The 144,179-nt window shown below is 44.0% G+C and overlaps 1 protein-coding gene across 1 annotated transcript; it reads left to right on the top strand.

Moving 5' to 3' along the window:
- The first annotated feature begins 42,293 nt into the window (after nt 1-42,293).
- NBEAL2 (neurobeachin like 2) lies at nt 42,294-138,467 on the top strand. Its single transcript, XM_075214174.1, is given in 56 exon segments — nt 42,294-42,328; nt 42,330-42,426; nt 83,940-84,028; nt 84,777-84,929; nt 87,209-87,290; nt 87,405-87,532; nt 87,832-87,914; nt 88,168-88,253; nt 90,016-90,316; nt 91,615-91,721; nt 92,292-92,369; nt 95,703-95,786; nt 96,706-96,804; nt 97,044-97,615; nt 98,377-98,509; nt 99,758-99,877; nt 100,372-100,696; nt 101,989-102,071; nt 102,635-102,727; nt 104,285-104,456; nt 106,080-106,213; nt 106,863-107,022; nt 107,162-107,264; nt 107,633-107,786; nt 107,879-108,037; nt 108,262-108,421; nt 108,588-108,676; nt 109,167-109,892; nt 110,002-110,180; nt 110,266-110,425; nt 110,615-110,752; nt 110,897-111,202; nt 111,576-111,725; nt 112,115-112,272; nt 112,789-112,913; nt 113,489-113,606; nt 114,261-114,418; nt 115,440-115,573; nt 116,185-116,292; nt 118,613-118,708; nt 119,330-119,454; nt 120,727-120,867; nt 120,962-121,092; nt 121,728-121,837; nt 121,950-122,067; nt 122,964-123,061; nt 124,770-124,886; nt 125,554-125,643; nt 125,891-126,000; nt 126,339-126,511; nt 129,782-129,876; nt 130,014-130,130; nt 130,796-130,957; nt 131,460-131,608; nt 131,809-131,944; nt 135,443-138,467. Coding segments are annotated over 56 exon segments (8,394 nt in total). The 5' UTR covers nt 42,294-42,308; the 3' UTR covers nt 135,545-138,467.
- Nucleotides 138,468-144,179: the final 5,712 nt, after the last annotated feature.

Here is a 144,179-nt window from a genome sequence, read left to right as displayed (position 1 = left end):
CCGGGAGCCTGCAGAGGAGGTGGGCGTAACGGGGGGCGGGGCTCCAAATGGTGTCATTTTGGACCCGCCCCTATGACGTGATGATGCAAAATGCGTCATTTGACAGCGGGGGGCGGGGCCAAACGCCGCGATTCACCGGGAATCGCGGCGTTTGGGACTTAATTCTGCCCACTTCACTAGGAAGTGGGCAGAATTATCCAGATGCGGTGGATTGCCACACTCGCCCGGGAGCCCGGGAGACTCTCGCAAAATGCGGGAGTCTCCCGGATATTTCGGGAGAGTTGGCAAGTATGCACATGACCTCTCCCCCGGATCTTACAAGTTGTCATGTATGGGTAATATACTGAATTGCCTCAGAGTATAGCTGTATAATACAGGGGAGAGCTCATCTTGAGTCCATTTATGGGGTTGCTCCTCAGCCAAGGTAGTGGGCTCCCTCACAATTTTGCCTAAGAACACACGCCACCAAAACTATCATCCACGCACTTATCATCTCCCGCCCCATTTATTGTGACCGCCTCCTCACTGGCCTCCCCCACTCCCGTCTCTCCCCCCTCCGCTCTATACTCAATGCGGCCGCAAGACTCATCTTCCTCTCACGCCGCTCCTCCTCTGCCTCCCCTCTCTGCCTTGCCTTACACTGGCTCCCCTACCCCTACAGAATCCTTTTCAAACTCCTCACCACCACTTACAAGGCTCTCTTCCAGTCTACGGCCCCTTATATCTCTAACCTCCTCTCCATTCACACTCCTGCCCGCTCCCTGCGCTCGGCCAACGACCGCCGCCTCTCCTCCATTATTATCACCTCTTCCCACTCCAGAATCCAAGACTTTTCCCATGCAGCCCCCCTTCACTGGAACGACCTCCCTCGTTCCATCCGTCTCTCTCCTACTCTGTGCTCCTTCAAACGTGCACTCAAAACTCACCTCTTCCTCAAAGCCTACCAACCATCTACTTAACCCCCATCTCCTCCCTTTAGCTCGTCCTCCCTGCTCTCCTCTTGCCTCAACTGGCTCCTCTTGTGCCTGGTCTGTTTACCCTCCCTTAGGATGTAAGCTCGTATGAGCAGGGCCCCCTCCCCTCCTGTCTCCATACCTGTTCTTCCGCTCCGTCTTTACTGCATATGACTAGCCGGAGTTTCTGAAGTATTGGTACTTTTTGTTCATTGTTCTGTATGGTTTCACCCTGTATAGTCTACTGTTAGTACTGTGTGCGGCGCTGCGGATACCTTGTGGCCTAACAAATAAATGATAATAATAATAATGAATAAAAAATGGTTCCAAAACATCCTCCAAGAACAACTTCTCCCAACCATCCAAGAACAGTTTGGTGATGAACAATGCCTTTTCCAGCATGATGGAGCACCTTGCCATAAGGGATCAAAACATCGAAATTTTAGGTCAGTGGCCAGGAAACTTCCCAGACCTTAACCCCATTGAGAACTTGCGGTCAATCCTCAAGAGGTGGGTGGACAAACAAAATACCACAAATTCTGACAAACTCTAAGCATTGATGAGGCAAGAATGGGCGGCCATCAGTCAGTATGTGGCCCAGAAGTTGATTGACAGCTGCCAGGACGAATTGCAGAGGTCTTGAAAAAGAAGGGTCAACACTGCAAATATTGACTCTTTGCATAAACTTAATGTAGTTGTCAATAAAAGCCTTTGACACTTATGACATGCTTGTAATGTTACTTCAGTATAACATAGTAACATCTGACAAAAATGTCTAAAAACACTGAAGCAGCAAACTGTGTGAGATCCAATACTTGTGTCATTCTCAAAACTTTTGGCCATGACTGTAATGAGAAGACTCTCTGTATTGTGCATCTCCCAAACTCACTACATTGTTAAAGTAAGATTATACCTGATCTGACAGTACTTGGGTCATTCCTGTCTGCACCCACTCATTGGAAAAACAGAGCAGCAGGAAATGAATGGATAAAAATGCTGTACATTTATAAAAACATCCTACCCCCAATGTTTCCGCCTTCAGCCACGAGACTTTGATGATGTAATTGAAATACTCTACATTACACATCACTAGATTGTCACCATCAGGCAATCTCACACCTGTAAATAAATCACATACTCCTATTATCTCTCAAATTACCGTCCCGTCTCTCCAAGCTTCTTGAGAGAATTACACGCACTCTTTCTTTCCTCACACAACCTATCGCACCCCCTTTAGTCATGATTATTGTTGGGAGAGGAGCGCTATGCTCTGTCTCCGTTCGTCCCTGGTGGTCTAGGGACAGGAAGTGGGGCCTTGTCGAATTACAACCGCACAGCGCTAATGCGCATGCGCTACGTAGAAGCTGCTTGTATGTGTCCGGCTGAGTGTAATAACAGCAGCATGTAAGAAGTTATGTATGTGCCAGTAATATAACAATCTGCACGTATGTGCCTCAGCCTCCCAAGTACTATATGTGCTGAATAAATGTACTACACTGCTGTGTAGTACAAACCTCCACTGAAAATGCCTATCTATAAAACCTGTGTCCTATAAGATCTACTGAATACTGTCTTATACAAGACTATTGCTCAAGCCTGTACGGTATATACCCTGTATGCTGTGCAACAGTTACTTCCCTGTATCCTGTTATACTAAACCAATGTTCCTGGTAAAGTTACTGACGTGTGGATTCACCTCCTTCTCACATCCCGCTGAAACCTGTTATAGACACCTGCCAATAGGTTATCCCAATAATTTTGTTATCAACACTCTGCAGAGACTGCACTGTAAGGTTGTCAATAATTTGATCACTGCTTAATCTAGAGGCCTTTCCTCACTTCTACTTCTCCTGGACCTCTCTGCTGCATTTTACACTGTCGACCACTCTCATACATCCGCTACAATCCCCAGGTCTTCAGGTCCTATCCTAGTTCTCATCCTATTTACCAAACTGCTCTTTCAGTGTTTGTTTCTCTGGATCCACCTCCTCTCCACTTCCTCTGTTGGTTGGAGACCACAAGGGTCAGTGCTAAGCAATCTACTATTCTCTATACCACTTCTCTTGGAAACTAATAATCCTTTTGGTGTATCACCTATGCAGCAGCTCATAAATGAGAAGGGGCATGTGCATGGCTTATTGTGCCTTAACACATACTCCCATGGTGTATCCTGCATTTTAGATGCTCTTGGTCACCCCCAGTCTCCTCCCCCGAAAATATCCCTTTAATGTCATGTGTAGGTAACGCTGGTACATGTGGCATTGAAGGAGCATCTATCCCAACTGTCTTGGAATCAGAACAAAAGTCCTAATCAGCAGGACAGTCCCCACAAACACCAGGACTGTCCCACCTAACTTGGGACACTTGGAAGATATACTGGTTGAATGTGATGGACTTCATGTCTTCTCACCTCCTAAAGTGTGAGACCATCCTAACTACTGTCCATCACCTGCTCCATTCCCAGATCAGTGAGTTCAGGATGTCTCAGTATTTAGCTGGTCTAATCGGAAATCAGATCTAGATCTTGCTCATCATACTGAATACACAGGCGTGTACCTCAAACACACATTATCAGAACAGGCTTAGTGACTCAGTCTTTCTAGACATTGTACATAATACATTTTTTTTACATAAAATAAAATTATATAGGAATGTTTGACCAGCTAATCTAGCAACAATGGTGTTTGCCTTGTATCCAGGGTAAAGAACAGGTATTTCCAGGTGTGTTAATTTCATACACATATTGGCATTTATTGGAGGCAGACGCAGGCTCAGCTGACTGATAACACACAGTTGTTAAGGTTGAAAATTGACATGTGCATTAAGTTCAACCTTTCATGAAAGTGTCATTGTTCCTGTGCTGATATCATCCGGCTGCTCCTTCAGGACAGGCAGGAACTGAGTCATACTATACGGGTCTGAACTTACAGGGTGCAGCTTATAGAACAGTAGTGACCTCATAACGCAATGGTGCAAAGGTCAAACAACTGAGATGCATGGAAAATATTCTTCTGATTTATGGTTAAAAAGTAACATTATGCTCCGAAATTCTGTTTTTTTCTTAAAAATTATTTTGCTAAACATTTTATGGTAGTTTAAAGAGCAAGTAAAACCACTTTTTGACATTAATATATGCATATATTAAAGTCTGTGTATTAATGAGCTTAGTAACTGGTGTTTATACCTATATGTCCAGGGCTGCCATCAGAACATGTGGGGACCAGTACAAAGGAAACAGGCATGGCCCCCTCATGCTCGGCCCCCATCGGAGCCACGTGCATGGAGCAAACGCATGCTATGCCCCTCCCATGTCGGTGGACTATGTTGTTCTCTCCTACCTGTTATTGCAGCCTTCACAACTTGCTGGTTTCTTGTCTGGATCCTGGAATGTTGGGGCCTGTTTCAAAAATGTATAGATGCATGAATTATGGAGAGCCAAGAATTAAGTTAACACAGTACATAACACAAATAACGCAGTTTATAATGTATAATATATACAGCCAATCCTAAAGGGACAAACATTACCTGCACAATGAGAATGAAAAAACATCTCAAGAACACCCTCAGCAAACCCACCTCACTCATTCCCGAATACCCCCACATGCTCCTTACTTGCCCCAAAATGCCCCCATATGCCCTTTACCTCTTCCCACATGGCTCTTAGCTGTGCCACAGACCTCCACACATGCCCGTTTAACGCCATCAGATCTCTCCACATGCCAGCTGTCAGTGGTTTGGGCAGTCTTTTTCTATCCATAAACCAGTAGAACAATGAATAACATTGCTTGTAAATCACCTTATTATCATTAAGGGAATATGAATGAAACTTATAGAGAGAGTATATCATTTAATAGTTTCTTTAATCCTCACCTCAAAAGGCCACTTTTACAGTAAGAGCAGAAACAGCATGTAATCGTGTGTACAACATTAGGGCAAAACAGAGGCTATTTTACGTAATATTGCTCTTTTTTCTGAATAGAAAATGTCTCTCACACTAACGTTCCTTGGCTGACTCACGTTCTCTCAGGATCGCTCTAGTTTTGCTTTTATAACTTCCTCTCGGCTGTTGGTGGTGTGCTAGGAGCAGGTCTGGCTGTTGGTGGTGTACTAGGAGCGGGTCCGGCTGTCGATGGTGTAGGGGGAGCAAGCACGGCTGTTGGTGGTGTAGGTGGAATAGGGCCGGCTGTTGGTGGTGTAGGTGGAATAGGGCCGGCTGTTGGTGGTGTAGGGAGGGCTGACTCGGCTGTTGTTGGTGTATTGGGAGCAGGTCCGGCTGTTGGTGGTGTAGGGGGAGCAGGCACGGCTGTTGGTGGTGTAAGCAGAACAGGGTCGGCTGTTGGTGGTGTAAGCGGAACAGGGCCAGCTGTTTGTGGTGTATTGGGAGCAGGTCCGGCTGTCAATGGTGTAGGGGGAGCAGGCACGGCTGTTGGTGGTGTAAGCATGACAGGGCCGGCTGTTGGTGGTGTAAGCGGAACAGGGCCGGCTGTTGGTGGTGTAGAGGGGGCTGACCCGGCTGTTGGTGGTGTATTGGGAGCAGGTCCGGCTGTCACTGCTGTAGTGGGAGCAGGCACGGCTGTTGGTGGTGTAGGTGGAATAGGGTCGGCTGTTGGTGGTGTAGGGAGGGCTGACTCGGCTGTTGGTGGTGTATTGGGAGCAGGTCCGGCTGTTGGTGGTGTAGGGGGAGCAGGCACGGCTGTTGGTGGTGTAAGCAGAACAGGGCCGGCTGTTGGTGGTGTACGCGGAACAGGGCCGGCTGTTGGTGGTGTAGAGGGGGCTGATCCGGCTGTTGGTGGTGTATTGGGAGCAGTTCCGGCTGTCGATGGTGTAGGGGCAGCAGGCACGGCTGTTGGTGGTGTAAGCATGACAGGGCCGGCTGTTGGTGGTGTAAGCGGAACAGGGCCGGCTGTTGGTGGTGTAGAGGGGGCTGACCCGGCTGTTGGTGGTGTATTGGGAGCAGGTCCGGTTGTCACTCCTGTAGGGGGAGCAGGCACGGCTGTTGGTGGTGTAGGCAGAGCGGGCCTGGCTGTTAGTGGTGTCGGGGGAGCTTGCCCAACTGCTGGTGGTGTAAGCGGAGTGGGTTCGGCTGTGAGTGGTATCAGCAAGAACTCGAGATGCTCGCTTCAGCCTGGGAGCATCGCCAGGCAGTGGGCCCCCTGATGGCTATAGGCTGTATGTCCACCATTCTCATAAACCCCTCTGCAGAAGGTTTCCATGGTAGGAGGGCGGAGTTTCTAAAGCTAAACAGGCAGAGAGTGACTGTCAGACCTGCAGACCGCAGTATGGTAGATTTATACAAGGGACAGCTGAAGTGACTGCAGCTTTTTCCATGAAAGTTGGAGAATCTATAATGTTCTTAAATATATTTTCGGATGAAACGACTGAATCAGTTTACACCATGTTCGTTTGCAAAGTCTTTATTTAAGATGCAAAAACCCCCTTAAATTCATTTTTCAGGCAGGATTACTTGATTGTTGATTCATTTGGAAAATTAGGTAAAAAACAACTGTATTACGAGTATTTTCTAAATATATTGTTTTATTGTGGTTAACAAATCACGCCCACTTTTACTCATTAGCATAAAAAGAGGTGGATTTGAGGGCAAATGTTGTGATAACATTATAGAGTATGGAAAATAAAGATGGACACTCTTTCTGTTTACAGATAGTCCAGAAGAAATTCTGTTTTAAATGCACCACTTCATGTAAATTCAATAATCTCATTCTGCAAAATTAAATCTTGACAAATTATTCAATAAATATAAATTTTAAAAGTAAATTGGCAAAAAAATAGATGCTCCTCTTATGTTTATGTATCTGTCATTTATGTATATTATCTGTAAAATGTGAGTCTGGCACTACGGAATCTGTGGTGCCCCCAGATTATCAGTACAATTATCCACTAAGGACATTGATAGATTTGTATTTAAACCACTTCAATGTGTCTGTTTACTAGAGATGTTCACTGACCCTGTGTTTTGGTTTTGGTTTTGGATCTGGATTAAATTCATGTTTTGGTTTTGGCAAAACCGCCTTTGCGTGTTTTGGTTTTGGACCTTTAGTTTTTAGAAAAAATAGCTAAAATATGCTAAAATCACATAATTTTGCTCTTTTTTTGCTCCTACATTATTATTAACCTCAACAACACTAACTTCCAGTCATTTCCAGTCAATTTTGACCACCTCACAGGTCACAATATTATTTTCATCAACTCTCAGACAAAGACAGCAGCGAGCTGGCTGGATGGTAAGCGAAAGAGCTATGACACAAGCACACGGCAGTTCATAGCACATCTAGGAAACCTTGCCACACAGCAGTGGCAGAAAAGAAAAGTGGTGCAAGATGGAATTGTCCATAGAACCTTCCACCCATCCTTATGTAAGATATTTAAAAGGACATGTACAGTTTAACAAAGAGAGTGCTCCAGCGACAAGACGTGCAACTTTTATGGCTGAAGTGTTTGGTTTATTAGGGCCCCCACAAAACAAGCTAACAATGGGCTTAAGGCACCTAAGCAAACAGTGCTGTTAATGAACGCTACTGTGGAAAATGATGCACCAGTGGAGGCAGTTTTTGCCAGTGATAAAAAGAAGGCCATTGTCATGCCTGGGCATAAGACCAAACAATCCACCTCTTATGTGTGGAATTATTTTTACACAAATCCTGACAACAGTTATCTAGCCATTTGTAGCATTTGTAAAGCCACAGTCAGTAGAGGTAGGGACCTTAGCCATATAGGATCCCCATCCATGTTACACCATTTGAAGCGAGTTCATGGAAATCTTTTGTGAAAATCAGAAACTTATGCTAAAAAATAACAACAAGCAGTCCAGCATCAGCTACCTCCCTTCTCTCAGCTAGATCCCAGCACCTGCAATCTACACCCCCAACACCTTCATCATCAATATCCTAACAAGTGATCGGAGTTAGTCCTGCATCCAAGTTGCTAAGGTGAGATGACTCCTCCCCTATCCAGGACTCCTCAGAAGAATCCTTGAGCATTAGTCCCACTGCTGCTGCTCCTGCTGCTGGGGGTGGATCTTCAACCCAGAAGCATCACCAAGAAGAAGACTACTAGCAGTTTATAACAATTGACTGTTAAACAATCCTTTGCATGAGGAAGCAAGTATGGCAACTGTCAACCAGTCGCACTGCGGATCACAGGCGCCATGACGGCTATACTAGTATTAGATCTGCGTCCAATATCCACCATTAATGCAGCAGGAATAAGACAGTTAATTGAGGTCTTGTGTTCCCGTTAGCAAATTCCATCTCAACAGCATTTTACTAGATAAGCAATTCCTCACCTCTACCAGGAGGTTAAAATTATTGGGCTACAAGATGCCATTCTACCCACTGTACACTTAACCACAGATATGGGGACAAGCGGAACTGGGCAAACTAAAGATTATATGATTGTGACAGCTCACTGGGTTGGTAAATCGCCTTCAGCAGCAGGAACAGCAGCAGCATCTAACAAACAACTCCAGATAAGATGTCATTGCAACATGGCTTATCCTGCTTGGACTCTCCTGAGGATATGTGATTTCTGATAACGCCACCAATATTGTTAGAGCATTACAGCGGGGGGGAATTCCATCACAGTCCCTGTTTTCCTCACACAATCCACTGGGTGGTACAAAACTTTTTAAAAAATGACAGTGACATGCAGGAGATGCTGTATGTGTCCTGAAATATTTAGGGTCATTTTCGGAAAATGCAGCAGCTGCAAGAAGAAAATAATTTAGGGGCAATGTACTTTAGACCACCACAGTGGAGAATACTTTCCGTGTTGTGCAAGGTGCTGAAACCACTTGAAGTAGTCACCTGTGAAGAGTGCAGACACTGTTAGCTTGAGTCAAGTGATTCCCCTAATTAGACTTTTTAAAAAGCAGCTACAGAAATTGAAGGAGGAAATGAGACAAAGCAATTCCGCTAACTATGTTGGAGTTGTAGATTAAGTAGTATATTCGCTTCACCAAGATCCAAGAGTTATCAACATCTTGAAATCGGATCATTACATTTTGGCAACTGTGCTTGATCCTTGGTTTAAGAGCTATGTCTTCTCTTTCTTTCCAACTGACCCAGATATCAAGAGATGCAATGAGCTCCTGGTCAGCAAGCTGACAGCTCAAGTGGTACATGACACAATGATGTCTCCTCCTTCAGTTTGTCTGAAAACTGCCACTAGGAAAAAACTTAGTTTTCCCAAAACACCCAATGGTGATGCAGATGAGTCAGCATAACATTTTGACATTTGGTCTGTTCTAAAAGAATTGCCCAGAAATCGTGACAGCTCTGCCGTAAAATGAACTACACAGCTCTGCCGTAAAATGAACTACACATTCCTTGAGGAAGGCCATTACCTGCAATTACATCAAAGTACACAGACTTCTGTGATGATGGATTTCAGCGGGGATTAATTATTATTGTTTGAGGAGGATGTACACACTGATGAAGCTGAATATGATGACAGTGTAGATTACAGGTGCTAAGATCTAGCTGAGAGAAGGGAGCTAGCTGATGCTGGTATGCGTGGTAATATTTTGGGTAAAATGGCATCTTGGCAATTTTATGTTTTTCTACAGTAAACTTTCAGCTTTATTAGAGAGGTGTTTTTTTCTTTAAAAAGGTGCAAGCTTTTTATTTACATTTTCGCTTCCCTGACTTAAAACCACTATGCACATAGGCTTTAGCCCATGAGGTAGAGGGATTAGTATCATCATGACTGAGACTGGAGAGTGACAGAACAATGTGACTGAAGACTGGAGAGTGACAAGGACACTGCCACCCCTCCTGTTTCTGTATGAGCTAGTTCACAGTAGAATGTCACTGGAGACTTTTGAGAACACTGACAGCCCTCTTATTACAATTTCTGTTTCAGCACTGAACCCTGGCACCTCTCCTGTTTCTGAGTGAGCTATGGTACAGTAAAAAGTGACTGGGGACTTTTGATAACACTGCCAGTCCTATTATTTGTATTTCAGCAATGACAATTAGCAATGGAGCTGTCATGTTTGTGTATTAGCTATATAATACAGTACAATGTGACTGCAGATTTAGAACAAGACTGCCAGCCCTATTATTTCTATTTCAGCAATGACAATTAGCAATGGAGCTCTCCGGTTTCTGTGTGAGCTATAACTCAGTAGAATGTCACTGGAGACTTTGAAGAACACTGCTACCTCTTCTCTTTCTATTCTAGCTATGAAGCTGCCCAACTGCACTAGAGACTGCTAAGAATCGTGCTTCCCCTTCTGTGTCTCTCTGTGAAATGGCGCTGGATCGCCGTGAAGGGCGGTACTTATAGAATCCAAAACTCGCGAGATCCAACGACGTAACGATAATGTTTTGCCTCATTTTCAATTCCGAGGGCACGGGAAAGTACTGATCCGGCTTGGCTCGGTACTCAGATCTGCTAAGTTCGGGTGGGTTCTCAGGGAACCGAGCCTGAGCATCTCTACTTGTTAAAGACTTTGGATCATTGTCCTCTTTGACTATAAATCTTCTCCTGGTATAAGGTTTCTTGGAGATGGCTGAGGGTTTTTCCTCTCTCTTTTCCAGTTCCTGAAGTAGAGAAGCCCCCCATAGGATTATGCCAATAAGATTAATACTTGTAGGTCCTGTATTTAAACAGGTAAGGTTATTCAGATTACAGTATATACGTTATAATACTAGAATTCTCATATCCAGTTACACAAATGAATGGGTGACATGAGATAATCTTTTGATGCTCATGAAAATGATCCAGAAAGTAATGGGGATGGGGCACCATTCCCTTTACGTATATTGTTGTAGTGTGAGGGTGTAGACGGATAGTGCGCAGCTACGGAATTCTCTTAGTACCAAATAGGTTCAGGGTCTTGTGCATACATTGATAAAGGATAGTGTGACTGGATCACTCATAAATAACTTAACTGGTATGAATTTATTTAAGGGAAATAGCGCAAGGTGCTGATTTATATAAATTGCCAATGGACTTGCATATATCTAATACAATAGGCCTTTGTGGATGGAGGTCTTGTGTGTATTGGGATGTATTTAGTATGGAAGTGTCAATTTGTAAGGTTGCTAATGGACACCTCCAATTAGGCATATGTGCAAGGGAGTCTGATAGCAGCAAGTGCTAGCGAAGTTTTGTGATGAAGTGTCATGCCTGCTCTGGCCAAAGGCCCAGCAGGAGGTCGTTACTATGGGGCCTTTGTCCAGAGTGAATTTCATAGATAAGCGGAAATTTGGTTAGCTTTGGAATGCATGTAAATCCATGTTTGTGTAAATAGAGTATATCCTGATGCTAAAAAAGCCATGTCTGAACTGTATAAAAGATGAGCTTTGTGAGCATGTAAGTGTTCTTCTGATTCCAACACTTGACCTGATCACTGGGACCTCTAACCAGTGTGAGCAAATAAACATCTTGCTTCAAAGACCTGCTTGGAAACATCTTCAATATTGCTGTATTCCTGTGACCTGCAGATTAGACCCTAAAACGAATCTGTTCTCCGGCTGTCTGAGGTTTGGACCCAAGCTTTTCCAGTACCACCACTCAGCCCGCTACCCAGCCCAGTGTGATAGGCCAGGGGGGATCCATCCACAGCAACCCTGATCTATCATGAGAGGTCAGGGGTACCAGCCCAGCTACACCAGCAATGAGGTACGCTAGCAGCGTCAACTACCCAGAAGAAACCCAGTTCTGGATGCCGGTATAGGAGTCCAGTGGTGGCACATCGTATAAGCCCCTCCTACTGCAGCAAGAGGGCGCATTTGGGATAATGAAAGGGAACGGTGGCAAAGTAAGCCCAGCCGGTTCCCAGCAACAACAGACAGGGTGACATAGGCATCCTGCCACAGATTAGGGTCTTGTGCTATATACTGATCTATAGATCACTCAGGATCATGTTACTGTTTTTGATATGAGGAACTGGCCAGAATAAGTACTTGCTAGCCCATACCCCCAACAATCCCAATTTTCAGCAGTAAAATGGTGGTGACCTACGAAAATATGGGTGCGACCTTGGGTAAATGTGTACAGGTCAGGGTGTGGGTTGATCAGGTGAGGTCAGATTTCAGCCAATCAGGAGCTAGTGACAATTTTTTTATTTTTCAAATGTTGGAGAGAGTTAGCCATGAGTCCTAGGTGTTGGGAGGAGCCCCACAAAACTGCAGTAACATATAGGCGTTTATTGAATAACCAATATAAGAGCAATAATGGATTTCATAGCAACCAATCAGATATCAGCTACAGTCTAGTTTCGTTAGACTATTGGAAGCTAATATTTAATTGGATGATATTGGTCACATGTCGTATACTACCTGAACTATATTTTTTAGGTAAGCCTTGTGGTGTTTGTTTCCCCTTGGCTCTCGCACAGGTTATTACTTCTCAGTACTTTCCTGTTATCTGGAGCCATTTAAAATAAAATAAAATACAACCAACATTTAAAAATGAATTTATTCACTCTGCCTTCTACCGAAAGAGAGGCTGTGGCATTTTTGCAAAAAACAGGAATACTGCCATTTAGGATGCTGGGTCAAAGAAATCATGAAATACTTTATGGTTTGTGTATTTCCTGGAATGGTAGAAATTCTACTTGTCGAAAGAAGGTCAACATCCACCAGGGAAATTGGTTCACCAACAGTCGTCTGCCATTCGTGACAGCCTATTGCTGTCACGAATGGTAGACGCTTTGTCTATTGCTGGGCCAAGGAATTGACATTGGTTAAGTTGTGCAAAGAGGAATTGGGCACGAACAAAAATACAACGTCGACTGAAGCAACTACATGCAAGAAATCTGTGCTGAGTACCTCAATCTACGGCCAAAACAGAAGATTGGAGGCGAAGGATTAATCGTCGAAATTGACGAGAGCTTGTTCACTAAGCGTAAGAACAATGCCGGCGAGTACTTCCTCAGCAGTAGATCTTCAGAGGTCTCTGTCGGGAGACGCACAAGTACTTTTTGGTAAAAGAGAATGATCACAGTGCGGAAACGTTAATGACGGCGATTTTGGACAATATCGAAAGAGGCTCTATAGTTTACTCAGATAGTTGGCGCGCTTACAAGACAGAAGAACTGGAAAAGGTCAAATTTCAACATTTCAAAGTATATCATCGCTACAATTTTGTCAATCCTGATGTCCCTACTGAGCGTCGAACCAATGTGGTGATCCACTAAAATGCGGAATAAACAACATAGAGGAACAACGCGGCAGCATTTGAAGTCGTATTTAGCCGAATTCATTTGGAGACTGGAAGTCGGAGAAGTCAATGTATTCAAGTCACTTTTGGACGCAATTAAAATTTTCTGGTCTCCGGAAAATAAATAAAAAGATGGCTCCAGATACCAGGAAAATACCTACTTCTCCAATTAGACGCCATATGTAAAATGCTGATCGTACGCACAGTCACCTCTCACATTTCCATGTTAATTTATTTTTAACCAATCTACTCCAATCAGTGTAATGAGCGCATTGAGTGTGTTTGTGTTGTCTTGTTGCTAGCGATGGGAAGGGGGCTTCAACTTTTACAATTACCTGTATACTTTATAACTCACCTGAATGTCTTCTAGTGGCCTTGGCTTCATATTACTTCACACATGAAAACCTTTGTCATCACTTGGGTTACAGCAAGCAGTTTCCTCTCTGGTTTCACTAATAGCTTGTAGGGGCTCCCTGATTATTAGATATAGGGGTGCACCATCTACCCCATTCTCCTCCCTCCTTGCTCTTGTATCGCTGCCCCACAAAATGGGAAAAAGTAACTATGTATTTTATTATTCAGAAATAAATTACTTCTAATTCATTATATATCAACAAATTGCACCGTGATGATAGTTTTTCTGAATCTGAGAGACACTGTAACCTTGTGCGTTGAATGTTCTTCAGAGGTTAATTGGGAATCTCTGGATACTGTGTGAATGGAAATGTTTAGTAAAGTGCAGTCTGCAGATTTAGATAAATTGTTTTATTTGCAGCCCGTGTATGAATGATCCGATAAGTAGAACTGCAGCCTTAGCTCAGGCGATGGAACCAGTAATTCCAGGCTGTACAAAACTCATCAGACAGCTCCAACCAGGAAGATTATGGGGCTGAGAAGGGCTCAGTGGGTAAGAGGAACACAGATCTTACTACAGGTTTCAGGATGAGATCACTCTACTTGACATGTTCATCGCACGTAGCAGTTCCAGCGTGTTAGTGGAATGTTGTACAGAATGTTGCATAGATAATCGTGCACAGATAAATTAAATCTGCATTTATTAATATAGGAGTCATGTTGTATTCTTGGAAATGGTGAAATTGCCATCTATAGAATGGCATCTGGGTGCTCCAGTTTCCTCCCACATTCCAAAAACACACTAGTAGGTTAATTAGCTGCTATCAAAATTGACCTTAGTCTCTCTCTCTCTCTCTCTCATTCTCTCTCTCTGTGTGTATGTGTATGTTAGGGAACTTAGACTGTAAGCTTAAATGGGGCAGGGACTGATGTGAATGAGTTCTTTGTACAGCGCTGCGGAATCAGTGGTGCTATATAAATAAATGGTGATGATGATGATGATGATGATGATGATGATGATCAAGTCTTCTTTTCAGATCTCCCCCAGTGCCAGGGTTGAGATCTAGGCAGTTGTCTAGGGGACCATGGTTCAGGGAAAGCCTAAAACAGTGGATGAGTGACATAATGTTTTTTTTATTTGCCCCGCAGCACCCCCACCCTGACCCCTGGCATGGTGCTCATTACCTATAAAGTGCCCAACTGCTTCTCCTACATGTTGGCATTGTCTGAGTGTGGTGTTGTCACAGTCTGACAAAGGAGCAGCATTCTCCCCCCTCTCCTGCCCTACACAAGATAATAATCATGCGGGGAAGGGGGGGGGGTATTTAGGGCTTACAGGGCACTGACACTATCAGGGGGTTGTGCCACTCTTGTGCCCATAGGCCCCTTCATAAATGTCCCGAAATTCATTCCGATGCCAGAGGTTGACAGAACATGCTTGCACTAGTAATAGCCGTCAAGCCACAAATTGCCTATAACTGATATAGGTAAAGTCATCACCACCTAAACAGACAGAATACAGGTGATCAGAAAATAAATCATCTTCATTTTGTGAAGCAACTGAGACCTGCACATTGTGTCAGAGGTTCTTCACATTTCCACAACTCATAACTATGTGAGGTTAAGGGATAAACGTTGTATAATTTTAGGTGTATTAGTAAAATGTGCTGAATTTTCTGCCTGAGGCTCCGTCCTTTGTGTGTCTCTGAGATGACGGTCTGATATCTCCGCAGGGAGGTTGTGAGATGTACGCAGAATAACAACGATGTAAACCTCACAATTCCTAATACATGGCCAAGGTTAGACAAAGAGAACCTGCCGTTACCTCTCTGCGTTGGAGGTGGTGTCAGGTAGATAGTTATTCATTCTAGATACTAAGCTAGAGGCAGACAAACCTCTAAGCGACATGATAACACACAGGTGGCTAAACTGAAGGAGATCCAGCGTCACTATCAGCATTGTGGCAAAGCACACATCATCATCATCATCATTTATTTATATAGCGCCACTAATTCCGCAGCGCTGTACAGAGAACTCACATCAGTCCCTGTCCCATTGAAGCTTACAGTCTAAATTCCATAACACACACAGACTAGGGTCAATTTATTAGCAGCCAATCAGCCTATCAGTATGTTTTTTTGGAGTGTGGAAGGAAACCGGAGCACCCGGAGGAAACCCACGCAAACATAGGAAGAACATACAAACTCCTCACAGATAAGGCCATGGTCAGGAATTGAACTCATGATCCCAGAGGCAGAAGTGCTAACCACTGAGCCACCATGCTGCCCACACACTGGCTGATCTTCCAACCGCATTTACCAGCACGTCGGAGAATGATCACTATTGAGTATATTGGTCATTTAGGGCCACTACCATGAAAATATCATAGTGTTACTCTGAAGCCTGATGGAATTTACCTATAGGTTGGGATTTAGGTAAGGTCAGAATCCAGTTTACGGCTTTAGTCCTCCTGCTAACACCTCACCCAGATTTCAATCAGTAAGAGGAATAGAGGAGCTCCAGGAACAATGACTGCAGAGTGCGGCCCCCAGGACTAGTGGAAACATTTCTATATATAATGGTTTTGCAGCTTTAACACAATTATAGTTCCCATTAATCAGAATTCATTTAAGTTCTAAAATGAAAGCTACAGTATCTGTAATGTGGAATGGTTTTGATTTTGGTAGAAGCAATGGTGAGAATTCAAAATTATTTCTCAATATAATAAATACATTATACCATGATTGACCAATTCTTGCGACATCTGTGCAGCTTATTGCTGAATGTTTCTGTGACTCAGATTGAAGTGAGAATGGACAGTGTTTTTCATACCGAGCCTCATTGTGATTAATGTGTCTGAGGATTGTGCAGATACCAATAAGCTTAGAGGTAATTATGTGCTGAGTTAAAATAGTTTAATTCCTTTTACTCTAACATGCTATGAAGTGGGACATTGTTATCTGTTATATAGAATTTTGAGCTGTTAACACAGCAGGATTTCTCCCAATAACATGCCTCCCATCGATCCCAATTTAGGTGGGACAGTCCCAATTTAACAGGACTGTCCCAGAGATGAGGACAGTTGGGAGCTGTGTTCCACTAACATGTTCCCCTTCGTGCCGTGGATCCCGGGAGCACACAGCATTGAAGAGGGAAGGGGCTGGGGGTGGCCCATCATTTCAGGTGCGCTAGGCACACATCTCACGAACTGAGGCGTGCCCCAATATGGCATGGCCATACCCTTAGTGTGACTATGCTTTTCTTGTGCTCTGAGGTGGTACTTTACACTGTGCTGTAAAACATTATGTAGCTGCAATAATCTAACCTCTCATTAATTGTGTCCTGGCTGGACTGTACCAAGCTGAGTGAATGGAGTAAGAGATATCACCAAGTGAGACTGACTGCTGTGCGAGGCTCTAATAGAGACACAGTGGATTCCAAATCAGTAAAAATAGAAGCAAAGATTATTGTTGCTTAAAACGATAATTAACTGTATCCTATAATTAAAAGTATGTGAGCGCAAGTAAAAAAAAATCATGCGTTGTTGGTGCAAAGGTGTAACTACCACAGTAGCAGTGGGTGCAGCTACTATGGTAATCTTAATTTGGGGCAGCCACCTAGGGCGCCAAGATGTTACGGGTGCCTAAAAAACTCTGAGAAGTGACATAATGTCACACTGAACGCTGACATGGAAGAGCACCAACACCTGTGAGTCGGTGATGGACTGGGAGCGTGGTACTGGGCTATGATATCACAGCCCAGCTGAACTGCCTCCCACCTGCTATGGTAAGTAGCGGGGATGTGAGGTACAGCTCCAGAGGAGTTGTGTAGGGGGCGTATATGGTGCCCATGGACGTTCCACCTGCCCCTTCTCTAGTATGTGTCAGTTTTGTTATACAATGTGTATGTACACTATTGGGCTCATTTTTTAGAGGGGGACGCATATGCACCTTGGTCCAGGTAGGATTCAATGTACACTTGTGTCCGTATTTCCGTAGAGTCGGACGTATCATGCCATGTGATCAACTCAAAACGAGTATTACTTATGCCAGGGACGTACGCCAGGCTGACGGAAGCATAGGATAAGACATATGTGTTAGTTCTCAATACAGAAATGGTATATATAGCATACGTATGCAAGTGCGCAATCGTGAACCTGGAACATACACTACCGATGCTGAGGTAGACGCATTTTGAGATGCGGCTGACTGAGTATATGGGCTGAAATATGCTATTTTTGCGTGCTCATTTTTGGGCTGGAAATTACACCCAAGTTGTTTTCAACTCTGCGTCGGGCTCAGTGTGTGTTTGTGCATAACAAGTCTGTGCATTTATATATATTGTGATTTTGTGTATACCATGAGTTACATGTAAATGCACTAAAAAGTTGTATATGTGTTTGACTGTGTGTACGTGTTTGTATGTATATGTATGTAGGTGTATAGGTGTGTGACTGTGTCCATGTTTATGCCTGTGACTGTGTATGTGAGTGACTTATATATGTGTATATATGTATATGTGTGTTACTGTGTATACGTATGTGACTGTATATGTGTGTGACTGTGTATATATGCGTGTGACTTACATATGTGTATACATGCACTGTGTGTGACTGTGTATGTGTGTGACAGTATATATGTCTGACTGTGTATATGTTTGTGACAGTGTATATGTCTGACTGTGAATATTTGTGTGAGTGTCTATATCTGTGTATATGTGTGTGGCTGTGTATGTGTGTGACTGCGTATATGTGTGTGACTGTGTATATGTGTATGACAGTGTATATGTGTATATGTGTGTGACAGTGAAAATATGTGTGACTTATATTTGTGTATACATGCATGTATGTGACTGTGTATATGTGTGTGACAGTGTATATGTCTGACTGTGTATATGTGTGTGACTGTATGTGTGTGACTGTGTATATGTGTCTGACAGTGTATATGTATGTAGGTGTATAGGTGTGTGACAGTGTATATGTGTGTGACAGTGTATATGTCTGACTGTGTATATGTGTGTGACTGTATGTATGTGACTGTGTATATGTGTCTGACAGTGTATATGTATGTAGGTGTATAGGTGTGTGACTGTGTATATGTGTGTGACAGTGTACATATGTGACAGTGTATATGTATGTAGGTGTATAGGTGTGTGACAGTGTATATGTGTGTGACAGTGTATATGTATGTAGGTGTATAGGTGTGTGACAGTGTATATGTGTGTGACAGTGTATATGTATGTAGGTGTATAGGTGTGTGACAGTGTATATGTATGTAGGTGTATAGGTGTGTGACTGTGTATATGTGTGTGACAGTGTATATGTGTGTGACAGTGTATATGTATGTAGGTGTATAGGTGTGTGACAGTGTATATGTGTGTGACAGTGTATATGTATGTAGGTGTATAGGTGTGTGACAGTGTACATATGTGACAGTGTATATGTATGTAGGTGTATAGGTGTGTGACAGTGTATATGTGTGTGACTGTGTATTTGTATGTAGGTGTATAGGTGTGTGACAGTGTATATGTATGTAGGTGTATAGGTGTGTGACAGTGTATATGTGTGTGACAGTGTATATGTATGTAGGTGTATAGGTGTGTGACAGTGTATATGTGTGACAGTGTATATGTATGTAGGTGTATAGGTGTGTGACTGTGTATATGTGTGTGACAGTGTATATGTATGTAGGTGTATATGTGTGTGACAGTGTATATGTGTGTGACAGTGTATATGTATGTAGGTGTATAGGTGTGTGACTGTGTATATGTGTGACAGTGTATATGTATGTAGGTGTATAGGTGTGTGACTGTGTATATGTGTGTGACAGTGTACATATGTGACAGTGTATATGTATGTAGGTGTATAGGTGTGTGACAGTGTATATGTATGTAGGTGTATATGTGTGTGACTGTGTATATGTGTGTGACAGTGTATATGTATGTAGGTGTATAGGTGTGTGACTGTGTATATGTGTGTGACAGTGTATATGTATGTAGGTGTATATGTGTGTGACAGTGTATATGTGTGTGACAGTGTATATGTATGTAGGTGTATATGTGTGTGACAGTGTATAGGTGTGTGACAGTGTATATGTGTGACAGTGTATATGTATGTAGGTGTATAGGTGTGTGACTGTGTATATGTGTGTGGCAGTGTATATGTATGTAGGTGTATATGTGTGTGACAGTGTATATGTATGTGACAGTGTATATGTATGTAGGTGTATAGGTGTGTGACTGTGTATATGTGTGTGACAGTGTACATATGTGACAGTGTATATGTATGTAGGTGTATAGGTGTGTGACAGTGTATATGTGTGTGACAGTGTATATGTATGTAGGTGTATAGGTGTGTGACAGTGTATATGTGTGACAGTGTATATGTATGTAGGTGTATAGGTGTGTGACAGTGTATATGTATGTAGGTGTATAGGTGTGTGACTGTGTATATGTGTGTGACAGTGTACATATGTGACAGTGTATATGTATGTAGGTGTATAGGTGTGTGACAGTGTATATGTATGTAGGTGTATAGGTGTGTGACTGTGTATATGTGTGTGACAGTGTATATGTATGTAGGTGTATAGGTGTGTGACTGTGTATATGTGTGTGACAGTGTATATGTATGTAGGTGTATATGTGTGTGACAGTGTATATGTGTGTGACAGTGTATATGTGTGTGACAGTGTATATGTATGTAGGTGTATATGTGTGTGACAGTGTATAGGTGTGTGACAGTGTATATGTGTGACAGTGTATATGTATGTAGGTGTATAGGTGTGTGACTGTGTATATGTGTGTGACAGTGTATATGTATGTAGGTGTATATGTGTGTGACAGTGTATATGTATGTGACAGTGTATATGTATGTAGGTGTATAGGTGTGTGACTGTGTATATGTGTGTGACAGTGTACATATGTGACAGTGTATATGTATGTAGGTGTATAGGTGTGTGACAGTGTATATGTGTGTGACAGTGTATATGTATGTAGGTGTATAGGTGTGTGACAGTGTATATGTGTGACAGTGTATATGTATGTAGGTGTATAGGTGTGTGACTGTGTATATGTGTGTGACAGTGTATATGTATGTAGGTGTATATGTGTGTGACAGTGTATATGTGTGTGACAGTGTATATGTATGTAGGTGTATAGGTGTGTGACTGTGTATATGTGTGACAGTGTATATGTATGTAGGTGTATAGGTGTGTGACTGTGTATATGTGTGTGACAGTGTACATATGTGACAGTGTATATGTATGTAGGTGTATAGGTGTGTGACAGTGTATATGTGTGTAACAGTGTATATGTATGTAGGTGTATAGGTGTGTGACTGTGTATATGTGTGTGACAGTGTATATGTATGTAGGTGTATAGGTGTGTGACTGTGTATATGTGTGTGACAGTGTATATGTATGTAGGTGTATATGTGTGTGACAGTGTATATGTGTGTGACAGTGTATATGTGTGTGACAGTGTATATGTATGTAGGTGTATATGTGTGTGACAGTGTATATGTATGTAGGTGTATATGTGTGTGACAGTGTATATGTAGGTGTATAGGTGTGTGACTGTGTATATGTGTGACAGTGTATATGTATGTAGGTGTATAGGTGTGTGACTGTGTATATGTGTGTGACAGTGTACATATGTGACAGTGTATATGTATGTAGGTGTATAGGTGTGTGACAGTGTATATGTGTGTGACAGTGTATATGTATGTAGGTGTATATGTGTGTGACAGTGTATATGTGTGTGACAGTGTATATGTATGTAGGTGTATAGGTGTGTGACAGTGTACATATGTGACAGTGTACATATGTGTGTGTGTCTATGTTACATTGAAGCACAGCTCCTGTCTACAGCGGGTCTCTCAGTGTCAGTATCACCTGTTCACCAGGTACAGTTGAAGGGTTCGATGTAACCCATGTACAGTACAGGTGTTCTCACCCTCTCGTTGTGTCTCTATAATGATTTCCCAATACTACCCCTTGTCCAGGCAGCGTATTGTCCTCTGGGCACCTTTATCTCGTTACATTGTTTACAGCGCAGGCAGATAACTTGTTATACTGGTCCTTATTTGCATCATGCTCATTGTTTCCATGTATAGGGAAATATGAACCTGGGGCACAGTGTCGAAAAGTCTATATAACTAACACATTTAAAACAAAGACCTGCAGATGGTTTGTGGAAGTGTATAATCACCTGTATGTGTGCGTCTCTCGTCTGTATGTGTCATCTGTGTGTGTAGCCTGTATGTGTGCGTCTCTCGTCTGTATGTGTCATCTGTGTGTGTGCGTCTCTCGTCTGTATGTGTCATCTGTGTGTGTGCGTCTCTCGTCTGTATGTGTCATCTGTGTGTGTAGCCTGTATGTGTGCGTCTCTCGTCTGTATGTGTCATCTGTGTGTGTGCGTCTATCGACTGTATGTGTCATCTGTGTGTGTGCGTCTCTCGTCTGTATGTGTCATCTGTGTGTGTAGCCTGTATGTGTGCGTCTATCGTCTGTATGTGTCATCTGTGTGTGTGCGTCTATCGTCTGTATGTGTCATCTGTGTGTGTGCATCTATCGTCTGTATGTGTCATCTGTGTGTGTGCGTCTATCGTCTGTATGTGTCACCTGTATGTGTGCGTCTATCATCTGTATGTGTCATCTGTGTGTGTAGCCTGTATGTGTGCGTCTCTCGTCTGTATGTGTCATCTGTGTGTGTGCGTCTCTCGTCTGTATGTGTCACCTGTATGTGTGGCCTGTATGTGTCATCTGTGTGTGTGCGTCTATCATCTGTATGTGTCATCTGTGTGTGTGGCCTGTATGTGTGCGTATATCATCTGTGTGTGTCATCTGTGTGTGTGCGTATATCGTCTGTATGTGTCATCTGTGTGTGTGCGTCTATCGTCTGTATGTATCACCTGTGTGTGTGTAGCCTGTATGTGTGCGTATATCATCTGTGTGTGTCATCTGTATGTGTCACCTGTGTGTGCGTCTATCGTCTGTATGTGTAGACTGTATGTGTAGCCTGTATGTGTGCGTCTATCGCGTGTATGTGTCACCTGTGTGTGCGTCTCTCGTCTCTATGTGTCATCTGTGTGTGTAGCCTGTATTTGTGCGTCTATCGCGTGTATGTGTCACCTGTGTGTGCGTCTATCGTCTCTATGTGTCATCTGTGTGTGTAGCCTGTATGTGTGCGTCTCTCGTCTGTATGTGTCACTTGTGTGTGTAGCCTGTCTGTGTGCGTCTCTCGTCTGTATGTGTCATCTGTGTGTGTGTCTCTCGTCTGTATGTGTCACCTGTATGTGTCGGTTGTGTGTGTGTGTCTATCTTCTGTATGTGTCATCTGTGTGTGTAGCTTGTATGTGTTATGTTGTCTGAATGTGCCACTTGCATGTGTCCCCTGTACATGTGAACGTTTTGTGTACGTCACACCTGTATGTGTCACCTGTATATCTCCCCTGTGTCCCCTGTGTGTGTCACCTGCACTTAGAGCCTAAATTAGAGTTGGCTAAACAGATGTGACTATTGCGTACACACAAACATGTGTGTACGCACAGTTACGGTTCTACGGCTGTATTGTGAGTTGCACATATTGCGATAGTCTGTATTACCTATATATATGTCTATAAGACATGTCTATAAGGGACGTCCATTAAGTCCTATGGGACAAGCACAAAGACACCATAAAATGCACATCAAGATCGGAGGCATCTCTAAGGGGTTTGGTTGACTTGTGTCTCCATTCATTACTATACTGACAATGTAATTATGTTTTACATATAGTGGCAGTGAGTATTGTTTTTCCCAGGCCTGGTATTTACCAGAAGTCTCCTTGCTGCTGGTCGTAGTTCCACAGAGTCACACATAGCGATCTTCAGAGACAGATGATGGTAGTCTTACACTAAGAGGATCTACCCTGAAACCTTACATTGGTATCTACGCCTCTAGCGGTTCCACCCTCTAAACTACACCTATTCCCACCCTAAACAATATGTTTGGTAACTCCCCACTGGGGTCCGCTGTATGATCCCGTCACTATCTTCCTGGCTGTGTCTTCAGGATAAGAAGAGAATTGGATGTGGGTGATGGGGTACAAATGTTTACTCCTGATTTAGTGGATAAGAGTAGATGTAGGTACTTTGTATTACACCCAAGTGCAGAAAGGAAATTGTGTGTTGCGGCTCAGAAGGTGGAGTATGTGCATTTATGGGAGCGCTCCCTGGTTAGTGGTATCTGAGAGTATTTTCCTTTGTAAAAGGACCTGATTCTGTGGGGACAAAGGGGTATATGTACTAAACTGCGGGTTTGAAAAAGGGGAGATGTTGCCTATAGCAACCAATCAGATTCTAGTTATCATTTATTTAGAACATTCTACAAAATGATAGCTAGAATGTGATTGGTTGCTATAGGCAACATCTCCCCTTTTTCAAACCCGCAGTTTAGTAAATATACCCCAAAGTCTGTACCCTCATGTCATCTTCTACCCCCTCCACCTACCTCCTCCACGCCCTCTCACCTGCTCCCACCTCTTCAGCCTGCACTCTCCTCCAGTACCTCTCTCATCTCCTTCAAGTGTGTCCTTGTCTCACCATCCTCCATTGATCCTACCTAACTACCGCCAGATCTCTGTCCCCCCCTTTGCCTCTAAGCTTCTCGAGCTGCAGTCTATAATCCCATCACCACCTTCCTCTCATCTCATTTCCTACTGAACTCGCTTCCATCTTGCTTTTGTTCCCAAAACTGATCATTGTCTTCCACCCTCCATGTTCTCCTCTTCTCCCTATCCCCTCTTCTTCTTATTTGTTGACACCACTTTCCTCTGTAACACATGTCCTCTGCCTGGGTGTCATCCACGGCTCCTCCCTCTCCTTAACGTCCTATATTCAGTCTCTCTCCCAATCATGATGCTTCTATTCTCCCGAAATCTCCAGGATCTTACCCTTTTAATACAACCTACACTCTCATCCACTCTCTGGTTGCATCTTGCCATGGTTATTACAAGCTCTTCCTCTCCGAACCCCCTCAAACCCACCTCCTCCATTTAAATATAGCCTCAATGCCGCTTCTTGACTTATGGTTCCCTCTCATCGCTCTGTGTCAGTCTCTCTGCCCCAAAATCTCATCTTTCCATCACAGCTTACCAACCCTCCACCTGACTCATCCCTTGCTGCCCCCCCCCCCCCCCACACACACAACTCAGCCCCTCAGTATCTCCCTCTTTGTGTCTGCCCCATATAGAACATAAGCTCTATCAATCAGGGCCCTCGTTCCTTGTGTTTTCCTGCTTTCACCATCCTACCACCTGTGCACCCATCTCTGGCACCTTCTACCTGGTCTCTTAGTCCTCACCTTCAGCGACTTTGGCCCTGTTTGTTCTGCCCATGCTCCAGGGAACAGGCCTGCTTCATGCTGATCCCGGTTGTGTCCCCTTCCCTTCTCCGTATGCCCCCGTCCAGTCCCTGTACTATCAAACTCAGATCTGTTCAGTTCATCATGTAAGTGGCAGTTGTTTTACTATGTAGCTGTCATGTGCTGTGTACTATATATGCTAATTGCTCATTGTGTAGTTTTATGTTGTCTGCTCTCTCCCCTATAGTGCAGCAACGTGAACCCTTTGTGGCACCTTCTAAGTATATAGTAATAATAACATCATCAGAGCTGCTCTATGGTTCAATGCAGCGACCGTTGCTCCTTCCAGCTGCACTTAACACGGAAAAGGGAATTTATAGACACAATTCTCCCAATATAATAATATAAACAGACGTGACACACGTAATTCATGCAGCCCCGATGTCCATTTGCTCTCTTTATTTTTTATGACATGAAGGATTTTAGGAGACAAATGTAAAAGTTGTAATTAGTGAACTAATAGGGTGGACATTGATGTCACTTTTTTAATTTGCCTTCAAAGCTTTTACACTGAGCCAGTTTCCAAAATCAGAATATGATCATGTGCCTGTGTGTGTGTGTGTGTGTGTGTGCGTCTCTCGTCTGTATGTGTCATCTGTGTGTGTGTGTGCGTCTCTCGTCTGTATGTGTCATCTGTGTGTGTGTGTGTGTGCGTCTCTCGTCTGTATGTGTCATCTGTGTGTGTGTGTGTGTGTGCGTCTCTCGTCTGTATGTGTCATCTGTGTGTGTGTGTGTGTGTGTGCGTCTCTCGTCTGTATGTGTCATCTGTGTGTGTGTGTGTGTGTGTGCGTCTCTCGTCTGTATGTGTCATCTGTGTGTGTGTGTGTGCGTCTCTCGTCTGTATGTGTCATCTGTGTGTGTGTGCGTCTCTCGTCTGTATGTGTCATCTGTGTGTGTGTGTGTGTGTGCGTCTCTCGTCTATGTGTCATCTGTGTGTGTGTGTGTGTGTGTGCGTCTCTCGTCTGTATGTGTCATCTGTGTGTGTGTGTGTGTGTGCGTCTCTCGTCTGTATGTGTCATCTGTGTGTGTGTGTGCGTCTCTCGTCTGTATGTGTCATCTGTGTGTGTGTGTGTGTGCGTCTCTCGTCTATATGTGTCATCTGTGTGTGTGTGTGTGTGCGCGTCTCTCGTCTGTATGTGTCATCTGTGTGTGTGTGTGCGTCTCTCGTCTGTATGTGTCATCTGTGTGTGTGTGCGTCTCTCGTCTGTATGTGTCATCTGTGTGTGTGTGTGCATCTCTCGTCTGTATGTGTCATCTGTGTGTGTGTGTGTGTGTGCGTCTCTCGTCTGTATGTGTCATCTGTGTGTGTGTGTGTGTGTGTGTGTGCGTCTCTCGTCTGTATGTGTCATCTGTGTGTGTGTGTGTGTGCGTCTTTCGTCTGTATGTGTCATCTGTGTGTGTGTGTGTGCGTCTCTCGTCTGTATGTGTCATCTGTGTGTGTGTGCGTCTCTCGTCTGTATGTGTCATCTGTGTGTGTGTGTGTGTGTGCGTCTCTCGTCTGTATGTGTCATCTGTGTGTGTGTGTGTGTGCGTCTCTCGTCTGTATGTGTCATCTGTGTGTGTGTGTGTGTGTGCGTCTCTCGTCTGTATGTGTCATCTGTGTGTGTGTGTGCGTCTCTCGTCTGTATGTGGCATCTGTGTGTGTGTGTGTGTGCGTCTCTCGTCTGTATGTGTCATCTGTGTGTGTGTGTGTGTGCGCGTCTCTCGTCTGTATGTGTCATCTGTGTGTGTGTGTGCGTCTCTCGTCTGTATGTGTCATCTGTGTGTGTGTGCGTCTCTCGTCTGTATGTGTCATCTGTGTGTGTGTGTGCATCTCTCGTCTGTATGTGTCATCTGTGTGTGTGTGTGTGTGTGCGTCTCTCGTCTGTATGTGTCATCTGTGTGTGTGTGTGTGTGTGTGCGTCTCTCGTCTGTATGTGTCATCTGTGTGTGTGTGTGTGTGTGCGTCTCTCGTCTGTATGTGTCATCTGTGTGTGTGTGTGTGCGTCTCTCGTCTGTATGTGTCATCTGTGTGTGTGTGCGTCTCTCGTCTGTATGTGTCATCTGTGTGTGTGTGTGTGTGTGCGTCTCTCGTCTATGTGTCATCTGTGTGTGTGTGTGTGTGTGTGCGTCTCTCGTCTGTATGTGTCATCTGTGTGTGTGTGTGTGTGTGCGTCTCTCGTCTGTATGTGTCATCTGTGTGTGTGTGTGCGTCTCTCGTCTGTATGTGTCATCTGTGTGTGTGTGTGTGTGCGTCTCTCGTCTATATGTGTCATCTGTGTGTGTGTGTGTGTGCGCGTCTCTCGTCTGTATGTGTCATCTGTGTGTGTGTGTGCGTCTCTCGTCTGTATGTGTCATCTGTGTGTGTGTGCGTCTCTCGTCTGTATGTGTCATCTGTGTGTGTGTGTGCATCTCTCGTCTGTATGTGTCATCTGTGTGTGTGTGTGTGTGTGCGTCTCTCGTCTGTATGTGTCATCTGTGTGTGTGTGTGTGTGTGTGCGTCTCTCGTCTGTATGTGTCATCTGTGTGTGTGTGTGTGTGTGCGTCTCTCGTCTGTATGTGTCATCTGTGTGTGTGTGTGTGTGTGTGCGTCTCTCGTCTGTATGTGTCATCTGTGTGTGTGTGTGTGTGTGCGTCTCTCGTCTGTATGTGTCATCTGTGTGTGTGTGTGTGCGTCTCTCGTCTGTATGTGTCATCTGTGTGTGTGTGCGTCTCTCGTCTGTATGTGTCATCTGTGTGTGTGTGTGTGTGTGCGTCTCTCGTCTATGTGTCATCTGTGTGTGTGTGTGTGTGTGTGCGTCTCTCGTCTGTATGTGTCATCTGTGTGTGTGTGTGTGTGTGCGTCTCTCGTCTGTATGTGTCATCTGTGTGTGTGTGTGTGTGCGTCTCTCGTCTATATGTGTCATCTGTGTGTGTGTGTGTGTGCGCGTCTCTCGTCTGTATGTGTCATCTGTGTGTGTGTGTGCGTCTCTCGTCTGTATGTGTCATCTGTGTGTGTGTGCGTCTCTCGTCTGTATGTGTCATCTGTGTGTGTGTGTGCATCTCTTGTCTGTATGTGTCATCTGTGTGTGTGTGTGTGTGTGCGTCTCTCGTCTGTATGTGTCATCTGTGTGTGTGTGTGTGTGTGTGTGTGCGTCTCTCGTCTGTATGTGTCATCTGTGTGTGTGTGTGTGTGTGTGTGCGTCTTTCGTCTGTATGTGTCATCTGTGTGTGTGTGTGTGCGTCTCTCGTCTGTATGTGTCATCTGTGTGTGTGTGCGTCTCTCGTCTGTATGTGTCATCTGTGTGTGTGTGTGTGTGTGCGTCTCTCGTCTGTATGTGTCATCTGTGTGTGTGTGTGTGTGCGTCTCTCGTCTGTATGTGTCATCTGTGTGTGTGTGTGTGTGTGCGTCTCTCGTCTGTATGTGTCATCTGTGTGTGTGTGTGCGTCTCTCGTCTGTATGTGTCATCTGTGTGTGTGTGTGTGCGTCTCTCGTCTGTATGTGTCATCTGTGTGTGTGTGTGTGTGCGCGTCTCTCGTCTGTATGTGTCATCTGTGTGTGTGTGTGCGTCTCTCGTCTGTATGTGTCATCTGTGTGTGTGTGCGTCTCTCGTTTGTATGTGTCATCTGTGTGTGTGTGTGCATCTCTCGTCTGTATGTGTCATCTGTGTGTGTGTGTGTGTGTGCGTCTCTCGTCTGTATGTGTCATCTGTGTGTGCGTGTGTGTGTGTGTGTGCGTCTCTCGTCTGTATGTGTCATCTGTGTGTGTGTGTGTGTGTGTGTGTGTGCGTCTCTCGTCTGTATGTGTCATCTGTGTGTGTGTGTGTGTGTGTGTGCGTCTCTCGTCTGTATGTGTCATCTGTGTGTGTGCGTCTCTCGTCTGTATGTGTCATCTGTGTGTGTGTGTGTGTGTGTGTGTGCGTCTCTCGTCTGTATGTGTCATCTGTGTGTGTGCGTCTCTCGTCTGTATGTGTCATCTGTCTGTGTGTGTGTGTGTGTGTGCGTCTCTTGTCTGTATGTGTCATCTGTGTGTGTGTGTGTGTGTGTGCGTCTCGTCTGTATGTGTCATCTGTGTGTGTGTGTGCGTCTCTCGTCTGTATGTGTCATCTGTGTGTGTGTGTGTGTGTGTGCGTCTCTCGTCTGTATGTGTCATCTGTGTGTGTGTGTGTGTGTGCGTCTCTCGTCTGTATGTGTCATCTGTGTGTGTGTGTGTGTGCGTCTCTCGTCTGTATGTGTCATCTGTGTGTGTGTGTGTGTGTGCGTGCGTCTCTCGTCTGTATGTGTCATCTGTGTGTGTGTGTGTGTGTGTGTGTGCGTCTCTCGTCTGTATGTGTCATCTGTGTGTGTGCGTCTCTCGTCTGTATGTGTCATCTGTGTGTGTGTGTGTGTGCGCGTCTCTCGTCTGTATGTGTCATCTGTGTGTGTGTGTGTGTGTGTGTGTGCGTCTCTCGTCTGTATGTGTCATCTGTGTGTGTGCGTCTCTCAGCTGTATGTGTCATCTGTGTGTGTGCGTCTCTCGTCTGTATGTGTCATCTGTGTGTGTGTGTGTGTGCGTCTCTCGTCTGTATGTGTCATCTGTGTGTGTGTGTGTGTGCGCGTCTCTCGTCTGTATGTGTCATCTGTGTGTGTGCGTCTCTCGTCTGTATGTGTCATCTGTGTGTGTGTGTGTGTGTGTGTGTGTGCGTCTCTCGTCTGTATGTGTCATCTGTGTGTGTGCGTCTCTCGTCTGTATGTGTCATCTGTGTGTGTGCGTCTCTCGTCTGTATGTGTCATCTGTGTGTGTGCGTCTCTCGTCTGTATGTGTCATCTGTGTGTGTGCGTCTCTCGTCTGTATGTGTCATCTGTGTGTGTGCGTCTCTCGTCTGTATGTGTCATCTGTGTGTGTGTGTGTGCGTCTCTCGTCTGTATGTGTCATCTGTGTGTGTGTGTGTGCGCGTCTCTCGTCTGTATGTGTCATCTGTGTGTGTGTGTGTGTGTGTGTGTGTGTGTGTGCGTCTCTCGTCTGTATGTGTCATCTGTGTGTGTGTGTCTCTCGTCTGTATGTGTCATCTGTCTGTGTGTGTGTGTGTGTGTGCGTCTCTCGTCTGTATGTGTCATCTGTCTGTGTGTGTGTGCGTCTCTCGTCTGTATGTGTCATCTGTGTGTGTGTGTGTGTGTGTGCGTCTCTCGTCTGTATGTGTCATCTGTGTGTGTGTGTGTGTGTGTGTGCGTCTCTCGTCTGTATGTGTCATCTGTGTGTGTGTGTGTGTGCGTCTCTCGTCTGTATGTGTCATCTGTGTGTGTGTGTGTGTGCGCGTCTCTCGTCTGTATGTGTCATCTGTGTGTGTGTGTGCGTCTCTCGTCTGTATGTGTCATCTGTGTGTGTGTGCGTCTCTCGTCTGTATGTGTCATCTGTGTGTGTGTGTGCATCTCTCGTCTGTATGTGTCATCTGTGTGTGTGTGTGTGTGTGCGTCTCTCGTCTGTATGTGTCATCTGTGTGTGTGTGTGTGTGTGTGTGTGCGTCTCTCGTCTGTATGTGTCATCTGTGTGTGTGTGTGTGTGTGTGTGTGCGTCTCTCGTCTGTATGTGTCATCTGTGTGTGTGTGTGTGTGCGTCTCTCGTCTGTATGTGTCATCTGTGTGTGTGCGTCTCTCGTCTGTATGTGTCATCTGTCTGTGTGTGTGTGTGTGTGTGCGTCTCTCGTCTGTATGTGTCATCTGTCTGTGTGTGTGTGCGTCTCTCGTCTGTATGTGTCATCTGTGTGTGTGTGTGTGTGTGTGTGCGTCTCGTCTGTATGTGTCATCTGTGTGTGTGTGTGCGTCTCTCGTCTGTATGTGTCATCTGTGTGTGTGTGTGCGTCTCTCGTCTGTATGTGTCATCTGTGTGTGTGTGTGCGTCTCTCGTCTGTATGTGTCATCTGTGTGTGTGTGTGTGCGTCTCTCGTCTGTATGTGTCATCTGTGTGTGTGTGTGTGTGTGCGTCTCTCGTCTGTATGTGTCATCTGTGTGTGTGTGTGTGCGTCTCTCGTCTGTATGTGTCATCTGTGTGTGTGTGTGTGTGCGTCTCTCGTCTGTATGTGTCATCTGTGTGTGTGTGTGCGTCTCTCGTCTGTATGTGTCATCTGTGTGTGTGTGTGTGTGCGTCTCTCGTCTGTATGTGTCATCTGTGTGTGTGTGTGTGTGCGTCTCTCGTCTGTATGTGTCATCTGTGTGTGTGTGTGTGTGTGTGTGCGTCTCTCGTCTGTGTGTGTGCGTCTCTCGTCTGTATGTGTCATCTGTGTGTGTGTGTGTGTGTGCGTCTCTCGTCTGTATGTGTCATCTGTGTGTGTGTGTGTGCGTCTCTCGTCTGTATGTGTCATCTGTGTGTGTGTGTGTGCGTCTCTCGTCTGTATGTGTCATCTGTGTGTGTGTGTGTGTGCGTCTCTCGTCTGTATGTGTCATCTGTCGGTGTTGTGTGTGTGTGCGTCTCTCGTCTGTATGTGTCATCTGTCTGTGTGTGTGTGTGCGTCTCTCGTCTGTATGTGTCTGTGTGTGTGTGTGTGTGCGTCTCTCGTCTGTATGTGTCATCTGTGTGTGTGTGTGTGCGTCTCTCGTCTGTATGTGTCATCTGTCGTGTGTGTGTGTGCGTCTCTCGTCTGTATGTGTCATCTGTCTGTGTGTGTGCTGCGTCTCTCGTCTGTATGTGTCATCTGTGTGTGTGTTGTGTGCGTCTCTCGTCTGTATGTGTCATCTGTGTGTGTGTGTGTGTGCGTCTCTCGTCTGTATGTGTCATCTGTCTGTGTGTGTGCGTCTCTCGTCTGTATGTGTCATCTGTGTGTGTGTGTGTGTGCGTCTCTCGTCTGTATGTGTCATCTGTGTGTGTGTGTGCGTCTCGTCTGTATGTGTCATCTGTCTGTGTGTGTGCGTCTCTCGTCTGTATGTGTCATCTGTCTGTGTGTGTGTGCGTCTCTCGTCTGTATGTGTCATCTGTGTGTGTGTGTGTGCGTCTCTCGTCTGTATGTGTCATCTGTGTGTGTGTGTGTGTGTGCGTCTCTCGTCTGTATGTGTCATCTGTGTGCTGTGTGTGTGTGCGTCTCTCGTCTGTATGTGTCATCTGTGTGTGTGTGTGTGCGTCTCTCGTCTGTATGTGTCATCTGTCTGTTGTGTGTGTGTGTGCGTCTCTCGTCTGTATGTGTCATCTGTGTGTCTGTGTGTGTGTGCGTCTCTCGTCTGTATGTGTCATCTGTGTGTGTGTGTGTGTGTGCGTCTCTCGTCTGTATGTGTCATCTGTCTGTGTGTGTGCGCGTCTCTCGTCTGTATGTGTCATCTGTGTGTGTGTGTGTGTGTGCGTCTCTCGTCTGTATGTGTCATCTGTCTGTGTGTGTGTGCGCGTCTCTCGTCTGTATGTGTCATCTGTGTGTGTGTGTGTGCGTCTCTCGTCTGTATGTGTCATCTGTGTGTGTGTGTGCGTCTCTCGTCTGTATGTGTCATCTGTCTGTGTGTGTGTGCGTCTCTCGTCTGTATGTGTCATCTGTGCTGTGTGTGTGTGTGCGTCTCTCGTCTGTATGTGTCATCTGTGTGTGTGTGTGTGTGCGTCTCTCGTCTGTATGTGTCATCTGTCTGTGTGTGTGTGTGTGTGCGTCTCTCGTCTGTATGTGTCATCTGTCTGTGTGTGTGTGTGTGTGCGTCTCTCGTCTGTATGTGTCATCTGTGTGTGTGTGTGTGCGTCTCTCGTCTGTATGTGTCATCTGTCTGTGTGTGTGATGCGTCTCTCGTCTGTATGTGTCATCTGTCTGTGTGTGTGCGCATCTCTCGTCTGTATGTGTCATCTGTGTGTGTGTGTGTGTGCGTCTCTCGTCTGTATGTGTCATCTGTCTGTGTGTGTGCGCGTCTCTCGTCTGTATGTGTCATCTGTGTGTGTGTGTGTGTGCGTCTCTCGTCTGTATGTGTCATCTGTGTGTGTGTGTGTGTGTGCGTCTCTCGTCTGTATGTGTCATCTGTGTGTCTGTGTGTGTGTGCGTCTCTCGTCTGTATGTGTCATCTGTGTGTGTGTGTGTGCGTCTCTCGTCTGTATGTGTCATCTGTCTGTGTGTGTGTGTGTGTGCGTCTCTCGTCTGTATGTGTCATCTGTGTGTCTGTGTGTGTGTGCGTCTCTCGTCTGTATGTGTCATCTGTGTGTGTGTGTGTGTGTGCGTCTCTCGTCTGTATGTGTCATCTGTCTGTGTGTGTGTGTGTGCGTCTCTCGTCTGTATGTGTCATCTGTCTGTGTGTGTGCGCGTCTCTCGTCTGTATGTGTCATCTGTCTGTGTGTGTGTGTGCGTCTCTCGTCTGTATGTGTCATCTGTGTGTGTGTGTGTGTGCGTCTCTCGTCTGTATGTGTCATCTGTCTGTGTGTGTGTGTGTGTGCGTCTCTCGTCTGTATGTGTCATCTGTCTGTGTGTGTGTGTGTGTGCGTCTCTCGTCTGTATGTGTCATCTGTCTGTGTGTGTGCGCGTCTCTCGTCTGTATGTGTCATCTGTGTGTGTGTGTGCGCGTCTCTCGTCTGTATGTGTCATCTGTCTGTGTGTGTGTGTGTGCGCGTCTCTCGTCTGTATGTGTCATCTGTGTGTGTGTGTGTGCGCGTCTCTCGTCTGTATGTGTCATCTGTCTGTGTGTGTGTGTGCGTCTCTCGTCTGTATGTGTCATCTGTGTGTGTGTGTGTGCGCGTCTCTCGTCTGTATGTGTCATCTGTGTGTGTGTGTGTGCGCGTCTCTCGTCTGTATGTGTCATCTGTCTGTGTGTGTGTGTGTGTGTGTGTGTGTGTGCGTCTCTCGTCTGTATGTGTCATCTGTCTGTGTGTGTGCGCGTCTCTCGTCTGTATGTGTCATCTGTGTGTGTGTGTGTGCGTCTCTCGTCTGTATGTGTCATCTGTGTGTGTGTGTGTGTGTGCGCGTCTCTCGTCTGTATGTGTCATCTGTGTGTGTGTGCGCGTCTCTCGTCTGTATGTGTCATCTGTGTGTGTGTGTGTGCGCGTCTCTCGTCTGTATGTGTCATCTGTCTGTGTGTGTGTGTGTGTGTGTGCGTCTCTCGTCTGTATGTGTCATCTGTCTGTGTGTGTGTGTGCGTCTCTCGTCTGTATGTGTCGTCTGTGTGTGTGTGTGTGTGTGCGTCTCTCGTCTGTATGTGTCATCTGTGTGTGTGTGTGTGCGCGTCTCTCGTCTGTATGTGTCATCTGTGTGTGTGTGTGCGTCTCTCGTCTGTATGTGTCATCTGTGTGTGTGTGTGTGCGCGTCTCTCGTCTGTATGTGTCATCTGTGTGTGTGTGTGCGCGTCTCTCGTCTGTATGTGTCATCTGTGTGTGTGTGTGCGCGTCTCTCGTCTGTATGTGTCATCTGTCTGTGTGTGTGTGTGTGTGCGTCTCTCGTCTGTATGTGTCATCTGTCTGTGTGTGTGTGTGTGTGTGTGCGTCTCTCGTCTGTATGTGTCATCTGTGTGTGTGTGTGTGCGTCTCTCGTCTGTATGTGTCATGTGTGTGTGTGTGTGTGTGTGCGTCTCTCGTCTGTATGTGTCATCTGTGTGTGTGTGTGCGTCTCTCGTCTGTATGTGTCATCTGTGTGTGTGTGTGTGCGCGTCTCTCGTCTGTATGTGTCATCTGTGTGTGTGTGTGCGCGTCTCTCGTCTGTATGTGTCATCTGTGTGTGTGTGTGTGTGCGTCTCTCGTCTGTATGTGTCATCTGTGTGTGTGTGTGCGCGTCTCTCGTCTGTATGTGTCATCTGTGTGTGTGTGTGCGCGTCTCTCTTGTATGTGTCATCTGTGTGTGTGTGTGTGTGTGTGTGTGTGTGTGTGCGCGTCTCTCGTCTGTATGTGTCATCTGTGTGTGCGCGTCTCTCGTCTGTATGTGTCATCTGTCTGTGTGTGTGTGTGCGTCTCTCGTCTGTATGTGTCATCTTTCTGTGTGTGTGCGCGTCTCTCGTCTGTATGTGTCATCTGTGTGTGTGTCTGTGTGTGTGTGCGTCTCTCGTCTGTATGTGTCATCTGTGTGTGTGTGTGTGCGCGTCTCTCGTCTGTATGTGTCATCTGTCTGTGTGTGTGCGCGTCTCTCGTCTGTATGTGTCATCTGTGTGTGTGTGTGTGCGCGTCTCTCGTCTGTATGTGTCATCTGTGTGTGTGTGTGTGTGCGTCTCTCGTCTATATGTGTCATCTGTGTGTGTGTGTGTGTGCGTCTCTCGTCTGTATGTGTCATCTGTGTGTGTGTGTGTGCGTCTCTCGTCTGTATGTGTCATCTGTCTGTGTGTGTGTGCGTCTCTCGTCTGTATGTGTCATCTGTCTGTGTGTGTGTGTGTGTGTGCGCGTCTCTCGTCTGTATGTGTCATCTGTGTGTGTGTGTGTGTGTGCGTCTCTCGTCTGTATGTGTCATCTGTGTGTGTGTGTGTGTGTGCGTCTCTCGTCTGTATGTGTCATCTGTCTGTGTGTGTGTGCGTCTCTCGTCTGTATGTGTCATCTGTCTGTGTGTGTGTGTGTGTGCGTCTCTCGTTTGTATGTGTCATCTGTCTGTCTGTGTGTGTGTGTGTGCGTCTCTCGTCTGTATGTGTCATCTGTCTGTGTGTGTGTGTGTGTGTGCGTCTCTCGTCTGTATGTGTCATCTGTCTGTGTGTGTGTGTGTGTGTGCGTCTCTTCGTCTGTATGTGTCATCTGTCTGTGTGTGTGCGCGTCTCTCGTCTGTATGTGTCATCTGTGTGTGTGTGTGCGCGTCTCTCGTCTGTATGTGTCATCTGTGTGTGTGTGTGCGTCTCTCGTCTGTATGTTTCATCTGTGTGTGTGTGCGTGCGTCTCTCGTCTGTATGTGTCATCTGTGTGTGTGTGTGTGCGTGCGTCTCTCGTCTGTATGTGTCATCTGTGTGTGTGTGAGGTGGGCAAAGAGGCCATATCCATAGATTGTAAGCTTGTCAGCAAGACCCTCTTACCTCTCTGTCTGTCCTGTATGACCCAGTATTGTCTTATAAATGTTTGTTCCGAATTGTACAGCGCTACGGAATCTGCTAGCGCTATATAAATAAATAATGATGATGATGATATGTAAGTGGATCTCACTGTGCTTAATATACATTATGTGAAGTGAAAGTTGCACAGAGAATGTAAACATGAAGACTCTGAGCTGCAGGAATGCTGGATTACGTGGATATATTACTCCTAATGGAGGATATAGGGGGAACATATAGAGTTAGACACATTTGCACCCAAAACGTACATGTAAAATGTGTACCGCAAACATGGCACATTTATGTGGTTATGTGAGTTGCACATATCTTGGTGCCTAGTTCTCTTTATTTATTTTATTTTTTTTGGGGGGGGGGGGCATTTTTAAAACAAATCTGATTTATTTTTTTTATTATTTTACACTTTTCAACATCAGCATTGAGCTTTGCTCCAGGGTTTGAGCACCTGCAAGTGACAACGCCTCTTGACAGGTGTATTTGTGGATACATAAAACTCTGTAAACACCCCCTTACTGTACTCAGCCTATGCCTGCCCACCCCTCGCCGTCCCCTCCCCCGTCTCTCCTTTCCATGTGTAAAAAGTGGCAGCACAGTGATATTTAAAAATCTGGATACAGAAGGATCTGTAGGTATACTTGGTGAGCATGTGTAGTACGACAACGTGCATCGTACTCACCAAAAAGTTCAATTGTAAATGAGCTATAGTATCAATTGCACAGGAAACATATTCCTAATATTTGTGTTTTGGAACCTCTACATCTCCCTGGTTGGCTGCTGCATCCTCTATTTACTATAGCTCTTATCAGACTTTCAGTCATTGAAAAAAGTCCAGTTGAAAGTAAAACACAATAGTGTGTACCCAGCTTTACTCACTTTAGATATGATTTTGTTACATTAAACCAGAAATAATGATACAATGTATTTCGTCTAAATGTATCCAGCAATGTATCCCGGATTTGAATAATTTAAAATAAATAAATAACAAGTGTAACCCTTGTACAGTGTGTATTAGTAGACTTGTCACTGTAAAGCCTTTAATTGCACAGCTGTATTGATAGCGTAGCCGCCCCTCAATGTGAATCACAGAAGTCAAAGAAATGTGTACTGTGCCGGAGGATCTCAGGCTGAGAGACAGAGCACTGGACCCAGGGAACAGGGAATGCTGCAGGATTCACCAATACCAATCTCCCAGCTTTTATCTAATGAGAAATCAGTTTGGGAGGTGGACCCCAGTGCGTGACGGAACTGTGACATAATGAGTGAGGTTAGTCATATCTAGTATTATATGCATGTGTGTCAGGGGTTGATCTAGAATTGTACTGTATGGGGGGCGATTTAGGGGGGTCGATTTAGTTCCCGCCCCCTTTTTGATTGTTACGGCTGCCTGTGGCCTGAGACAGGCAGGGAGAGTGTGCTGCCCGGCCGCGCTGATTGTGATTTTAAACACAATCACAGCAGCCGATCCCCCCGGATCCGCCACTGATGTGTGTGTGTGTGTGTGTGTGTGTGTGTGTCCGTTCCCACTGTGTTTCTACCAGAGCCAGGCACAGCAGTCGCATCTCACCTGGTGATATCTCCATGGGCAGCACGGTGGCTCAGTGGTTAGCACTTCTGCCTCACAGCACTGGGGTCATGAGTTCAATTCCCGACCATGGCCTTATCTGTGTGGAGTCTGTATGTTCTCCCTGTGTTCGCGTGGGTTTCCTCCGGGTGCTCCGGTTTTCTCCCACACTCCAAAAACATACTGGTAGGTTAATTGGCTGCTATCAAAAATTGACCATAGTCTCTCCCCCCCACTCTCTCTCTCTGACTGTGTGTGTATATTAGGGAATTTAGACTGTAAGCTCCAATAGGGCAGGGACAGATGTGAATGAGTTCTATGTACAGCGCTGCGGAATCAGTGGCGCTATATAAATAAATGGTGATGATGATGATGATGATGGGTTTCCTCTGGGTGCTCCGGTTTCTTCCCACACTCCAAAAACAAAACAGTAGGTTAATTGGCTGCAGACAAAATTAATTTAGACTGTAAGCTCCAATGGGGAAAGGAATGATGAGAATGAGAAAATACTCTCTGTACAATGCTGCAGAATTGGAGTCGCTATATAAATGATGATGATGATTTCTTGCTCCATTCGTTCAGGGGATTTACGGCAGATCAACACAGACATCACTATCAGCTAATTAGTGATGATACATCCACCGACTATTAGTCACAGAAAAGTCACTGGTTATATTGAAAGAAAAGTCATAGACAGAACAAATACAACATGAAGAGACGTGTATTACAGCAATAATGTATTATTATTACTCCTGTATTATACAGCAGAGGGCAGATGTAGGAGGTCTGGCCGGGTTATCTACTAAACTACAGCCTCTAACACCAGGGGATTTAGGTAGTTTGTTTGAAGATGTGTTTTCGCTTCTTAAATGACCTTTTATTGTCCCTTTAGGTTTTTCAGGAATTCATCAGAACTGAGGCTATTTATACACAGCTGTGATAATGGGAGCAGCAGATTTCCTGTCACCTAGTAAAGGACATTACTAGACAGATTCTCAAAACCTAAATGTCAGCTAGAGGCTATAGTGGAAGAGAGCGGTCTCACGGTTAGATTGCTGGGAAATGGCAGCACATTGTGTGCCTTTATAGAGGAAGAAATATACAAGGAAATATTGCAGGAAGTTACAAGGAGGACCGTTCTCTACCTGTAACATGGTCAGACTGTACCGTACTCTACCTGTAACATAGTCAGACTGTACCGTACTCTACCTGTAACATGGTCAGACTGTACCATACTCTACCTGTAACATGGTCAGACTGTACCATACTCTACCTGTAACATGGTCAGACTGTACCGTGCTCTACCTGTAACATGGTCAGACTGTACCGTGCTCTGCCTGTAACATGGTCAGACTGTACCATACTCTACCTGTAACATGGTCAGACTGTACCATACTCTACCTGTAACATGGTCAGACTGTACCATACTCTACCTGTAACATGGTCAGACTGTACCATACTCTACCTGTAACATGGTCAGACTGTACCATACTCTACCTGTAACATGGTCAGACTGTACCATACTCTACCTGTAACATGGTCAGACTGTACCATACTCTACCTGTTACACGGTCAGACTGTACCATACTCTACCTGTAACACGGTCAGACTGTACCATACTCTACCTGTAACACGGTCTCAGACTGTACCATACTCTACCTGTAACATAGTCAGACTGTACCATACTCTACCTGTAACACGGTCAGACTGTACCATACTCTACCTGTAACACGGTCAGACTGTACCATACTCTACCTGTAACACGGTCAGACTGTACCATACTCTACCTGTAACACGGTCAGACTGTACCATACTCTACCTGTAACACGGTCAGACTGTACCATACTCTACCTGTAACATGGTCAGACTGTACCATATTCTACCTGTAACATGGTCAGACTGTACCATACTCTACCTGTAACACGGTCAGACTGTACCATACTCTACCTGTAACACGGTCAGACTGTACCATACTCTACCTGTAACATGGTCAGACTGTACCATACTCTACCTGTAACACGGTCAGACTGTACCATACTCTACCTGTAACATGGTCAGACTTTACCGTACTCTACCTGTAACATGGTCAGACTGTACCGTACTCCACCTGTAACATGGTCAGACTGTACCGTTCTCCACCTGTAACATGGTCAGACTGTACCGTACTCTACCTGTAACATGGTCAGACTGTACCGTACTCCACCTGTAACATAGTCAGACTGTACCGTACTCTACCTGTAACATGGTCAGACTGTACCGTACTCTACCTGTAACATGGTCAGACTGTACCGTTCTCCACCTGTAACATGGTCAGACTGTACCGTACTCTACCTGTAACATGGTCAGACTGTACCGTTCTCCACCTGTAACATGGTCAGACTGTACCGTACTCTACCTGTAACATGGTCAGACTGTACCGTGCTCTACCTGTAACATGGTCAGACTGTACCGTGCTCTGCCTGTAACATGGTCAGACTGTACCGTTCTCTACCTGTAACATGGTCAGACTGTACTGTGCTCTACCTGTAACATAGTCAGACTGTACGTTCTCTACCTGTAACATGGTCAGACTGTACCATATTCTACCTGTAACATGGTCAGTCTGTACGTTCTCTACCTGTAACATGGTCAGACTGTACCCTATTCTACCTGTAACATGGTCAGTCTGTACCGTTCTCTACCTGTAACACAATCAGACTGTACCATATTCTACCTGTAACATGGTCAGAATGTACCGTATTCTACCTGTAACATGGTCGTACTGTACCACATTGTACCTGTAACATGGTCGGACTGTACCACATTGTACCTGTAACATGCATGGATATACAGTACTGTAGTAAATGGAAGATTTTTCTGGGTCTAGACTTTTTCTAGTCCCCCCCTTTGTATATCTCTCACTCCCAGTAAAAGGACAGACTCCATCCCAGTTGTGAGCAAAAATTACCAAATTAAGTCCTATTTTCAGACGTGATGATTACAGCAGGGCTTTTTGTAATTGAATAACCCTTAGCACCTTCCAGGCAGAAAAGTAAAGTGTGAGGTTTCTCACATATAATTAATTCCTCCTCTATAAACTTATCAACTCTGCAGGCAGTAACATTGTATCAGCAGTAAAGTGACCGTAATCTCTTCTGACAAGTTCATAACCAATTCACGAGGTCTTATTTCCTAGACTCTTCTTTATGTATTTATAAAATGTATTCACTTGTAATAATTATTGTAATTGAAAAATAAATATTTGGGGGTTTTAAAGGCTATGAATTGTAGATTGTAGATACGTATCTGCTGAAATTTCCATCTTACAAGTAGATAGGTTAAAAGCAGCTTTAATATATGCTTATTGTTTCACAAGAAGTCAGCAGAAAAGATAATAATAATTAATAATATACAATTCATCTTATTATCATTAATTGTTATTAGTTCAAATACTTGTAATTCTGTTTCATATGATTTCACAGATTGGGGCTTTTGGTGTGTACATATAATCTGTGTCAGAGCTTTAATTTACTCCACTAAGCAGAGGTTAGAGCCTGTGGACGGTAGATGGAGTGAGGAGCCTCTGTATAGTGACTGGCTCAGACTTCAGCACTTCTCCCCAGTCCCGATTTCAGCTGCTCCACCCAACACGCACAGAGCATTCACCTGCACTGTATGAATCATATGTCAGCTTCAATACCTTCCAGGGATCACCGCCAGCACACCCTTATTAAAGATCATATACAGCCCATAACGCTCAGGTGTCACTACTCCCTGCACACTCATGTCCTGTGCTCCAGAACACCCCAACCCACCAGTGACCTGGTCACATCCAGAGGTATGAGGCTCCATTCCCGGCTGGCCGCTTAATGGAGAGGACTATTGTTGCTGATCTGTGCGATTGTACAGAAATATAATGATATAGTGCATATTATAGATCGCGCAGAAATAACGCAAGGCGACTTTTATTGGTAGCGTTTTCTAGCAGCGGTCGTGCGTCTTTTTCTAGCGCTTGGGTTTAAACGGTGGGCGTGGCTACATAGAGCTATATACACTTTATTTCAGATATTAGGTTATTTCCACTGCAGAATTGGTATCACCCACCAGGATGATGGTCCAATGTATCCCTGAGCAGAGAAGACTGATACAATGATGCATCTATTCAGTGCTAGTGTGTTCCTTTAAATCCCTTGAAAAACACTGTAGTGGGAGAGCTCTGCTGTCATCCTAAACCTAGTGCAACTGCCAAAGCCAACACTCTGTAAATGAGCAACATCTATATCTGTCTGCAAACAACTCCACGTTGTATATTATTGTGGGGTTATGCAACCTGTATGGCAAGACATGCTGGTTCTTGTAGTTCCACAGGAGATGGAGAGCCACTGGTGTAACTGTAAATGTGCATGTGAGTAGACCCTACAGTTAGGTTTTGGTCGTTTACATTTTAGCCAATAAGACACAAGAAAAAGTAAAAAGTTGCTGTAAGCCCTAGAAACCAGATATTGGCTCTGGCTCACCGGGTTTCCTTATTATTAACAGACTCCAATGTGCCACTGAACATTTATCACTGCTCCTCTATTGTAGGTCTCTACAGCGAAATAAAACATCAATATTCATTGTGCAGGAGCCCTAAATAGAGTGTGATCCATATATATCAGCATTAGCTGCAGACTATAGAGGAGTGTGTATATATAGATAGATAGATAGATAGATAGATATAGATATACACACAGATATATAAAGTTGTGAGGTGCCCATTAGAGCAGTAACAAAGTGCAACCACATTTGACTTTCTCCAGCACTTCGTGCATTGCCCGGCCTGCAGTACCAGCAGCGGCCACGGCGCTCGGGGGGTCGCACTTCCAGCAGACAAAGCGCAGGGGGAGGAGGTGAACTTAGCACCTTGCTGTGTGTCTGAGAGCTGCACACACCTCCCCTGGGACCGAGCACAGCACCTCCCAACACCCGCAATGGGGCGTCATGGAGCCTGACCCTGCATGGGGGGACCACGGGAACAGACACGGAACTAGAGGCGAGCACAGGGAGGATGGCATCCAAGGAGAGGCTTTATGAACTGTGGCTGCTCTACTTCACCAAGGTAAGTGCTTGTGGCCCCAGGGGGCCCTTTCCATGCAGGGTGTGACAGGCGTGCGAGCGGGGGGGGCCGTGTCACTCACCTGTTCCTCAGATCCACGCCCGATCCTCCGAGAGAAGGGGGGTTCTTGTGGTCCTGTACCCCACATTGTCTGGTCTGTGTATGGGGTCGGACCCCCCTTCTATTATGCTTGGTGAGGACCCCCAGCTGTCACCTCATTGCTGCCGGAGGGGGTGGTCTGCTGCAGGTGTGCCCCCCACTCTGCAGGTGGAGGTAGGTTGGGGTCACTCTTTGTTCTGTCTGTAAGGAGCATCTACTCTGAGAGCTCAATCCTGTGCAAGGATGAAGCCCCCCTAACATAATGATCAATATGGGGAGGGGGCTTCTAATTACCTCTATGCAATTGTTATGTTTTGTGTTTGACATCACTGGGGGGGTCAGTCTGTCACTTTCATACCTGGTTTAGAGCCCATTCGTGGGGACTTTTCCTCGGGTTTATATCTGTTTAAATAGAAGTTTGACAGTCTAAAAATATCCCAGCAGCTCACTGACAGGACACAGGGACTTTCAGTCTGTTAACCACTTGTGATGTGATCTAAATGTGTTCTTCTCTCTCCATGATCTGTATCTCTCTGTTGTGTCAGTTACATTTGTGAACATTGATTAAAAGGGTCTTTTATTGCCTTATCCTTCTATATTTGGGTTAATCACAGGACTCTGGCTGGTATGGTTATTAGATGTCTATTTTGTAAACCGTCTCTGAGACAAATCTTGTTGTGTGTCCAATTATAAGTTTATGAGATAATAGATTTATTAATAAGTTATTTGTCCTTTTGTGACCTAGCACAGTTACCACATGAATACAATGTACATTGAGATTCTGCTGCTGCTCAGAGTACTTAGGATGTGTAGACGTGACTGATAAAACACAACATTAGTTTATTAATATAAATATTCTTTTGTTTAATAACTCTTGTATAGAAATATATCCTGGATACAGGACAAAAGTGTATATAATTATATAGTGCCATAAGTAGTGCAAAAACAGAATAAAACAATATATTAATTGCAAATAATTAACACTATACTGAAGAGCTAGCAATCTAGTTGGCTGCAGTTTCTCATGAGAAATGTTGGAGACGATTTCAGGAGTTTGCTCCAGGTTTGGTGACGCAGTCTTATCAGACATCACCAAAGGCCATCACCTTGTGTTGTGTTGTGTTGTGTTGTGTTGTGGTGCCACATGTAAACATACAAATACTGTGACGTAAGGTAAGATCACTTCCTGCTCTGCAGAACAACCTTGCAGCTAAAATAATAAGTATTCCACCTTCGTAACTGACACATTTCTCTTTGTGTTTAAGGTTATTAAAACCTCTGGACTTGTAACATTCCGCAGAGAGAGCCGTATTCCTCTGGTTACTTCCGTGGTTTGCTATGAGGGCAGACATATTGTTTACTCTCCTGAGGTTAATCAGTCATAAAATTCAGGTGTACACTGGTCCACCATCACTTCTGAGCTGTGTGATGACCCTGACTTTACTGTGTTTGTATGGGAACTTACAGGATTCGGGGGTGTACCTGTCTAATCACTGTGGGGTCAGCTATATAGAAGTCTGAACCAATATTTATCAGAGTATAACATGCGGGTGACATCCCTGAGGCAGAAGGCACTTCTCAGTCATATGGGTGGGTGGGTAATGAGACCCCCAATCATTGGCTTCTGCACCTCAGTGCTGATAAATGTGCAAATTGCACTTCCAAGCACAGCCTAGATATAACCCTCAGTGCGCTCTGTTTGTCAGATATCTGATTGGACGAGCCCCTGTTCTGCATCTGTCTCTCAACCCCCTGCGGTTTGTGTTCAGAATTCTCCAGGCTGTCGCACTTCCTGATTGGCTGCATGGTGACAGATAACATAGAACAGTAGCTTGCACTTCTGCTGTGCATTTATAAACACAATGCCAAACTTCTCAAGTTCTGTCAAGGTATGGCAACGTTTACTTATATATTTGTGAAAGTTATTAGTACCTCTTTTATATACTTATAATTTGTGTTCAGGGCTGCCAAGAGGAATTTCGGGAACCCAATACAGCTGCTTCTTGGGGCCTCTTCCATAGCTGCAGATTGAGGTGTGGCCCCCCCAGGTTGGTGGTTCCTCCCACTACACAGGCAGGCCAGGGCCCCCAGGCCCCAGTACCTTGTACCTGCTCCCCACCCCCTCTTGAGACCCCTGTGTGTGTTGTAAGTTTAGTCTTAATGCAGAATGTGTGACCGCTGAGTCTATATCATTGTGAATGTTTAATACATGTGAGTGGGGTGTGAGACTCTCGATGTGTCAATATTTCCGTGTTGGATGCAGACATCTGTCAGACCCGGCTGCAGTTAGCATCACTCGGAGATCCAGCCTCTTATCTGTGCTCTGCAGCCCGGGGTGATTAAGTATTCCGAGTCCATTCAGGATGCTACAAATGTTTCTAGATTGTCCCTGGCTCTTCCTCAAGTCTGTGTTCACTATCCTGCAGGGAAATAACAGGAGTGATGGCAGCGGCGCTGCGCTGTTTAACCCTTGTTGTGCTCGGACCTCTTTCAGACCGGCCTATAATGTAACCTTCCTATATGACGTGTATATATAGAATACTACTGAGATATACTATTAAAACACAGTTACGTCTGGCCGCACATCGTGGTTGTGATCAGGCTGGCGTGAAACTGTGTTCAGCCGATGATCGATGGGTGTCCCGATTTGTTGTTCGATTGTAAGCTCCTACGGTTTCTTCTCCATACCTTCTGATTGTTTAGTTTTGTAATAACTGTTTACAGTTCTACTGGTCACACGGGGGTATATTTACTAAACTGCGGGTTTGAAAAAGTGGAGATGTTGCCTATAGCAACCAATCAGATTCTAGTTATCTTTTATTTTAGCACATTCTACAAAATGACAGCTAGAATCTGATTGGTTGCTATAGGCAACATCTCCACTTTTTCAAACACGCAGTTTAGTAAATATACCCCATGGTGTTTTGTAAACCTATATTAATAATGATCTGAAACACTTGGTAATGTGGGAATCAGAGATTTGTCCAAAATGGAAGCGTCACAATGCGAAACCTTTATTTATATATATATATATATATATATATATATGCGCTGTGGCACCGATTAGTAACCGGCGTGCAACGCCAGAAAGTTCTAATGTCCCAGCACTGGGAGTGTAAATGTATTTATTTTCATGTTGTTCATGTATTGATTTAGGAGGTAATATGCCATGTTTGAGGAAACATGTTTTTGTAAGAAAGGAACTCCCATGCTAATTAAGTCTTTTTATCTCAGAGTGACATATATATCTTTTTAGTCTAAATGCACAGCGGGGGACATTACCTTTCTATCCTGTGTCTTAGAACCTGTCAGATTAATGGAACAGCAAGTAATTTGGAAAATCACAGATTGATGTAATTTTTGTTAACTTTAAAATCACGTTATCTTTAGTTCTAGAGAATATTACATCCTGAGGATAAAAATCGTATGTAATATCTCAGACTTTGTGGTACCAGCTAGGATCAGGAGGCTGGGTTACCCCCTGCCAACATGTGTGTTAGAAACTGTATAAAAAGAGCCCTGTTTGACCATGTTATGTATAATGTCTTCTGAGCTTCTGGAGATCACTAGTCCCTCCAATTAGTGTGTAACTGTCCTTGTAAGGACTACTTGAGCTATTAACACATCACTGCTTTAAGATCCTGTTTTGAAGCCTACTTACCTGCTGTAATTCCTGTGACCTACATATTAGACCAAAATCTAATCCATTATCCGGCTGTTCTGAGGTTGGGACCCAGCATCCAGTACCACCACTCTGCCCGCTACCCTGCAGCTCTGGCCAGTGTGATAGGTCAGGGGGAACCATCCACAGCACCCCTGATCTGAAGGCAAGAGGTCAGGAGTACCAGCCGAGGTGCCCAGCAAGGGGATAGACTAGCAGCGCCAGTTACCCAGAAGGAAGCTGTTATAGGTGCTGGTGAAGGAGCCTAGTGATGGCAGCAGAAAAAGCCCCTTCTGCTGCGTTTAGAGGGGCGCAATTGGGATAAAGAAAGGGGACAGAGGCAAGGCCAGTCGGTCCCCAGCACCACGGCAGGGTGGCATAGGAGCGCCATCTTGTCACAAACCGTTACTAGCAGTTCGAATTACTATCACTAGTAAAACTATATTACGGCAGTAGCCTCTGACAGCAGAGCCTTCTGCAGGACCTAAACAGAGTAGCAAGGCCCCGTTTTAAGTAAAATATGTATCATCTTTAGACATGTTAGATGGAAACCTGTAATGTGAGAATGGACTGAGCGGTTCTTATCCAGACAACTGAGGGAAATGGAAAGTTTAGTAGAAACTAATTGTTAGACCTTGTGGATCCTAATTTGCGGATCACTGTGACTGGGGTTCCCCCCTCCTCCCTGGGTATCTGCCCTAAAGAGAACGAATGGAGGAGTGTAGTGGAACATGCAATTTGTTACTTTGTTTTGGTTGAAAGCACCTGTTGAGTTACGTTATGAATAAATGAAAGGCAATGTTCTTCCTAATGTAATGCAGAATATTGTGAGCAAACAGAATTTATTTTATGATTTCAATGTGCAGGATGTAAAGGTGAAAAAAAAAAAGTATGTACTGTGTGTGTTTCACACGTAAAATGTCTGTATTGCAGTTTGCATTGTATATATATAAATGATGGCCTCACAAGCTGACTAGCTTCCAAAAGTTCTCACAACAAGCATAAATAACTTTAAATGTAAATGTTTTAGGAGCTCAACACAATGGAATATTTCAGATAAATTTGTAATTGTAGAGAGAAGTTTTCCTGTCTGTAATCTCATTGACAGATCCTCTAGTAGGGTTGGTCCTGCAGCCTAGCCGTGGTGTGATGATCAGTGGGCAACCTAGCCAGCAATGTGACTATGTACTATGTGTGTATATATCATATATATTTATTATGAGTTTAGAGATCCTGTTAACCTGCTTGTAGTCCCATTGTTCTGGGTGTAGCTGATGATTGCACAGTTAGCTGTGCAGAGTAGGAAATTGATAAGATGAATTTCCTTTTTAGAAACTGAAACTAGACTCTCACGAGCTTGTTGAGACAGGCGGATATCGCCTGTGATTCCTATATTCTCACAAGAACAGGTCTCTGCTCCTTGTGCTGCTGTGTATGGGAATCACATCTACATACTGGGTGAACGGGCTATGCTGAAACTGCTGCATCAGTCACATTATCCAGCTTTGTTGTGGGGTACAGTTTGCTGATGGGATCCTGTGAATAAGTTGTGTGTATCTTAGAGGGGATCCTGTATCTAGGATCCTGTCCACCCCATTTCTTGCAAGTGTAGATTATAAACGCACCACAGAATCCTGTGTTCTAAATACACGTTCTCCCTGGGCCTGTGCAGTATTGTGACTCAGGATGATTTGGGGAGATAATGTGTACTTGGTGTGTGCGTATCTACAGACAAATCTTAGCGTGTCCCTGTGTTCATATGATGTATGATATGTCTTTTCTATGTATGTATTGGGGTGACATTAGTGCCCCCATATAACAGTAGCTTCTAAAATATCTGTCTGCAGGTAGGATCGTTCCAATAAAAGGTGTAGATAAAAGTTTGCAGACTAACAGTTTGAGATCTGCACATTAATGTTTTGCAGCTCTGGGAAAGTTTATTTTCAATGCTCCCCTCTGTATAAGGCGCTGTAGTAATATACAGAGATTGGAGCATTAAAATATCTCGTCTTGTCCTGCGCTGGTTCACAGAGTTTGCCGGATGAGTCACGGGATTTCTGGTTGTCTCCTGAACCCTCCTCGTGGATCGCTATAACCTATGCCCCTGTTCTGTAAAGACAATCAATTGTTTTATGTTTTTTTGTGATAATTTGCCCTCTAGGGGGCACTATTTATTTGATAATAAAAGCAGATGTCTATGTCCATCCTACAATTGTTAATCGTTGCTGGACAGACCCGGGGGCCATGTGGCCAATGTAACTAAAGCAAAAAATGACCGCTGGCCCCTAAATCTTTGGGAGTAATTTCTGTTGAGATTAATAGATAAACCTCCTCCCGGCTCCTGAATTCTGCTTTATTTTATCCACCAGAATTATAAACCCTTCTGTCTGCAGAACTGCCATAGAGCTTCCTCAATATGTAAGAAGTAATAACGTGGGAATAACTTCAGCTTCTAATTACTGTGTATTATTGTATACTCCCAGTGATACCTTCAGTCTTGGTTATTATAGATTATGCATAAAAGGAGCGGAACCCCTGCGGTTCTGTTACTGAAACCATTTGTGATTATTGGGACAGGAGTTGATTCCTGTAAAAAAATTTTTATTTTTTTTAGCTCAAAGTAAAAAGTCATCACAAAGTAGTTTTAAGGGAGTATTCATTTTTTGTGTGTACATTTATTCAATTTGTTGAATTTACTTTTAATAGAATTAGTTGAAAAAATTAAACCAAATTTTAAACAACAAAGGGCAGCTTCTGAAATGAAGTGTGACTGTGATCCAATTATACTGCAACCTAATTACCCTTCTACTGTATTTACTGCAGCCCCCCCCCCCAGTCTTTACGGCTATACTTGTTTGAAAATCATTATTGCTAATGGTAAATGATGGAGACTAAATAAGCGTTACTTGTATAGTGTCTGTATATCGTGGTACCAGTCTGTGGCGCAGTATAATGGAGGACACAGCGGCGGTGACTGGCACAGACAGAGGACTGTAGTATCTGTATATTGTGGTACCAGTCTGTGGCGCAGCATAATGTGCTTAGACCTGTGTGAGGATCACTCAGGGCATACTGGGACTTGTAGTCCTCCCACGGCTGACATACTCTGCTCTATAGAGAGAGAGTTGTGTGTTCAAATTCACCCTAATAAACAGTTTGGTTTTTCTGGGAAAAATGTACTTATTGCTCCAATAGTCTGGTTTTGATCACACAGATTTGTTTTACCAGGATGGTGCCCACAGAACGCACACGATCTACCCTGCAGCTCCTGCGTCCCTTCAGATGGAGTGGAGTTTATTGCACAGAATTGTTTTTCTTGCAGGTAACCTAAATATTCACTGTTAATCTAATTGTAGATTTCCCACCAAATAGCAGTGACTCTATAAGGTTGTTCTTCATGCGCTGCAATAAACTGTGCTCCATCTGTATAACAATAGACGCAGGTGCTCTGTCACTGGTCATGTAGAATCCGCTCCTCCGAGAGGACCTCACATGCACCTGTGTGTTAGTTTTTTTTTGTTAAGTTTTGCAGATTTCAGCCCCCAGACAAAACCCTGACACCGGTTATTAATAGTTCAGTGTTTGGTTTGTGTAGTTACACTCCAATTATTCCATCTGCTGTTTGTAATAAAAATCCTTGAGATCTGCAGAACCTGCATGCGGGTCCTGTGTAATTATATCCGAATACATCATGGGCGCTGACTGTGGGAGATTATTGCAGGATATTCCCTTGTACAGATATTCCGGGTGTCATCAGCTTCACACACAGCACCCAGAGGAGTCGGAGGAGCAGAATATTTGTGTGTAATGAATACTAGAACAATGAACTCCAGAAATCTGTTTCTGGAATCTTCGTTTCGTGCTTTGAAATGTTTTATCTGCAGATTTCAGCTCCGTTGTGTGAGACAGAGAATTGTTCCATTATGTCTCCATCTTTTTATCTTATTTCATGCAGATGATCCAGTTGATAAAAAGCAAAATCTGTGACCGTGTTTTGTACTTTCAGCCTCATGGCTTAAACAACATTTTAATTAGTCACCTTCTCTGTATATTAGGTGTAGAGCAGCCTGTAGGTAATCTGGTTACTCTCAGCAGCTCCTTTCATTATATTACTGAGAGTTATATAGAGCAAGGAGCAGGGTCCCCCAGAAGCACAGAGTATATCAGGATTGATGTGTTAGTGAGGACAGGGCTGCATGTGACAGGGACAGTGACATGATGTGAGGAGGGGAATGGAGGCAGCAGGAAGCCACAGACTGAGAGTTATATAGTGGAAGGAGCAGGGTCCCCAGCAGCACAGAGTATATCATTAGATGAGTGATGTGTTAGTGAGGACAGGGCTGCATGTGACAGGGACAGTGACATGATGTGAGGAGGGGAATGGAGGCAGCAGGAAGCCACAGACTGAGAGTTATATAGTGGAAGGAGCAGGGTCCCCAGCAGCACAGAGTATATCATTAGATGAGTGATGTGTTAGTGAGGACAGGGCTGCATGTGACAGGGACAGTGACATGATGTGAGGAGGGGAATGGAGGCAGCAGGAAGCCACAGACTGAGAGTTATATAGTGGAAGGAGCAGGGTCCCTCCAGCAGCATTGAATACTGATGTGAGCTTCATGTTATAGTAATGCAGGAAGATTGTGGGTTCAATCGCACCTCTGGAATTAAGCAAAATGTGTACACTCAACTTGTTCAGATGTGGTTTTCAAAAGCATGACATTAGTGAATAAGCCCTAAAGTGGAGTTTATTTTGACTGTATAAAGTAAACCATTAACCCAGGCTCCCTTTCCTCAGTGCAGATACACACAGGTTCACTTTCTTGTGTGTGTTTGTGTTATTGTCGGTGTGTAACTCACACAGGTGGAATGCGGGTCTCCTCCCGCCCCGGGATGGGATGAGCTGCGTCTTGTAGGGTCATGTCAGGAATGAAATCTCTGAGAGAGGATTTGAGCGTTCACTAACACATGGCTGCATAAATAACTACCGATTTACTGCTGAGTTACCTGACACTTCTAATTATCTGAATATTTATATATATAATTATCCAGAGTACTCTGCATTCTTGACATAGCAGGTTAGTGGAGATTTCCAGCCAGATTTCAGTTCACTGACATTAAAATTCAACTATGTGTCAGTAAAAGAAAGTAATTGAGGTCCGTGTAAATGTGGCATCCTACTGAGGCTGTAATACCACAGGCGTAGTATAACACCTCTGTACTACAACTGGTAGACGGCTCTGATCCCTGGAGAGTAGATCATGTTGCCCAGAAAGCTCCTCTCCTCTGATATTTGATACATTTGTGGCAATTGGTTGAATCATTAACTATTGTTGTTGTTGGTAAATTGTCAGTGACCAGGAGGTTTATGTTCATAAAAAGGGGGAAATTCTGTGGTCTATTTATGGCCAATTGCTCACGTTAATTATTTCTCATAGCAATGATACGAAATTAATTAATGTGGTATGTTATTAAAATTGATTAGCTGAGACAGCTGTTTGATGGGAGCATGTCCCAGCGAATAATCTATTGTAAAGTAATCGCGATCACTTTTCACCTCTACTGCGATGACCTCCTATAGACTAGAACTCTACTGGCTGCCCGGGTCAAGCTCAGAGTTTTGGAGCTTGATAAATAAGTCAAAATCGCTGTCCACATAAACGCTTTCACCTCTGATATCTGCTGCGATCCCCTATTAATAAATAGCCTTGAAACTTGAAAATCCGTCAGTCCCCCTAACGCTGCTTCAGAGATTATTAAATAGGCCCCTCTGTCTGGATTTTAAAGATCTTCCTCAACATTAATTTCTCAAAAGTTATTTTGTGTATAAAATCAATTCTGTTTGGGGAGAGGGGTTAGCACTTACATTTACCTCTGTTTGTAAATTGCTGCAGAATTGCACATAGCAGCGTCACAGAGGCACTGACGTTAGTGCATCTACCTTGAAGAATCAGGGTTTCGATCGTGACCCAGCGCTCTCTGCATGGGTTACTACCAGGGGCTTCTCCCGGGATCCAAAAGTTTAGATTCTAAGGGGCACATTTATCATCACTCGCAAAATATGAAAAATAGTTTTCAATCCTTATCGCATTGATAAGGATTGAACTATTTCTCATATTTATTAAAAAAGCAACACAGGAACAGCAATTCTGAAAAACTGCTGTTCCTGTGAAGTAGAAATCATACTTACAGCAGCTGCTTCATTCCCGAAGCAGTATGTGGTCAACGGGGGGCCTGTTCTTACTCCAGTGCGCATGCGCTGAGTGAAACCCTCGGACATGCGCACAGACATCTCTGCTCTCGCTCTGCAACTATAGTTGCAGAGAGAGAGCGGTGAGTGACCGGGAGGGATCATGTGATCAGTGACAGGGAGGGATCATGTGATCCCTCCACACATGCGCTGTCCAGCTCTGCTCTTCGGAGCAGAGCTGACAGCACTGAAACTTTTCATTAATGATAATGTACGCCAGCTTGAGCCGGCGTACATTAACATGTTTGAAAAGTTACTTACATTTTTTTGTTAAATAGCGTTACTGAGCACTCCCCATACACTGTTATGGGGAGTGCTCAGTAAAACGATAGGAGATGCAAAGCAGCAGATATCTATGATATCTGCTGCGATGCTACTATCATAAATACCAATTTAGTGTTTATAACTGTTGTTTTCAGGGGATTTTACAGGGGGAAAACCTTTAATAAATAGGCCCCTAAGCTCCACTGGGGCTTTGAATGATTAAAAATAAGCGATATGTTGGCGCTATATGAATAAAGGATAATAATGATTGTACGTATATATCTGTGAGGAGTTTGTATGTTCTCCCCGTGTTTGCGTGGGTTTCCTCCGGGTGCTCCGGTTTCCTCCCACACTCCAAAAACATACTAGTAGGTTAATTGGCTGCTAACAAATTGACCCTAGTCTGTGTGTCTGTCTCTGTCTGTGTATGTTAGGGAATTTAGACTGTAAGCCCCAATGGGGCAGGGACTGATGTGACTGAGTTCTCTGTACAGCGCTGCGGAATCAGTGGCGCTATATAAATAAATGGTAATAATAATATATCCTAAGATTAACAAGTTACCGGATTCACATTAAATGCTTTTCACTGATCATCTTCTGTATGTAATAATGTAATATTAATGTGAGTCTCATTGCCCAGGGTGCAGTCGGCTGGCAGCGTTCGGTGCCAGGCTCCTGGTAGTGATTCCTGTGTTAGTTGGCTGCCCCGTCTCTTATCTGACAGGTAGTAACACGCTACAGCCTGTCCCGGTACATCACACATGTTCACATCACCGCTAGCAGACATGTCACAGTGCACCAGAGGAATGTGTGGGAATCACTGCTAAGGTGCCACTTCAACTGGAGCCTTAACAACTCCGCAGCTCCTCAGCTCACGTCCTGCCAGTTACTGACCGACCTTCAGCAGATGACCCCAGCCAAGGTCACGGCACAAACAGTTCTGCTTGTTGGAGTGTGCAGAACACGTGTGTTTATCTCAGCGTGAGCTGCAGGGCACCGATAAATCCAGCCAATTGTGTCTAAACGAGAGCAAAACATTCTGCACATAATAATAATAAAAAACAAATTAAATCTTTTTTATTCCTGGGCGCTGAGTAGGTTTGTGGACTCTGACATAGAAGGGTTGGTGGGTTTTGGAAAGATCCCCATAGTTCATTCCAAGCTGAGTGATTTATTAATTACAGTGTTAAAAATCTAACTTGTTAAGCCTCCCTTAACTCATCAGGCCATATCGCAACACTACTCCTTGATACGGGATCAATTTGATTATAATCACTCTAAAACTGGTCTTTCGTTATGGCAGGAACGGTTCCCTCATCTGACTCCAGAAGTTCTCCTTAAAGCACTTGCCAACTCCAGTAAAATTTTACCGGCCATGACCTATACAGAAATGTTTCTTAACATTTTTCATAGAGCGTATCTATCTCCATCTCGTAGGTTTCAGATAGGACTATCGGAATCTCATTGTTGTCCGAAATGTGGATCTCCAAGAGCGGATCTGACACATTGCTTCTGGGAATGTCCCCCAATTAAAAGATTCTGGACTCAGATTTGGAGATTCTCTAATACATATTTGGTGAACTATGCACCCCTATCTCCGGAATGGGCGATATTCGGAATACTTCCAAGTAGCTGCAAAGTTAGCATTGGATGCAAAAGTTTATTATTAGCAATTTCAGCTGCGGCTAGAAAAAGCATACTGCAGGTCTGGGCCCAGAATTCTCCTCCTGTGTTCTCTCTTTTTAGAGAAAAACTCTATCATATATTTCGAATGGATTGGATAGAGACTTCCTTGCAAAAAGAGTCTAGAGTAAAACAATTTTTTAACACATGGGAGAGTTTTATAGACCTTTTACCTCACGCTATACGAACACAACTCTGGAACAGTTTCCACAATACTGAATGGTATGAGTTGAGAATGGTCTCTGCAGACCCCCCAATCAATATATCTATATCTAATGACAGTTAAGTCCTGTGGAAAGGGGGATTTTTGGAATGGAATGACATGTAATAGTGATTGCACATTGGAATGTTAAAAAAAAAAATTGTGAATACATACTTGTACTTTATAATGCATTTAATTGTACTTGACATATTTTTCTTTTTACCTCAATAAAAAATCTAACTTGTCATTAAAACAAACCATCACATTGTGCAGGGTTGCACGGAACAGCAGATCCCCAGGAATGTTTTCCAAAAATGTTGCAATGCAGAAACTGCTGTAAATATTTTTCTTCTCCTCTGTTTAACATCAAAACAGTGGATGTGGTTGATGTGTTCAGCTTCATCTATAACTTGGATGCACCATAATCAATTCACAAAAAATAACTTTTGAAATGTTTCATTTCCAAAGGACACTGCAAATATGGAATATTTTTCAGAAGTGTTTGATTTGATTTCTCAGCCAGAGCTCCGTGTAATGCATTTATATCACCACCGATCTAACCTGGGAGGGTGGGATTGTCCTCTGCTATTATAACACTTTTTTTTCAGTGCAGGACTGAGGACTGGAGTGATATACAGCTTACTCCACGCGGTCAGTGCAGGACTGAGGACTGTAGTGATATACAGCTTACTCCACGCGGTCAGTGCAGGATTGTAGTGATATACAGCTTACTCCACGCGGTCAGTACAGGACTGAGGACTGTAGTGATATACAGCTTACTCCACGCGGTCAGTGCAGGACTGAGGACTGTAGTGATATACAGCTTACTCCACGCGGTCAGTGCAGGACTGAGGACTGTAGTGATATACAGCTTATTCCACGCAGTCAGTGCACGATAGTGCACCATCACTATTTCTTAAATATGCCCCTCTGAGCTTTAACCACGTTACTTGTCTATACTTTTATACGCTGTTGGGAGATGCTCTTCAAATAGGAAAATAGCTGATATACTGACATTCATTAATACTGATCTTAAAGGAGTTTTCCAGCTTTCATATAACCTTCACCTTCCCTGGGGCAGTTCTGATAGTTATATCTCCAGACTGAGTGGTGTCTGTGGCTCTGGGGATACAGGGCTGGGCTCTGGGTCTAAGATTTTGCCACACAGGGAGCGATACTCAGGGCTGCGACAGAATAAATCCAGAAGGAAAATTATTGTGTATAGTAAATCATCTTTCTAAAGTGAATTATATGTTTATGGAAAGATAATATGAACCAAAATTAAAATGTTTAAGCCAAATTTTCTTTGTGTGAAATTCACATTTCAAATGTTGAGTTTGTTTCCCGCCCCTGGTCCTGGTTAGTTCCTGCCTGTCCGGTACAAGGTAGATGCCGGTCTCAGCACTGGCATGAGACGTCTGGAAGAGTCCTCGACTAACAACCAATGAGGCTGAGACTGTTACGTCTCCCGTAGGGGCCGCCGGGCGGTGTCGCCAGGTCCTAGTGAAGTCCTAGGCCCACAATATGGCTGCTTCCACTTCGTGTAGATGACGTGAATTTTATTTAACTGTAGCAACAAAAGTCTACAAATATCAGCAAAAAAAGCTTTTGTGTAGGTTTGTGGTAACATAATATCTGTGTCTCCTAGAGATTGTACAGAGCTGTGTGAGGTGTCGTCGCTTTAGAGATATTGGACAAAAGTAATAAATGGGTAAGAAAGAGACCTCATCTGCTGGAGCTTAAATACCAAATGATTATCAGATTTACCCCTCGCCTCTCACCCCCAACTTTACTGTGTATGAACCTTTTATTTCCAGTAAATTGTTCCCTGACTTGTAGTGTTGTATTCAGGTCCAGAAAAAGTGTTTTGTTATTAAATGAGAAACGACAGTGAGGTAATATAGATAGATAGATAGATATATCTACCTATTGTTACAGACATATACTGAGCCCGGTGACAGGATACTGAGATTATAACTAAGTGATACAATGTTGCAGACCTGCCCTTTCTCCACCACCTGCCACAGAGCCCATTTCGCTGCAATCTGACATTCCAGTTTTTCCTGATCCGGAGACAATGAGGACGGTCTATAGGTTGTGTGACACAGATATGTTGTTTTCCACATCCCCAACCACAAACATAATGGCTGGAAACAATGACACAACAGTGCAGGGCCGGACGCACTACTTCACCTCTGTTTGCACAAACTGGCTCCTTTGCAGGGTGTGTAATGTTGTGTTAACTCTTTACTTACAGAGGTGTTGCAATATCACACAATGGGTGGAAGTCTGTAAAGTCTTAGAGTAAAACTTACCTTATTTTTCTATGTTTTTAAAACTGACAGGTTGGTGTCACAATCACTTCATGTATAAAGTGCAGCGAGTAATTGCAGCTTATTGAAGCCATTCATTTCTATGAGCGATGCAGAGAGGACGTCGCACTGGTGCTTTAATCACTTGTGGTATCTTCACAACACTGACAGCAACCAACGCTCTGTACTCCCCCTCTCTAAGTGGAATCCATTATATTTGTGCAGACCCCGTCACATGCAGTGTTTTTAGTGTTCATTAAAAGTTATTTGATGTAATAGAGCTGGGCCTTCCGGGATAAAACAATATGGAACTCGGGCGTGAGCACTTCTGAAGCTGGAAAAATAGCTCGTGTGACACCACCGAGGAGCTTGAAGCCAGTGGCATTTTATTCAGTATCTAGAGTCGGGGTACTACAGGCGGTACTGGCAGCAGAGCCGTAACTTAGAATTCCAGCACCTGGGGCGAGAAAGACAAATGCCGCCCCCCTAGCCCTCAATTTTAACCAAATGAACCTAAAATATTCCTAAATTGTGCCCTCCTTCAGCGTTGCGTCCTGGGCGGTCGGCCCTATCGCACAGCCCTAGTTATAGCCCTGACTGGCGGATCTCGTATTTGTAGGAACGAGGTTCATGATTAATATCGGTAGCAGCCATTGTGTGATCGGTCTATAATGAGGGTGGTGTTAGAGGAAATGGAAAAAGTTGTGGTCAGAAGAATGATTTGATGGTGATTAATGTTATTTTGTCTTTTGCTATAGAGCACATTAGTAGCCACTGGCGCCCGTAGGGGCTATCTGGACACTGATGTCCAGCCTCTACATTGCAGAAGGATAGTAATCACCCCGGACACTATTTAGTGCAACGTCTTGCTCTTTTGCAGATTGGAGTCTACGTTTACAAGACCCCCCCCCCCCCCCCCCCCCACACCTTTTATCTAGAGGCGAACAATGGGTATCAGCCCCCAACATTACCAGAGTTGGTGTATTTAGGACTAAGCATTAGACTAGCCACCAGACACAGCAGCTTGCCCACATTCGGTGGTCGCAACAGTACCATTGCTGTGTACATCAGATACTTCAGTATCCGCACAGATCTCCGGGCAGGAGAGGTTTCCAGTCTTTTCCTGATTTGTAACCAAGCATCTCTCTGTGATGTAAGCTGAGCCGGGACTGCTGGCAGAACCTGTAATGATCTTGTCAATTATTTAGGGGTGTTCTCATGTATCTGGGAGTATCCACCCACGGCTGCAGGTCTTCTGGTCACTGTGCAGACGTCGTAGTCTGTACAGTGAGCGTCTCGGGCGTCAGGCGATAGAGGTTCTCCGGCCTTTACCTGTAACTGATGTAGAGCGATGGCGGAGCACCTGATATTTATTATATGCAATCTGCCGCATACAAGGACTGCTCCGCACCCTTAGGGCTATTCCCAGACTGATCATTTTTCTGGTCTATATTTAAAGTGTTGTTTGACGTTTTCAGAATCTTAAAAAAAAACAACAAAGAATAAAATCCTCCAAAAACACTCAAAGGCATGTTAGGACTTTTATTGAACAAGAGGAGATGTCTAAGTACTGTAGGGGTGAGCACACGTAGGTGTAACACCTCCCCTCCCCCCAGATACACCACCTGCAAGGCTAGTCCTGGTCTGGTCCTAGCAGCGTGGGGTACCTCTGTTATCATGTGATACCGGCCCCAACCTGCTCAGCATGTGACTGGCTTCCCCATGGGATTCGGACCCACAAAATAAATACCCCCCCCCCCCCCCCCCCCTGACTGGCCTTGTGCTGTTTAACATTATGGTACCAGGGCAATAATGGCCAAAAGTTAGAAAATCATGGATACATTTGTGGCACTATAAGTATCAGCATGCCCAAGTAGCCAGGACCTGCTGGAACATTTAGTTTGACAAACATGCCTAATAGTAAAAAAAATAAAAATAATTATACACACCCAATGTTGTATTAGTTTATTTGAAATAAATAAACACCCAAATCCCTCATTTACCACTTGATTATTCTCCTAAATTGTAAATAAGCCCGGCTGTCACACTGCGCACACTTTTATTTCTTTTTAAATTCTTTAATTCTATTTTTGCAATGTCAATTGATTCACGAAGTCTGCCCGATCTTTGCTGCATTGCGCATGAAGATATTCGTACACACGTTGGTCACAATTTTCCGCCCTTAATTTTACTATTGCGTTTGGTCCGCGGCCTAGTCTAGATCCGGTACCAGGTGTGTGATAGTAATGTAGATCTCCTTGGTTATACATTGTTTCACCTTTAGATGGCGCAAATAGTGATCTTGGGCCTAATTCATTAAGGAACTTGGGCAAGAATTTGAGTAAGTTTTCTTACTTAAGTTCCTTAATGAATCCGGCTCCTTGTCTTTTAGTCATCTGCTTATTTTAATGGTTTTGTGAATTTGAACTTTGTATTGTATCTGTCACAAACCACAAATCCCCCTGGCTGGCAATGCATGCTGGGATTTGTAGTCCCCTTTACCAACGCAGAGGTTCCCTCTGACTGGTAGCAAAGCCTTTACATGTTATTGATCTAGCAGCATCCAGACAGTTGTGGCTTTACAGCTATTGTGGAACTACAAGTCCCAGTACACCCTGTCAGGTCCACATCTATACTGAAGCAGTATGACCCTCTGGTGACCGAGCTGCGTTGGGGACGGCGACAGGCAGACCGAGCTGAGAGCAGCTACTAGATCTAGGCCCTCAGGTGGTTGCACTCTACCTGCGTGTACGCACCGAGCGGAGTCCTTCAGGTGATCACCAGAACCTGCTTCTTGTAGCTGCTCAGACTATTAACATATTGAGTAGAGCAAAGTTCATGTGACCAGTGAAGCCTGGAAGTCTCCCTGTTCTCTACACACCTGGACACGCTGATATTATTATGGTGTAAGGTGCCCCAGGGCTCCGCAGAGCCGGACTGTGGGGAAAACGGGGACATGTATAAAACAGGGACGTACAAGATTAATGCAGACGTTACAATACAGTCAGGGAGGAATCTTCTTGTGAGAGCTTATAATCTAATGGGAAAAGGGCAGAGCTGAGACAAGAGGGCGAGTGTGGCTCCGTAAATAAGAATAACGTGTATCGTGTTTGTAACTATTCTCAGGTGTCGTCTCCAGTTTTTGTTGAGGATTTGACCTTTTACGTTTGTTGTATAAACATTGCAGCATAATGCAACTAGAACAGGGGACACAGATACCCCAAAAGGTCATGTTTACAGGATTTTCAGGTTGTGTTATTACTTCAGTCAGATAAATAGAACTATATAAACCTTAAAGCTATACTAGTTGTATTTTAGTTTAGTTTTGTATCTTTCTGGTTAAAATGTATAAGAACATTCCTGTTGCAGAGTTTTACTTTGCTTCTATAATGGTCTTACTAAATCTGGTTTAACTTGACAGGAAAGCCAGAGCAGGTGAAGGGAGATGGACAAAACACCTTAACTTTTCTCTTAGTCTGTACATGGAAATAACATGAAACTGTGTCTGGCAATATCCATCCGCCTGTGCTAAGCACAGTTACGTACATACATTTTACAGGTTAATGTCCCGTTAACTAGATCCTTAAAACATCACCTGTCTTCTCAAGTGGCTGTAATCCTGATCTTGAACATCCAGCAATTTGATCTCATTGTTGACTGATTTAATGGCGTGTAAGTTGGATGTAGAAACTTTGTAGTGTTAATACCACAATCTCCCTGCACCATCTAACAGGAGTCTCACTTCACTACTCTGTGGTGCTGGGACCCTGCTCCTTCCACTATATAACTCTCAATCTGTGGCTTTCTGCTGCCTCCATTCCCCTCCTCACATCATGTCACTGCCCCTGTCACATGCAGCCCTGTCCTCACTAACACATCACTCATCTCCTGATATACTCTGTGCTGCTGGGGGACCCTGCTCCTTCCACTATATAACTCTCAGTCTGTGGCTTCCTGCTGCCTCCATTCCCCTCCTCACATCATGTCACTGCCCCTGTCACATACAGCCCTGTCCTCACTAACACATCACTCATCTCCTAATATACTCTGTGCTGCTGGGGGACCCTGCTCCTTCCACTATATAACTCTCAGTCTGTGGCTTCCTGCTGCCTCCATTCCCCTCCTCACATCATGTCACTGCCCCTGTCACATGCAGCTCTGTCCTCCGTAACACCATCAGGATAGATCACCGATTCCAGCAAGATCAGAGCACCAACCTCCTAAAATAATATGTGCTGCTGTGGGCATTTTGGTGCAGGTTGTTCTATCTATTATCACGTCATAACTGTGGACACACTGACGACCAAGATTGAAAACAAAATAGTAATCTGACCCTGGACTAATATCTTAAGCATGGTTTAACTTATTGGTTATCTGAGAAGTAAGTGTAAGCCTTGTGTCGGATCTCTACTCGCTGTCAGACCTGTTGTGATCACGCTGCAGAGAACTTACTGGTGTGACTGTGCTCACTTGCCCAATAAAGGGCATCACTTGTACAATTCTAAACTAAATAAATGCACTGATTTCTGTCTCTGGTATCTCCCCTTAATTGTATGTAATGATTTGTAATTTAATCTGCAAACAGCATTCTGTTTGTCCAGGCTCAGAGCAAGAGAACGGACCCTCCCTGGCTCGGGGCAGCGCAGTGAAGGTTAGTATATTGTACAAACCTCCTGACTATGTGTGAGCTTTATAAATCTAGATAAATACTTTATATTCTTAAGTCTTTGTAGCAGTTTATCGCTGATTAGTGACAGTCCTTATAAAGATGATGTATCTGCCTTGTCTTGTTAAACAATCCCACTTTCTGGCCCAGTTTCCATAACATGACACCCTCCCCCCCCCAAAGTCTTAAGTATAAGGTTCCGTTGTTTATTCTGGGGGCCCGTGGTGACGGAGCTCAGGGCTGAACACGTAGAACTTTTTCCTCTGCAGTCAGCGCTCTGAACCTTCTGTATCTCTTCCTCCAAACAGAGAACAAATGATCATCAGCAACTTATGTTCAGGTGACGGAACATTTACTGTCTGGTCTCTTAATCAGCACGAACAGAGCAGAATTAAGTGTTATCGCTCTGACGCTCTCTGCTCCCCGGATACTGTCCACGCATCGGTTTCGGATTCATCCTGGGCCTAAGCCGACCTGGACAGTTGCTCAGACCAATATTTCACCAAAATGTAAGAGTCTTGTTAATCAGACCTGGAGGCTGCGGTGATAACATTGCCAAACTCATTTTGGTGCCAGATTCTTGGCATTGATACTCTGGTGACCCTCAGCAATAACATGGGTCAGTGTATGACAGCAGAATAGCTAAATTATAACCCAGTAAGACACAGTAATGACATCTGAGAGAAGATCCGGACAGAATAGTCTTTGGATGAGAACCAACGCTACAGAACTTGCCACTTTTATTATATTAGTAACTTCTCCCTGACTTTACCAGATGAGCGGTTTGTAAGGGACCTCTCGCCGTAGTCTGGCGCTGAAGACGAGACAGGGCAGGCGGTAAGGAAGAACCATCCTCCGAGCGGCAAAGTCACATGAAGGGATTGAGATCAGTCACCGTCTTTTACCATCTTTCCCTGTCCGCATTACAGCGCAGCTCAGACTCCGCACGATCGAGCTGTCAGCGCTACAGATGGGGATCCCCTTTATATTACTAGTTACTGGATCGAGGGTACACGTTCCGTCATCCCCACAGGATTCTCTCTTACTTAACAGATTAGTCCTCATTCCCTCTGGACAGGAGCGTTAGATGTCGCCCGGGGGATCCAGGGCTGTCGCCTACTTGGTCCCCGCGCAGTCTGTCACTTTCGGGGAGTTTGTTGCCTGTAGTGATGAGCAACAATATAATTTGCTTTTATTGACGCTCTCTTATATAACCATAATGTAAAGTCTGTGTTTTCCTGCTCTTTGTAACTACAGATGAATGGAGTTGTATAATGATGGTAAAAGGAGACCAGTCCCACCCCCCACAAAAAGTCTCCCTTACAAAGTGGCGATGCGACGCCCCCCCCCTCCCCCTCCTCCGCTGTGTCACTGGATATCTTATGGTGACCCTGGTATTGTTTGTGGATATTGTGGAGGTGTCACAAGAGTAGTTATACACCTGGGATTATTATCTATAGGTTTATGTTTAAGAATTGTGTGTGGTTATATAACTGCCCTATTCCCTGATCTGACTGCTCCCCTATATATAAGTCACAATGTGACGGGTTTAATCTCTGATTTATTGGATCCGCAGTCATAGACTGTACATGAGAGACGCCGCGTCTGTGTAATTCCCGTATCTTTTTATACCATTACATGAAGCACATAGGGCTGCAACTTTCTTACATAATAAACTTTAATTTTCTCTGGTATTCCATTACGAACACACAGACAATGGCTTGTTAATATTACCAATTTGTCGATTAGACGCTGTGCTCACCGACGGGAATGTGTGCGCGTTGTCAGTTTGACACAAACTATTTTTTATATCTTTGTGAATATTTCCTCCCTTCAATAGCCCCCCCCCCTCCCCCTCTTGTCACCGAAGTGCATTAGCAGCCCCCAGGAATAATTTTCTCCCAAATGTGTCATTCTAACCGGTCGGACACTACCCCACTAGTACAGATTATACATTTTTCTCTCCTCCCAAATGAAATCCCGTAGGATACACTCGATTCCAGGGTACATTGCTGCCCAGATTAGTTTATGCCCAAATATTCTTGGAATTTGAATAGGTCATTTTTATTGGCTCCCTCTGTGATTTCTGCTATAATCATACCTTGAAGACCTGTTTTATTGAAAATGCTCTGAAAGATCTCTCTGCAGCCATCTGGGAAGCTCGTAAGAATGTTGCGATGGAATTTAATCAAATTTGAATCACAATGCAAACGAATCATTATCTCCTTTTCAAAATCTCTCTTGGTGTTACAAAGTATAGTTGCCAGTCACGCACACACAGGCCCACAGCTCTCAGCAGGTCATGTGATGGGAGAAGGAGGATGTCACAGTGCAGGCTGAGATCAGAGGGGCGTCTCAAAACCTCTCTGCTCACTACATCATGTGCCAGGTGACTGTGGTTGCCATGGTAGTCACATTACACTGTGTGGCATTATAAATCATTAATTGCAGCCTGAAGAAACAAACCAAGAAAAATGGTAAATGCTGAGATTTTTCTTATAGCTGCAACACTAATTTAGGTACATCGGTGGGTTTACGCCTTTTACGATCACTAATCCACTTGCACCATTGTCTAAACTGCTGAAATCCTTGGAAGATTTTGCATCTATTTTGGGATTAAATTTAAATGAATGTGAAAGCTCTGGATGTACCAGCAGCATCGACGGTCACATTGCAGAGATCATTTCCACTTGTTTGGGTTTCGTATGTCTTACTCTAAAATGCCAAAAGTTGTTTGCAGATCTTTATTTATGTCTCAGTCATTTGGAAGCAGAGAAGACCCCAGACACAGGGACACAATGACCGTTGTCAGGAGGCCGGGTGCATGTTGTCTATAAATATTATATTCCGCACCCCCATCTGCAGTGGGATCAATATGAATCGCTTTCGGTTTATCCGTTTGCTCTTCGTACTTTACTTGGTCTCCCAGCTGGGATAAAACCCTTGTCATGAATTTCATTTATATGGTGACAAGTTTCCCTGAAACTGTGAATAACGTGTGTAAGTTAAAGCTAAACGCCCTCATCTCTCGATTTTCCACAGGACACCACAATTTCTTATATATGATTTTAATAAGCAACACACATTGTGTTTTCAGGATAATTGTGACAGTTGTTTAATATGTTTCCTGAAGGTCCAACGACCACACAGATTACTTCTTCCCACTCCTTCCCAGGGCCATCTTAACAACATTATGGGCCCCCGGGCAAAGCAGTGCACTGGGGCCACTACACATATGCATATATATATATATGTGATACAGATACAGATATAGAGATATATATATAGATAGATGGATGTACTTGCTTAGTGACCCTTGAAGGTTTTTTTGCAGGTTTTTTTCTTTTGCAGGATTATTTATTCTCATTAAGAGCCGTACTTGTGGGGCCCCCTTGCCCGTGGGCCCCCGGGCACCTGCCCATCGTGCCCAATGGGAAAGATGGTCCTGCTCCTTCCTCCAGGACTTCACCCGGCTGCTCCTCTCCTGTGGAATCATCTCCCAGATTAGCCCATAGTTGCCAACCTTTAACGATTGGCCTCCGGGAGTGTCTGTGTAGAGGTGGGCGTGAGGGTTCGGGGCTCCATGAATCGCATCATTTTGGCCCTGACCCGTGTGACGTAAAGACACAAACGCGTAATTTTTGCATGGGCCAAAATGATGAGATTCCCGGAGAATCGCATCATGGAGACTTCAAATCTGCCCACTTCACTAGGAAGTGGGCAGATGCGGGAGAATTGTCAGCTCTACCTGGAATTCGGGAGTTTCCCGGGCATTTAGGGAGAGTTGGCAAGTATGGATTAGCCTCTACTCTCCAAGATTTCAAGCATGCCCTTAAAACTCACTTCTTTATTCAAGCCTTTCAGCCATCCTCCTAAATCCATGATCTTGGTTTTCACCTCCACTCTGTCGGTGCCACCCTATAAGTATCTTATCCCTTCCTTTAGAATGTAAGCTCTCCGGAACAGGACCCTCTCTCCTTGAGTTCTCCTTCTACTGTTCCATCACCCTCTGTACCTCTAGGCTGCTGCCCAGCTCTGTCTCCTTGAGCTCAGGCTACTTTTCGCTGGACGTTACCATCACTCATTGTCCCGTAAATAACTTGATCTATGTTACCAAGTTATCTGTGTAATGTTATATAGTAGATGTCTGATCTTATTGTTTTTTATGCATTATATAATATATTATGGATTGTTGTATATATACTAATGTGAGTTCTATGTACGGCCCTACTAGACTTTTTGTGGCGTCTTATAAATAATAATAAAGGACCCACCTTAAATCGGACGCCCAACTCTGGTTTCATGTTTGTCAGACAGCGCTGGGTCCTTATGATAAAAGATTTACAACCTTTTTGAATACTCTGTGAGCAGCGCTAAGAGCGATATCTCACTTACATCTCTGTTGTTAATGTCTCCTTGGAGCCAGGTTGGGTTACGGCCGAGCCGGGGACCTTTACCGCAAGACGTATACTGGTAGAAAATGTGGTTAAATGTCAAGGACTGTTCTATTTATATCCCCATAGTGGCAACTAGGAGTATTATGTGGACTCCAGGAGGTTATAGAAGTAGAACCCATCACATCAGACGTTGTGCTTCACAAAATGTGGTCAACGTTGTGGACGAGTTTGGGATATTATATGATGTATCCTCCTCTTTATATCTGCACTGACCCCAGATCTCTGTGTATTCTTATGTTGTGTTACTCCTGGACGACCTTTCAAATTGCATAAAAGCCTCTACTCCTATTTAGGTGGAGCCGCGATCTAGACCGCGACGGTTCGCTGGTTACGTGAATAGAGTAGAAACCAGGAGGATTTAGTTATTTTGTTTTTTTCTTTTTCCAAGCCTCCAAAAGTGTTTTTGAGGCTTGGACATGAATACCAGGATGAATCCGTCCCTTCTGGCTCTACATAAAGAGACTAAATCTATACCCGATTGTCATTTAAAGCTTCTTTATTGTGAAAGGATATATATATTATCATGATCATGTCCAGTCTGAGTCTGTTTTGGGGAAGACCAGTAAGGAGGGAATTGCAATAGTGAATGCGGGAGATAAGTGCATGAATTAAGGTTTTTGCAGTGTCTTGCGTGAGATATGTGCAAATTCTGGAAATGTTCTTTAGATGTATGTAACATGATTTAGATATAGAGTCAATGTGGGTAACAAATGATAGGTGTGAGTCAAGGATTACACCTAGGCAGCGAGCTTGTGGGTGGGATTTATGGTCATGTTATCAACAGAGATAGAAATGTCAGGTATGCTCTTGTTGGTGGGTGGGAATATTATTAACTCTGTTTTAGAAAGATTAAGTTTGAGTTGGCGAGAGGACATCCAAGATGAAATGGCAGAAAGACAGTCAGTAACGAGAGACAACACAGATGTCGAGAGATCAGGAGAGGATAGATAAATTTGTATATCATCCGCATAGAGATGATACTGAAATCCAAAGGAATTTATTAGTTTTCCAAGAGAGGCAGTATAGATAGAGAACAGCAGAGGACCTAGGACTGAGCTTTGTGGTCTCCAACTGATAGGGGAAGCGGAGCAGAGGTGGCCCCAGAGAAATTAACAGTGAAAGAGCGATTAGATAGGTAGGATGAGAACCAGGATAGAACAGTGTCTTGAAGCCCTAGGGATTGCAGCGTTTGTATGAGGAGAGAGTGGAGCTTAATGTTTTTTCCTCGTGGGGACAGGAGAGATAAGGGGCCAACTTGGTGAAAGCAGAACGCTGTGCGGAGACTGGAGGGCAGTAACCTCTGTCACGCACCAACATCCACCAAACACTGCACATAGCTGACTCTGCTCCAGAAACGCATTTCTCTATATTACAGTCAAACTGTGGCACTTTATATCTGTTATGGTACTACATGTCCCAGCATGCCCATATGGGTGGACACTTGGTGGTTTTCCAGCACCGGCCGCTGGTAGAAAAAGTTCTTGTCTGTTCCTTTTGTTGTTGCGAGTTCAGAGCTGGCAGGAAGTGGCCATTTCCTATGACAACATCGCTGCAATAGAGCGGCCTTCACAACACAGGTTCAGCCATCGGGTGAACCAGCTTTCACAACCGTCATTAAACTGAATAAACCGCACAAGTTAGTACAATATAATGCCCGAAACATGTAGACACTGGAACATATATAATACACAGGGTGACAATACCAGGACTGTCCTCCATCACAACAGTCAGTGTTTGTGTTCTGAGATCCACAGTAGGTGAATACAGCCATGTATCTAGACGTGGTGATTCCCTGGAGGAAGATTAGGGATGAATCAGTTGAGACATTTTATAGAAATACTCGAACCACAGAGCAACATCCGGCGCTAAACTTTCTGGCTCGAAAAAACAAGTAATTTAAATGTTTAAAAGAAGCTTCTCCCTGAGGTTAGGGCTTATTCACACCTATACGCTGCTAAGGAGCATTTCAACTGCTAAATTGTTGGTGTAAACCGCATTAAAAATAGAATGATTAATTGTGGGCTTGTTCCCACCACTGCGGTCTAATGCTATAACACCAACGCTTAAAATATAAGAATGTGCCACAATCTGTTTCTCCTGCACGGTAACAATACATTGTTGTATTAATAAAAGCACAAAGCATGGAAAACACAGAAAAAATATCCATGAAACGCCACTAATGGCGCTGTGTTTACCCTCTTTCCCAGTGCGTGCGAGACCGCGCCCCGCGTGCGTTTTTACAGAGGTTCTAGAGGTCGCTTATTTTAGCGTTTCCGTCACATGTTGGTGGATGAGAAGTAAACCCAGCGGTCACTTGTATCACAGTGATACATTCCTCCCTGGGCTGAGCGATCTCTGTGGTTATTTTGAATGTGCAGCAAGTTCCTGTCATGTATTAATACGGCGGTTGGTGACTGCAGTCAGGGGAAGGAGGCAGATTTTAGACCGGGGGGAAATTCTTGACTCAGAAGCCTAATTTAAAGGAAAAAATACAGGTGACCCAGTGACTCAGCCCAAAGTAGCCCCTTCCGCCCAGCCTGCCCCTGAGTGCATTGTGGGTGGACGCGGTGGCCTTTATAGGTGACCGTAAAACAGACTTATATATGTTACAGTGGAGCTAACATAACCGTTACAGAATTATGGGTTTCTTTCTTTGTCTTCTGTTTAGACTTCCATTGACTCTGCTGTAAAGTGTACTTAGGGGGTAGGCCGATTGTGAGACGTGCGAATACTAAGTAGAAGCAGCTTATTGCCCCATGTATGGGGCAGGTGTATCAAGAGGAGGTAGTTTTGCATTATGGCAAATAACCAATTTAATATCACTGGTGCAGCAGATGTATCCAGGGGAAAAATAAAATGTTGGCGCTCAGGTGAGAAGGTTTATGTGTTTGATATACGTTATTATTGGTTATTAATGGCGAGCCGCGGGATAAGTGACGCTTGTTGATCCGGAGAGTTTGCACGCACAAGCTGTGAAGGCCGCTTGTGTGATGTTTAAACTGAAATGTTTATATTAACACTATGAAGTGCTGAGTACTCCGTGTGTATATATCTGACAATTTGACCTTTCCAACAGCATTTTTAAAATTCAGATATGAAACGAGGGCTCGGCAATATGTCTGTTTAGTACAAAAGAGTAAAAGTCACCCAGGGAGGTTTAGTAATTTTTTTAGATATTTTTATTTTCCCCCTCAAGCTGACAGTTCTTGTTTTGTGTATTTTTGGCCTGTTGTGCGAAGTTCTTTCGGTCCAATCTTCGAGTGCCCTTTTAATTCATTGTTCCATATAGACCGTGCCATCCTCATTTAAAAATATATTCTTTTATATTTAATTTTTTACCTAGTTTCCGTGATGGCCTGGAGCTCACCGTTTGGTACAGTTCCATTGTTTGCTTTCTATTCCCCAAAATCCCCTTTATGTCCTAGCAGAGTTCTGCTGTCAATCAAATTTCAGGTTTTATAATCCTCTCATAATATAATACCCTGGAGGTGGCCTAATGGCAGAGGACATGGGTAATGTAATAGGGGTGGGGTATGCAAAAGTTGTGGGTGTAAACCAGGTTCGGAATGTTCTTAGTCTATGACCGAGAACGAGCCCAGAGGTGGCCGAGAGGAATGCCCGACATCACTGTGCAGCGTGTGCACCCCTGAGCTCTGTACACACAGAAGCACAGAACCGTTCTGTTCCTTATAATCCTGCTGCAAGTGTTCAGCCTGGTGGGGAAACACTCTCGGGGGCTCTTCTGTGGTTTGTGATCAGTGCCCTGAGGAGCTTATAACCCTCTAGTGCTGATTACTCCACCCAATTATATTACTATATTCTGCTATCAAGAGAGGAAAATGTATCTGTAAAGTGTTAGCGAGTGGTGCGTTCTAGATAAATTTGGGGGTGAACGAGGGGGAAAGGGGGGTGACTGCCCTATGAAATTAAGATGTTTTATACTATTTCCTTGTTCCCACCTATAAGTACATAAGTAACGCTGATGTATGTTTAAATCCCTCTAACAAATATTTCCATAAATGGTGAATTCTGATGTCACCACTTCAGTGTCCATTAGGAAAATGTGTATTATAAGGAATAATCAGGGGGGGCTGGTAAATTTTAGCCTGGGGGGGGGGACAGGGGACAGAGGACTCAACTCTGCAGCCTATTAGGAACATTTTAAAGGGAATACACTGCAAGGTTACTGTGATCTGTCTGACCCTCTGTCAGCTGATTTATGTCTGTATGTGGCCGTGTGTGTGTGTGTGTGTGTGTGTGTGTGTATGTATATATATATATATATATATATATATATATATATATATATATATATATATATATATATATATATATATATATGTATATATATATATATATATATTACACACATACATACATTTATCTGTAGGGATGGCATTATCCCACATTTATTATTCTCGTTCTCTAGCGTTTGCCACTATTATTTTAAATGGGGGGGGGGGGGGGGAATCCTTTCTGAACAGTAATTAAAGTGTCTCCTTCTATAGCTGCTGATATGTTTGTGGACAAATTTGGTCACCATTTGGTGAAAGAGTGGTTAGCATTGCTGCCTCTCAGGGCTGGGTCATAGGTTCAATTCTGACCGTGGCCTTATCTGTCTGGAGTTTGTATGTTCTCCCTGTGTTTGTGTGGGTTTCCTCCGGGTGCTCCGGTTTCCTCCTACACTCCAAAAACATACTGTTAGATCTATATTGTCAGAAGCCAATTAACCTAAGTGTGTGTCTATGTGTGTGTGTATGTTAGGGAATTTAGACTGTAAGTTCCAATGGGACAGGGACTGATGTGAGTGATGTCTGTACAGCGCTGCGTAATATGATTAGCGCTATATAAACTATAATAATAATACGTTTTAGAGTGCAGCCCAGTGTAGTATATGTGTGTTTGGAGTACGTCTGTAGAGTATTCCTAGCGGCACTGAAAGGGTTAGCGCACCCCTCTGTTCTCTGGCAGTGAGACGGTTACAGTGTGGTTGTGGTGTAGGCCTGAAGCCTGCCCTGAAGTGTTACCATGGGAGCGGCAGCCGCCGGCCACGTGCTGCCAAGGTAAACACCTTGCTGGCAGAGCCTCTTACGCTGCTCATTTGACATGTGCAGAGCGCGCTGCTCCTGGACATCCAGGATAGTGTGTGAAGTGGAGACGCAGTGTTGCTGGTGAAGGTGGAAGAACTGGTTTGGGTAATGACTCATGAGGATCACGGCTCGTACTATACAACCAGTCGCTCTACGTGATGTGTGACTTCTGTACTGGGATCAAGCAACCCGCCAGTGGGATCAAAGTGTGTGACATTTCTGTCTGCGCTCCAGAAAACCAATGTCTGATTGCCTTTGTATTCTTATTAATGCAAATTATTTCTTATTGCACATTTTAAATCCTAATTTATGGTCTGTTTGAGCAGCTTTTGAGATGCAGATCAGTGTAGTGAGGAAAAAACCTCACACACACAATGGGAGCATCTACTGCGGTGAAGGCGTCCATATTTTTTTTATTTTTTTATTTTTCTTTAGTCGAACCAATATCCGTTTACTAAAATCTAGTGACTGCTTTCAGGCATCAATGTTGTAGTGAATGGATAGGTTGCACCTCATGAATTCTGTTTCCGTTCTGTATCCCTTCAGTACAATACCGCGGTAAACCACCAAGTTATGATATCATGTCATGATGATTTAACGGTCTGACGTGGTTATCTTGAGCGTTTTGTGATGTCCACGAATGTCAGATGAATTCTGTCATTTTGTTACAGAGCAGTTTTTTTCAAGCAACAGATAATTCTAGAAAGGGCGGTAATCTCACACTGCATGAACATCAGCTTACACTCCGCGTTCAGCGACGTTACTTATTACCATAACTTGTAACTGGGCCAGAATTCCGCACATAGCACTCGGCTGGTAGAAGTACATTGCTGTTAATGACACATTTTCATTCTTGTAGTTATTGCAACATGCTGGTAGGTTAATTGGCTTGTGATAAAATTAACCCTTCTGTGTGTGTTTGTGTGGCTAGGAATTTAGATTGTAAGCTCCGCTGGGACAGGGAGTGAGGTGAATGATTAAATATTTTCTGTACAGCGCTCTGCAATATTGCAGCGCTTTATACATTGGAAAACTTTCAGATGTCGGTCAAGGATAGTTGTGGAGCCAGACTAATAAGGAGGTCTGATGGTTGCCCCATTCACTGATACTAAAATACTAAGTAATCCTATAATCCTACACAGCTCTCGCCTCCTTGTTGTCCTCTAATATTAAACATGTCTTCAGTATCTTCAATACCCTTCCACCGGCAGTGCTGCCGCCAGAAATTGCGGGGCCCCGTGCAAATGTAACAGGCAGGGCCCCCTGCTTCCTTCTCTCGCCCCACCCTCATTTTTGAACTATTCTCTACCCAACTTTACCTCCTACACCATTCTCTACAGTCATCCCCCATTCCCGGTTCCATCGAACCCCTGCAGTATTTTACTTACCCCTCTGTGTCTTCTTGCCGTCTCCTTTCAGCTCCTCTCCGTTGACAGCGCTGTGACGTTTTTAATTACATGCCGTCAGCGATGCTCTCTGGGAGCCGTGCACCTGGGGGCCTGGGACTGTAGCTGGGCACCTGGGGGCCTGGGACTGGAGCTGGGCACCTGGGGGCCTGGGACTGGAGCTGGGCACCTGGGGGCCTGGGACTGGAGCTGGGCACCTGGGGGCCTGGGACTGGAGCTGGGCACCTGGGGGCCTGGGACTGGAGCTGTGGGCCTGGGACTGGAGCTGTGGGCCTGGGACTGGAGCTGGGGGCCTGGGACTGGAGCCGGGCACCTGTGGGCCTGGGACTGGAGCCGGGCACCTGTGGGCCTGGGACTGGAGCCGCGCACCTGTGGGCCTGGGACTGGAGCCGCGCACCTGGGGGCCTGGGACTGGAGCAAATGACGGTAGCTGTAGAGCCCCGAGATCTTGGGAGTGGAGGCCGACATGCTGCCTACAAGGGGGCCCAGTGCTGCTTCCTTATGTACAGTTCGAGGTCTCTCCCCGCACATACTTTCTCACTGTTTCTGATGAAGGTAGCACACTGCGTTTTCAGCAGATATTCCCAAATTGACAGGACAATCATTGCAGGTGTTATTGTCTGCTGACTGCTGCAGCGGGAAGTGTAAATGTTTTGTAGATGGGAAACTGCAACATTGTTTCAAGAAAGTAAAAAACAAAACAAAATTGTAGTCCTGGCTGACTTTCAAGTCCTATTATAATAAAGGGGGGGAGGGGTGATGTGGGGTTTTTGTGACAGCTCAGTCTTCTATGTATTCAGACATACACTCCCAGGTAGGATAGTGCTGTATCGCTATAGGCAGCTCTTATTCCTGGGCTCTATGGCCGGGGGGCACTGCGGAGGGGTGAGCGGGAGGACCAATCACAAGCTGCGGTCACCAAGATTGTAAATTCTGATTGGCCTTCCCGTGCCGCCCTCCTCTGCAGCCGTTTTAAAGTGACAAATGTTGTTCTGCTGCTAAGGTGGTAATACACATTAATTGCTACATGTCAGCTGAAATCTAATGCGCACAAAGATGGTATAAGACAACTTATACCATTTACTTAATTTTTTTTTCCACTTTCTTATTTGTGGGTAGGACCTAAAAACTCCACACATTTTACAATTTTTATTTAAAAGGAGAGGGGGTTCTCTTGAGCGTAGACAATTTTATTTTTCACGGCTGACTTTTAAAACCAATATATATGTGTACCAGAAGTAAATAAAAGCTTATTGGGATATGTGAAGTCCAAGCGGGCCGGTTCCATTCCCGAAGGAATAAGCCGCAGACCCCGTAGCATGTGTGCGCCAAGCCATGGCTCGACGCATTGTGTCTCAGGGACTTGGCGCTAGGTACACTATATTCAAATAGTGAGAGCCAACCAGTCGAATAGGAGAGGCGTTATTCTCCTGTCCAATAAGGTGAGAGAGTCTTGTTAAAGTCGCCTTCTGTAGGTGGGATGTAACGAGAAGTCGGAGAAACGCGTTGTCTGCAATGTTATTCTTCTCAGTGACCCTGTACAAAACCACACATCGCCCTCCCTATGACTTGTGGTCAGGGAAATCTCAGTATTTTGGATCTCCCGATCTTTACAGTACCGTTTGGGGGCTGAAAATGAAGCTCCCTGAGGTTAAAGATTTAGAGTTCTCTCTGCATATTCCTACCAGCTTTCTCTATATCTCAGTGTAAAATCGTTGCTGTATTCAGACCTGAATCTAAACAGAACTGAGAGAGGATTATATTATATTGTTTATAAAATGAAATGGAAAGTTTACAGTGGAAACATTTAACTGATAACGTGCAGAATTCCTGTGTATTGTGTGCAACATTTTGCAGGGTTTTAAAGCTCACTGAGGGTGTCTGAGAAAATGTTCACATTGTCTAAGAAGCAGGAATTGTGCCGAGCCCCCCAACACCGAGACCCCCCAGCGCTGAGACCCCCCAGGCTGAGACCCGATATCTAAATTTTGGACATTTTTTACAATATTTAACGGATTTCTTCCCCAGGGTGAGATATTTCGGGTACCCCCCATTTTTATGTATCCATTTAACGCACAAAGGTAGCATTCAGTGCCCCCAAGACATCAAATACAGTAGCATTTGTCTAATTTACTTTGTAGTAATTTAGATTTCAGGTATTTCAAGCGATTGAGGAGGTAGATTTAAAAGACAAACAAACTCGGCTCACCTATGTTTCACGCACCCTCTTTTATAATGTGTCTCACAGACAGTGGGACAGATCAGATTGAATCCCTATTGTGATCCCTATGGTCCTCTCTTGTGGCAGAGCGTGCGCCCACGTATCTGTGATTGTTATATGCACCATTGAGACGGAGCATTTGAAAAGAAAACAAATTTTACCCCAAATCCTAAATAGTCCCCATTCGGGATCACATGATCTAGTACATGTACAGGTGCATTCATTAAGGATTTCCCCATGTGTTTATGCAGCCTCAGGTTCTCTCGTTGACCTTCAGTCCCCACCATACCCTGCACAGTCACCGTTTGTTCCTCTGTCGTAGTGAGGTCACCAGCCTACATCATGTTAGTAATAGACCATAGTGTCATTTCTAGAGTGGAAACGTTGTATCACACGAGACCTTACTAGTGTGTGTGTGTTGGGAGAGTAGTCAGCATTATATTCTCTTCCACACACGGATATGTCCCTTTTAAACAACAACACATCTAACAGGTCCCACGCAGATGAGAACCACCACATCCTCCTACCGTTATGTCTGATCATCAGATCTCTATCACATTGGGCGTTTTGCCTCTTTGCCTCGAACATTAACCCAACTACAGTTTCCTTTGTTTACCTCTTTTATTCTTTCAAAGCTTTGGTATTTTTTGTGGTTTTTTTTTTGTTTGTTCAATTTTGTGTATTAGATGAGTTTCTATAAGGGACTGAAATTGTCCAATTCTTCTTAATCTAAGTAGATATGAGTAGTTTTGAACCTTTCAGGTGCTTATTAGAATGGAAACCCTTTCAGATGAGGCTAATTTATGAGGGACATATGGACATTGTTAGTGGTAATAGATCTCCAAAGACAAAGCCTTGTGTTGAGGTGGATAATAATCTTGTCTACAATGGTGCCCTCATTCTGTGTATATTTTGATTTCAGTTTTATTTTGTTGGTTTCAGTATGGTGTAGGGTAATATAATATAATATAATATGTTGTTACAGGTGTATAGCGAAAATGAAACCAATAAAAATAGTAGGACGAGACTAGACACAGGAAGAGCCAGTAGGAAAGGTAGTCGAGGAGAATGGAAGACTGAGGGCTAGATTTACTAAGCTGCGGGTTTGAAAAAGTGGGGATGTTGCCTATAGCAACCAATCAGATTCTAGCTGTCATTTTGTAGAAGGTGCTAAATAAATGACAGCTAGAATCTGATTGGTTGCTATAGGCAACATCCCCACTTTTTCAAACCCGCAGCTTAGTAAATCTAGCCCTGAGTCTTAGTTATAGGAAACATTTAAACAAAGCTCCGAGATCTGTGACCAGTCGAGCCGTGCCAACTTAGATTGGTACCCCCTGCAGAGTACATGCCATCTTCAATTCCATTCAATTCAAACATGTTCTCTTTAGTTGTCATACAACTGAAAGTCCTCCCAGCAAGCAGCATACTGGATATCTGACCAGGGATTTTCTGTGATGACATCCCCAAGATCCTGGTCCCAAAACTGGTATATCTGGTAGACGTAGAGATTGAGGGCAAACAGTGGATCTGGGTTGTGTCTGGAATGGAATCTGTTCTTCAGATGTGTGGAAAATTCTAGATCTGGAGAAGATTTTGGATATTTGTAGAGAAAGCAACATTTGGTCAGTTCCCAGCATAGAGTAGGTCAATGTAGTAGAGGTCTAGTACTGAAAGACAATGAATATGTTGGTCTATCCAGGAGTAAGAAGAGTCCCGGGTACGATGGTTGCTGAAATACAAGTTTAAACTTGGAGGGTTTCAGAATCTGACCAAATAATACTTGGGCTCCAGAAGGGGCAAGGTATAAAAAAGGGGAATGAATAAAGGTGGTTGTGGAATGTTGGAGGCCAACATGGTTCTTCTAGAGCCTCCTAGATCTCCTGCTGAATTCTGGCCACCTTCTATTTCAAATGAATCCCATTCCATATTTTTTGAGAAATCTTTAGCCATCTTTTTGTTAGAACGTTCATTGTTACGGTGCAGAAAAGGAAGATAATCCTCATCAATACGGTAATTCTGAATGCAGCTGTTCAGCAAAACCTGGATATTTTATGTTTTCTAAGTGTGAAGATCAGCACAAAGATGAGTCCCTGTGGCTGGATCACTTTTAAAAATAACTTATTGTATAAATTAATTTCAATTAGTGACACAGAGTGTTGATGTATATTAGTGCAAATGTACTGATTTTTTGTATTAGGAATGTATTGATGCAGTAGGCATATGTTGGAGGAAATGGGTTTTTGTAAGAATGGAAGAAAGGTAATCCCATGTCAATTAGGCCTTTTCTTTTGTGAGTGACCATGACCTCTTTTAATCTGAATGCACAGGAGGGGGTCGTTAGACTTTCATCCTTTATCTTAGATCGTAAACCTAACAGCAAGTAATTTAGGAAATTACAGATTGATGTAAATTGTGTGAAGCTTAAATTGCATTTAAATCCAAGTTTAGAGAGCATATTAAATCCTGATGCTAAACATCGGATGTAATATCTCAGACATTGTGGTGCCAGCTAGGATCAGGGGGCTGGGTTACCCCTACTAACATGTGCGTCAGAAACTGTATATAAAAAGCCCTGACCATGTAATATATTCTAATATCTGTACTTCTGTATGATCACTAGTACCTCCAACTAGTGTGTAATGGTCCTTATAAGGAACTTGGAGCAATAAACATCACTGATTGAAGATTCTGCCTGACGTCTATTGGCTGCTGTATCCTGTGACCAAAAGATAAGAGCTTACACTCTAATCCATTCCCCGGCTGTCCTGTGTTGAACTCAACGTCTGTGTCAATACTCTGCCCACTACCCAGCAGTCCTGATCCATAGTTAGTGGTCAGGTGGTACCAGCCAACCCACAGCAAAGAGACGCTGCAGCAGTTATACCAGCTCCCCCAGAAGTACGTGGCTCTAGGTGCCGTGAAGGCGCCTGGTGGTGGCAGCCGAATTCTCCTACAACTATTGCGCAGTTGGCGAGTGTCTGGTGGCAGATGACACCAGTAGACGTGGTCAGTAACAGTTGGTTTTGAGCTAGGTACGATGCAACATGTCTTAATCTTAGTACGGGTACCTTTTGCAAGTTGCCTTTTTACGTGAACTGTGTTAGTGGCTCTTTAAACCACTTTATATCTGTTGTGTTATTTTCCAGCTGTTCTTCCTCCTCAGAAATATTTCCTATTAACCTTCTCTATAATGTTTCCTGTGTCCAGTTCTGCGCAGGTCTCTCGGGTCCCTTGACACAAACCGTTAACCACATTTTATTTTGATCTGAGAAAGATACAGTTGTTCATGTAACACTGACATCTCTAAAGTCTTTAAAATAAATACGTGACTTCTGTTCCTGCTTCTCAGTACAGGGAACCTTTGTCGTTTGCGGAACACGAGGGAACAGTGCAACGGACTAGTGCCCCCTAGTGGATAAATTAGCATGTAAAATGATGGAATAATTGCTGGAATTTACCGTGTGGTAACCTTGAAACCCAGCATCTCTCAGACAGGGGAGCGTCCTGTTTTTAGAATTAAAAAGGGTCATACAAAATAGACATTATACCGTGTTCACAAAACATTGTGTAATGCGAAAAAAATAATAATGTGTTAACAGCCAATTAACACAAGAAGAAAAGATCTTTATTACATATGGTGGAGGATTCATAATGGTTTCCGACGATCTTTAAATGTTGCTTCTCTGGCCTGAAACTTCCGTGATTGTGGCAGAAAAAAAAGTGAAAGAAAAAGAAACAAAGAATCTTTAGCCATATTTACAAGGAATGATTGTCGGCTTGTTGGAGAAGTAATTTGGTGAAAGAAATTCTAAGGGGCCGATTCAATTCTGCCGCGAATAGCGCGGCGTTAACAGTATTACCATTAATACGGTAATTTTAGCCTGAATTTCATCTCGCAGCTCAGGGAGCCGGGAGTAAAAATCCACCGTTGAAATTATTGTATTAACGGTAAAACCTTGTTATTCTCGACAGAATTGAATTGGCCCCAAAACTTTCATTTCTACGGTCTCCATCTTAACAACTTTTGCAAAAAGGACAATTGCCCCATGTTGTTAAGTCAATAACAAGCAATGTAACCCCTTTTTATAAGCTGCGCACTATGTAAGTAATGTAGTCGATCGCTGTCCTGGGTTGGTAAAATAAATGCACGTTTTGTTTTTGTTTTTTCCTGCTTGTGTGTTGCAATGAATACATTGATGTACCTGCTCCCTGCCTGCTTATTTATTGTCGGAGTTTGTATGTTGGGTGCTGGTGCTCTCCCAGAGGGGGGATCAAGTGGCATGTGGGGCGCAAATTGTGCCATCTTGACCCCTGCCACAAAATGCAGACAAAACCTCCCAACTGTTCAAATTTCAGCGTGGACCGTCCAGAGCGTCATCAGAAAGTACCGGGTTTGGCTGGAATGGGGATGGGGCTCATTTGTGTAAATGTTGGAAGGTCGTCTGCGTTCTTAGGAATATTACATACCGGCTCCGTGGTTACTAAGGTATGAGACACCTTTTGTCGTTCGTTCCTCCTGTCTTCATAGGCTGCATTCTGTGTGCAGGCGCGGAGTCCATTGTCATCAGGGCAAAATATACTTAGCTACTGAAACTGAAGGAGATCTTAATTAAATAAATAATTATATTTAGATAAGTAATTAAATATTAAGTGCACGTAATGAATGCACTTTCTTTTAAAATTATTTAATACTCAGATATTTAAAAGCCATTTCAAAATAAAGAATAAACTGTTACAAGAAAGTAAAATAAATATAAAGGATAAACCAATGAAGGGGCCGCTGCTTGTGGTGTTTGTGAGGTTGTGCAGGTAGCAGTATATTACAATGATGAATTTGTAGAAGTCTGAGATGTGTATTTCTGGCCCGTAGGTGGACTGGCTCAGACCCAGGTGAGCCCCTGTGTTGTAAGCTCAGAGGGTGGGAAGTTCGTGTTCCTCGCCGTGTGCCTGGTGGTTTTGTTGCAGAGATAGTAGAGGAAGTGTTGTGATGACTCCTCTGACTCTGCATTTCCTGGTGCTCGGTGCAAACACTTCATTCTCTCCACTCTGTTCTGTCAATATCGCTGCCGGTCCCCCTCTGGCTCGTGCCCCAGGCTCGGGGTCCCCAATGCAGTGCGCTCATCCACAGGGGTGATTCTCTGTAACTGGGCCGATAAGGTGATGGGGCCCAGTGAGTGGACGATTACCCTGCATCATAACCAGGTAAAGTGTCCTTACAGGAACAGCATCAATCTGTTAGTCTGCTCTGTCCTGCAATTATTATTATTATTATTATTATTATTATTATTATTATTATTATTATTACTCTGAGCTTAAAGTGTGTCCAGGAATCTGTTCACCTTTTTGCATTTTTGTGATGATAATGTGACCTCCTAAACACACAATCAGCCCAATGGATTGTTACAAAAGATCAATATTCACAAATACAGGTAAAACGTTGAGTAGAGGAAGATTTCAGATAAGGACGCGCGGGAAGGATATTTTCCACACACATCAGTCTTCCTGTCATCGTATCTTCATTGGCGGACACGCCAGGAAGCCAATCTGAGGTCTTCTGGGGGGACGGGACTCCCGGGGACCATTGCTTGCGCCGGCTCATTAGTAATTACCTCCAATCAGACCATTGGAAATTCATGGTTTGGAAGACTTCACATGTATGATTGTAAAGTCTCTGTATCTTAGGGCCCATGCAAGGGCCTTGAGGGCCACAGTCGTTGTGCAAGTCTACATTTGGTGATATGTTCTGGTGCTTCGGACTCTGCAGGCTAACGCTCCATGTTTGGCTCACCAGACAGTACCTGTGTGATATCTTACTCACTGATCCAGTGTAATATGATGAGATCTCACAATGCAGCATAATCACTGGGATCTGAAAGCTGATGGTGACAGAAAACATCTCTGCATTAAGATTTTGATCTGTTATATTCTATATAATAATCTGGAGTTATAAGGAAGATATAACTCTATAAGTATTATTCCCCTTATTGGTGGAGGCTGAGCTGCTCAGCTGCAGAGAAGACAGACGATCAGTGCTGTGAGTTGGTCCTCTGGTTGCACAATACATCGTCTCTCGTTGTGTGTACCAGATATCTCACATTGCTTCTGTGTATAATCCTCTGTGACAGATCTGTACATGAAGTGAAAACATAGTGAAACTAATGAGCGGTCGGCATCCTGCTCAGAGTCGTTGTGAGAGTGATGAGTTTCTGAGGAACTGTTCCTGGTTGTTGTTTGCAGTAATTATTGTCCTGTAGGTTCACTGAGGATAAAACAATAGTTTATTACCTGGAGTCGTCCTCATCAGAGCGGAGATCATTGTAAGGCAGCTGCTCGGGGCTCCCACCATCAAACCCCATCTCTGTCCTGCTGCAGAATAACTCTGCATGGGGCTGTTGGTGTACCCAGCGCTGTACAGTGCTGGCTGTGGTTGTAATACAAGAAGTGTGTGTAAGCTTCTACCTGGGGCTTAAAGCTATCCAAACCCAAGATACAGATGAATCTGATGTGAAAAGGCCTCATGTAACAATGTGACATTATACGTTATATGTGTAACCGTGACAGGGGTAACATTGTATCTGTACCTCATCTTGTTTCAGCTATCTGTAGTTCTACTAATCTCCTGCAATATATAATGTATAATTAGCAGCTTGTAACGTAGGTTCAGTGGTCCTTTAAAATTGGCTGAAGCTGCCAGGGTTTGTATAAATCTATTCACCTATTAGTAATCATTCTGTTCAGAGAAACTTTAACCTCTATGTTTTAGTAATGTAAATGGCAGCTGCTCAGGCTATAGATTGCTATGGACACGTTGTAACAGGAAGTAGTGAAATCTTGTATTGTACAAAACTCTATTTATTAACAAAGACCATTCAGATGTGAGCGAATATGTATTGTAATTAGCAGGATGGGCTACAATGTATCTATCTAGTTTTGCGATATGTAGTGTTTCAGTAATACTATCCTTGTAATAGACTTCCTCCCCCATAACATTGTGTGTTATATTATCTCTCTACATAGAAGTATAATTATAATACTATATGTGGGTGCAGTAATCCCCCCGTGCCCCCAGCTGTGTTCTGTTGGTTTCAGGGATCCCCCAGTCTAGTCCTAATTGAACACAATGACAGCTGAGATTAATTTGCCGGTTGTGATGTAGATCAGAGGACTCTGTTACAGGAAGATCTGGAGATAAACGCACAGATCTGGGTCTAGTTACAGACATGAGATGATACGTTGTGGAGGAGATGACGACACTGTGATAGGGTCTCCTGTATGGAGCAGAGGGGTCTTACCACACGTCGGAGGTCGTTGTCTGTATATAACATAGAGATGGTCCTCAGATGATATGTGTGATAGATAACGATGTATGTAACAGGAGAGCGTTCCCATGATATAGATGAATTACCACCTGCCGATGCTGTAACGTTTTAGCCGCCACTTTGACTTTATGAAGCAGATTGTGAACCACTGATTGGTTATTTTGACATAGACTGTATAAATCCCAGATCACACAGAATCTCCTACATACTGATTGGTAATAATACCATCATCTGACAAGGATATAATTCCACCTGATCCAATCATAAGCAACCAAATGGTCAGACTGGGTCTTGGTTTCCCACCTTTATGGAATGAACAGGTCATGCGTCAGATTATTATTGATCATGTTGGTAAATGCGCTCAGAGAGGACTTCTGTCGTCCTCTCTGACCGGACAGGGAACCCGGACACTGCAGCGATCTCCTCTAGTTTGGCCGCCTAGGTGGGTGTAGTAAATGGGACCCTGATCGTAGCACCAGGCCCAGTGGAAGAATAGGCCCAACGGACCAGGTTTACTGCGGTTGTACTTTAACCTGCCTATGACGGGACGTTCTATGGGAGTCTGGGGGTCAATGTAATATTACCCCTGACTCATCCGCAGCCCCCGAGGGACGCTCTGTGTTAGTAATATCCTCGTTATCTGCTGCACACGGGCTGGGGGCCGACTTGTCCCAGCATTGACCAAGACGGAAGATGATGAGGGACATAAAGTCATCAGGTAGAATATAGGACATTAGATCTTTATATAGATAAATCTAGGTTTGAATTGTTTAGTTCCCATTAGACATAATTACAGTCAAACCCCAATTTATGTTTTTTAAGGGAACAGGAAAAATTAAAGTTTTGTAAAAATGTAAAATGAGGTAAAAGGCTCCAAACACATAAACACAACGAGGCTGAGATGGTAACGATAAAGATCTAACTCTATTATAAATAATGCAAGTAGTAACCTTATTATTACAGGATTGCAAATGTATCTATAGGTCTGGTGAGGTGAGGTGCCTCCGTAGTAGGATGATTCCTAATACTGACAGTCACCAGGGCAGATTATTAACTAAATATATATATCTCAGCCACATGAGACATCGCTGTATAGGTTCTTCTCCATGATTATGTCTCCTGACCACCATTTAATCCCCTTTTTTCGGATGTGGTCACTGCAGGTAGATTAATATCTAGGGACAAGTACCAGAATTATCAAAATTTCTTCACGAAAACAAACAATCCAAAAATTACAAAACAATAAATGGGCTTTTGAGAAATCCCTCCCCCGCCCCCCCGCCCCCCATTGCAGGAAGAGATGCAGTAATGTCAGTGGGGATGATTAGGAGAAGTTGTGACACAAGGTGCAATAAGACCACAGTATCGGCTGCTGGTACTCTCTGTCAGGAGCAGGAAGTCCTCCTTGCATCACAGATCTCCGGTCTGCTGTACAGAACTCCCGTCACTTACCGTTATCACCTTCCCCAAATAAATCTGACCCCTTTTTGCTTTACTTCTTTTTTTATGTGGGGGGAGAGGGAGGTTAATCTTGTGATGACCATTCTGTGTCTGTATCTATATGTAATTCAGCCACTATGACATTACCTCTCCCGTACAGATACACTGCACACGAACAAGTTGTGTATTACACAATGTCTCTGGTACAGTCAGTCGCCTCTCATGTTTGTGTTACTACTTTATAAAAAGATTTGCTGCACTTTAAGCCAATAACGTCTTTCACATTAGTTGTAGACGTCTACTGTACGCTGGAAACCTTCAGCTTGGTGTTCAGAGCTCAGACATGGGACAGTACTACGGTGCTGAAACGTTGCGTTAGTAATCCAGCGATGCGGATCTGTCTAAGTATAGAATTCCCTGCTCACATCTTACTGTTTCTCTTGCAGAAAGACCTCAATTACTTGCAGCAATGGTTAGAAGCTTTCGTCACCAACTTTGAGAAGATCATCTCCGTGCACACTCTGGAACCCAGAAGGTAGACGTCACAGTGTGAGGGGTTACACTAAAGTTACCTGTTTAATGATGTGTCTGGTTGGTGTCGTGTGAGCGGTTTCCAGTGCCGGGCAGAAAGCTCTTTAATATTTCAGAATGCTGTTGGGAAACCGCTGCGTGATAGACGACAGCCTGTATGACGGGTGCAGCAGTGGTAGCGTAGACTTCTATTAAGCACTTGTTTGTTTCAGCAACTATCCTGCTGGACCTAGATACTGCATGCAGCTTGTGTGACACCATCTGGGTAAAACACAATTACTTCAGTAGGAAAGGTTTGTTAATAAAATAAAATTACTGGGTTTTTTTCATGGCTTTGCCGAGTGCTGACTTTTTAGTTTTCTTTGTATTATACAATAGTGACAGATACTTCTAGGTATTATAATTGTGTTGTGGGGATTGTTCTCCGAGCACCTTGCTGTGTAACTGCTATAAGTAAACTGATAATTATGTGGAAGAACTGGAAGTTTGACAAGGATGGGGTCCTTCGAGGATCTCCTCTATGGTGCGAGCGTTGTACACTGTCCCTGTAAGGTGCCAAGTTTTGGTCTATTTGTGTGGAAGCGTTCACCTTCCCCGATTGTTCCCACCCGGTTGTCCTCTGTCGTCTCTCCATTGCCCCATCCTCTGAACCCTCTATGCTCCCCATGATTCACTAGGATGTATTGACAGATGACTGGTTCTATTAACTGAGAAGTTCCAACTTGCTGAAACACGTGTTACTCTTTTTTCAGGCCAGAAGACAATGCCTCCGAAATCCCAGTCTTACCCCGAGATGTCCTAAAGGTCCTGAGCCAGCAGTTGGGTGACTGTGCCGGGGACATAAAAGGAGATGTGAGCTTGAACCAGGCTCTTCGTCTCCTCAAGTTCTTCATCATTATCAGCAGGTGACAGATTATTATTATTTTTATTATTATTATTAATATTATTATTATTATTTCTGAACACCCTGCCTTAGTGGTGTCTGTTTGCTGGTTTTGAAAGTGGCTCAGGACTGTGTCGGACGTCTTCCAGGTATCATTAGGTTTCTGTATATCAGGGTTACCTGGGAGAACATTAAGATCAGGGAGCTCAGAACGAACTGAGGCTCCAACTTCAGTCTCGTTAGAGTCAACAAAACATTTAAGTCTACAGAACTGTTGACATTTATACAGCAGCTCCACGGTAAACGTCCAGGTTACCATGATAATCCTGAGCCCTTCTTCATTGAAGCGTCGCTACGGGAATTTGGAGCCCATTCACCACCAGAGCTGTTGAACATACTAAGTTTGCTGATTTAGAGTACAATGGAGAACAACCCTATTTGAGGGTGTAAAGTGCCCCTGTTGCCCACACACCAAGGAGACAGCTGGATCCACACTCGTAAGAATCAGCCTGTTAATTCACTTAGTGTCTCAGGGTTTCTACTGTAAGCGCCACAGAACTCTGCAGTGGCAATATGGCTGCCCCCACCGTGCGTGCGCTTTAGAATATGAGTGAATGGTGTGAATTTTACATCCCAGGCGTGTGTGAAACCTCTCAGCGGGTTTATCCAGGCTCCGGCTCTGGGCATTAGTAATACAGACTTATAATGGTTAATCTCAGTAAACAGTCTGTATAATGTGTGAGTTATAAATACCAGTGTTGTCTGTTACATAATAACACAGGAGACGTGGGTATACTGCGAGGGGGCGTTCACTGAGCTCCGTATGCCGGAGCTCTGCACCCCTCAGTTACCATGGAAACCAGTCCGGGCTCTGAGAGAGGTGGACCCCAAACCTAGTATTAGAGGGTCGGCTGATATCGGGGAAGCGTTGCTGGTTTGTGACATAGCGGCTGCTTCTCATATCACACAGGAGAGTGATGTTCTGCAGTATCTCGGTCTGTTATGAATACTGTACTTATTATAGAGATTCACTGTGTGTTATGGAGTCAGTATCACAAGGGACCGACGTTAAATATGATTCCTGCAAACTGTCGGGGGTACCTGCTAATCTGAATATTAAATGTTGTGTGTAGTTACCAAAGATTTACCCAATATCCGTTATTCCTCAATTCTGATTTGCAACCTGGAAAATGTGATGTAAGGTTCCCACAATATAATAATGATATGTTATACAAGGGGGCCATCTTAGCAACATTAAGGGCCCCCCGGGCAAAGCGGTGCACTCGGGCCCCCACCTACACAACCACACACAGGAATAAAAATGTATAATTTTTAATAAAATTAAGTTTATATTTATTGGTGCAACAAAAATCAGTGTTTAAACATTAAAAAACATTCTGTACAGCTGTGCCTTGATACATGGGTGAATAGATTTTTTTTTCTATTGGGCCCTGCCTAAGGGGCCCCTATTCTAACTGCCCAGGGGGTACAGACAGCGCTGGATACAAGGGGTCCCTGTGAGAGCAGTATTAAGTCTCAATCATCTAGAGAACCGGTGCAGGGATCGGACTGTTCATTTATTTATGTGGTTTCTATAGATTCATAGTATTGTACAGAGATATCCATAGGAGAATCTTCCTTACAACCAGTGGTGGTTCAGTCTGTTGAGGACGCGAGGCACGTGAGGCACACGAGGCACACGAGGCACATGTAATGGACACTAAACAGCAGACATGTCAGTCCCTGGGTTACTTATAGTATTGAGACCTTTTCCTTCGATGGCCTAGACTCCGAGTGGTGAGACATTGTGTGCACTCTGCCATTGTACATTTAGTTCGGTCTTCGGGGGTGCAGACATTGCAGTGATCCCGACCTTTCACAAAACCAGAAACTTTCATTAAAAAAATAAATAAAGCCGTTTAGACCAACCCCAGAGGTCGTCTTTACACTCAGTATAATGGGATTTTTATTAATAATCTTATTATCATGCGGTTTTCTACACAGGGGGATTGCCCGCTTGTAACGTGTGCTGAAGCAGAGCAAGTTTTTGTTGGAAAGTCCCTATATATAAATACCTGTGGTGTTTTTTTGGTTATATCCTGAAAAACGAATAAACGATTTCCCATCCATGCAAATGTGCCAGGCCTAGAAATCCCCATTCACCACCTGTACCCTCTAGTGATTATGTGGAGGGTAATAACGTGTTCATCAATACCCCAGTCCTATGCGCTCAGTTCCGTACCGTTTCTGGGGGTGACACCACCATGTCCCTCTCATTATAACTGATGTATTGTTTTGCAGGAATTTGGAGAATGTAGAGAAAGAGAGGACCCCGGTTTTTGTGTGTGAGGTGATCCATCTCCTGACCGCGTCCACCATTGAGGTGAGATTCCGCTCCTCTCTCTGATACATCCAGGGGATGTACTGCAATCCATCGCCTGTATTGTATGCGTATCTCTGAGCTGTGGGTTTATGGAGACTCGTTCTCTCCCCATAGCTGAAAAGACCGACCGCAGAAGTTCAGTTGGAGAGACAGTCTCTGACAGAGGAGGTGGTGATCTATGCCCTACACCTATGTGAGTGTCTCTTCGACCCCTACCAGACATGGCGGAGACAGCTTGGAGGGTAGGTGAAGATGAGGACACTGATCACGAGGATTATGGCTGCTTTACACTTCTGAATCAACATATATATATTTTTTTAATATATAAATTGATGATCTTTTCTACTTTATTACTATTATTATTATTGTTGTTGTTGTTTTATTATTTTACTACTGTTCCTCTTCCTCTTCTGCTACCTCTGGAATTTGGGGATCGAGCTCAGAGAGCATGTGGAGGAAGATGGACCCGATGGGAGGACTGGTGGGGGCGCATCTGATTAATGCAACGGAACGTGACTTTATTATTTTGTCGTTCCCGTAGGGAAATTGTCAGCGCAAAAGAAAAGAGTAAATACAAGTTTTCTCCGGCGTCTCTGCCTCCTGAATTCTGCACCTTTTTTCAAGGTAATGACTGTGCTGTCCCAGCGTCCGATCACATTATATAACCCTATAATACATTGGGAGACTGGCCCAGGTTCACTAAACCAGAACCTGCAGCGCTGCAGGGCCATCTGCACAGAAGACATTGTGAAGCGAGTAGTGTTTAATAACGTTTCCTGGCCGCCTCTGCTAGAATTAGTCTGGAGCCCCCAGCAACGGGCGATTTGTTTTTTATTTGTGATTTCTAAAGTGGTCATCGGTTCTCTTTGTTTTGTAGATGCCTTTCACAATGGCGACAATCTCCCCGAAATGGTCAAGCTGCGCCTTGTCCACCTGTACGGGGCCATTATTACCGGCTCTAAGGTGAGGAGATCACGTGGGAGACACGCTACATACACGTATGACCTAGGTTCTTGTTACAAATAATACTTGTATGGAAATTCCATTTTATACATTTGATTTTAAATGTTTCCTTCATCTGTTTTATTTCCACATATTTCTGCCGTCTTCCCTGGTTCTATGGTCTTACGGAGCCCTCGGTGTCATTCCCGGCACTTAGGTGTTACAGTATCACACCGGGACTGATCATCCTTGGTTCTGGTAGTGGGATGGATACAGGTTTAGCTGTAGGACAGGACGCAGTGTTAGAGTATATGGAGTAATCTCGGGTGACGGCCGGTACCTAACGGAGACCCTCGGGGGTCCGGTTCTCTTTAATCATTACTGATATGACTTGTGGTCTACAGGGGTCGGTGTCTTTTGCAGAGGATATAAATATTTGTAACAAATAAGTGCAGTCTAGATGGACCTGCAGGTCCCAATTTTGCCATTTAATTCTGTGTTTCTATGTAACGTGCTGAACCGGTCCAAAAAGACCCCAGTGCTCTGCGTCTTAATATCGCTGTGTAGTCTTATTTGTACAGGGGACAATATCCACCGTCTGATGCCCTGTGTGTGACATGTCAGAGGGATTCTCCACCTCCAGATGAATTTACTTTTATTATTACTAAATACATTGTGCATTGTATATGCTCAGCTCTGTGCTTTTCACCAAGATGTCGATCATCCAGGCAGAGATGATTATTTTGCCCTTGCATATGACAACTGACAACGATGCGGATACCCAGAGCTGTGCTGTGTGGTTGACAAGGGTGGAAAATAAACAACTCTGCCTGAAAGATATAAAGACCATAGTGAAACACACAGACAGATGCACAATGTATTAGTAAAGCTCATGTACGAACCAGTGGTGAGAAGCCCCTTTGAAGTCACTGTGGTCTTCATGCTGTGGAGGATTCTGGGGGTCTGAATATATACAGCCTCAGGACCAGGGGATTGGACGGAAGCCTTTGATTGTGTTTTGCTGACACTTGTGGTGAGTGATGAGGTCGGAGGAGACGGTGTTAACCCTCTCAGTGCCGCACAGGTGCAGGGTACACCTGGAGTCACCTGTCATTGGCTTTATATAGGGAACGTTGTGTAAATTCAGTATCTGAGTAATATCTTCACTGCACTTTATATTGTATAACTGATCACTGCGGCAGTTTTGGGTTCAGTGACTCTTAGAAATGAGCGGAGTAACCAGGACGTCCATTCTCTGAGCCCTGGAGACTGTAGCGGGTTCTATTAATGGATGACCATGGTGGGTACGGAAGTGTCTGCTCTGGGGCAGCTCTGTGACCCCCAGCACCCGGCTGCCGTTAACACCGACCTCCTGTCATTCTGGTCAGTGCCGCACAGACAGCTCTGGCACACCAGGGGCCCCGCAGTGTCGTGAGCGCAGCGCCACACCAGGGGCCCCGCAATGTCGAGAGCACAGCGCCACACCAGGGGCCCCGCAATGTCGAGAGCACAGCGCCACACCAGGGGCCCCGCAATTGGCACATCGCCCACCGTGATATAACGAGTTGCAGTAATAGAAATAGCTAAAGAACAGTACAAGAATTTTTTTACCCAGCAGGACATTTATATAATGAAAATTGTTTATACTTTTCATGTTCTTGTAATAAAACAAGACACTAGGAATGAATATCTTTCACCTGCTGTAGCCGCCATGTGTGTATTTAGGGGCACTAGAGATAATAGATCTGTGTAACACTGACACATCTCTGTGGTTGTATTACAGACCAACGCGCTGCTCATCATCACTCAGGCCTCCGTGGACGTCCTCATGTTGGTCCTGCAGGGCTGGTATGTCAGCCAGGACGCCAGGAACCCCCGAATCCTGCAGCTGACTCTGGATTGTCTCATATCCATGATCCATATCCTGCACGGCAGCAATCCCAGGCAGCGGAGGGTGGAGATCAGATACATCCTGGACAGTTACTTCAAGGTCCTCAACTGTGACCGGCCCCTGTACTCCATGGAGAGAGTCCAGGGGCCACAGTGGGAGGAAGGGCTCCTGTCCCTGCGCATCAGCATGCTCCGTACGTAATCACTGGATATTGTTCTGATAAGGATGTGATGTCTCTGCTGGGCAGTGGCGGTACTGCAGCCACTGCGCAGTGGGGGGGGGGGGGTTGGGTTACCCAAACCTTGCTATGAGCCCATAGCTGCTGCTGGCTGTATTTATATTATTATGTTTATTCTCTGTTTGCTGTTACATAATAGTCAGAGCTGCAGCGAGTGGTGACCTGTAAAACCTCAGATTAAATGTCACAACAGCCGGCTTCCTGTAGTAATGACGACACCCTGGTACCGTGGTGTAATATGCAGGACCACGACGTGTGCAGTATGTTACACATGTTTAGTCTTACATACATGACATTTTGGAAGCTTTAGTTTGATACAATCATTGTATTTTTATTTTACCATTCAACCCCTTTCCTTCCCAATAACTGAGGTCTACGTACGATGAGGGAAATATTTTTTTTTAAACATTTAATACATTTTTGTTTTGCAAAAACTTTTTCTTTTTTTATTTCCTTTTAAACTTTGGAGGTGACCCAGTAGTGCAATGGATCCTCTCAGCACATTACACTAATAGGTCCAGGGGTAGATTTATAAAACCTTCTAAAAAGGTAAAAGTGGAGGTGTTGCCTGTAGCAACCAATCAGATTCTAGCTGTCATGTTCTAGAATGTACTGGATACATGATACAATCTGGTTGCTATGGGCAACACCTCCACTTTTTCTTGTTAGAAGGTTCGATAAATTATATGCAACATCCCAGGTCCAACAATGGCGCCACAGCCGCCATTACCAGACTTGGGTCAGCGCCTCCATCCTAACGTCAATCTACTGTGACTGGTCGGTAGCCGGTTAGAGGTATCTGAGCAGACGCCTTATACATAAGTTACTTGTATTGTGTATTACAGACCATGTTCTGGGAGGAGCATGCTGACTGCTGCACTCTGTGACATCATTGTAGGAAGGTTGTCAGCTGTCAGGACATTGGCTCTCAATGATCACATGACAATAATGTCACAGGATGTTCAGCCCACATAATTGCATGTGACATATTTGCAAGAAGCACTAAATAGTGAGAGAGAGTGACACAGTTTTATAGCCGATTACAGAATGTGATCACTCCCATAATACATACATTATTACATGTCTGGTATAAGGACATCGATGCGGCTTTATGTGGAGGTTTCCAGAATACAACTAGTCACCCCAGTATAACCCGTTATCTTGACCTATAAGTAATGAACAGCATGTGCCCTGTGCCGGTTATATTCCTATGTGTAGTACACAGTGTTCTTCTCTCTATTCCTGGGTTTTAGGAGCCATCCCTGAGATGCTGCGATGCAGCGACCGCCCCGTGCTACAAGCCGTCTTCCTCAGCAACAACTGCTTCGAACACATCATCCGACTCATCCAAAACAGCAAGGTAGGGGCCGCAGCGACCTGCGCTGTAGTACAAAGTGTCCGTAAGAGCGAGAGATCCCTGAACCTTCCGCGCTGAGCCTGGAGACCGATTTCTTCCATCAGAATTTCTCCGATTTGCAGTTTCCTCCCTCAGGCTAAAAAAAATGTGAAGTTCTGTGACACCAGTAATGAGATGTCCTCCGGGAAGTTCAGTAATGAGTTTCTAACCAGTTATCCTCATCACCCTCCTCAAATCCCCCCCCCCCCCCCCCCCCATGTCTTCCATGTCAGGGCGCCCTCTAGTGGCCACTCATGGGTAGTGTGCACACCTATGCTTGCAAGCTTGTAAATAAACATGTAACTATTAACCTGACCGTTTCTGCAGCTGACTCCTATGGTATCATGTTGTACATAGATCCCTGTATGGTGTCATAGTCTCCTTCCCTCACCTCTGTTATTCCTCAGCCACCCGATCCCCTGTCCCCCACCCCTTGTTGTCTCCTGTCAGTATTGTGCTCTCCCTCCACCTCCTGTATCTGTATTATTAACAGCTCCTGGTTCACGTGTCCTCTCTAACTCCCCTCTCTGACAGCTTTATTTGAGCAGTGGTCTCCGGCCAGAAGAGAGTGATCTGACCACTCAGTTACTGACCGAGCATGATATCATGAAGGTATTCCAGGGTACTCCCATCTCCGGCTGCACGCCATTTGTGGTAACAACGTGTGCTGCTTTGGCTTCTAAATAAATGGTGTCAGCGTGAGGTCCTGGCAGGAACATCCAAGTGTAGCCAATCAGAGCTCTGCTTTATCAGGGTGTAGATCTCTCACCTCTCCCTAATACACAGATCTCAGGACACAGAGCCCTTCATCTAATACACAACCGGTACTGTGTGATTATAGACATGTTCTGGACACGGTGCTGCAGGTCACACTGAGGGAATATATTTTCCACTGTAGTGAAGCCGTTTCCTCCAGTGATGATTATCTGACGCACCTTCATGAACTGGTCTGACTGGTTTTGCACTAATCGTTGTGCAGCTGCTGAACAAAGACAGAGGATTAGTGATGGTTGTGTAGATGTTTGTTTCTACAATCTGGTGTCATGTTCATTTTTGGAAGGGTCACTGCTTCTAGTAATGTGCCTTATACCCCCTACCTCAGGTAACTGTCTGCCCTCTGCTAGTGTGTAACTACCCGTTGTATTACCCTGCAAGATTACTGCCTGCGACAAGCAGCTGTTCTCTGTTATCAGGAGGTATCCAACCCTCTCACAGGTTTATAACTTGTGGTTTTACCCTCTTTCTTTAACGAGGGATATGTGCAGCCAATCAGACCCTTGTTGTTAGAATATCAATCACTGGATTAATAAGAGCTGATTGCTGCTGGGTTATTGCACATTTCTTATTTTACATTTAGTTAATATTCTTTTCCCTTTGTTTCTCCCGACATGTCACTATGTCCTCTATAAAAAGTTAATTTTGAAGATTTTGACCAAGAAAGAAAACACTACTAATATGTCTTGTATAATTCCACATAACATTTCCTCTATGGAGCAGAGTGATACATTTACACAGAGATGGACATTAGACTTTCATTATACAAGAGGCGCCAGACCTGACTTCTGGCTGTTATTTTTATCACTTTAAAAGAATTGAGAACTTAATAAAACGTATAAATACACTGGAATATCTACATAAACATTGCACAGTTCATCTCCAGCAATGCTCAGCTGTCCTGTTACATAACAGGAGCGTCTGAGGCTGGCGGTGGGACAGGCGCTCTCCCATCGTACATTGATATTAGTAGGTTTGAATTGAGATGCAAAATAAAGTTAATAAGAAGGATTTGGTGCTTGGATAGCTGTTCGTCCTTTCATTATAATATGTAAGGTCCAGTAGATTGATGTATTCTTAGACAGCATCTTGATGTGCACAAGATGATGATAATAATAATGCCTCAATTTATAAAGAAACTGGGCACATATCTATAATTTGTATGAAGCACCTGGTACCATATCATTCTCACGCTATTCATATGTTGGTGTCTATTAGTTTCCTGTATTCATTGTAATCTTGTTCATTGTTGCTGACCAATGTTCCCGCTAAATAGAGCAATCCAGAAAGTGAAGTGTTAAAAAGCTCCACCCCGATTCTGCATGTTCAGTTTTTAGCATTTCCAGATCAGTCAGCAGCGTCGCTGCCCCTAACTAAGATTTTCATAAAATGTTACTTATGGTTTCCTTAGACACAAAATTATGCTGTCCCAGTATTTATAGAGAAAGACATTAACTTCTGGAGGAGAAGGGAATTTGAAGATACTAAATAACTGATTTAAATCCATTATAGCCTTAAAACCAATAGTGTTTATTATATGAATTGTTTATTTACCCTTAGGTGAATTTTTACGTAACTTTGCCAATGGCTAATAGCCATGATCCCACTGCTGACACCATTTGTTCTATGCTTCTTTGTGTCTAATGATTAGAATGTGATTTTTGTCTCTAAAAGTGTAATCTCACTTTGTCAGTTACATCTCTTATATGGTTAGTATTGTTATATAGTGTCATGTGACTTTCCTGTGAATGATGACTAATTATCTGTGATATAACTGCATGTGTTGTGACCTATTGTGTGTGTGTGTGTGTATGTGTGTGTGTGTGTTACACTACCTACAACCCCCCCTCCCCCCCAAGGGTCCTGGCGGTCTCCAGTCCTTTAGTTCGCTCCTATGTAATCAAACGTGAAGAGCGGCATAAAGAGAGAAGGTAAATATCAGCCCCCCGAGGGTTAATTAAGTGTCGACAGATGTGTCCCCACGTTCCCCATCTATCACCCGATTTTACCAGACTCCTGGATCACTCTGTTGTTCTGTGTTATCCTTCTATCCATGTAATCAGGATGTAGTATGCGTGTATATATTATATTCTATTATATTATATTCTATTATAGGAAGGCAGATAGTTTGGTGACAGCTAGTATGTTAGTGTTATGTGTTTTACTTTTACCTGATCCAATCAATGTGCAATCTGAAAAACCTTGGTTTGAACTTCTGCAGCTGATCATTATTATTTCATTATTAATAATAAGATTATTATTATGTATAGCAAGCTCTGCAGCCCAGACTACGAATTTTTATATGACATAATAATTTTCCCTTCTCCTAGTACTTTAACTGACACGAGGTGACCTGTAGTGCAATAATCGTCACTTTTAGTGTCCTCTGCTGTTTCCAAATATTAGGTCACAGCTTAAGCAGCATCTGAGGGAGCTGGTAAGACGCACTTATTCCGCTGCACCACTTGATGGCGCTGCAATACCAGGGTTACAGAGGAGCTTGTTACATTGGGGTTGTTTTTATTGACATTGTCCCGATGTTCCTTTGCCCTCATGATTAATTTAAAACCAGAAATAAGTATAAAATGTGAATTATCTTATGAGAAACATGGAAAATGTTTTATTTTATGAAATTGATGATGTTTAAGTGTTCGGGGATTGGATTTTGGATGAGATGTTTACACTTCTGCACAGTGCGCTTCTTCCAGCTCTCCGCACATCTAGGCACAATACTAGTTTGCGGCCCCTTGTTGTGCATTTGGTGGAATGCCTTAAGTGCATTAGTGAGAGGGGTGTGTGTACGTGCGAGTACGTTTCGTAAATGAGATCTACAATCTGCACCAGAAACAAAAGCATAGAGGTCTCCCGCCTGGAGATATTCAGCATTACATTGTGTGAAATCCATTGTTGTATTGTGTTTGTTTCCTATGTGCATATTGTTAGCTCACAGCTATAGTCTGTACTCCTATCAGTCGTATCAATGAGAGTATGTGGGATAATGAATCGAACGTTGGATCTACCGGTGCTGCCGTTACCTGGTGCATTCCTGGCTATCAATCAATCATGTTGGTGTTGCGGCATGTACCATGATTTGGTGTTGCATGGTGATGGGGGTTCTCTTCCTGGTCGCTGACTAAAAGTAAACTCGCTCCGTGTCTGCTTGTTGTTTAGGTGATTGACAGCGATTCGGACGCCATCACCGTTAACGCTATCGGTGTATTGACCTCAATCATGAGGAATTCTCCGTCAGCCAAGGTAAGTGTTTCTCGGCTGTACGTGTGCGCTGTCTGACTGTTTTACGTTCTATACGTTAAGAGCTCCCGAGCAGCCTATAGCATTATGTTTATGGGGTGAGAATAGGTGCAAAGGCAGATTGGGTGCAACCATCAACTCTGAAAGTAGATTCATCTTTAGGTTATAATCCAGGTCAAGTGTCTGAAAGAGATTATTGTACATTGTCCATCTGTTATATTTTCTATTTCTTTTGAATTTCCCATTGTACTTGCCCAGATTCCAGCTGTACAAAAACAGATTGTCCAAAGACCAGAATTAGAGTTGTCATAGAGATAAGTGTATAATAGGCTTCAGATTGTATGAACATATATTTCACCTTCCATGTGTGTACAATACAGATCCAATCAGATTGCTCTAGCTCAGTCTGATCAGATTGTGTCTCTGTGAGGTCTCTGGTGAATGCTGCATTCTTGTGACTATCAGTTCAGACTACAGATTAGCTGCATCCACTGTATGCGGGTGATGGGTACCGTTAAATGTAATAATATCTATACTAAAATACTTTCCTGCCTCGTCCTCTTACGGCTCCTTCAGGGACAAACCTCCCCGTGTACCCTGCTTCCACCGTCTGTGCCCCTCTCCCCCGCTCAGATGTCTGTCTGTGTCCCCACTTCTCTTGTGTCCTGGTGAGAAAACAACGCTGGATAGTGGGAATGTTGCTGGAGATCTGACACAATGTTGGGTTCATCATAATACAAAGTGTGCGGGTGACGTCAGGTCTGATACCTGTAGAACAGCGATGTGTCAGTCTGTATGTGAAGCCTGTTTGTCATGGAATAAATGACTTTTACACCATTGATGTCTGCCAGCCTAGAACTGTGTTTTGTCCATTTCAAATGTAAATGAACTGTAAGTTCTTTTCCCCTGTCCCCTCTGTAAGGAGGTATTTAAGGAGCGGATCGGGTACCCGCATCTCTTTGAGGTTCTGAAGAGTCGCAGTCAGCCGACCAAACGTCTTCTCCAGCAGCTACTGAACATGGTGATTATTGCTTCCAGCTGTTAGTGTTGTCTATATCCGAGTGCAGTGAGATGACTGCTGTGCAAGGCTGTGGTAGAGACAGTGACTGCAAATCACATACACAAATGAAAACATTAACTTATATTTATACATTGTTTTCGTAGTATCCCTTAAATAATCCCTGTCCTATATTCTGTTTTACTCGCTGTTTTCGCAAGAATTCCTCCTTACATCTGACTTTGTCGTTTTGCCCCTTCCAGGCTCTGGAAGGTGTTTACAGCTTAGATTCTAGTACTTGTATCCAGAACGAGCAGCCGCTGCTAATCCTGGTTCAGTGGATCCCAGAACTGTCTCCGAGAGATCTCCAGATCTTGGTATCCGAGTGGTTGAACGACGTCTGCGACTCCTCGCTGAGGAACTGCATGACTTGCGTACAGGCCGGAATGGTCGGTCATATACTCTCCACGCTACGCAGCGAGACGGAGTTGGATGGAAAATGTGCGGAGAACTTGATTCATCTGCTGCAGGTGCTGGGACGTCTCTCCATCCGGCCCAGCGAGCTCCGGGACCTGCTGAGACTGCTCCGGGCTGAGGGACACTGCAGCCACCCGTATGCCACTCAGGTCATCCGTGCGCTGTCTTCCATGGCCAGGCAGGATGGGCCGGAGAGGGCGCTACAGTATTTTGACTTGACCCCCAGTATGTCTGGTATCATGGTCCCGCCCATGCAGAAATGGCCCGGTGCGGGGTTTGCCTTCCATGCCTGGGTCTGTCTCATCGACGATGTTAGAGAACCGTCGCCGACCGGAAAAAGGCGCAAACAGCTGTACAGGTAACACACCCGCCGTAGAGAATATGTACACTCACACGTCGTCTTCTGAAGTGGGAGCTAAAGTGGCACAGTGGTTAGCATTGCTGCCTCATAGCGCCGGGGTCATGAGTTAGATTCTGACCAGTGTGTACTGTGTGTGGAGTTTGTATGTTCCCCCCTTGTTTATGTGGTTTAATCCTCCTGGGTGCTCCGGTTTCCTCCTATACGCCAAAAACCTGCTGGTAAGTTTATTGGCATTTGACAAAAATGGACCCTAGTGTTGTGTTGTGTTTAGATTGTAAGCTCCAGTGAGGCAGGGACTAACGTGAATGACTCTCTATGTGCAGTGTTACGTGATTTATATAATTAAACAATGATATACTAAAGTACCATAGGGGTGATATTATAGCACATCGGTGTAGATTTATAAAACCTACTAATAAGGATATGTGGAGGTGTGGCCCATAGCAACCAATCGAATTCTAGCTACCATTTGTCCAGCACATTCTAGAGAATAATAGCTAGAATTTGATTGGTTGCTATGGGCCGCACCTCCAAAAGGTGCTTTTGCACTTATCAACCAATCAAATTGCTTTCATTTTTCAACAACACTTGGCAAGTTAGTTATAATGGGATTGGTTGCTTTGGGCGATACCACCTGTTTTCCTTTGGACAATGGTGCTGGATCCTACTGATCCCCAGTGTGAGAAGAGGTCATTGTCCTGCGAGAGATGGAGGATTATCTCTATTACCCCTATGACTGACCCTTGTTTGTGGATCAGCTTTTTCTCAGCCAGCGGGACGGGATTTGAGGCTTTCTTCACCACGGACGGGATGTTGGTGGTGGCAGTGTGTACCAAGAAAGACTACATGACCGTGGCACTGCCAGAGCTGCACTTCAATGACTCCATGTGGGTGAGTCTGATTGGATGCCAGGGGGCAGCAGGGACCCTGCCAGTGCTGGGCACTCCTTCTGCCCCTGTCTATAGATGTCTATGTACAACATTGCATTGTCATGTCCTAAATAACCTGCATTAATTACACTAGTGTATAATCACCTGCCCATCTACCTCCTCCTGTTAGTGCCCTTTATCTGTGGTTTTCATACAGTATTCTATAACCCATATATTGTATAACAATAGATTGTAAGCTCTAGTGAGCAAGGGCTCCTCACCCTCTCTATCACTATTGTTTCTGGTTCTCCCTGGAGAGTGTGTTGGTAATATATAAATACATGATACTGGTAATCTCTGGTTATTATTAGAATTGTTATTCTGCAGCCAGCGAGGGGATCAAAATGTACAATTTGTCGTAATCGCAAAATTATTTCTTATATCTGTTCGTGTTCCTTCCTGTAGATATCACTAACAGCCGATCTCTCCTACCTGTATGTTGCTTGTTGCTATAACATTCTCTGCTTTGTAAGTTTGTTAATTGAGTTAGAGACCGCTGTGTTCCGGTGCGTCGTCGCCTCGGTGGCGCTGTGTTCCGGTGCGTCGTCGCCTCGGTGGCGCTGTGTTCCGGCGCGTCGCCGCCTCGGTGGCGCTGTGTTCCGGCGCGACGCTGCCTCGGCAGTACATAGCAGATGTGTGACTTGGTGTAGGTGCCCTTTTTAGTCTGTCTTTATTCATTTATCTTTAGATAAGACCAACATAAGAGTCTCAGTTTAGAGGATTGAGATTGTTACTTTTAGATATAGATTGAAACTTGTTTGTGTGGGACCCGGCTTAGACACATTGGGTCTGAGTCACTTAGGAGAGCAAAGCAAAAAAGGAGTAAGTTTTCTCCTGGACAAACCATGTTACAATACAAGGGGAGCAAATTAGTTTATTATTTTGCACATAAGATAAATACTGGCTGTTTTTCATGTAATACACAAATGCTTGATAGATTTATTTTTACACTGAAATTTAAAGTTGTTCTAGGACATGTCCTACCCCAAATATAAATCTGTCCCCACATTTTAAATTTACCTCCCCTCCAATGCAACATGGTTTTGCCCAGGTGCAAACTAACTCCTAGTTTATGCTTTCCTCTCCTTAATGCCCAAGGGCTTTATTATTAAAATGCATTGTGGCTTTTTATTACTAATCCTGCTTGAACCCCTGTTATTATTTAACTTTTGGGGTATATTAAATCAGTGGTTTCTGCTTTGTGTGGCAGCATTGTGTGGACATCGTGCACGTGGCTGGACGTCGTCCTTTTGGGCAGAACATGGTGAATATTTATGCCGACGGGCAGCTGAGGAAGGTGGCGCAGCTTCGCTTTCCATCACTCAATGAGGTGAGTTTTGGTCACTTTTTCCGCTGTGGGCAGTCCGAGGATACGGTAAGTATCAGCCCACGTGCACCCGGCACTATGTGATTCTATGTCTCCCGTGATCCTATTTTTTGGCAGGAGAATGCCTTAGAGAAAACTGGTCTCTGTGAATTAGTGCAGTCACCCTGCACAGGGGCATTTAGAGAGACGGATGATAGCGGACAATGTCCTTCTGTTCCCCGTCCCTGTACATCCACATTATGTACAAATACTCACGTGTACACGTGGTCTCAGTAACGTGGGCTGTGCTTACTGAGATGCCGCGGTTTTCTGCTGAGTGACTGTTGTATGAGACCTATGAAAGCAGAATATATCCACGGTCCCGTGTTCTGTGACCGTTTTGTACTGGATGATAAATGTAACGAGTTACAGACGATGTAACACGCTGAACTGTTGTTAAGTTGATGAACCAGAAGCTGCTTTCATGACCCACAGCTGTTGTTGTCTCTTATTTATAGTCTTTCACCTCTTGCTGTATCGGGTCAGCCGGTCACCGCACAACCACCACCGTCTCCACCTCTCCATCCCATACCCCGGACCTCACCTTCGCCTCCCACTCCGCGCTCAGCCGCTCCCAGTCCTTCCCGGCCACCTCCGTGGGGCACGGGTGGGGGCTGGGGGGCGGAGCACAGAGCCCGCGGGAGGGCCAGGTGTGTACCATTGTGGCGGGGGCCCAGGACACGGAGTGGGGGACGCCCACGTCATTAGAAGGCCACCTTGGTACTGTCTCCATCTTTCATGATGCCATCCAGCCAGTTCATGTGAGGGCCCTGTACGAAGCTGGTAGGTACCATAAGGGGCGTCCTACAACAGGTTAATGACTCAGGGTAAATATCTGCTAAAATAATGCTTGTTAGATGGCGGGGTCTATACTTTTATCTCGTCTGTCTCTGCATACTTTTAAGGGTAATTTCCTCAATCTGCTGATAGAGGAGTGTACACGTTACACGCGTGTGCGGACTGGTCTTCTGTCCTGATTTCCAGGGCGTGTGTGTGTGTATATATGTATGTGTGTATATTAATGTCAGTAGCGCCCCCCTTTGGCGAAAGATGAGAAAAATGATTTCCACTGTCAGTAGAAATGTGTATATGATAAGTGACTGTAATTATGTTCTTATTACTCCACCTTGTGCTGTGTCTGTGACCGTATAGTGACTGTTCTAGAAATGTCTTATTACACAAACGGAGTAATATCATGTTACACAATAGCAATTATAGTCTATAAACATTCTTCATTTCTTGTTTACCGACCAAACTTTGTCTTATTAAAAATAAAGTACCAAAAATACTAATAAGGCAGCGAGTTAATTTTTTCTATGATTAGGCCTCAGAGATTAACCAGTTAGCGCTCACTCAGTGGCCCTTTACACGGAGGGACGTGAGCTGTAAAACACAGTGTATGGTAATGGCGGCCAGGGATGCTGTAACCAGCGCTATACGCGCTGGTCTTTCCATAGGAGTAAATAAATGAGCGCTGTCTGCTTTTGCTGTTACTGGAACTGTAAACATGGCAGCTGTACAGGGGAACATTTTATATATAAAAAATAAAAGTAAAGAGTTAAATAGAGAAATAAAATTTTAACTAATTTCTACTCTTACACATATTTGGTATCATAATAAAATAAATAATACATGGGAGGAATAGGAAACACATTAAAGGACATATATTTAGAGGTGCATTAATGAAATTATTCTGAATCACAGTTTGATACATACCCCCCCTGGAGTAGGAAGTCCTGCACCCTGATTGGATAGGGCGATGGACGCAGGTTTTGGAACAAGGGATATAAATAAAGGCGTTTTAGTGATCTCCGCTTGTGCTGTGGATCTCCGGGATATCCGCTAACTAATCTGCAGATTATCAGTATAGACAATAAAACGGCCGCTCTACGGAAGAGAAGCCGCGAGTTGAACCGTTCAGTTCCCATAAGACATGGAGTTTAGCGCTGTGCTGAGCGTGATGACATGAGACCGCGTCACAGCCATTCACAGATGGGTGGGCTGGTATGGAACATATTTCATTGTATCGTTGGTTTAAGATGACCAGAAAATCACCTAATTTCTCATTCCCACAGGACCAAACTTTGTGTCTCCATTTACCCCTGAGAGTGAATTTTCCGAGCTCGGGGCCAAACTTCGGCTCTTCTACACTCCACAGGTACGTGGGATCCCAGGACGTGGGACGGGGAACCCGTAGTATAGCAGCTCTCTGACATCACTGCTCTGCTGGGGTGATGTCATCTATTGATAAACTAAGACATCACTATAATGTTCCTGGTTTCTGAAAGGATTCCACCTTACTGCAAGTTGTTGTCCTCTGTTATCAGCCAGCCCTTATGTAAAAAGCTTTGTAACTCATCTAGGTTTCCTTTACAAATTGCAATTGTTTGTGACTTAGTCTTAATAAATACAGGTAACGAGTAATGTAAGGTCCCTATGGACTAATTATAAGAAGGGTCGATTATACTTGTGTAGCGGATCCTTGGGATTTCATCCATCCGTTCATTGTTTCTACACTCAGTTCTCCTCTCCTGGTTCGGAGTGGGGGGGGGGGGGGTGATGATGTCTTTGAGGGTGTCTAGGAACAGAGCAGCAACTGGAGCTAATTTTTTGGTGACTGCAAAGTTCCTCAATTTTTTTCACTTTATTTCTTTTAATTGAAACCTAATATCCGAGCACCCGTCCATCTATCCTGTAATGTTTTCTGTTTATTGCTTCCAGGCTTCCAGGAATAACATCTGCTTGGACCTCTCACCACGTCATGAATTTGATGGGAGGCTGACGGGACACAGAGTGGTCACATGGAACGTGAAGGTGCGAGGACGTTGCGCTAATATTACTTTGTCTGTTTCTGATGTCACTATGTAGTAAAGGGATCCCAAAATCTGAATTTGGAGGTTCCCTGATTGTCCGATATGCAACACATTCTATTCCGAACTACCTCATTTTGGGCCTTAGAAGAATGGGGGCTGTTACTTGGGGTCTCGGAAGAATGACGGGCTGACACTCGGGGTCTCGGAAGAATGGGGGGCTGTTACTCGGGGTCTCAGAAGAATGGGGGCTGTTACTCGGGTCTCGGAAGAATGGGGGGCTGTTACTCGGGTCTCGGAAGAATGACGGGCTGACACTCGGGGTCTCGGAAGAATGGGGGCTGTTACTCGGGGTCTCGGAAGAATGGGGGCTGTTACTTGGGGTCTCGGAAGAATGACGGGCTGACACTCGGGGTCTCGGAAGAATGGGGGGCTGTTACTCGGGGTCTCGGAAGAATGGGGGGCTGTTACTCGGGGTCTCAGAAGAATGGGGGGCTGTTACTCGGGTCTCGGAAGAATGGGGGGCTGTTACTCGGGGTCTCGGAAGAATGGGGGGCTGTTACTCGGGGTCTCAGAAGAATGGGGGGCTGTTACTCGGGGTCTCGGAAGAATGGGGGGCTGTTACTCGGGTCTCGGAAGAATGGGGGGCTGTTACTCGGGTCTCGGAAGAATGGGGGCTGTTACTCGGGTCTCGGAAGAATAGCGGGCTGTTACTCGGGGTCTCGGAAGAATGGGGGCTGTTACTCGGGTCTCGGAAGAATGGGGGGCTGTTACTCGGGTCTTGGAAGAATGGGGTGCTGTTACTCGGGTCTCGGAAGAATAGCGGGCTGTTACTCGGGGTCTCGGAAGAATGGCGGGCTGTTACTCGGGGTCTCGGAAGAATGGCGGGCTGTTACTCGGGGTCTCGGAAGAATAGCGGGCTGTTACTCGGGGTCTCGGAAGAGTGGCGGGCTGTTACTCGGGGTCTCGGAAGAGTGGCGGGCTAGCACATGGGGCGCCGGTAGAGAGACGGGCTAGCACATGGGGCCCCAGAGAAATGGCGGGCTGACACTCAAGGTCTCAGACATAGGATAAGCTGACATTCAGGGGTCTTGGACATATGGCACGTGGCTCTCCAGGTGGACACTGTTGCACATCACCAGAATCTGTTTTGTGTCTCTTACCCTTTAGGATTTGTTGTGCCCAGTTATTCTGCATATTCCACAGTGCACCTTCTTACCTGTGCTCTGCATTCTGTGTGATACCAAGAACTAAAGGGTCATAAAGATTGCTTAATACTTAATGTGTGGTAACCCGTAACAGCCAATCAGAAAACGGCTTATTGTCTGTATAGTGTAGGGTTGGACACTATAAATAAAGTTTTTGTCTGACCGCTATGGTTTAGTACATGTGAATAACCCTTACTGACGCATGTGTGGTGTTCCTGACATCAGCTTGTGTCAGTGACTTCTACAACATGACGCTATCCTCTATGTCCTCCGACCTTCACCACCTTCCTTCTCATCTCCTGTTGATTTGTACATTTGTTTAATTTCTGTGACATTTTCCGTCTGTCCTGCAGGACGTGGTGAACTGTGTCGGAGGAATGGGGGTGCTGCTTCCACTCCTCAACCAGGTTGTGTCGCAGACCCAAGACGCTCCCAACACTCAGGAGACCCATGACCTGGTGGGTCCTGAACTGACGTCCTCTCGGAACGCCCAATCCATGCAGCTTCCCCTGGGAAAATCTTCTGGTGCGTTGCTGGCTTTCTGTATTTAACCACGTGTCCCTAATACTCATGACACAGCTAGTTTGTAGGTTTAAGTAACATATTAGAATATATAGATCATTTAAGGTCTTTATATAGGTACTGTAGACAAAAAAAATCAATTTTTCAAGACTCTAGTTTTAAGAACTTTTACAGTTTGTGTGAACTCATTAACTTACGTAAATGTTATAATGTTATCAGTTCACTGTACCTCATGTGCAGTTTATTTTACATTTGAAAGAGGGTGATAGGGCTGCCATTGTAAGCTGTATTTTTTCATTTTATTATTCTAACTTGAAACGTGAGGAGACCCTGCTTTGTTGGATAGATCTCCTTCTGTCAGCCTTAAATGAATCAGTTTTCCCTGGTTCTCATAGAGCTGCTCCTAGTAGATCAGCTAGCACTCACTTGCATGAGAGGTGCGATACTGATGTCTGCTGTGCTGCGCTGGGACAGCCGCCTGCTGGCAGGGCCATCTTTTCCATTGGGCACGAAGGGCAGCTGCCCGGGGGCACCACGGGCAAGGGGGGCCCCATAGGGACGGCTCTTAATGAGAATTAATAATCCTGCAAAAGAAAAAAACCTGCAAAAAAAACCTACAAGGGTCACTGAGCAAGTACATCTATCTATCTCTATCTCTATATATCTATATCTATCTATATCTATATCTAGGGGCCCCAGTGCACTGCTTTGCCCGGGGGCCCATAATGTTGTTAAGAAGGCCCTGCCTGCTGGGGGGGAAGTCGTGGTGCTGTCATTGGATATCCCCTTCAATTGATAAAGCCCCCACATAACCGTCACTGAGTGCTGTGTGTATTGAGCTGGGTGTCAGGAAGTGACGTTGGTGCACTTGGTAAACCACAGACTCAATTTTCTGTTTATGATTAAGATAATTGTGGTTAGAGGACTTAATGAATTGTCAACTTTTGGACACCACCCTCATTTTACTTGACTTCCTCTCACTGTATCTCTCTGCTGTGGCTGCCATTCATGCATTGACCTATATTTCGGTAATTCATACTTATTGCAAGGGTGATTATTGGGGGTCATGATAAATGACGTCAGGTGAATGGTCTCTTCTCCTGCTGCATAACAGAACCTAGATCCCGTCCACTGGAGCGACCTCCTACGCTCTATACGACTGTCCCCTAATCTGTGCACCTTCAGACGGGCACTCAGTCCTTACTTGTTCATTAAAGCCCCATCCACCTAACCCGCTCTCCCTGCTTGATCTCCTCACCTCACTCTTCCCCAGCCCGGTGCTCACTTTTGTGCTAGGTCCCCTCCACTGACTCCCCTTGTCCCTGCTGTCTGTTTGCCCTGCGGTTAGGATGTAAGCTCCTATGAGCAGGGCCCTCGCCCCTCCTGTCTCTATTCTTCACTGTACCAGCTCTGTCTGGAGCTATTGGAGTCTTGGTATCATTAGTTCATTGTTCTGTACTTTATGGCTCTGCAGGAATATTGTTGCACCTTATTAATAAAGGATAATAATTTGAGAACCCATTGGTTTGTGCCACGGTATCTATCCCGGGTTATTCATCATGTCCTGATATTGGTGGCTTGATCTGATGTTCCACCATGACACTGTCCCCCATCTTTACCTTGCAGAGAGCAGGCTGGAGAGGAACGGGGTGGCCGCATTCCTGCTTATGGTGAAGAACTTTATCCGGAATCATCCAGTCAACCAGGAGAGCCTGCTGCAGTGCTGTGGCCCAGCCATTATAGGTGCTCTTCTGCAGAAAGTGAGACCCCGTCTGATCAACATATCACTTCGTATCGGGTCTACCTCCTGCGTTATAACATTGTATTTATTCTGCTCTGTTCTGTGATCACATGGAAAGTATAATATGTTGCTGAAAACAATACTAAAAAACTCTGCTGAGCTTCAGGTCATTGTCCAGGCCTCATATATATCATCACCTGAGTACATATTAGACAGAATAGCATAATAAATCTCTGATTCTCTGGTAACAAAGCCAGTGTCCTCCCATACAAAGCAGCTGTTCTGTGTGTCATATGGTCATCATCAACATTTTTATATATATATATATATATATATATATATATATATATATATATATATATATATATATATATATATATATATATATATATATATATATATATATATATATATAGTGCCAGCATATTCCGTAGCGCTTTACAATTGGGAACAAACATTAATAAAACAATACTGGGTAATACAGAGGTATAAAGGCTCGGCTCACAAGCTTACAATCTATCCCACAACATAAGGTACACAGATTAGTTACATCAATGTATGTTTTTTTCTAGGCATTTATTCATTCATTGTTTCCTGTAGCTCAGGGGTTGGATGATACATTGTATCTATATTGTACACAGTATGATGTGATCACAATGTGTCCCCAGGTGTCTCCTCTCACATTGGACATGAATGTGCTGATGGCCTCTCAGATGCTGATGGACCAGATCTCATTAGAAGGTCACAACTTGCTGCTCCACTACCTCTATCAGCACCTGCTCTTTGACTTCCGCATCTGGAGCAATAGGGACTTTGCCGTTCGGCTTGGTGAGTATCTCTACCGTCCATTCGGTTCTCTGCTCATCGCATCATGTCCTGTAGCGTAGCTTGGCGTTACACTGTTTGCAGATGCAGCCCATGTCTGATGTAACAAAGATAAATGAATGTATATGTGCTCATCTGGCAGGTCATATTCAGTATCTCTCTTCCATCATGAAGGACCACAAGCAGAGAGTGCGGAGGAAATACGGGGTGCAGTACGTTCTAGACTCCGTCAGAAGGCATTATGGGTAAGGATTGACCTCTGATCATCTTGTGAATGATGCAGAATAATTTACTGGCAAAGGGAGGAACATTGATTAGCAAAGTTAAAAACAGCTTCAGTCAATGAAGCGATATGGTTTATGCCCTTTTAGTAGCCCCCAACATCACCAAACTTCACCTGGAGTGGAAAGGCACAGAGTCTTGAGCCAGACATCTTTGATCTGTTGGACTTAATCAGTGCTTGGTGAAAACTTGGCCAAAAATTATCCCATTTTGGTCTCTGGAAGTAATCTATGTAGACTCACAGATCTTGACCTCTCCCTCAGATGTAACACTTTTGATACTCTGTTCTTTACGTTACCCCACCTGTAAAATGTCACCACTGAAATTTCAGGATGCAGAAGGAGGACCAGATCACTGCCGACAACGTGAAGACCGTCCAGTTGTCCTTGTTCACTCTGGTAAAGGATTTCCTCTCTAAGAACCTCTGCCTCGAGGACCTGCACAGTGTGTTGAATTACACGGCGGCCGTGAGTGATGAGACACAGGTATATACAAGATTAAATAGACCAGAAAACTTTGTGTCACTTAACACAACACTCAAACTTTAAGATCATATATGTCACTACTTGTATGTCAGGTGTGCGGGATCCTGGACGTTATTCACAGTCTTTTGAAGTCCAATATCGGCAATGACCATCTCTACATGTTCCTCCTTGAGCAAGGGAACGTGGATGTCTTCTACTTCCTTCTGGCCCAGAAGAAGTTCTCGGATCAAATGAGGGAGAAAGTGTTCAAGGTCGGTGTGTTTACAATGACCAAAAGTAACGTCCTTCAGTGGAGTGATTCCAAGCAGCTCCCACCTCTCATTCTGGCCGTCCACAATTGCCTCTGATTATTATCCAAGCACAATATAGTACAGATAATTGCACCTGTTTATTAAATTATCATGGCCAGTTTTACTGATGCACAAGGATTGCTTACGTTAATCTCTCTGACCTGAGCACTTTTTGACCTTTTCAGATTATCTACAAGTTAATAAAGTACGAAAAAGTCAACGAACGGTTCAAGAATCGTCTAAAGCTGAAGGAAATTGGATATCCAGGTCTGATCTCGTTTCTAAATGATGTTCCGGTGTCCATGCTGCTGATCCGTTGCCTCTCGGAACAGGTCCTGGGCTCGGGTAAGATCTCGAAAATCTGGCTGTTTTGTCAGATATTTATCTTTTCAGTTGATTTGGAGTTTATTTTACTTGGAGTGGTCAGTGGTGGAGTATAGCCCATACATTTTCTATTTTTGCTGGTTCATGGTTTTCTTAAAATAGGTATCTTTTACTTTCTTCACCTCAGATTTAACACCTAATTATAAAGACCTTCTGGCTGTGGTTTACCTGTCGCACAGGGCGGAGCTTCCGGTGAAGCTGGATGTTTGTCGCAAGGTCAGTCATGAATTATACTCCTCATCAGATATTATTCCACTTTGTTTTATGTCCTGGTTGTCTAACACAGTGTAATGTATATGATTTTTGAAGACGCCCTCTCTGTCTTTAATGGGGTGTACACCCTCCCACGTTTGATCAGTGGTTCAAAAGAGAAGTTGATGTTGGCTGCCATAGTTTGTGTCATATGATTGTTTGTAGATGGCGTACAGCCCATCATATGCTGCTTTCTACGTCCGTTTACACTCCCTCCTCCTTTGAATATTGTTTGGATCTGGATAGTTTATTACTTGATTAAGGGAAACAACCTTCACAAGAGTTTTCATGGTGTTAGCAAGCCTCTATCCCCTACTCTAATACAATTGGTTGAACTAGCTGCCTATCAACTACAACAGAGAATAATACATTAAGGACGGATTTGCTTAACATTTTCAGGATTATTCAGTCTGTATTCATTATAATAATATTCAGTTTATATCTGCTTGTACAGCTTTTCCACTTGATCTATTCACAACAAGACATTGTGCGACATCTGGCAAAACAAATCGGATGGCAGGATATATTGACTAAACTCTACATCAAAGAGTCATACGAGTCGAGACCTAGGAGTTTGAGCAGTCCAATGTATGGTGGAACCGTGCATCCTCTGAAGCGGATGGGCAGCAGTAGGGATTCAGAGTCTGGGATTTACAAGGAAATCTCTGGCCCATATGGACTCGCAGAGAACCGTGGTTCGACTCCTGTTTTTCCGATGAGCTTTGAGGCTTCTGACCTGGACTTCTCAGAGGGTTTTTCTGATCACTCCATTTCTCCAGCAGCTAAAGATAAACCTTTTCATACCTATAACTTCAAGTGCTTTGACTCCTCAGACCAAGCTAGTCACTCTTCCTCGAACACCATTGATCCTCCTGGATTGGTAGATGCAAACTGCACTGATGGACCTCCATATGAAAATATCTACCAGCCACTCTCTCCCTTCTCTATGTCCCCCTTTGATCTACGGCTAGATCTGGGAAGTGCTAGTTCTGCGACCACATTTGAGAGTGGTAACGAGACGCCAGTCAGTCAGCCGGGTACACCTTCACCATTGGAGACCTTTAAACCTTTTCCTGGTATGCGGGTACGGAAGAGCTCCAGTCTGTCCAATGTTCTGGATGAGAACAGCTATCAAGACACTTTACCCAGTGACTCCATCTCGAACACCAGTAATCCACAGGTAGCCGTCCATTTTTCATGTATTTACAGCTCTAGTCCACCATATTTATTGTTAACGTTTGCTAGCACAACTCAATTCATCTTTGTTTCATTCATGGTTCTCACCCCAGCAGACCCCGGAAGAAGAGTTGTGCAATCTTCTTACGAATATCATCTTTTCAATCACCTGGAGAGGAGTGGAGGGTCAAGAGGATGGAGCGTGGAAAGAGCGAGGTCAAGTCTTCTCTGTTCTCACCAAGCTTGGAACTGCCTGTGAACTAGTGAGACCTCCCGATGAGATAAAAAGAAGGTTGGTGTGTGAGAGAGTTCAGTGTTTTTAGCCTTTACTGCAAACTTTAAAATGTGCTTAAATTCATTTTGTTTTATTTATTTAGCCTTCTGGAGATGATGCTTGAATCTGCGTTAACAGATATAAAGGAGTCTTCCTCGTCCACTTTGCCCAGTTTCACGCAGAACGTGTTGAAGCTGCTACGACTCCTTCAAGATTTCCTCTTTTCTGAAGGCACCAGCAACGAGGTCCTCTGGAGTGAGAAGGTGCAGTTCATTCATTTAATCTAAGAATTTAGCACTCACCAGGTCTTATTTAAGTTGTGAAATTCTATATTGTGTATTCTTGGTTGATATTTTCTGGAATGAACTTGGTCAAGTTATACGTGACTGTGTGTAAGTGGTATGGTTTTCATAAAATGGGGATCCTCCACTGATCTCTCTTCTTTTTGTTAGATCTTTGAAGGAGTCGGTAACTTGCTGGACAAGTTGGGCGTTTGGTTTTATCTAGTGAATGGGACGTCAGACCTGAAAGAGATGGCTCAGATTGGCCTAAGGATCATCATAGGATTTATCAAGTTAGATGACCAGCAGGTGAGAACCAGATCATATTGTCTCAAAAGTGAAGCCAAACCTGCTGGAGGTACATGGTACCCAAAGCTGCTGAGTTACTTGTGTTCCTGAATGAATGTGAGGCAGGTTTCTTACTCATTCACTATAATGTCTTGTCCTCTTCAGATGCATTCATCAGCCTACGTAAAGCTTCACAACCTTCTCCAAAGTGCCACCACCATGAAGAAAGAAGAGGCCTGTTTTTTACTTGGGAATCTTCAAGTTTCTCTCTTGAATTCTCTCAGTGCCAAAACTGAGACCTTTTCCTGTCTAGTGCCCATTATCCGAACACTAATGGACCAATGCTTCGAGTCCCTGCAGCTGCAGCAACATCTGCCCTCTCTCCCTCCTACTAACGGGAGCCCCACCTTCTATGAAGATTTTCAACAATTCTGCACCACTGATGAGTGGAGACATTTCATAGATAAACAAGTAAGAACCGTTATTTGCATCACACTGAGAGTACAATCTGAATGTCTTTTAGGCTCTGTTCCTTTTTCAGTCTGAAAAATTCTGCAACTAGATGGTTCCAAAATATTTATCACACTAGTCCCCTGTCCATAGACGTGACTGCTACAACAATCTGCAGTTTAGAGAACCTCTGACTCTCCCCTTTCCAAGAAGGGGCCGTGGTGAATTATTAATAGAGCTCTACCGTAACCAGACTGAACATATTATAGCTCTACCGTAACCAGACTCCACTGGTTCTCTTCACTGAGGGAAAGCTGTATAACTACCCTACACTTACACTTTCTGACTTGCCAGTAGTTTCACGTCACAGGCTCTCCCTCCTCCCTACCTGCAGGTCATGCCCACAATGGAGCATTTTGAGAAGGATACTTTTGCGAAGAGTCATGACCAAATGTCGTCCTTCTGGAACTCCTGCTATGACGCACTAATGAGCAGCTCAATTAGGAGAGAGGCGGAGAAGGAGGAGAGCAAATCCAGATTTCAGGTAACTGCTGTGTTTGTTTATATGCCTGGTTTTGAGGGTACAGCTTGTTTGGTGTAATTAGCATAGGATACAGCAGATGAACCATTCATACATGTCCGCAGACACGCATAGTGCACATTCCCATCTGAGAATATTTATTTAACAAAAAAATAACTTGCATTTATAGACACACCCCCCCCCCCCACACACACACACTATTGTTTTCCTGACAATACAGAGAGTTCTCCTGATCTTCATTAAAATCGTTTTTATATTTACCATGTGACTTGGTTAATCTCACTTCTCGTTATCCACCTTTATGCTCCCATCGTTGGCTCTGATAATGGATGTTCTGCTGAAGCCGTAATTGTTCCCAGCGCACGTTAACAGCCGTTCTTACTCTTCTACAGGAGCTGATTCTGGAGCCCACCCTGAAGAGGATCAGGAGCGAGAACTTGCGCTACAACAATGTCCTGAAACAGATTAGCAGCCACCACAATGCTGTCCTGAGGCAGTGGAAGTCTCTGCTGCGACTCCTGACCTGTCCCCGGGGAGCATGGGCTGAGAGGTGAGTGCTCAGGGCCGGGGAATGGAGGACTCTACCGGTCCCTTAATCTGCGTCTAAGCTGGTGGATGAGTGCTCTGAATTTGCATAAAAACAGAATTGGGTAACTTGTGGCTCTCCAGCTGTTGTGGAACTACAAAGCCCAGCATTCCAGGAGCAGTAATTGCTCAGTTAATAAATCTCTTTCTTAGAATAGTGCCGTGGTCTTCCCCTTCTCTTGCCCCTTCCCCATTTCATCAGAGCTTCCAGCTACATGGAATTGTCAGAACCCGGCTTATTTCAACAATTAGTGGAGGTCCCGAAGGAGAGAACTCTCACAAAAGTTTTATTTACCAAATCCTCCCCCTAAGATATACACACGGCTGCTCTGTAATATTTCTTTAATTTGGTTATAAAACCTGATCCTACTGACACCACATGTCCTGGGCTGGTCTACGTAGCAGTGACTCTGTCTATCAGGGATGTCCAGGCTCTGGTGCCCCCAGACAGTGACGTAAGTCGGACTTCTCCATCCAACAGGAATCCTGTGGCCGTGAGGTGGAAACTGTCCAGCGCTGAGACTTACTCCAGAATGAGGCTAAAGCTGGTGCCAAATTACAGTTTTGATGCGCACACCGATGCCAGCGCCCTCCGTGACAACCTAGGTGAGAAGTGCTGCCGGTGTTTGCCAAGAACGTTCTGGTGACTTTAGGTGCCAGGCGCTGTTTGTATGTGTGCCTACAGGGCCTGAGTCATTAAGGGGATCAAAGCATTAAAGGAGGAGTAACTTTACATCTGGGCAAAACCATGCTGCATTGGAGGGGGAGGTAAATTTAAAATGTAGGGACTGATATATAGTTGGGGTAGGGCATGTCCTAGGTTAACTTACAGTGTAAAAATATAGCTATCAAGTATTTGTGTGCTGAATGAAAAAACAGCCAGTATTTATCTTATGTGCAAAATAATAAACTAATTTGCCCCCTTTGAATTGTAACTTGGTTTGTCCCAGAGAACATTTACTCCTTTATTTGCCTTACTTTCCTTAATGGCCCACTGTCTTTAGGTGCCAGAGGTATATATGTGCATGTGTGCGCCCATTCTCTGTGTGGGGAGTTGTGTACACGAGTGTCCGTTGTCTCTGGGTTCAGGGCCTTGTGTATATGGGTGTCCATACGTCTGATTATTGACTTTTGGTGATGGACGTTTCCCGCTTTATCTCCTCTGGGTTCTCTCTCTCCAGGCACCAATCACAGTCAGATGCTTGCAGACTCTTTACCGGTAGCTGTGGCGAAAGAAGCGATTGTGAATGAACTGGAGGACGACCAGCTGGATGATGAGGATCTGCAGAACATCGATCAGTAAGATCAGAGAAATATAAACATTGCTCCCGACATGACTTCTGCATCGTTCTTCTCTATCTCACAGAAGTAGCAACACAAAGGGCACAATTTCTTGGGCAGCACAGTGGCTCAGTGGTTAGCACTTCTGCCTCACAGTACTGAGGTCATGAGTTCAATTCCCAACCATGGCCTTATCTGTGTGGAGTTTGTATGTTCTCCCCGTGTTTGCGTGGGTTTCCTCCGGGTGTTCCGCTTTCCTCCCACACGCCAAAAACATACTGGTAGGTTAAATGGCTGCTATCAAATTGACCTTAGTCTCTCTCTCCCTCCCTCTGTGTGTGTGTATGTTGGGGAATTTAGACTGTAAGCTCCAATGGGGCAGGGACTGATGTCAATGAGCTATATAAATAGCTGATAATGTAGTGTAAACAGAAAAAAAAAGAAGAATGAGAATGGTTTATTCATGTTGTAAATTCTCCAGCTTCAGTACTGTTAGCCTGTGTCCCGTTGGGGCACTTTGTTTTCCATGATGGTCAGTTCTGTCCTGCACATCTAAAGAAATGTCCTGCGTGACTTTTAGTCCACAAGTCATCCAGCTCCTGCTGTCCATCAGTTCCATACATAAGAAACACAAGTTCTTCCTTGCTTTATATACTCAGTTCTCTGTTGCAGCGTGGAGATCAAGGAACAGAACCAGAAGGAGAAGTTGGTCATCTCGGAGGACTGTGAGCTCATAACCATTGTGGCCGTCATCCCTGGGCGACTGGAAGTGACCACACAACACATTTACTTCTATGACTTCAGCAACGAGAAGGAGGAGACAGAGGATGGCAAGTAGGATCTTGATGGTTTACTAATTGCAAGGGGAATCCTTTGCTTTCCCCACCTCCAGATCTTGACTAACACACAGTACCTCCTGAAATTAACCTCTTCCACGCTTTTGGTACGCGTCGGGGCTTCCAGCTGTCCCTCACTTCCTGTCCCTTCCTTCTTACTCCCCCATGTGTGTGCAATAAGTTCTCCCCCTGTCCGTCGGGTGCAATTTAAGAACTGATTCTGGGGTGACATTCCATGTAATCCCTCCGGATTGACGGGCCAGTGGTAGACGATATCTTGGCAATGTGACGTGGTTCGGTCACGCTTGTCATGAACATTTTATTTTGTAGTTATATATGTTTTTACCCAGTGGAAATATTCACTGTTGCTATTGAGTGTGGTTTGTCTCATGTGGATAACACGACATGTAGCCAGGTCGGTATCACCAAGGTACCATAAAGCGAGGTTATTTCCGGGAAATGGCTGCTGCACGGGCTCAGTGACTTTTATTATATTATAGCAAGTTAATGTTTATTTAGTAATTTATTGCAGATCAAAGATTGTTTATATTAACCTTATTTCTGCTTTTGAAGTTTCCTTGTTTTTCTTTATTTTGGGTAAAGACTTTTTAGGGCTCCCATAATTCATTTTGAAAATCCGAGAAACATGTGACCTGAAATTCGTGCACTCCATAAAATTCCTGCCATATTTCAGTCCTGCCGCTTACATATAACAATTCATCCCTCTACCCCATCGGGGACGCCTGTTACGTGAATGAAGATCAGACTCGCCAGGATTAGGGTTCATTTTCTATGCCTTGGAGTCCTGCAAAGAGAACTGGCTATCCTATCAAGATACCAAGTGGAACCCCTGCTATGTTTAAGGGATTGGTTTGAATGAGGGCTTGTCCAAAGGCTTCACCATTCAGTGGAAATTATGGGACTATAACTTTTTTGTGATTTATTATTTTTAGATATATATATATATCTATTGCTAATCTGTTATTACACTTCATTTTCTGTCTCTTTATTACAGGTATTGGCTATGATTTTAAACGGCCACTGTCTCAGCTCCGAGAGGTGCATCTTCGCCGGTATAATCTCCGAAGGTCGGCTCTGGAATTCTTCTTCATTGACCAGGCAAATTACTTTGTCAATTTTAAGAAAAAGGTAATTGTTCCCCTGTCTGTAACTATGTGTCTGGAGTCCGTATGTGTCCCGTTCCCATGAGTGTGGGCTGGACAGATATCTGGATCTCCTACATTGTCTCTCTTAGGGGTTGGGGGGGGGGTGAGGAGTAGGAGTTTTCTCCAATTGCTCCTTTCCGTTAAGTCTGGGGAAAAACAGAGGTGAATAGAGCGTTTCCAATAGAGATTTTTCATGCAGATCTTAGTGTATAAAATAACTGTATATAATTTGAGCATTGGTATCTTTTTAATGCTCCATCACCTCGATACAGGCTTCACTTTCAGGAGGAATATTCTTCTCCGTATTACCACCGTCCTTCTGCAGTTACCCCTTCCTGGTGTCTCAGCAATGGCTTGTTCTTCAGCCTTAACAGCTGCCCAGTCAACAGTAATGGACATGGGTTTTGGCAACTACTGGAGATTGAACCATTGCTGAGACACTGGAGGGTCACGAATGACGGGCAGCAGGCCAGATGTAGGGTCAGAAGTCTTCTTTATATGTCGGTGTTTATGTAATTATCTCTATTAATTGTGAGGGAGAAATGCTGTTTTCTGAGCTGATCCTAAATGTTGTCTCGTCTGGTTGTCCTTCAGGTTAGAAATAATGTGTATTCCCGAATCCTGGGATTACACCCACCCAACCAGCTTCAGTTTGGGAACCACTCGCCCCAGAAGCTTCTCCAGGCTTCAGATCTGACTCAGGTACATGGTGTGTCTGAGATATAATAAAACTATATATATAATATATATATGTATGTTTCTAAGGAATCAAGTGAGTTTGGTTACTTAGGTGTTTGACATAAACTTTTCTCTCAGTCTATGGGGGATACTGATGATGAAGTATATGATGGAATATATTGGGTCGACATGAGTTTGGCACTTTAAATTTTCTTCACTGATACTGAAACTCCTCCTCCTTCTATATCCCCTCCCTGCAGTTTTTTTCTGAGTGTCCACAGGAGTAGGGTGTGTTTTTATTTTATTTATTGCATTTAGCCTCTTCACAAATGAGGTCAGCGGCATCTAGGCAGCGTCACAGCGAGAGTTTGATGCTAGGAGTGGGCTGAACCCTTTCAGTTTTTCCTCCTGCTGCCGCCCCACGCTCCCTTTCTCCAGGGAATCCCGGTCACTTTCGCTAATGTTGCTGACAATCATTCCTTATCTGGATGATCTCTTGAGCCAGGTAGGTTCCTGAGCTTTGCTTAATGCTTATGTACAAGAGACGGCAGAGCACATTAGAATCCCATTGGTGGATCGACTATGAGAAATGTAATCTAGTTCTTACCCAGAGTCTGGTCTTCTGGGTCTACCCTTCGACTCCTGAAAGCACAGCATTTTATTGCTTCAAGGCACAATACATTTGTTTCACAGACTAGTAAATCATGTCGGCTCTCAAATCGATCTGTTAATTTGGCCATGAAATTCCTGTGTAAAAGGCTCTCGACTTTCTAGACCATGGAGTTTTGCGCATTCTCATGTTAGATCCAGATCGAGCTTCTTTCGGAATGGATCTAGTCTCACATTCACTGGACCAGTCTTTTCACCAAACTGTCTCCAAAGACTCAGCCATGAATTCCAGCCTTCGGTGCTGAGTGCAGTCAGTTTTAATGTGGGTTCAATGTCCTTTGGTCTTCAGGGGACGATGGGCCTACAAATAATTGTGCCTGGTAGAATGAAGACTGGTGATAAAAGCTCTAGTCAGAGGACAGCCAATAAAGAACTAGTAGTGCCATACGTCAATCATTGGGATAGATAAGGAGCTCCCTTGTGATGGCAGAAACCAACAAGATCATGGGTTGGAACTAAATATTTCAGCACGTCGTCAGTGTCTTCTTTCAGAAGAAGGTGCCACTTTATCAGAGAGTATTTATTCATGTACATCCACTGTACATCCCTCATATAGCTCCTTGGGATTTGAACTTAATATGACTTGAGTTTAGGGAAGCTGATGACCTCTGGGTTCTCATATGATGCGAGGTTGGTTTGTATTTAACCAAACAACTGCGAGACGGATTACTTTGGTGTTACGCCATGCTTCCATTGGGACAGGGAAACCTGTTCCTTACAGTGTAGAACTATATTCTACCAGGTCTATGGGCGCCTTCTCGGTGGCATGGCATGGAGCCTCTGCTGAGCTGCTGTGGGTCGGGCAGCCACCAGGTACTTGGTTTCTATGTTTACTAAGTTTTACAAGTTTAGTGTTTTTGCATCAAAAGAATGCTTGCCTTGGATGGAAGTTGTTGCTGACATCTCCTAAATGTATCCAGCCATATGGAAGTACCATCGTCAATGTCCAACATAGGATGTAAGAGAAAATGTGATTTGTGTACTTACGTTAAATCCTTTTTTCTGAATCCTTTGGGGGACACTGTGGGCCTACCCTTTATGCTCTTGTTCTCCTGTAAAAATAGAAATAAATATATTTTGGGGGGAATGTTGTTCTCTTTCTCTCCTTTTTCTTTTTATCCCTCTTTTTTTTTCATCTCCTTCCCTGTCTCTTCTTTATATTTTTCTTTATCTTCCCTTTCTTTATCTTCCCTTTCTTTATCTTCTCTTTCTCTTTCTTTTTCTATATCTTTCTTTTTCTTTCTTTCTTTATCTCTTTCTCTTGCTTTATCTCTTTCTCTTGCTTTATCTCTTTCTCTTTCTTTATCTCTCTTTCTTTATCTCTCTTGTGGGGCTTGCTTATAAAAAATAAGAGTTTCCTGCTGGGAGGGGACATAGAAGGAGGAGGAGTTTCAGACTATGAAGTGGTTTGAGAAAGGAGTTTCTTACAATCTCCGAAAAGTCGAATCCTCATGCGCCACTAGTCTAAGTATTAAGTAGACCCCAGAGTGCCCACATTAGAAATGTCTGGCAGGTCCTGTCCTGTACCCAGTAGTACTTAACCATTGAAGGAGTTTGAACAGTGTATGTTCCACACGTGCTGTAGGATTCCTTAGATATTAATCTCACCCTGATGAATTCCTGGAACACACAACACTGATCGTCTTCTCACCCTGTTCTTTCTTTCTGCCTCCAGAGATGGGTGTGGAGAGAGATTTCTAACTTCGAGTACCTTATGCAGCTGAATACGATCGCTGGACGGACGTATAACGACCTGTCGCAGTATCCTGTGGTGAGTGCGTCTATCCTGCGTCACATTTACATTATCCTGATGTAATCAATCACTAACGTACACAGAGCGCTCTGTATAATGTATATCGGTCAGTAACGTATGCAGAGCGCGCTGTATAATGTATAGATACTCTCTAGTGTAATGTTACTTGCCCTGTAAGCTGGACAGCTCTGCTTGGAGTATAACAGGGGTACTCTCCTGTCTGAGGGTCACCGGCTGCTGATCTATTGAAGATTATAATTCAGTTGCCAGATTAGGTTCATTTATTTTTGCAGAACAATCTGTTTCCCACATAACTGACTTTGTGTTACTCAGCATTTATGGGTAATAAACCACACTTATTCAATGTTTTTCCCTAAATTTTGGTTTGAATGAAATATATAAAGTTACTGTCAGTTAATAATAATTGTTCTTGTAGAACCATGAAAGAAAATACACATCGTATGTTGGAGTATATAGAATCAGCTTCTTAGACAGTATATATTAAACCAATGTAATTAAGTGATCGGAAAGGATTACTGCACGTGATAAATCTTTTATTCTTGTTTTCCCCCAAAATGTGCTCCAAAGACCTATATAAAGTAACCTGTATGTAAAGCCGTCATATTCTCTGTCACGCAGTTTCCGTGGGTTCTCCGGGATTATGTGTCTGAAACGCTGGATCTGACGAACCCCGAGGTCTTCCGGGACCTCTCCAAACCCATCGGAGTGGTGAATGAACGTCACGCCCGGGAGGTGAAAGAGAAGTGAGTTAAAGACTTATTGTAACGGTCAATATTATTTTCAGTTGCAAGATTAAATCTCGTGAGATTAATCGTTTAAGAAAAAGCAGCGGGCATGATTGAAGTCTGAACACAAATTGCGCGTAAGTTGCTTTTTAAGAAAAAGCCGGAAACGTCAGTGTAGTTCTGATCGTCTGCAATCTTGCTGATCTCAAGGTACGTTTACATTTCAGTCTGGGTATAAATCCGCTGTGACTACATAATACTTAGTGTACATAGATGGAACAGACTGCAGGGTGCGTGCAAGCGTATGTGCAAAATAAGGTCACGTCAGAACACCTAAAAAGAAATTATGTTATAAAATAAATGAACAACTCAACAGTTTAATCATTAATAACAATATGGATTTAAAAAAAATATATAAATTGTTAAACATTAAATAAACACGTGCTTTCAATGCATCCTGTACATACAATGCTTTTTAATAGTCTCTCTCATTTGCATACACATGTTCTGTGGTTGCTAGTGGCAACATACGTGTAAGAGGTATTTCACATGGGATACTCTTCGCAAAGGGACGTATGTCCGAACATGTGTCATCAATTTGATTTTTAAAACATTGCGTTCCCCAAAGAGAACTGACCTTCCTGTATTACAGTGAGTATTTTCTGCCCAGAGTTGTCTAGAATCTCATAGGATGAATCTCTTATATAACACAATGGAGCAGATTAATCACTTAATATACATGTAAGATGTTTAAATAGGCCCCTAATCACCTCAGATTACTGTTATGTCCAGGTATTACTTGTATTAGCAAATACTCTAATTTATAGTCATAAGTTGAGATGTCCTATAATTGTTACTATCAGGTTTATACTACTTCCAATTCAGATGTGAATTTAGTTACTATTTTGTGTGTTTTTATTCAGCTACTTATACGTTAATTTGAACAGTTTTTTTTTTTTCTTATGTTTGTTGTGAAAAGTCAAATAATATATACATAAAATAAGCAGAATATAATTATAAAGGATTGTGTACAATGCAACATGAATAATTTCCACTTACTATTAGTCAGTAAGTATAAAGTGCTGATGTGCTATATGGGGTATCGTAGTGTCACTGTACACGTGAGCTTACAATCTGCAGGAGAAGGGACCATGTGAGATATAACGTTTCAGGGGGCTGGATCTTTGGGGATACCATTGATCAGCCCCCCCCCACCCCTCGGGTTAGGAGAAATGTCCCCGTGGGAGCAGTGTATGAGGAGGGATTACCGGCTCTTCTGTCTTCCCGCAGGTATGAGAGCTTCGAGGACCCCACAGGGACAGTGGACAAGTTCCATTACGGGACCCATTACTCCAATGCGGCCGGGGTGATGCATTATATGATCCGCATGGAGCCGTTCACCACGCTGCACATCCAGCTGCAGAGCGGCAGGTGGGAGAGTCTGGCACACGCTCCGCTCCCCGATATTCCTATAGCGCAGTCTCCAGGGAAAATAATTGTTTCTACGGTTTATTGTGTTTCTCAGGTTTGATTGCTCCGACCGGCAGTTCCACTCCATCCCGGCTGCCTGGCAGGCCCGCATGGAGAACCCTGTGGATGTGAAAGAGTTAATTCCAGAGTTCTTTTATTTCCCGGAATTCCTGGAGAACAGCAATGGTACGGGAGGGGGAGGAGCCTCTCGGGGTCATCCCTGGGCTTCCGTGTTGTGGAAGTTTTGTCCCGCCTCTTTCACCATGAGATGTCACCCCAGGCTAAGATAACTGTGGTACAATATAACATTAGGTGGTGGTGCTATGCATCTGTCCATATATATATACAGGAAAAACAGATACTGGGACTTACTCCTAAATCATCATTATTATTGTTACCATTTATTTATGTAACACCAACATACTCCACAGCGCTGTACGACTGGGAATAAGCATTATAATAAAACAATACTGGGTAATGACAGACACATCATAATTGTCCTATCACTACCACATTGCACAGAGCCCAGCTCTATTGACTCAGTATATTGTTTTTTTTATATTGTTTTTTTTTATTCTGCCCCCTCCTCTACATGATTTCCCCCCCCCTTCCTCAACTTGTCTGGGCCCCTACTCTCTCCTAATTACACTTCTACCGCATAGTTTTTATTGTGCTAGATTGTAAGCTCTTTTGGCACAATAGTTTATTGTACCGTGTATTATATGTGTACCACGTAAGTTGCCAGACCCGGTGCATGTAATTAGCCAGGTGGGTGAATGCAGGAATATAGTCAAAGCATTGGATCTCTTCCTGCCTTGTAGGCTTTGATCTTGGCTGTCTTCAGATGACCAATGGGAAAGTGGGTGATGTTGTCCTACCGAGATGGGCGTCATCGTTGGAGGATTTCATCTACACACATCGGAAGGCCCTGGTAAGATACCACGTGTCTGGTTTCTTCCATACGTCACTGTCATGGCTGATGATGCTGCCACTGAATGTACCTGACTCTCTATGGATTAAACGGCATATTCTTCCTTACCCAGGAATCGGAGTACGTCTCGGCCAATCTCCATGAGTGGATAGATCTGATCTTTGGGTACAAGCAGAGAGGTGATGCCGCCGTAGAAGCTCTGAACGTGTTTTATTACTGCACTTATGAAGGTGAGAGGGCAATTGCAGGACTTATCTCGGACTGTTCCCTTCCTCGCACAACAAGACCTTTCCCAGTCTCCAAACCTTCCCTGAAAATTCACCTCTTTCAGCATCTTCTGGAATCGTCGTCTTAAAATATTCTATTTGATTAATAATACACAATTGACTCAAAACTTACATTTGAGCTCCTTTTATGCCCAAACAACCAACAATTCTGTGTGACTGGATGATTCAGCTCCCTGAACACTTTTCTTACCCTTACAGTCTGGCTGGACCAATATGCAATATGTGGCCTTTAACCTCATGTATCACACTCCTATTTACCTTTACATTGTAAGCTTGTTACCTTCCTTTATCTGGGAAACAAGGACTATTTCCTGGGACTGACAATAAAGAATGGGAGCTCCTCCTCCCTCTGCTTAGTCCCCCACCCACTGTCTGCAGGGAAGCGAAAGGTTTCGATCTCAGAAAATGAATGAGCTGATGATCTTTCTGGTCCCTTTTTTGTTCACATAAACTGTAATATACTAAATCCATTTATTCATGGTTCATGTGATAAGTGAATGATCAAATCAGCTCTGTGCTTACACTTTGCTGGATGCTACGAATACCAAAGTCCCAAAAATATAGGTAAAGTGGGTCCCAGGATAAGATGACGCATGTACATTATGCTGTCTGAGCTCTCTGTACTCTGTATAACAGCTCTGCAGCTTCTTCATATGAGTTTTACAGCACCACACGGTTATCCCATCTTATTTTATAGACTTGATGATTGGAGCCACTTATCCGTCGTATTGACTGATGGAATTATTCCTCTTTGACCCCAGAACTCTGCGGTTTTGTTAAATGATTCTGAAGCCTCTTTTCTGTATTATTATTGACATAACCAGCCTTTCCTTCTGCAGGTGTGGTAGATCTGGACGCTGTTGCTGATGAGACGGAGAGGAAAGCGCTGGAAGGGATTATCAGTAACTTTGGGCAAACCCCCTGCCAGCTACTCAAGGTACAGAGAAAAATCCCCCAGCACACTGCTATAAGCAGCATTTCTATTTGTACATAAAAATGAAAGCTTGTGAGCAGGGCCCTCTTACCTCTCTGTCTGTATTACCCAGTATTGTTTTATTACTGTGTTTGTTCCCAGTTATAAGTGCTACAGAATTTGTTGGCGCTATAGGAACTCCCTAGCCAGCACAATAAAACTCTGAGTCTACTCTGAAAGCCTGGTGTTCGCTGGAGCCCCTAGTGGTGGGGACAGACTTGGCCGCAGGCTGACAGAGGGTCGAGAATCGTATACCGGCTAAGGAGAACCCAGGAGTGGAGTGATTGGCGGACAGCAGCGTGGGGTTCAGGCAGAGTAAACCAAGGTCAGAGGTCACAAGCACAGGTTCGGAATCCAGGGACAAGCGAAAGGTCAGGGACACTAGCGGAGGGGCAGAATCCGGTTTTCAGGCAAATGGTCAGGGTCAGAAGAGTAGGTTCAAGGTCCAGGAACAAGCGAGGGTCATACACGGGAAGTCAGTCACAGGTTTAAACCCCAAACAGAGAGAGAACAAGCAGGCAGCAGAACTGTAAACAGGACGCTATAACCGGCAGTGAGGCCCAGTCCTCACTGCCTTAAATAGTACAGATGGCCAATCAGGACACAGACCAGAATGTGTCCTCAGCTGCAGACTGATGAACATCCAGAGCCTGCAGCCAATGGGAATAGCAGAGTGCCAGCAGTAACTATTCTTCCTAATCAGCCTAGATTGGCTGGCTGAACTCAGCCTTGAACGGCTGGCCCTGAAGTCACTTGTGCGCACGCGCCTGGCTGTTTGACAGCTGGCCGGGCGCGGCGCCAGAAGCTCCCCAGCGTCCCGGTTGTTGCCCAGGCAACCGGGACGAAGCTACAGGAAGTGACATCCCGGTCGTCATAGTGACTGCCGGGTCACCTGGAAGACTACAGACAGAGTCGCGGCGGTGCCCGCGGCCGCCGCGAATAACAGTATCCTGGCAAGATGTCGTGGTGAGATAAAACGATTACATGTATGTGAATATGTGCAGCAGAGTGTTGACAATATAAACTGATGGATATTATAGTAATAATTTGTTTATTCTGTTTATATATCTGATATATTTTAGTTAATATTTGTACTCTTATATACCGCCACCATTTCTGCTGTTGTGTATAATTACAGTACAATGTCTATAAAAAGAAATCGCCCACTTAGACATTTTTCACATTTTATTTTCTTTACGTCATCAAATCAAAATGAACTTATTTGGGAATTCTCTCAAGTGATCAACACAAAATACTCTATAATGTCAAGTACAGAAACTCAACAGCTTTCTCTTGATCATCCATGGGAGACATTGTGGGGTACAGAGTGTGGTCGCTGGAGCCTTGGGCCCTTTCAAATTTAGTGCTAGAATTGAAGCTCCTCCCCTTCTATCCCATTGGCCTGTGGGTGGAGGTGATCTGGCCAATGCCACCGCAGGTAGTGCCTGGGATATCTGTGCAGCTGACTCCATTGGGCTCCCCTGACTGTCCCAGTTTTATGTATGTCCTGTTCCCCACTGAATGATACGAATGACTCTGCTTAAACGTTAGGGATCCAGGATGTAAGGCAACACTCCTATAACATCTCTTCTATAGTCCTCATACGTTCCCCATAACCAGCACTTTATGATAAGAAATATGTAGGTTGGTAACCAGTGCTCATTCCCTGTAGGAGCCTCACCCACCACGTCTGTCGGCAGAGCACGCAGCCAGAAGACTCGCCCGCATGGACACTTACTCCCCCAATCTGTTTGAGAAGTTATCAGAGCTGAAACCGTTCTTTGTGGAGGTGAGAACCATCTGTGGAACGTTGTTTGCGCCTGTCAGAGGCACCACAGGGGCTGAGAAACCAGCATTTATTTTGTTAAGACAATTATTTTGTAGAACTGTCCTTCATGAGAAACTCAGAACAAACTAGGATTCTACTTCAGTGGCCACTAGAGGCTGTTTCATGTCGTCTTTGGATGATCATTCAATTTCTGTTAATAAATACGAATATACAGAACTGTGGAATTACTTTTGTCCAAATGCTTTATTGTACACATGCAAATAAAATGCATATAATCCCTTTTTTTTTAAAAGGGTTGTATGCTATGTGAAATGGTAATTATCTTTGACAGTAATATGGAGTTCGGTACCAAACCAGGACTCTGTTGCTCTCTATATACTGCTTGGTGATCAGATATTCCCTGACAGACACCTGCTGCAGAAGTTTTTCCCCTTCTGATATCTCCACCTGGATTGAGCATTGGAATAATACATTCTGCTCTCGGCAACTCTCCATGTAGTGTAGATGTCTCTGGATTCTGGTCTGGATTCAGAAATGCTGAAATACCTGTCAGCTCCTGTCATTATATCCAATTTTTGTTTTTAATTGAACAAAATGTAGGTTTTGAGGTCACACAACAAAAATCTGTTAACCAGCAGCACTGTAATTATATGTGTCTATTACACAGGGTATGATGGAGGGGGTTCCTCTAGTACAAGCTGTCGTCCCCAAAAATCAGGCCCATACCTTCATGACTCAAGGATCTCCCGACATTTTGGTGAGTAATTATTGTATGATGACCGATTTTACCTACACGATGGATAGCTGAGATACTGCTGATATTCAGCCGGGAACAAACCACTGGATTTCTTCAGAGTGTTACCAAACTGAATCACATTGGCGAATATTAGACTCTCCCATCATGGAACCCTCTGGCTCCAGAAAGTCAGATGTTGGTTAGAAAGACTAGAGATCTGTAGACTATAGTTTTATTTATGCTGACCTTTCTCGTCCCCCTACAACAGGTCACAGTTAGTGCAAATGGGCTGCTGGGAACCCATGGATGGTTACCCTACGACAAGAACTTATCCAATTACTTTAGCTTCACCAAGGACCCCACAGTCTCCAATGCCACGTAAGTATAACGCCTGTCCTCTGGCCCTTCGTTCTGGCTGTCGATCAAATAGTCTGGTGTTGGTGATTTGTGTCTATATTGACTACATAACGAGCTGCATAATAAAATGATCACTGTCTATTCCCTTGTGTTTGTCTTTGCATTATTACAATGAAATGGTATTGGGATATTGGTGTCTCATTAGCACCAAGACCAGGGACTTGCTTCCCAAACGTTGGTGGGTGATGTGTATTAACCATGGCTTGGGATGTATTATTGGAATAGAGACTGAGAGGGGGGTTGCTGTGTGTAGTTCTATGTGTTGTATTAAAGCTACTGAGTTTGGTGACTTCTTTCAGGACCAAGCGCTTCCTCTTCGGCCCCTTTGCCCTCGGGTCTGAGCTGTCTTCTCGGACTCTGGTTGTGTCTCATGATGCAAAGTTACTGTTCAGTGGAGGCCACTGGGACAACAGCCTGCAGGTCACCTCCTTGAGTAAAGGGAAGGTCATCGGTCACATCACCAGGCACATCGGTAATTATCACCATTATTGTCCATATCTACCGGAGCATCGCATAGTAATTTATTGGAAGGATCACAATTTAAGAGCTTTTAACCTATTTCTTTTATTTGCATTAAATTTACATATTTTGTATTTCTCTTGCACAGTCATTTGGGGGACACTGTTGACCATGTCGTATAGCAGTGTCTGAAATCTGCTATCAGGTTTTTACCTCCCCTCACTCCAAATTGCGGATAACTGCGGGGAGAAAGGAAAAGAAGCGGGTTGTTTCTTCTTCCATTTCAATAGGGAAACCTCTGGAACCACAAATTCCACATCAGAAATATTCAGGGTTTGTCGGACCACAAAATAAGGTCCTTCACCCCCCGTCTACTGGAGGAGTTTTCCTCTCAGGTCATAAGGGCCTAGTAATCAGAGTCCGCCAGAATCTCCTCTTTCTTCTGAGGGGATTGTTTCAAATCAGACTCTCCTAATCCCTGGAATCGGAAGTGAGCCTGACGGTTATGCGGTCTGCTAGAAGATGATGTCTCCCACATCTTCTCTAGGGAGGAAGAGCCCCTAACCAGTTCCTGAACCGACCTTTCTAGGTTTTGCATCCAGGGGGGTTCTTGTGATGCCACCAAGGCGTCAGGGACTTGCGAAGACCCCTTTCCCTGAGGAGGGTTATCTATAGACGGAGCCCCAAGAGAAGCAGTAGGTAAAGTACGGTCACCTATCGTCCGTGGCGCAATTTCCCATTTAACTTTGGTAGTGGATCTAGCCAGTTCCTTAACCCAGGTCAGCTCAACCTGGTTAGGTGCGTCCCCTCCAGACAAGCGCAGACTTGGATCATCAGACAAAAAGACAGTGCTTATCCATAACGCTGCATATCTGTGTGTATCTAGCAAAATGAAAACATGAGGTATTGGTTCATATTTTGATCAAAACATTTAAACCTGCATCCCAGCGTCAAGGACATCTCATTATATGCAGGTCCTACACTGACTTATATGCTTTAAACACCATTAAAATGCTGTTAAAATCACATGCACTCAATTCTCCGGTATAGGGGCTTACATCTAGCAAGGGCTGGCTTGTGAGCCATACCCAAATGTGCCTAAAATAGGCTTTAGTGGACAGCTGCTAAGGCAACATAAGGCAATATTTTAGATCATCAGACTTCTGCGCATGGGGCATCTGGGTCCCACCGTCCAATAGCCAGCTTCCACTAGCCAGCTTCGCTTGGCACCTAGAACAGGTGATGCACACTACTGAGCTGGTCCCGACAGCTTTGGACTTGGAACTATTCCCTTTTTCTGACATCTTGTATTAACAATGTTAGAAACAGGGGAAACCGAAAAGAACAAACTGTAGAGAACAATCTATGAGAGAGTTTTACTCACACAATAGATATAACTTGATAACTATACGTACACACACGTATATAACTAGCACGTTTCTCTCAGCAAGTGCTAATATATATTAAATAAGTGAGTACTCCATATACAAAGAAAGTAGTGTAACTTAACTTGGGAAGGGTCTGTACTCAATATATAATAGAGTACAGTGACACTACCAAGAAAAAAGATACTCCGATATAATGATAAAGAATACAATAGTAATAATAGAGACACACAGCACTAAGGAGCTCACAAATCACACAGCAGTATAAAAAAAACTTTCTATCAGTTACAAGAATGACAGAGGTAAGGGAGCAGTGTGATATGGGGGGCTTTCCTCACAGAAAATCCTGGCAAGTTGTAAAACGTAAATTAAAATAAAATGGAACTAAACGAAAAAGTGCCCTCTGCGTAGGGGTCATAGAGGGGAGGGAGCAGGCCAGTCAGGTGGTTAGAATTTAGAGCCTTACTCCCAGCACGGCGCCCTCTATCCCTCGTGGTCAGCAATGTCACCCAAATGGGTTCAGAGAAACAGATTTTATGGTGAGTACAAAAATCCTCTTCTAACTTTTAAGTACCATAAAACAATCCAAAATATGCAAAGCAGAAACAAAATAGAACGGAGGCTAATCAAAGGTAAAGAAAATGGCATGTTTCAGTTTAGTTCAGCACTTGGTACAGATATTACTGTATAGTCTAATCTAACACAGCAAAGCAATAATTTAAAGCAAATAATCATCAATGAGAGCATAATATCCGCACAGATATTGCACTTGGCACATTGCTTATCTGGGAAGTTTACCAGGCAGTTACCCCAATGTCTTACCATAATGAACTGGGAGATGGCACGGTCCTGGGAATTCACACCAATGTCCCCAGACTCTCTGGAATTTCTCAGGGCACCCCTGGTGGTAGAGAGGGAGGGCATCCAAAACAGTGTAGTTTCCTTTCTAGTGAAGATCAGAGTCTACCATAGTCTATCATAGTCTATCGTCCATCAAACCAAACATACATAGTATCATATCCACTGATATCGGTAATCAATGGCCAGAAGAGAGGGAGAATACTATTTCCTGCTAAAACCCGTGAACCTGTGGCCATAGTCACAGCAGGTGGCACAAATCTGCCCAAGGCTGGAGCATCTATGACCATGATGGGAAGGGGCCAGTGAGGATCTGTATAGTCTGGAGTAAGATGGACTTGATGTCTCATACCTAATATTTTGAATTCGTCATATTGGTGAAGTTCAAGTCTTTCCCGTGTAGAGGTTTGACGCTTCCCATTGTGTCTAGTCCTGCGTGGTGACGTTTCTTGTCTTCGACTACAGGAGATAGTTATACATATTTAAGACCCCAAAGATCTTGGGTGTGAAGACTACTTATTACAGGTTAGATATAGGGGACGAGACATCATTAATTGTTCCCCAAAACCATGTCTTAACTGAAGGAATTTATTAAAATAATGTTGGGGGTAATAAAAAAGTCCTGTGACTGGCTAAAGGCCCTCCGCTGTGGCCCATCTGACAGATGGCCCTGAATGCTGTATTGTCTGAGAAATTACAAATTTCTTAAGGAAATGGAGAATATTCCATAAAATGTATCATTAGGGAGGACTCCATAATCCGTATGTTTCTTAGCTTCTCCCAGAATACTCAGAACATCCCAAGAAATGGACTGGATCTGTTTTCATGATCAGATTTGAAATAGACCATTGAGAGATTTTCTATGATTCATTTATTCAGTAGCTTTTCAGAAGGACGGCTCACATCTAAGTGCCATGTAGCTTAGGTAGTTAGGTTGGCCAGCATTGTAATGCAGGCATATATGAGCCATCCCGGCTTTAGTTTTTGGGCTTTTGTCCCTTTGTTGCAATATACTCCTCACCATCTCTTTCTGGTGGCAGATGTGGTGACTTGCCTCGCTCTGGACCTGTGCGGAATATACCTCATTTCTGGCTCTCGTGACACCACGTGTATGGTCTGGGAGGTTCTTCAACAGGTGAGACAGAGACTATCATGTATATCTGATGACGGAGAATGTAACACATTCCGTGCAATATCAGATTTTGTTTTATTTTCCACTTGTGCCGAGTAGATTGTGATATATGTTATTGATTGTGATGTATTTCTGTCCAGGGCGGGTTTTCCTGTGGATTGTCTCCCAAACCTGTGCAGGTGTTGTACGGTCACAATGATGAGGTCACTTGTGTTACCATAAGCACCGAGTTGGACATGGCTGTGTCTGGCTCTAAGGTTAGAGCTAAATTACTGTTTCCATCCCTACTTTCCTCATCCCACACCAAAACTGTCCTTGTAATGTGTCTTTCACTGCCCTCCCCTCTGATCTTCTGACCGGACTTCATTCTCCTCCACTCTGTCCATATGTCCTGACACATTCCCAGACCCTATATATCCACAATTGCTGATCCATCACAAGACTTGGAACTTGATATTTTTAATCTAGAATTCTTAAATCACAATATACACACAGTTGATGACATTGCCTTGGAATTTATGCATTCGTAAATCCATATTTATCTTTACCATTCCCTTTTCTTTCTTGGTTGGTTGATACAAAAATAGTCCCTGTATCTTTGACAAGATCATTATCATCATTGTTTATTGATAAGGTGTCACAGAATGCCCTGCGCCGGATAGAGAGCAACATAAAACGTTAATTTGTGTAGATATGTCCCATCTAGGTAGCCAAGTATTAATTGGCCTCTAAAAAATACCCGACTGACTCAATATTTTTGATTTACATGCAAAGCCAACACTCATTAAAAGTTACCATTTATACACCCAACTCTTCCTTCTTCTGTTTTGTAGTTGGTGGTAGTGTTACATGTATACTATAATTCATATATACACCCTGAGTTTTGCATCTTCACCACAACATTCTCCTGTTCTCTCCGTAGGATGGGACAATCATTGTGCACACCATTCGTTTGGGCCAGTTTATGAGGTGTATCCAGCCCACCTGTGAAAGTTCTCTTCCGCTGACCATCTCCCACCTTGTTGTGGGCCTAGAGGGACAGATTGTCTTCCAGAGCATGATTGAGGGCAGGAGCTCTCTCAAGGTCAGGAGCCTCCTAATGTTCCCTGTGACCTCGCTTTTATTGAAGGGAACTGTATATTAAATCTGAAAGAATAACTGTGAATAAGTGGAAATTTTTCTGTTATTTCATAACCCTGTTTTATTTTCCCTTTTACAATGAAAATATTGACAGATTTATATGATATGTTTATTATAGGACTTCACCACTTTTCTATGAAAGTATCTTCTTGCAGACCTCCTGTTTCAGTAGGCTGTCGTTCTTGTTGTCTCTGTCTCGTCATTCCTGTATCTTCTCCCAGAATTCTCCTGTTAATATTATTCATATGTGATCATCGTCTTACAATACAATTGCTTGGGGGCAAGTGATGAGTTGTCATCTTTGAGGGGAGAACATGATGTCACAAGGGCCTAGGACTTTGGAGGCCAAAAGTATGACCACGGGCAGTTGTCAAATGCAACAACCTACAGTTGTTCACAGTCCTAAAATTACAACTTATACAGTCTTTTTTTTAAAAAAATTTTAGGATAAATTTGCTCTGCATCTTTACTCTGTCAATGGAAAACATTTGTCATCGGTACCACTGGACGAACAGGTCTCTGCTCTCTGTATCACACAGGACTTTGTGGTCCTAGGTACTGTGCAGTGTTCTCTACAGATCCGGGACCTCAGAAGGTGAGAACCACCACATATGGCAAAGGAAAGTAGAATACAATGCATTGCCTCATCTATTTTACCTTTACACAGATAAATAAAGTGCCTCAACTACACACAGTGGAAAAACTTTTTGTGCACTTTCTAAAGAGATATCTTCTTTCCAAATTCTTGACGGGAAAGAGCAGATACGAACTAATAAAACTGTCTCCTCTCAACAGCCTTGGCCTTGCCGTTAATCCACTGCCGATGAAGGTTCCTGTTCATTGTGTTTCTGTGACCAAAGAGAACAGCCATATCCTGGTGGGCTTGGATGATGGAAAACTGATTGTGGTGGGAGCTGGACAACCTCTGGAGGTTGGTTTTCAGTTATTGAGTTGCTTACATTTGATATCAACAAAACACATTCGTTACTGTTAAATAGTGAAATGGATTCTCCCGTCTCTGTTGGGGAAAACAGGACATATATAAAACAGGGACATACAAGGCAGACAAAATAAATGTAGACATGAAAACAAAGGATATAGAGGACCCTGCTTATTATAGAGCTCATATTCTAAATGGAAGAGGGTACAGCTGAAACAAGAGGAGTGAGTGTGGAGAAGTGTGAGTAGTATCAGTGGGGGTATCTAAAGATTTGAAGGCTGTGGGAACATCTGCTTGAGCGTGGTAGGGAATTTTATAAGTGGGGATCAGCACGGGAGAAGTCTTGTAGGCGGGAGTGAGAGGATATTACCAGAGGCGAGACAAGGCGCAGGTCAGAGGTAGATCGAAGAGGGCGGGAGGGAGAGTATTTTGATATGAGATTTCAGATGTATGAAGTGGTGGTGGTGTTGAGGGCTTTGTAGATAAGGGTGACTAATTTGAATTGGATTCTAGAGGACATGAAGCCAGTGTAGGGATTTGCAAAGTAGTGCAGCAGATGTGGAGCGATGAGAGAGGAAATTCAGTCTTGCAGCAGCATTTAGGATGGATTGAAGTGTGGATATATGGGTGTCAGGAATGCCAGATAGCAGGAGGTTGCAGTAGCTAAGACAGGAGATGATTAGAGAATACATAAGAGATTTGTTGCATGTTGGGCAATGTTCCTAAGATGAAGTCGACAGGTCTGGGAGATAGTCTGGATTTGAAGATTAAAGCAGAGGACGGAGTGAAGTGTGACACCGAGGCAGCAGGCTTGGGAGACTGAGAAAATTGTGGTGTTATTGTTATGGTGAGGGGGATTTGGGAAGAGAAGGTAAGCTCTGTTTTGGACATGTTGAGCTTTAGGTAGTGTTAGGACCTCCATGTGAAGATAACAGAAAGACCGTTGGTTACACAAGATTGTACACAAGGGGAGAGGTCAGAAGAAGAGATATAGATGTGGGTGTCATCAGCGTAGAGGTGTTACTGTAGGCCAAAAGAGAAGAATTGTATAGTGAGAAAAGTAAAGGGCCAAGAACAGAGCCTTGTGGGACCCCAACAGATAGTGGGAGAGGAGGGGATGGATGTGCCGAGGTAGAAACACTAAAGGAGCGGTTCTATAGGTAGGAAGTGAACCAAGAAAGAACTGTGTCACAAAGGCCAATGGAGTGAAGGGTGTGTAAGAGAAGAGGATGATCAACAGTGTCAAAAGCAGCAGAGAGGTCCAGGAGGATGAGTATGGAGAAATGACCCTTAGAATGTGCAGTAAGTAGATCATTGATCACTTTTGTGAGAGCAGTTTCAGTAGGATGTTGGGGGCGGAATCCTGGTTGCTGAGAGTCTAGAGTGGAATCAGATGAGAGAAAGTGAGACAGACGTTTGTACACTAATCGCTCAAGTAGTTTGAAGGCAAAGAGAAGGAGAGAAATGAGATGGTTGGAGAGAGAGGCTGGATCGAGAGATGGTTTCTTTAGAATTGGTGAGATGAGCGCATGTTTAAAGGAGGATGGAAATGCCAGTGGAGAAAGACAAGTTGAAGAGGAGAGCTAAAGTTGGGTATGGAGAGATGGAATAGGGTCAAGGGGACAGGTTGTAGGGTGAGATGATGAGATGAGTGCAGAGACTTTATCTTCAGTTGCTGGAGAGGATTAATTAAGGGTGGATTGGGAAGTGTAGAAGGTAGGCTGATTGGGTGGAGTGTGTGTGTAATTTTAGCACGAGGAAACCTCTTATCTAATAATGTCGATTTTGCTTTTAAAATAGGTGGGTTGTGAGCGAGGAAAGGGGAGGAGGTGGAAGTGGGCAGAGAAGTGAATTCAACGTAGCAAAGTGGCGATGTAGGTTAGAAGACTGGGTGCATATTGGGGACTTGAAATGTTTGTTTAAAAATTGTAAGGGCGACGCTGTAAGATGAAAGGATGGATTTAGCGATAGGAACAAGATTCCTCCAGTGGTATTGTGCAATGCGGGAGCACTTATGCAGGTAGTGAGTCTGTTTTGTTGTACCATGGGTGGGGTTCTGATCATCGGAGACTGTATGTGGTGGATGAAACTGCATTGTCTAGTGCGGAGCGTTTTGTAGTAGAAAGAGGCAGCCTGATTAAGGCATGAGGTGCAGTGATAGGAGAAAGTAGTTGTTTTAGTGAAAATGAGAACTGGGTTGGGTACTTGGGTGTTGCTGTGCACGTATGGATTTGGGTGCAGGGGGAGGGGAGAGCATGAGGTGAGGTGAGGCTGAAGGAAAGGAGGCTGTGGTCGGAGAGTTTGAAGGATAAGTTATGAAAACTAGACAAGGAGTACTAGCTGTACTCCTTGTGTCCATCGCAGTGGGTGGGAGGCAAGGTCCACTGACAAAAGGAGGAAGCAAGTGAAAGAAGTTTAGTGGTAGCAGTGGGGTTATCAATGGGAATGTTGAAGTCACCTAATGTGAGAGTAGGAGGATCAAAGGATCGGAAATAAATGAGCCAGGCAGCGGAGTTATAAGGAATTGGACTGGGGGGATGGATAAATGGCAGCAACACAAAGAAGGGGGGGAAATTAGACAGATAGTGAGGACTTCAAAAGGAATAGAACGAGTGGGAAGACTCTGTGTGTATGACACTGAAGGTGCAGCTAGGGGAACATGGAATGCCGACTCCACCACAATGTCTGTTTCTGTGTTTGGGACAGTGGCTGAGGGAGAGCCCCCCCGTAAGAGAGATCTATGACACAACCTCCGTTCCACCCTCGCCCGGAACAGTCTCTTTCTTCAACACTACACTCAACGCAGCCCTAGATAAGCCGGCTCCACCCACCTAGTATTGTCTCTGGCAATCCAAACCACAACCTTGGCACTCCAGACAGACCTATCGCCTGTGAAATGCCTCCTCTCTGATGTCCACCTCTCACTCCCGTTCCAAAACTTTTCCCGTGTTGCTCCTACCCTGCCTGACCAGACTCTCCCCCCAACCTTCAAATGCTGTCTCAACACCCAACTCTGCACTAATATCTCTTCTAGTCTCACCTGACACTACTGCCCCTGCGTGTTCTACCAGCTCATGTCCCAACTCTGCTATCTTCTTTGGTATCATCACTGCCCTCACCCTCTAGACTGTAAGCAGGGCCCTCTCTACCCTTTGTATCCTATCTGTTCACCTCATATGTCCTTTTTCTGTTTCTGTGTAGTTATTTTTTTATGTTATTTGTTATACCGGCTGTCCACTGTTTTGTTTTTTTGCCTTTATAAATGATTATTATACAACCACAATTTTACTCTCTCAAAGTTTCCATGATGATGTGTTAGCATTGCTGTAAAGCACTATATGAACAGTGCAGATGTGTGGCATGTGGCCATTGTGAGTGAATCTCCATGTTTCCCTTCTCAATGACTTGAGCTTTTATTTTCTATGACCTAAACAATATCTGAAATGTGACATTACATTCAGTGTTGTTTTATTTTCCCCTTTTCTGTAGGTGAGATCAGGTCAGTTCACAAGGAGACTCTGGGGCTCCACGCGGCGGATTTCACAAGTGTCTTCTGGAGAAACAGAGTACAGACCAACCGAGTCCAACTGAAGGGTGAAGTTTGGACGAAGATAAGACCACAAGTGCCTGGACCATTGCCTTTAAAACCACTGGAAGTTTTCCTGGAAAGTGGATGAAAAACCCAATTGCTGAGCAACACGTTGGCCAAGGAACCTTGCAGAGACATCTGCTCCTTTCTCCTCCCCAAGGGTGGTCAATGGTCTGCAAACTATTGGGTGTTACAACTTTCTGCAAGCAATACTTTTGGGGGGAACAGATCAATATTTGAATGTGACAATCAAATGCACCTTTTTTATTTCTAGAAAAACTCTTTCATTCCAAGAGCAGACTTGTGGCCTTGAAGGAGAAGAGACAATTGCTCCTTTCCACTGGGTTCTACAAAGAGATTGATACAATAAAAAGAAGACTTAAAGGGTCAATATTATAACTCGCCACAACAGTTGCACCAAAAGTTCCCTTCTTGCTTAACAGGCTACAAACCTGTGTACGGTTATATGAGGAAAGACTAATCGCTGCTGCTGTGGACCTATGGCCTGGACGCAATGCACCTATTTTGGAGACCCACCAGCAATTTGTGCTGCCGTTTTTAAATATTCCAGTTTGACAGGGTTTTTTATTGACTTTTTTTGTAGTTGAACACTGTAATGATTTATACTGGATTTCCATTGGAGAATGAAAATGAAACAGATCAAGAATCTGGAGATGAATACACATCTCTAGCACTTCAGGCTATCCTACCGGAGATACCTACAATGTGTTTATATGGTTACTTTTCTTGCTCAGTGCTGGTCACTGTCTTTCGGTCTCTTCCTGCTGAGTTCACGTGAATTGCTGCACACTAAGAAGGGTCTTCTCCAACGGGCGCTGTTACCGATCCCCATGTAGGGAGAGAATATGCTTTTCGGTTATGGAAAATGAGTCAGAGTAATAATTTGTTCCAAAACCAAAATTTGATATTTTTATTGTGGATACTGCAGAATATTTGAAGTATTCTTATTTTAGGGAAAGGGTGGTGCAATGTACTGTACAGAACAGGCTTATACCCTGCGGGGTATCTCAGAGGACTGTTTACGTCTCTTGCAGACTTTCTAAAAGTCAGAGTAAGAGGTTAGAGAAAGTGGGGTCAGAGGTCATGAGTTACTGATTTGAGCCCATTAGATAGATATATATATATATATAAAGGGTATTTCTAGATTCTCCTAAACAAAATGGCTGTTTACCAACTGTATTCTGGCAGTTTTTAGTGAGGATTAGTGATAATTTCGTTTTTTGTTTCCATATGTGCACTAAATATTTGGGTTACTTGTTCCTTTATATGCCTACCCCCTCCTTTCATGCTGCTTATTTTGATACAAATAACCAGTAAGGAATTGACTCTATGGTATTTTTATGGAAATAATTTGTTGTATAAAGAGTTGATTTTTATCTGGTATTTACATTCCACTTATGGTATGTTCCCATCTGAGGGGATAAGGGGTCAGTTCCTCATTGAATGACCTATATCAACAGATGCTTTCTCCTTTTGTTCTAAATACCGGGCACCTTGTCAGATATTAGTCCTATTCTTTAGGGGTAGCTCAGTGCTCACGACTTGACCCTGGGGCTTTATCTATAAGAACGGGGAACTGACCAACATTCTATTTTGAGAGAACCATTGTTATTAGAAATCACTAGTATTGATGTTGGTAAATTTTACAATTTTGTTACGATCTGAAACATTGAACCCATCACAAAAGCCAGGTCATTTTATAGAATATATTTTTTCTACAAAATGCAATATTGCAGTAAAGTGGTTCAAGGCAGTTTCAGTTTTTGGCTGTTTCGTTACATCTTTATAGTTGCTTGAAATGTTATCAAAAAGTGCCCTGAATTTGTGTCGCGTATTAGCTGTGACCTATTCCTTCCTAGTCCCACTGAAATGTCTGATTGGGTCAGACTTCATTAGAAATCGCCGTGTGGGGGTGTCCAGCCCAGAAATGCTGGTGAGAGATGTCTGAACACCAAATTGGTTACATTTTTGCTCCTCAATCCGCTGGTTCTATGATTGTACCATAGTACCATACAGTCTGTTGGCGTTGCGAGCAGGAAGCACAAGTCTATTAACGGATACTTCATGATGCTGCACACAGCTTGGAAATCCTGATTACAAAACAATAGTTTGATTTTATAAGGGTTTGGGGACCTTCAAGAATGTATTGATTATATTTTTGGTTCTTAAATAGGACCCCATAACTGCTGTATAAATATATAAGGTGGGTTCTAGTGGAAAGATTTATTCTGATCAGTCAATGTGCAATTACTACTGATTGGTGAACCTGGGTTTATGGACTGACCAGAGGTCACAGGTCATCTGCTCTGTTACAGCTCTGTGTAATTAAGGGAGCACTGATCAGACGGACACTAGAGGGTCATAATAGTCTGCTCAGTTTGTGTCCATCCTGGATGTGATGTTACGGCAACAAGCTGTATCAAGAATCCTGGTCCTCCTAATTCTAAACTAAATATAATGTTACATTTTCTCTCCTGTAAATTGCAGATTACGCATTGTACACATCTGTAGTGCAAGTCACTCCTTTATAGCACTAAGTTCCTGTCTGGCTTTATCCATTGTACATAGAACTGATATATATTCTGGTGAAATTGGGGGTTATCCAGCAAATAACCTGCGGTTTGTTAAGGGACTGTAATCTTTAATTGTATTTCAAACCAATCCAATGTGAAGGGAGGCAGAGAGCATGCTGGGACGGAAACCTCCGCTCGTTCTCCTGTTGCTTGCACACAGCACAACCCTTGTTGCTACTGCCGGATGTCACACTTTCTTGTAGAGATCAAGCACAATTAATAGTACTGAAAATTATTGCCTTAAATTTGAAGCTGTTGGTTTTGTATTCTGACACTCCTTTTCTGTAATATGTATGATCAACGATGTGTTTTAAAAAGACTTTTCTATTCAGATATTGTGTCCGCGCTGTTTTTTTACTGGTGAGATTTCCAGGAATTTCTCTGCATAATATGAAGGAATTTCTGTATCACATAATTGAAACCATCTTTGATTGAAATGGTTAATGGTGAAACAAGTGTCAGGTCTGTGTACGTGTGTAAGAATGAGAGGACGCTTGAAGTGTCTCCGTGTGTGAATATTATTGTAAATGCATATTGCATATATAATTATTGTGGTGTAATAATAGTAAGTAAAAAATGTCTGTTTTATGTATTCATTTGCATATGTTGTGTTAGAATATATACAATGGTACAAACACTAACACAGCATATGCAAACTGAGATAAATACACAGCAGTGAATAGATTATGCGTTATGTTCTGTTTTATAGTTTGGACTTTTAATATTAGGTGTTACTACTTTGGTGTCTTGAACAGCGTGTAACTGCTTTATTCCAAGAAATTACTTCCCAAAATCAAAGTGCGTCTGCAAAATCGCACTTTCCATAGTTTTACTATTTACAGCAATAGAGAAATATCATCGGTCTGACACTTTATATAAAGGGGGATATATATTCTACAGTTTTAAAGTGTCACATTGGCATCCTTCCAGAAACCATATACTTTAAACCCAAATATTGTTCAATAACAGTAATGTCGCTATTGTACATTTCAGGATCCCCCACACACATTTCTGCAGGAAATCAAGGAATTTTGGGCAATAACTGACCCCACTGTTGTGGGACGACTAGTGCACCAGAAGCTCTGAATCCACGTTCATATAATACATTACATTATGAGTTTATGCAGCAAATTGGGATAATTCTGATGTCTGGTGCAGTATTACGCATGTGGCCCTATATGTGTGTAGTTAGTATGTGTGCAGTTTATGTGTGTTAGTGTACGTGCTCCCTATCTGTGTGCAGTTTCTATGTTGCCCCCTCTCTGTGTGTAGCTTGTATGTTGCCCCCATCTGTGTGCAGTTTGTATGTTGCCCCCATCTGTGTGCGGTTTGTATGTTGCCACCTATCTGTGTGCAGTTTGTATGTTGCCCTCCATCTGTGTGCAGTTTGTATGTTGCCCCCCATCTGTGTGCAATTTGTATGTTGCCCCCATCTGTGTGCGGTTTGTATGTTGCCCCCCCATCTGTGTGCAGTTTGTATGTTGCCCCCATCTGTGTGCGGTTTGTATGTTGCCCCCATCTGTGTGCAGTTTGTATGTTGCCCCCCATCTGTGTGCAGTTTGTATGTTGCCACCTATCTGTGTGCGGTTTGTATGTTGCCCCCATCTGTGTGCGGTTTGTATGTTGCCCTCCATCTGTGTGCAGTTTGTATGTTGCCCCCCATCTGTGTGCGGTTTGTATGTTGCCCCCATCTGTGTGCAGTTTGTATGTTGCCCCCCATCTGTGTGCAGTTTGTATGTTGCCCCCCATCTGTGTGCAGTTTGTATGTTGCCCCCCATCTGTGTGCAGTTTGTATGTTGCCCCCCATCTGTGTGCAGTTTGTATGTTGCCCTCCATCTGTGTGCGGTTTGTATGTTGCCCCCATCTGTGTGCGGTTTGTATGTTGCCCCCATCTGTGTGCAGTTTGTATGTTGCCCTCCATCTGTGTGCGGTTTGTATGTTACCCTCCATCTGTGTGCAGTTTGTATGTTGCCCTCCATCTGTGTGCGGTTTGTATGTTGCCCCCATCTGTGTGCAGTTTGTATGTTGCCCCCATCTGTGTGCAGTTTGTATGTTGCCCCCATCTGTGTGCAGTTTGTATGTTGCCCCCATCTGTGTGCGGTTTGTATGTTACCCTCCATCTGTGTGCAGTTTGTATGTTGCCCTCCATCTGTGTGCAGTTTGTATGTTGCCCCCATCTGTGTGCGGTTTGTATGTTGCCCCCTATCTGTGTGCAGTTTGTATGTTGCCCCCATCTGTGTGCAGTTTGTATGTTACCCTCCATCTGTGTGCGGTTTGTATGTTGCCCCCATCTGTGTGCAGTTTGTATGTTGCCCCCATCTGTGTGCGGTTTGTATGTTACCCTCCATCTGTGTGCAGTTTGTATGTTGCCCTCCATCTGTGTGCAGTTTGTATGTTGCCCCCATCTGTGTGCAGTTTGTATGTTGCCCCCATCTGTGTGCGGTTTGTATGTTGCCCCCTATCTGTGTGCAGTTTGTATGTTGCCCCCATCTGTGTGCAGTTTGTATGTTACCCTCCATCTGTGTGCAGTTTGTATGTTGCCCCCTATCTGTGTGCAGTTTGTATGTTACCCTCCATCTGTGTGCAGTTTGTATGTTGCCCCCATCTGTGTGCAGTTTGTATGTTACCCTCCATCTGTGTGCAGTTTGTATGTTGCCCTCCATCTGTGTGCAGTTTGTATGTTGCCCCCATCTGTGTGCGGTTTGTATGTTGCCCCCCATCTGTGTGCAGTTTGTATGTTACCCTCCATCTGTGTGCGGTTTGTATGTTGCCCCCTATCTGTGTGCGGTTTGTATGTTGCCCCCATCTGTGTGCAGTTTGTATGTTGCCCCCCATCTGTGTGCGGTTTGTATGTTGCCCTCCATCTGTGTGCGGTTTGTATGTTGCCCCCCATCTGTGTGCGGTTTGTATGTTGCCCCCCATCTGTGTGCAGTTTGTATGTTACCCTCCATCTGTGTGCGGTTTGTATGTTGCCCCCTATCTGTGTGCGGTTTGTATGTTGCCCCCATCTGTGTGCAGTTTGTATGTTGCCCCCCATATGTGTGCAGTTTGTATGTTGCCCCCCATCTGTGTGCGGTTTGTATGTTGCCCCCTATCTGTGTGCGGTTTGTATGTTGCCCTCCATCTGTGTGCAGTTTGTATGTTGCCCCCATCTGTGTGCGGTTTGTATGTTGCCCCCATCTGTGTGCGGTTTGTATGTTGCCCTCCATCTGTGTGCAGTTTGTATGTTGCCCCCATCTGTGTGCGGTTTGTATGTTGCCCTCCATCTGTGTGCAGTTTGTATGTTGCCCTCCATCTGTGTGCAGTTTGTATGTTGCCCCCATCTGTGTGCGGTTTGTATGTTGCCCCCATCTGTGTGCGGTTTGTATGTTGCCCTCCATCTGTGTGCAGTTTGTATGTTGCCCTCCATCTGTGTGCAGTTTGTATGTTGCCCTCCATCTGTGTGCAGTTTGTATGTTGCCCCCATCTGTGTGCGGTTTGTATGTTGCCCCCATCTGTGTGCAGTTTGTATGTTACCCTCCATCTGTGTGCAGTTTGTATGTTGCCCTCCATCTGTGTGCAGTTTGTATGTTGCCCCCTATCTGTGTGCAGTTTGTATGTTGCCCTCCATCTGTGTGCAGTTTGTATGTTGCCCTCCATCTGTGTGCAGTTTGTATGTTGCCCTCCATCTGTGTGCAGTTTGTATGTTGCCCTCCATCTGTGTGCATGTTGCCCTCCATCTGTGTGCATGTTGCCCTCCATCTGTGTGCATGTTGCCCTCCATCTGTGTGCAGTTTGTATGTTGCCCTCCATATGTGTGCAGTTTGTATGTTGCCCTCCATCTGTGTGCATGTTGCCCCCTATGTTTTTCTCCTACAGTTCTACAACATACCATTAGGTTAATTGGCTTCTGACTAAAATAGACAGGAGTCTGTGTGCATTGAATTTAGACTGTGACCTCTAGTTAAACAGACACTTAAGTGAATAATGAAAATATTCTGTATAAAGCGAAGCTCAATATAAACAATGATGAATAATAAGTGCTGTACTCCGCATAATAACCGCTGTAACAGAAGAAGAGCGGATAAAATAATCCCTGATACCAGACTCGTCAAAGGAGCGCAACAGTCTTCAGTTATACTGGAAAAGTTGTCATTACCTTAGGTGAAAAAAATAAATTTCCGACAAATTTGGGATGTAACCTACTATACTTCTCTCTGGTTAATCGTTGTGCAGTCTCTGCAGCATCACCATGGTAGATCGCCATGTAGAGAGATCACAGATGAGTTATTCCATCTTTGTAACACATTAGGACATTGCGTGGACAGTATGCTCTGTTAAAATGTACACAGATCTTCCTTGATATCCAAGATACATTTAACGACTTGATAAGCATCCAGGAATCTTGGTACCGTTGGGTTAAACACATGAGCAAATCCTGGGATGCAACCACAATATTCCAGCCGTGGTCTGTTGTGACGTTTCCAATCGTCACTTGTCTGGAGCACAATCTCTGCTCAACTCTGCAATTTATACAGAGAAGGGTTTCATTAGCTGTGTGTGATTTCTGGCTTGAGTATAAGGTGTCGGAGAAACTGTTCACTTGTTCTGATGATGATGGTGAAGAACCTGGGCTGGACATTTTGAGCAGTGAAAGACCTAGATGGACACCCCACACCCTCCTTACACCACATATATTTTGTAGCATGTGGAGTATAAACAGACTGAGTGTGACTGTTCTCTGTTGGCAAAAATATTGGCATTTAATGTGAGTACAGTTTCACTTAAAATATAATAGTGCCATCTGAGTTCTGCACAATCCATTCGTCCTCAAATGTACATAGGATTTAATAAACTCATCATGTCTACAGCTGTCATTTTTGCTGAGTGTGTTTTTAGGGAGAGTGCTCCAGGATGCATCCTGCTGTACTTCCTCCTCTATTACAGCAGGATGCATCCTAGAGCACTCTCCCTAAAAACACACTCAGCAAAAATGGTCACCAAATTTGGTGACCATAGCTGTAACGGGTTTTTAGTTTTCCTGCGGAATTATTAGAAACATTAAATAATGATGGTTGAAAACTGTATAACAGAGAACGAACAGCTATGGCATGATCTATTTCATAAGACCTATAAGAAATTACACTTTTCTTCATAGAAAAAAAAAACGATGGGGCCTGGGATCTAGGGTCTTTTTGGATGCTTAGTAGCTACCTGTTCCATCTGCTTGCATGACTGTTTTCTCCTGATCATCACCGCTTGATACCGCTTTACAAGCAGCTTCAGAGTTTAGGTTGTCTGTGATTTATTTATTGTGTAGCTGTCACTAGAATTTCCAAACACAAATTCCCCACAAAGCGAGAGAAAGGAGATTCCGGTCTTGCTGACTTCACAGCCTCCCAGTATCTTTTGCCGATCTCAATGGAGGTGAAAGTGACGTAGAAGATGCCCCTGATGTAGTTCTGGATGCTGAGGGTTTCAGCTTTCAAGAAGCCTTGATCAAGGACAACTTGCCAAAAGTCTCTGCCGTCATTTCTGACACCCTCCCGTCCACTTCCTTCAGCTTCAGGACGATGATCTGCCTCATCCAGGTTCCAGGGCGGGAGTTCTCTGGGGGTATCCTGGCTGGGCTTCCCTTGTCCTGGGGCAGCTGGGGTGATGGAGGCAGAGGTTCCGGCCTCAGGCAGAGGCTTTGGTGCAGGGGTCTTTTCTCCCTTCTTCCTAGGGAAAGGAGCAGGGGTGGAGGCAGGAGCGGTGGCAGCTGAAGCCATCTTCCTGACTCCTCTTCTTACCAGTGATACAGCCATTCAGTAAGATTAGGGAGGCATAGACTTAATATAAAATGGAAGGGGGTGGAGGTGAGATGAGTCTGTACTTTAGTTACACCAATTTCCCTAATATACGTTTTCACATATTATTGTCTGTAATGGATAAAAGATCAGCTCTAACCCAGAAGATGTATGAACCTAAATCACATGTAAACTCAATTTTAAACAGGAACAATTCCCAGGGATAAATGTTTAGAAAATGACCATATTTAATTGGGAGAATTTAAATCGAAATA

The sequence above is a fragment of the Mixophyes fleayi genome, chromosome 5, assembly GCF_038048845.1.
Source record: "Mixophyes fleayi isolate aMixFle1 chromosome 5, aMixFle1.hap1, whole genome shotgun sequence".
NCBI lineage: Eukaryota > Metazoa > Chordata > Amphibia > Anura > Limnodynastidae > Mixophyes > Mixophyes fleayi.
Note: the sequence above shows the minus strand (reverse complement) of the source record. Positions and strands in the feature narration are given on the sequence as shown.